Source organism: Falco punctatus, assembly GCF_963210335.1.
Source record: "Falco punctatus genome assembly, chromosome: 1".
Taxonomy (NCBI): domain Eukaryota; kingdom Metazoa; phylum Chordata; class Aves; order Falconiformes; family Falconidae; genus Falco; species Falco punctatus.
This window is the reverse complement of record NC_137580.1, coordinates 118,757,978-118,870,387: the sequence shown is the minus strand read 5'-3', so window position 1 is coordinate 118,870,387 and position 112,410 is coordinate 118,757,978. Positions and strand designations below refer to the sequence as shown.

At 51.7% G+C, this 112,410-nt stretch overlaps 7 protein-coding genes across 16 annotated transcripts; 5 read left to right on the top strand and 2 right to left on the bottom strand.

The window, feature by feature from the left end:
* Positions 1-6,751: 6,751 nt before the first annotated feature.
* Positions 6,752-34,911, top strand: EVPL (envoplakin). 2 transcript variants are annotated; one of them, XM_080393456.1, is made up of 22 exons: positions 6,752-9,078; positions 15,315-15,414; positions 15,923-16,077; positions 16,759-16,882; positions 17,531-17,656; positions 17,958-17,996; positions 18,754-18,915; positions 19,535-19,642; positions 20,294-20,389; positions 20,845-20,970; positions 21,904-22,050; positions 22,178-22,332; positions 23,826-23,923; positions 24,792-24,973; positions 26,455-26,633; positions 27,069-27,207; positions 27,874-28,067; positions 28,591-28,741; positions 29,317-29,400; positions 29,486-29,596; positions 30,184-30,276; positions 31,127-34,911. In XM_080393456.1, the coding sequence occupies exons 1-22, from the start codon at positions 9,005-9,007 to the stop codon at positions 34,574-34,576; spliced, it is 6,093 nt and encodes a 2,030-aa protein (XP_080249582.1). In that variant the 5' UTR covers positions 6,752-9,004; the 3' UTR covers positions 34,577-34,911. The 2 variants fall into 2 exon arrangements, with proteins under 2 accessions (XP_080249582.1, XP_080249583.1); XM_080393457.1 differs by having other exon boundaries at positions 9,002-9,078; positions 11,646-15,414.
* Positions 34,912-36,748: 1,837 nt separating this feature from the next.
* Positions 36,749-45,428, bottom strand: CDK3 (cyclin dependent kinase 3). 2 transcript variants are annotated; one of them, XM_080388367.1, is made up of 8 exons: positions 45,091-45,428; positions 43,530-44,978; positions 42,628-42,705; positions 42,125-42,245; positions 41,423-41,593; positions 40,892-40,993; positions 39,929-40,132; positions 36,749-39,531 (listed from the first exon to the last, which is right to left on the bottom strand). In XM_080388367.1, the coding sequence occupies exons 2-8, from the start codon at positions 43,655-43,657 to the stop codon at positions 39,406-39,408; spliced, it is 930 nt and encodes a 309-aa protein (XP_080244493.1). In that variant the 5' UTR covers positions 43,658-44,978; positions 45,091-45,428; the 3' UTR covers positions 36,749-39,405. The 2 variants fall into 2 exon arrangements, with proteins under 2 accessions (XP_080244493.1, XP_080244492.1); XM_080388366.1 differs by having other exon boundaries at positions 43,530-45,428.
* A 137-nt stretch (positions 45,429-45,565) lies between these two features.
* Positions 45,566-50,228, bottom strand: TEN1 (TEN1 subunit of CST complex). 3 transcript variants are annotated; one of them, XM_080388390.1, is made up of 4 exons: positions 50,161-50,228; positions 48,069-48,170; positions 47,790-47,947; positions 45,566-46,483 (listed from the first exon to the last, which is right to left on the bottom strand). In XM_080388390.1, the coding sequence occupies exons 2-4, from the start codon at positions 48,152-48,154 to the stop codon at positions 46,347-46,349; spliced, it is 381 nt and encodes a 126-aa protein (XP_080244516.1). In that variant the 5' UTR covers positions 48,155-48,170; positions 50,161-50,228; the 3' UTR covers positions 45,566-46,346. The 3 variants fall into 3 exon arrangements, with proteins under 3 accessions (XP_080244516.1, XP_080244515.1, XP_080244514.1); XM_080388389.1 differs by lacking the exon at positions 50,161-50,228 and adding an exon at positions 49,868-50,126 and having other exon boundaries at positions 48,069-48,171; XM_080388388.1 differs by lacking the exon at positions 50,161-50,228 and adding an exon at positions 49,972-50,113.
* Positions 50,229-50,276: 48 nt separating this feature from the next.
* Positions 50,277-71,054, top strand: ACOX1 (acyl-CoA oxidase 1). Of its 3 annotated transcripts, none has more exons than XM_080388327.1 (14): positions 50,277-50,412; positions 51,427-51,586; positions 60,382-60,542; positions 62,318-62,425; positions 62,947-63,066; positions 64,202-64,317; positions 64,513-64,682; positions 65,012-65,174; positions 65,888-66,078; positions 66,323-66,502; positions 67,134-67,239; positions 67,323-67,466; positions 68,345-68,551; positions 69,522-71,054. In XM_080388327.1, the coding sequence occupies exons 1-14, from the start codon at positions 50,295-50,297 to the stop codon at positions 69,570-69,572; spliced, it is 1,995 nt and encodes a 664-aa protein (XP_080244453.1). In that variant the 5' UTR covers positions 50,277-50,294; the 3' UTR covers positions 69,573-71,054. The 3 variants fall into 3 exon arrangements, with proteins under 3 accessions (XP_080244453.1, XP_080244454.1, XP_080244455.1); XM_080388328.1 differs by lacking the exon at positions 60,382-60,542 and adding an exon at positions 57,347-57,507; XM_080388329.1 differs by lacking the exon at positions 50,277-50,412 and adding an exon at positions 57,347-57,507 and having other exon boundaries at positions 51,446-51,586.
* A 1,807-nt stretch (positions 71,055-72,861) lies between these two features.
* On the top strand, positions 72,862-89,397 carry LOC308061672 (fas-binding factor 1 homolog). Of its 2 annotated transcripts, none has more exons than XM_080381988.1 (31): positions 72,862-72,996; positions 73,450-73,530; positions 73,860-73,887; positions 74,596-74,637; positions 74,961-75,051; positions 75,507-75,567; positions 76,099-76,149; positions 76,383-76,527; positions 77,064-77,144; positions 77,907-78,026; positions 78,894-79,047; positions 79,276-79,409; positions 79,851-79,953; positions 80,149-80,541; positions 81,195-81,272; positions 81,569-81,663; positions 82,376-82,434; positions 83,210-83,254; positions 83,346-83,480; positions 83,683-83,783; positions 84,205-84,411; positions 84,946-85,053; positions 85,361-85,500; positions 85,790-85,908; positions 86,038-86,160; positions 86,517-86,702; positions 87,465-87,641; positions 87,809-87,946; positions 88,048-88,180; positions 88,540-88,658; positions 89,214-89,397. In XM_080381988.1, the coding sequence occupies exons 2-31, from the start codon at positions 73,528-73,530 to the stop codon at positions 89,295-89,297; spliced, it is 3,453 nt and encodes a 1,150-aa protein (XP_080238114.1). In that variant the 5' UTR covers positions 72,862-72,996; positions 73,450-73,527; the 3' UTR covers positions 89,298-89,397. The 2 variants fall into 2 exon arrangements, with proteins under 2 accessions (XP_080238114.1, XP_080238113.1); XM_080381987.1 differs by having other exon boundaries at positions 80,146-80,541.
* Positions 89,398-90,044: 647 nt separating this feature from the next.
* LOC308061705 (large ribosomal subunit protein mL38-like) lies at positions 90,045-94,654 on the top strand. 2 transcript variants are annotated; one of them, XM_080382053.1, is made up of 9 exons: positions 90,045-90,174; positions 90,366-90,545; positions 91,118-91,249; positions 91,333-91,541; positions 91,933-92,005; positions 92,553-92,598; positions 92,962-93,120; positions 93,500-93,636; positions 94,010-94,654. In XM_080382053.1, the coding sequence occupies exons 1-9, from the start codon at positions 90,093-90,095 to the stop codon at positions 94,144-94,146; spliced, it is 1,155 nt and encodes a 384-aa protein (XP_080238179.1). In that variant the 5' UTR covers positions 90,045-90,092; the 3' UTR covers positions 94,147-94,654. The 2 variants fall into 2 exon arrangements, with proteins under 2 accessions (XP_080238179.1, XP_080238180.1); XM_080382054.1 differs by having other exon boundaries at positions 93,500-93,715.
* Positions 94,655-95,412: 758 nt separating this feature from the next.
* LOC308061692 (E3 ubiquitin-protein ligase TRIM65-like) lies at positions 95,413-106,512 on the top strand. Of its 2 annotated transcripts, none has more exons than XM_080382021.1 (6): positions 95,413-97,081; positions 97,577-97,672; positions 97,746-97,979; positions 98,490-98,661; positions 98,992-99,072; positions 100,365-106,512. In XM_080382021.1, exons 1-6 carry the CDS (start codon positions 96,635-96,637, stop codon positions 100,640-100,642), a joined length of 1,308 nt encoding a protein of 435 aa, XP_080238147.1. In that variant the 5' UTR covers positions 95,413-96,634; the 3' UTR covers positions 100,643-106,512. The 2 variants fall into 2 exon arrangements, with proteins under 2 accessions (XP_080238147.1, XP_080238148.1); XM_080382022.1 differs by having other exon boundaries at positions 95,417-97,081; positions 100,392-106,512.
* The last annotated feature ends 5,898 nt before the right edge of the window (positions 106,513-112,410 follow it).

Genomic DNA, 112,410 nt, shown 5'->3' with positions numbered 1-112,410 from the left:
CCCTCAGCCCCACCATTGGTGATATGTCTGTGTCTTGGGCAATGTTCACTTCTAGTAGTGTGCTCCGAGGGGTCTGGTGACAACGGATGGGTCTCGAGGGACTGATGGGACATCAGAGAGACGGTGAGCACGAGATGAACGTGGCAGTTTAAAGAGAGAAATGAGAGGTGACACGCGGGATGGTTGTAGTCTGGCCTGGGAGCTCCTAAAAGTCTCTGCCTTTCTTAAAACGAGGAGTTGCAGGTATTTTAAGCCGAAGGGGTTGTGTTACTAGAGAAGGTCATCGCTGTCTAAGCCAGGCTGCATCAGAGCGTCCCAGGGGAGCACGGGCAGCGAGTTCCCTGTGAGCGGCTGCGTTGCCTTGAGCTGGCTGTGGGTCCGGCTGGCAGCCTGTGTCGCACGCACCTGGCAGTGAAGGGCCACAGTTCCTGGAATTTAGGTGTGGGAAACCCAAGTAGTCCTTGGGAGAAGATGCATCTGCTGAGCGATGCCTGTGCGCCTGCGTGGCTCTTGTCAACGGCCCCATTGGAGCCAGAAGCACAAATAACCTGATGGTGCTCAGCTGGGGATGTAAACTGGGAGCTTGCTCTCCTAAAAGAGTGATTTAATGTATGATCTTGGTTGTATATAGCTGCTCCTCTTTTTCTTCAGGATGGGAAGGCTGGTTTTAAGCATAGGAGCAGCTGGAGGTCGGTTTACCGGCCCGAGGAGCCCTTTCTGATCCCAGTGGGAGGAACGCGTGGTGGGTGCCTCCAGTGTGTGTGACAGGAAGCTCAGAGCTGAAGGCAGATGATGATCCTGAAAAGCTGCTCGGTGGAGGTGGGCTAGCTCACCCTGTGTGCTCCGAGCTTTCCTGGGGCTCAGGCAGGAGCAGCAGCAGCAGCAGCAGCAGCCCTCGGTGACTGCTTTGCCTTCTCCTCCCTGCCCTGCCGCGAATCGAGGAAGCGCCGGGCAGCTGTGGGCTGCAGCCACCTCCCCAGCCCGGCTCAGAAACGGGTCACCGCTCGGATCCCTCTTCTTCCCAGGACCTGCCCTGGCACTCGGAGGGTTTGGCGTGGAGCAACTCCGCTCCAGGAGCTGATCGGTTTGGAGGGACACACCTACAGCAAAGGTTCGTGCCGGGCTCTCACTTCTCGGGTGAGCAGGTTGGTGACACGCAGCCGCTCCCTGACCCTCTCCCTGTGGGTGAGGTCCCCTTGGCCTGAGCGTGCTGCTGTGTGAGGAGGAGAGGCTCCGTCCTTCGTACCCTGCTGCAACGTCACCTGAACTGCCGGGCAGGTAACTGCTGCTGGAAAAATTCCATCTCTTGTGGATCCTGGTGGGATTCAGGTGGGGACTGACCTGGGGAGGTCCTTGCTCCGGAGCATCCAGCCCAAATCCCCAGAGCGTCCTGCCTCTTTATTTTTGTTTGCACTGGGGATTTACTTTTTGCATCAGGGAGTGAATGATGAGCACCGTGCTCTGTGCTGAGCACCGGATTACAGTGTTTGGGTTCGAGCTAAGCCCCAGTGCAAATTCCAGCGTGCGAGTGTTCGTGTGGGAGGGAGGTGGCTGTGGCTGTGTGTCCCCCCCCGCCACCGCATCCCCAGCCCTTCTCAGGGCTGCTGTGAGTAACCAGGGGTGAAAACCTTCCTACCTCTGGCCTAAAAAGCAGCAATGTCTCAGGGGGGGAGGTTTAAACCCACTTTCAAAGGGTAAAGTTTGCGTGTCTTGTGTCCATGTGGCCTGGAGCACAGCATTCATGATCTCCAGCGCCATCGAATTCAAATTTGGACCCAGGTCCTAACGTGTACTGAGTGAGCATTTCTAGGCACTGCCCTACTCTGATCTCTGGCAAACTCCTCCATTGCTGGGCACTTGTAGTGTTGGGGTTACTAAAGTTAAAATTCTTGCTCTGGTAATAATCTCATCCCTCCCTTGCTGGGCTGCGGGACGGTGGTGTCCGTGCGCAGACCAGACACAGCAGTTTGCCCAAGGCTCACACGCTGTGCATGAGGATTAGTGACTCTCATCCCCAGCCCGTGGTCAGTCCAGGGTGCAATGCCGTGGCTGTGGTGCCCGAATGACTAAAGAGCAGCATCAAAGCCTCTGAATTGCCTTCCGTGCTTGCCTTTTTCCACAGAAGCAGGAGAACATCTAATTTTCTGGGAGCATCCAATTAAGCCTGGAAAGGCAAAGTCTGGCCGCATGGAATTAGTTGTGACAGACAGATTCATCCTGCTCCGGTCCCAGAAACACTCACCACTGAATTGGGCAATAGCAGCTCACAAATGGAGCTTTGCAGGAGATTCGAGTCCGATTGAAAAGCAGTCGGGGCTTCTGGACTAGCAAGCTGGGGGGGTTGAGCCACCCCAGCTCAGCCACGCTCCTGGGTGCTGCACCCTCTGCCCTGAAGATGGGCTGGGAGCCCACCTGGGAGGCGGTTTGCAGGGGCTGTCACCACTCTTGGTCACCCGGGAGGGATTTGTCCCCCTCTCCCACTAGCCCTGTGCTGCCAGCAGAGACCTTCGGGGTTTAAACAAAAAAGGGTTTAGTTTGGTTTGGAGGGTGTCTGACAACACGGTCCTTCCTAGCTAGGCTGTGCCAGCAATCTCCTTCCTAACGCCCTTCAGGTCTTGCCGGCTGGGGTGCTCCAGCCTGGACCCCTCTCCTGCACACCCTGTCCTTCAGCCAGCTCTTCGTATCGAGGCCAGGAGTTTCTCTCCCAAGCCCTGGTACACCTCTGAGCTGTTCCAGGCGTACATGTTTCAGCCGGCCACCGCCTACAATACAACATCCTGCAGGTATTTTTACACGTTACAGGGGCTTTGCGTTCTTGAGCGTGTTGGAGGCGCAGAGGAGAGCAAACCTGCCCTTGCATTTAACTTCTGATCCGCCCGACACGGGCCGCTTGCCCGGTGCTTTAGCCCGGTGTTGGTAGGGGACGTCCCTTCTCCAGGGAGCCGCCGGCTGAGCCCAGCAGCTTTTGGGAGGTGCGGAAGAAACCTGCCCCAAAAACTCTGATCTCCCACCCTGATTTCATGGATGCTTCTCCAGCTGTGCCATGTGTGTGAGGGCTGCCTTTCCGGGCAGGTGTTTAATTACCTCTCATTGCCTGGTTGATGATCTAGGACACATCTTGTTTAGATCCGATCACCATGTTTGGGGAGCAGCTCCCTTCAGCGGTGTCACTGGATAATAAAGCCAAATTTGCTGGCTGCATCATGTAAGCTATAAACAAGTTTTCCAGACGAAGTGTCTTGAGAATCTGCCATTAGTGAATTTATTTAGTGCTATTACAGCCTTGCTAATCCTCTGGGGAGAGGAAAATTAGGCTAACGCATTAGCTGCTCTAGGGAATTGCCGTGATGTCCTGCTCGTTACCTCTAGGGCTTAAACTCAGAAGGAGCTGCGGGATGCTGTGATGAGTCTGGGGAGGCGATGGGGTGGGAAGCAGGCAGGTCCTTTTGATGTCTGAAGGGTCTAGGGATGAGTAGTCCATAAAAGCCCTGGGACTGAGCTGTTAACGAGATGGCCTGGTGCAGATGTCCTCTGTATTTAGAGAGATGCAAAGGAGCAGGACCGGGACTTCCCATTTGTGTGAGGGAGCGGTGCTGGATTTGGCCTCCTCTGGGGGAAGGTCCCTTGGCGCTGAGCTAGCTCTGAAGCCGCAGGACACTTACCTCTGCTGACTGTGCCAGGGTGCTGAGCCCAGCCCCGTCCCTGGAAGCTTTTCAATGGCTCTTAATCAGACCTGCAGGGAGAAGTGCAGGGGCCTTTGCGCTTCCCCTCTGCTTATCAACCGGTAAAAATGAAGCAAAGCAAAACAAGGTTTGAGAACTGAGTAATTTTAGACTGAAGAAAATAAAGTCTCCTGTTTTCCCGGTGGGGCAGCGATTTTTTTAAAATAGGCAGGCTGTTCGGAGGGTCTGGAGTTTCACTTTGGCTTGTGTGGAAACTGCTCCACAAGGAGGAAAAGGGCTGGGGTAAAAATTACACAAAATGATGCTGTCCCTGGTGTCCGTGGGGAAAACGGGCTGGTTCGTGTGTAGTGGGAACGGCTCCGATACCTCCCAACGTGGTGAGTGTCCGGAGGCCCGTGGTTCCTGACTTCTGTGGCTGCTCCTCATGCTCTGCTGTTCTCCATGGCTTTGGAGACTCTTAGGAGGGTTTCCCTCTCACTGAGGACAGCTGAAGCCTTGTAGCCTTGGTCTGTAGCTGCAAAGACCACGGATCCTTTGCAACAAGTCTTCAGCTGGGCGGGCTGTAGCTGCTGGTCCCGCTGCTGAAGAAGCAGTGTAGCAAAGCATCTGTCGGTGCTGACAAAGGCTCCTGCCCCTGTGCAGCCCTGTGCATCTCTCTGAAACAACTCGAAATAAAAATCAGATGCTGAGCACAGGCAGGAGCGGTTGTGACTTGGCCTTGCTTTTTTATGGGAGTGAAGATGAGGGGTGAGATGACAGGAGTTGGGAACATTTCTCCAGCTGCTGGGTGCTGCCTGTCCGACCATGTGGCCACAAAACTCTTCCTAACGTTGTCCTTGGGGATGTGGTGGTGGGTGCCGCTGCACAGGGCCGTTGGTGAGATGGTCCCTTGGTTCTGCTTGGTGTAAATGTGGGTGATCATTAACAGGGGCTTTACAGGAGCGAGGAGAAGCATTAACTGCTCTTCCATAGGTGGTGGTGTATGAACAAATCAAGGCTGTTTCCAGGTGTATTGAAGACTCAACCACAATCACCCTCCTGCACCTGTGCTCACTGATGGTTCCTGGTTTTCTCCTCCCACCTGTTAATTTGTTGTAAAGGTCCTTCCATTACTCTGCTGTAGGCACCCACAACTTCTACAGGGTCATTGAAGACCTTAACGGTGGAGTTTTCCCTGCAGTGCGTGGCCAGGAGCAGCTCTTGGTGCGATGTGGGAGGCTTGTGCAGTGCAGGGCTCTGCTCGTTGCTTTGATTTCAGCACGTCACTTCCCAGGAGAATGATTTCAAGAATGAAGATGTTCAAAAGCAAGGAAGTGAAGTGGGAAGGAAAGTCATCCAGAGGACTGGTGTGCAGAGGGTGGTCAGGAGAGGTGCAGAGGAAGCAAGTATGTTGTCATCCAGGAGGGCAAATGTCTTTAGTAGGTAATAGCTAATAATTTATGGGTCATATTAAGCTGTCATCTCCCCTGTAAAAACTTGACAGGGAGGCCTGCCTGATAATGAAGGCACACCACACTCTAAACACCTCCTCTGCAAATTTCTTGTGAAAGATTAGTCCAGGATTGTCCCTGAAATCTTCCTTCCCTGAAATGTTACCTTCTCACCAGGGTGTCCTCTACACAGCTGTGCCTGCTATCTGTCCCTGCAGGTGACCTACTCATCTGTGCGAGCAGCAAGAAGCATCTGGTTATGTTGACTGCTCTGTAAAGCCAGGCGTCTGCATCCTGGCACAGCTCCAGGGATGAATCCCCAGATCCTGTTCGGGAAAGCAAATAAAATGATTATGATGTGACTTCCCATACTATCTCCTGTTGCGTCTGGAGCCCTGCCAGAGCAGCCACCCTCAGGTCTATCTCCCCAGGAGGTATATCTCTGCCCCCAAAGTGAGCCATAGCCTGGCTGGGGACCTGCCTGGGCAAGACACAACTTCCTCTTGGATTGGCTTAAGGGGCTGTTATCATCAACATTTTTTATTATTATCAATTAACATGCTGGATCAACAGCAGCATTTCAAGGCTGGTCCACCCCTGGCCCATCTTGCTGGGCAAAGCAGCTCTGCCAGCTGCGGCAGCAGGGAGCTTAGTCCCGGTGGCAGTGCAGTGATCCCACTGGAAATATAGTTGGGGTGGGGGGCAGCCTGCCTGGGGCGGTTGGGAGTTGGGGGACCCTGGGTGATGCTGGTTTAAATGGTCTTGGAGACCTGTGCTTAGGTTTCCAGTTGCAGAGTAGCAAGTACGTCTTGGGGCAGTCCTGCCCAGGGTTTTGGGCTCTGATCCAGCTGTGCCAGGCACAGCTGTGGGGGTGGCTGTGGTGGAGAACTGGTTGAACTGGTCTCCTTGCCTGTTGCTTCTTGCAGGGCCTGGGTTAACCATCGTGCTCTGCCCTGGCCTGGCTGGGGCTGGTCTGAACAAAACCCACTGAGGATCTGGAAGTGACCTGGGCTGAAGCAAGCAGCGCCTGTCTTAGGTGTTCCCCTGAGGATTCTTGCGGCGACATCCCCCTTCACCCGTGTGGGTCGTGGGGGTTGTCACAGCATGGAGGCAGCTGGGCTGGCAGCAGGCAGAGCATCCCTCGCTTGCAGCGGGTGTTTGGCTGCAGCAGAAACTTGTTCTGGGCTGGATGTGGTGGCAGGGGTGCTGGGCTGGTGAGACCTGTCACCCCAGAGCTGCCTGTGGCTCTGCCTGCAGCTTCTCCCTGCCGCTCATTTCCCGAGGCTGGGATGGTGACAGCAGAGCCCTTGGGGCTTAGCTGAGGGCTGGGGCGCCCTGCCCCTCGGCAGGGGAGCAGGCAGCAAACTGCTGCCCCTGGCATGGGCTCTGTGCGGGACGAGCAGGCTGGCTCTGCCTCTGCCTCCCACCACGTCTGGCTGAGCGAGGAGGAGGCGGCAGGTCCCCTTGCCTCGGTGGGGCAGGCTGGATGGTCAGCTTTGCTTCTGGACCGGAATTCAAAGCCTGGCAGATCTGGCCTGGCTCTCCAGCTTGTGCCTTGCACCATCTGCGAGCAGACGGTTGCTCTCCTGCCAAGCACGCTGCCTCTGCGCGCAGCAGCCCTGCGTTTGTCTGTGCCGCTGCCTGCCAGAGTGTGTGTCTGTGTGTGCACAGGGCTGGGATCAAAGAGCACGAGCTTCTAAAATGTTCTGTCTTTCCGAGGGATCCTTGCCAGCTGGGGAATTGGCCAGGGGAAGGATCGCACCTTTGTGGTGGTAAACAGAGGAAGGGAAGGTGCCCTGGTAAAGCTTCGCAGGTGAGGGGCTCCAGGCTGCGGGTGACCATGGCTTGGGATGCCTGGGGTGGGGGGACATGCCGGGTTTGCTTTTTGTGTTTATTCTTACAACTTCCCCCACGTGCGAGCACGCTACTTCTTCAGTTTAGTTCCCTTTGAGTTCCCGGGGGGTCGATTCCCTCCTGGCTCATGCAGACAGCAGCCCTGCGGGGCGCAGGGGGGGGGGTGTTGTCCTGCGCAGCCATGGGCTCCTGCATGCTCCTGTTTCCCGTGCGTACAAACCGAGGTCTACTTGGCCTCAGATGCTCTCAACTCTCGTCCCTGGCAAGGCTTCAGCTTGCTTTAAGCCTCGGAAGGTAAACGCAGCAGGGGCTGGTCCTGTGGGCCACAGGTGATGTGCTGTGCTGGTTCCTCCTCCCTGGGGCCCTCCAGCAGCTCCAGTCAAAGAGCATCGTTGCTGTGCTCGGTCAACTGGATGTTAATGGCGATGGGGTGGTCTCTCAGCGACTGTTTTCCATCCTGTCTGGATGGAAATGAACTCCATTAACTCCAGCCCCCTTGGAGGACGACGGGTCATTCCTCCTCCTAAGGTCCACCCCAGCTGCCTCCCAGCGCTTTGGGCTGGGGGGACCTCCCATCCTCATGCTTCTCAGATCCTGGTGTGAGAAGCAGGTCCTGAGCTACTGTACCACCTTGAAAAGGTAGGGCTCTGCAGCTTGTAGAAGAGCAAAACTGTACCAGAGAGCAAGTCCCTTGCACAGGTGCCTTGTCCCATATGTATTTTTCCTCTCCAGACAAGCATGATTTGTTTTGCGCCAATTTAACGAAGGCAAAGAGGTCACCCAAGAAGCGACGATGGACCCTAGACCTTTGCCTCTGGCCCTGAGTTGTGCTTGGGTCATCCTTGGGTCACATGGAACTGTGAAGAACAGCCGCAAACCTGTGTGGGCATCATGGGTGGTTGGTGCTTAAGTGGGGGCTGTGGTCCCCATCCGCTCCTGTCCCCTTCCTCTTCCATCCTCTGCCTTCCCTCCCTGGTCCTGCACTGGAGAAGGATCCCATGTTGCTGTGGGACCCATGCTGGGTCAGCCTGAACCACAGGGTTCCTGGTTTGTGGGGAACTTTGCTTTATCTGAAACCATCAGGATATAGACAGCAGCTGAGCTTTGCTGTGGCTTAGGAGAGACACGAGGCTGGGCAGCCCCCCACGTAGCACAGCCTGGATGGGCATCCCCAGGAGCCACAGAGGTACCAAGGTGGTGGTGGGTTGTACTGGGAACCAGCTGGGACTCTGAACTTTTTCTCCAAAGAGGAAAGAGCTGCCCAGAGACAAAGCCTGCTCGAAGGTCTTGCATGGACAGGGTGTCTAGGTAGAGCTTTAGACCAGGTCTTTGGGGCTTTGGTACCCGAGTTTGTCCCAGAACCTGAATCCTGCTGGCTGAGGCTCCCACGATGCTGCGCTGGAGCTGCTGACCTTCGTTCTGCCATGAGCCATCAGTGTTTTGCTGGGAACTGAGGCCACTTTGTGCTGAGCCTGGGCCAAGAGTTTACTGAACTGCAAAATAACATCATGTTCTGTGAATTGGTGGTTCCCAAACTGTTGCTGCCGCCGCCTTAGAAAACTCTTGGTTGGCATCGTCTGTAGGGCTTCTGCTGCTTCTCTACCATTTTAAACAGCTAATGCAAGAAGATGGTTAAAATGTGTCCCAGGAGTCGCGTTGCACTGCTGCGAAGTCGTGTTTGCAGACTTTTCCTCCCTGCAAGGGCCGTGCTCTCTGCCCCTCCGCCGGGAAACTGCTGCATGGTTGTGGCTGTGTGTGCCAAAACGCTCTCCAAGCCAGGGTGAGGTCTCCTGTTCTCCCTCTGGGGCTCTGCTTTTTCCACCCCAAACTGGTTTTTCGAGTAATTTTTTCATATGTGCCTCCATCTCTGCTGCTGCTCACCTGTGCTCGGGGAGGAGCCTCCCAGAAACTGCTCTTTAGCACGCCGCCGACCTGCCCTCGCTGAGTCTTGTCATTCCATCCCGACAGACCGGAGCGGAGAGCCAGCACCCACGACGGCTTTGCAGACTCCGGGAGACCAGCTGGGGCTTCACCAACATGTTCAAGGGAGTGGGCAAAGGCTCCCCGAGCAGAAGTTCCCCCAACAGAGGTTCCCCTGTCAAGCCTAGCAAGTAAGTGTGATTCTCCTCTCTAAGCTGTCCTGCGGGCCCTGGGGGAAGGTGAGGGAGGGACGCCCCATGTCTCCTAAGCCACCCTAAGAACCATCCCTCTTTGTGGAGCAGCCAGAAAGTTGGGGCTTGCTGGGAGCTGATGCCGAAACATGCTGCCCCAGCGGCTGTCTTTGTCTTTGGCGGGCTTTGTGCTCCAGCCTAGAAGTATCCGTGCAGCCCCTGGGATGTGCCTGAAGATGTGCTCAGAGCTGTGTTGACCCAGCAGGGAGGTGGGAAGCCCCTTTTGGGCAGGTGGGAGACGGAAGAATAAACACAGCCTCTGTGCTTGGGTGGAACAAGGTCTGCGGGATGGTGAAGCAGATATTAGCCTGGATTTGAGATCCCAGGACTCGCTGGTTGTGTGAGGTTGGTGTGATGCTGCCCTGGGACCTGGGATCGCTGGAGAAGGATGCTCAGTTTGGTGCTGCTCAGGTGGTGAAGATGGGTGAGGATTAGGTTTGCTGGTGACTGCTCCTCTCCACCCTGGTGACAGGCTGGGTCTTTGCAGGTCACATAGCTGAGGTTGCCTCTTTCAGGCCTGAGGCAGCACCGAAAGGATCTGACACCGTGTCCCCTCTGAGGAGATCCCCTAAGCTCTGGGGGGTGACATGTGTGACGGGAGCAGGATGCTTCCCTAGGAGCAGGGTGTCCTCTGGGAGGGGGAGCTCCTGCAGAGATGCCTCATCCCTCCCTTCAGCTGCAGTTGCTAACTCAGGGTTGTTTTCCACCTTCCTCAGCAATTTTGCACTTCGTAGTGTTAGAAGATCGGTTCTGTGGGAGTCCCTGTCCCCAGCCAGGGTTAGAGGGTGAGGAAATGCAAGGGGGGGTTGTTCTGAGGAGGGGGGGACCTGCAGGGAGAAGGGGGTGCTGGCCCCAGCTCTTGGGGCCACCAGCAGCAGCAGCCCATGACGGTGTGTGTGCAGATGCCTGGGTGGACACCACACGCTGCTGGCACCCAACTGCGCCATTTATGGGGCCAAACCCCGGGTTAGCAAACAGCCACAGAGGAGGGAGGTGGCCCGGTGGTGGCCCAGTGCTGCTGGGCAGGGCAGGGGTACGGGGGGAGAAGGTGACCCCCACAAAGGCTGAGGCTTCCCCGCGCGGGTGTCGGGAGCTGGACCCCTGCCATGGGAAGCTTCTGCCTCAGCCGAGCTGAGCACTCACAAACTCATCTGGCAGACGAACGGGGGGGCTCTCCGACCACCAAGCCGCTCTCAGGGCCTGGCTGCAGCGAGGCACCTCCCCAGCAGCCCCGGAGCCCCGTCAGCCTCTGGTTTGTAGCCTCGCTAATGCAATTTATCCACCTCCCCAGCTGGCTTCCCCACCCGGGCTGGGGGTTTCTCACGAGGCTTCCTGGGCCAGCTCGCTGCAGCCCCTGCTGGGGGGGGGTTGGGCCAGGTTCCCCCCCAGCCTGAGCCTCTCGGGATAACTGCGGTCGCATCCCGGTGAGACCTCACACCTCATCCCTGTGCAGGATGGAGGCCGGAGCCAGAAGCGCGGCAATGACCGAGCTGGTTGTGCTTGTTCGAGGAAGCACCAGCCATCAGAGAAAGGCGAATTCCTCCGACCGTGGCCCGGGGCTTGGTCAGGCCCGTGGTAGCTGAGAAAATGAAGGTGAACGAGCTGGCTCAGGAGGAGCCGCCAGCACAAGCTCTGCAGATGGCCCCAAGAAAATGTTGGTGGCCCACAGCTGCTCTTGGTGGTCCCAAGGCCAGAACCTGGGCAGCAATTGATGTTCCGTGCCTCTGGGGGTTCACGATTAGTGGGTGCCGCTGCTGGCATGGACCCCTAGAGAGGTACCTCATCTTGGTCCTTGGGACCGCGGTGTTGAGCGTCCGGGCTTGTAGGGCCCTTTGCTGTCTCCACTTGGTGGATGCATCCCAGTGAGGCAGTAGCAGGCACAGGGTTGTCCCCGAGGAGCAGCCCCTTTGCTCTGCTCCGGGAGGAGGCACGCTGCGGGGCTGAAAGGGAAAACTCGGGAGAATGTGGAATTGAATCAGATCTGGCTGGACTGGCTGCCCAGGTGCGACCTTGACAAAGGCCGTGGGTGGTTTTGGGGGTGGATGGCAAGTCATCTCCTGGTTTAATAGTCTTCTGGGATTTCTGCTCCTGCCACATCTTCACTCTGCTTCTCCCCGATCAGTCCAGAGCAGTGTGGTCCCTGGGGACAGGCGTGGGCTCAGGGGGCTTGACCCAGCACTGGCAGCAGTTGGTGGTCTGCTAGGAGCAGCCTGGGCTGCAAGAAGTTCTGCCTGTCGGGGAGAAGAGACCCAGCTTTGGGGTCTTCCTTGGGGCCAGAAGGGAAGGTCTCCTGGAAGGGAGGGATGGAGAGGATCAGGGACCGAATGGGGTGAGTGCTGTGGTCCTGCCCAAGCGTGCTCTGGCAGGAGTGACCAGGAGCAGGGGACTGTCCTGCTCCTTCCGAGAGACACTGGCCCTCGCGTGCAGTTGGACTGTCTAGGAGGCAGAAAGTGGTATGAGAAATGAACCAATTAATAACGATAATAATAGTGCTCTGCCTCTCCTAGGCGTGAGATAGCCATGGGGAGGAGGCCTGCCCTGGCTCTGGAGGAGGAGCAGGAGGACCTCTGCCCAGCCTTGCCCTCAGCCATCTCGGCCAGACCGTGCACAGTCGGACCGGAGCCCTGGGATGCTGAGGGATGCCCAGCGTGAGCACAGGCAAGCTCGGGGTGCCTCCACGTATCCCACCTGATGCCAGGCTGCCTCTCTGCAGCCCAAGTGTCTGCACGCTCACCCTGAAACGTGGCGCCCAGCTGTGGTCCACTCTTGTTGAGTGAGGGCATCCCAGGGCAGCAGGGATGGGGCAGCCCCGAGGAAGGACAGTGATGCATCCATGTCACTGCAGGCTGTGCAGATGGCTGTTGGCATGGACAGGAGAAGCTCATGCTCCTCTTGGCACCGTCTGTGGTTGGGGTAGGAGGGCCTGTGGTGGTTTGAACACTTCTCTAAGTGTGCATGGACCAAGCAGGTTCCTCAGCATCGCTCCCACCTTGACTGAGGAGCACGGCAAGGGCGGGAGGCTCAGCCGAGGACAGATGGCTTCTCCACTCATGCATCAGCCCTTACTCTGGCCCCCAGGACAGCATGTAGACATCCCTCTCCTCCCAGGACACCTCCTACCTGGCTTCAGTGCTCCTCAAGCATCCAGTATACTCTTTTGCAGACATGAAGCAGTTTAGCTGCTTGCAGGGCTGGAGAGCCGCTTCCAGCCTGGCTGCTGGCAACAGGGTCTCAGTCTCCTCCTCCGCCAGGCTTCCTTCCTTGGCCAGTGTGGAGACCTCCTGGCTCTCCACTCCAACACACACAAGCGGAGACCCCCTCTGCTCCTGAGGTGATGTTCTCCAGGAAGCATCACTTCTTCCCTGAAGATCAGGTTGGTTGCAACAGCATCCTGGTTTCTAACCTCGGGTGCCCCGTGCGGTGCAAGGGCAGCGCAGGCTGGGGACGGGCAAGGCTGAGTGCCCGTGACCAGGAGGTTGCTGGGGGCTTTTCAGTCCATAGTTTTGTTGTACTTTGGGTTAAACAAAAGCTGATCTGTGTGTCCAGGGTTGTGAACCAAGAGATGGGGTGTCTCAGTGTTTCCTTCAGCCAGGAAGGGGGTGCCACCAGGAATAAGCAGGATGATGTTGGTGATCCACCCTTCCTGGGAAGGATGGATCCTCACTTCTCCCATCCTGGAGCTGAACAGAGGTATCCACAGTCACATCACAACGGGGTTCAAACTGGACGGTCTATAGATGTCATTCCCAGGTGGGAGCCGAATTCAGCCAGACCTCTGGGGTGGAGGGTGCTCTCCTCGGGGCACGGGGATGGCGTCCATCGCCTGGGATGGCGGCCAGCGCGTGACTCACTCTCTCCTCCCTGTGCAGAGAGCCTGGGCAGGAAATTTGGGTGGTGCTCAAGTATTTGCTCATGGGACACCACCTCATTCCAGGCGTGTCGGCGATGAGTGGGAGATTGTGTAACCTCCTGGGGAGTGGGGACCTCCTAGAGCTTGCAGCCTGCTGCACACTCAGGTTTACGGGGACTGAGTCCTGGCTCAGCGCTGCTCCCATCTCCCCTGTTATGCTGGGACTTGGGGCCACCGCTCATCCCCCTGAGCACTTGAGCTTACCTCAGGAAAGGCATCCGTGGGGCACAGATGGGGGAGGAGGGATGTTTAACGGGATATAAAAGACAGGTTGTAGCAGACAGCGATGCTTTGAGGATGATGAATGCCCTGCTTAGGCTTTCTGGCTTGGGATCTCTGGAATTAGACCCTGTAGAAGAGGGCACTTCCAGAGTGCAGCACTCCCCCATTTACTTTGCTGACATGCATTTTGCAAGGCAGGGAAGCTGAGGCATGGCGAGGAGACGCTGCCAACCCAAAGCTCCCAAAGGAGCTGAGAGCTGCTGCATCGCAGGCCCACGCCACCCTCTTGGGAAATCCAAAACAAGGGAGTAGTCAGAGAAAGGGGACAGGAGGATGCTGTGAGCAGGAGTGCTGGGACGGTGCCTCCTCCGGAGTAACGCGGGCTTGGCTGCGGTCGGCATGGGCTGAGCTGACTTGAAACACAAGCTCCGTCTGTGGCATCTGAGTGCTTGGCTTGGGGTGACCGTAACACTCACTGGCACTTTACAGTCACTTGGGGCTGTAATAAATGAACATCCCAGCATCTGCTCTAGCCTTTGGTATGAACCATGGAAGAGCTGGAGCCATGGTGAGGAGCTGGAGCAATGACAGAACCCTTAGGGGAACAGTTTCCCCCTGTCTTTGCTGGATTCAGGGGCTAGGAAGGAAACCACATGGCTGGAGGGCAGGGGTGGGTTGCTCTCCTGCAGGACATCACCTTTCTCCTACCTGCTTCCTCCACCAGACAGATTCCAACCAGCCCTGAAGAAGTGTCCCCCCTTCAGCTGGCCCCTGCGCAATGTCCCATTGTTGCTCCACAAACTCTTTCCTTCTGGTCTCAGACCCCAGAGGTGGCACGTAACAGAGCTGAGCCTCTGCTGAACTTTGTCCCAGCAGCAGTTGTCCAAGGGCTTGAGTCCCTGGGTGATGCTATCAGTCCCCACGCTCCTGCCCCTGCTTGCCCACATCCTGGCAGCGCTGCACTCTCCTTGCCTGGAGGGTAGGGCCGGCGCCGTCCTCAAGGGCAGACGCTGTTAGAAACGACAGGACACGAGGACAAAGGTGGTACCAAGGCTTGTGCTTCCTTGTCCGCAGGGAGCTTTGGGAACCGTCCCGTGCTTTACCGTGGGCTCTGGATCGGGCTGTTTCGGCAGGGCTCTCAGCGCTCACCCGCAATAGCGGTGGTGGGGTAAGGGTTGTGATGGTTCCCATGGGTTGTGTGATGGCACCGAGGTGACAGACAACAGGGAGTGGTCTGATGGGGACCTTTGGTGAATCTCCACAGGGTGAGGAGGGCTGGTAGTTGTGCTGTGGCCTTGGGAAACTTGTCCCCAAGCCCTGAAAGCAGCACAACTGCAGCAGCCTACGCAGTGCCCAGAGGGGCTTGTAGTCTGCGGAGCCAGTCGTCATCCGCTGCAGCGCGGTCCTGGGGTGGCACTGGGCTCTCCAGCATCTCAACGGGCTGCACTGCCGAGCACTTTGCATGAAACAAGACCACAGGATGGCAGTTCTGGGTCCGGCCGAAGGGCCATCTCACCCACCCCTACCAGCAGCCAAGGGCAGACACCCCGGCAAGCGCCTCTAAACAGGGCAAGCATGTTGTGCTGCCTCTGCAGGGTGCTCTCCTGCCCTCCAGCCGTCTGTGGCTTTGGGTCTTCCCAACCCAGACATGTTGGCGCATTTGGGAGTGCTACAGTGATATTTTTTTTCCTGTTTTTTTGCCCCCTTTTTCCTCCCTCCGATGCTTTTTGAATCCACACAAACCTTTGAGCATCTGTGTGTCTTGTGGCAAGGAGTTGTGCGGGTGAGTTGCATGGTGTTCAAAAAGCAACCGCCTGCTCTCTCTGAACACGCCGCCTCTTACCTGCACTTGGCTGAACCCAACAGCCAGGCACTGACCACTTGTGCACCCGTGCCCCTGGACCCAGCTTAGACTCTTTCTTTGGAGACCAGGAGGATGTGGGGGAAAGGCCTGAAGAACCACCCTGTTTCAGGTCCTGGGCAGTGCTGAAGAGGGTGAGAACTACCTTCACCCACCCGTCTGCTTTGCTGCTCCCTCTCTCAGGTCCTCAACAAATGAGCTGGCCGTGCTCATCTCCCGCATGCAGACAAATGCCGACCAGGTGGAGAAGGACATCCTGGAGACACAATCCAGGCTCAAGCAGGTGAGTTGTGGTAGCAGGTGGTGGGGAGGTGAGAGGCTTTGCCTAGAAATGCGTGTCTAGGATAACAAGTCAGGTGTCTGCTCTGTGCATCAGCTTGCTGGTGCAGGTTTGGGGGCTGACTCGAGGCGGGGGAGGAACAGAGCACCCCACAGAGCCTCCCAGCCCCTGGGGCTGCGTACCGGGGCCTCCCAAATTCTAGCCTCTGTGCTTTCTTTTTGGTGCCTCATGTTTCCCACAGCCAAGGCTGTCTCACCTACAGCAGCACAGCCCTGTGCCTCCCAGCAACCCGAGGCAGGCAGCCAGCCTGACCCACGCTGGTCCCCCCTGGGTGGGAGAGATGCTGAAGCAGGCAGCTTGCTGGGCATCCGCTCCCCAGCTGCACCCTTGCACCAGGGTTCCTCTGTGGCCAGTGTGTTGAGCATCCAGAACCTCTGTGTCGGCCAAGGAAAATGTTGTGATGGCTGTGGGGTCCAACCAGGCTTTTCCCTCTGCCTTCCCTGGTCTCCAGGATGCCAGCAATCACCAGAAGAACAAGGCTTTTGAGTTCCAGCCAGAGAACGCCAGGAATCTGAAGGAAGCGGAGACCCTGCTGAAGGACCTCTTTCTGGACGTGGACCGCGCCAAGCGGCTGAAACACCCTCAGGCTACTGAGATAGAGAAAGAGTAAGTGCAGCGGGGGGACTGGTGTGATGGGGGCACCAAGCCACTTGAGACCTGCCTCCCCCCCCAGGATCTAGACGGAGCTCCAGTCGTTTCCATGAGAGACAGAGCTTCAGCCTTCTTCCCACAGACTTTAGCCTTAAAATCAGGGCTTCTGCCAATATATTGTAAAGACAGTGGTGTGCAGGGTGGCTGCCAGAGTGACCATCACCCAAGAGTCCCCACTTGTATCTGGGAGCTCTTGTAAAAGACTAAAATGAGGCCCCACTCCCAGTGCAAATCCCCTTTTGCTCTGCCTTTCCTAAAGTGAATGCCTTTCATTCAGGCAAGGACAGAGTCAGAGGTGGTGTTGGAACGGGAGAAGAGCTTTAGTTGGCCTCTGGTGCTTTGCTCCTCTCTGCTCTCCAGCCCTTCTGGGTGGAAGTCAGGGGGGAAGAGTTGTTTCCTAGCTGGGAAGGGACAGCCCTGATCTCCCTGCAGCCTCCTCCTGGTCTGTAGTTTCTGAGACATCTCTGGAGATGGAGAGCACCAGGACAAGTGCCTCCTCTGCTGAAGGAGGCCAGTGTCACAAAGGGTCAACAAAATAGCCTGGGTCTTACGAGTGAAATCTGGGCTCCACAACCCCCACCTTGGTTCTCCCCCATCCAAACTGACGCAGAGGCGTGTACCTTTTCTCCTTTGCAGCATCCAGCAGCTCCATGACCGCGTGACACAGCTGTGTGCAGAGTACCGGGCCCTCTACGAGCAACTGAACATCCCTGATGTGGGGCCCAAGGTAGACTGGGCCAGGATCCTGGACCAAAAGATGGTAACAGCAGCTATTTTTTAATGTACCTCCCAACTCCTACGAGACCAGATAATTTGCTGTTGCCTTTAGGGCTTTGCCAGCCTTTGTGTGCTCAGCATCATGCAGGGACAGCGAGGCAGGTGGAAGTAACTCAATTCCTCTGGGTAGGAGAATTCTCCTTCCACCTCTTAAAACCCTCTGGAGCACCCTCTTGATTGAGCCCTTCAGATTAGAGCGACTGGAAGGGGATCGGGTAGAGGTGCTCTGCTGTGGGATGAAAGGATGGAGAAGGTGTTGTCTTCAAGGGCTTTACAGCCCTACATCCTAGGGGTTCACACTGCAAGGTCTTGGGTATGTGGTGTGCCTGGTTTGGAGTCAACTTGGATTCCCTTGAAAGCTGGATGGTAACTATGTTCCTCCAGCGCATGTAACCATGGGAAGGGTTCAACTTAGGTTTGTACACCGGGGTTATGTAGCCTGGTTACCTTTGCCCCTGTGTGTGGGGAGATGGCAACCAGCAGCAGTCACGGTAAACACCGACAGGATCCCTTCCCCTCCTCCTGGACTGCTGTCAGATACCAGATGATTTCATACCCTACCAGTGCTCACAGGGGTTTCTCCTAAAATAAAGTCTTCTGCTTTAGTCTCTGCCTCACTCCTTTCACACAGAAACAGGTCAATGGGGGACAGTACGGCCCCGGCATGTCAGAGCTGGAAAAGCAAATAGCTGAGCACAACATCCTCCAGAAGGAGATTGAAGCCTATGGCCTCCAGATCAAGAACCTCCGTTCCGGGGTAAGGTACCCTCGGTCCCCTCCTCATTCCTGTTGGCTTCCCTGGGGACCCCTCGGGCTCTGCTTGCTCTCTGGCCGCGTGTCCCATCTGCCCCTATCCACGCTTGTTCTGCAGAGGGCATGGGGACACCTGAGCTTGGACAGATCAAGCCATGCAGGAGCCAGGGAAGTGGTTCCTGAATGGTTTCTGAAGCACCTTCCATAAATCAGCTCATCAGCATCTACCACATGTTTTGGTAGCATCTTTTTTATCTTTTTCTTTCTTTTTTTTTCCCCTTGGTCTTGGCCGTGTTGTAACCCAGGATGTGGCAGATCTAAAAAGCCAATACAAGGACTTGCTGGTAAGCTTCTCAGTGGTTTTCTGGACAGGTGGGTTCATACAGCAGGGTAACAGCATCCCTGATGGACAGTGAATTCCCAGCTCAGGACAGGAGCTACCTCTGGCCTTGCACAGTGAAGTTGTCCCCCTCATCTTCTGTTTCCTCCCCACCCTGGAATGGGTGTAAATTGAGCGTACACTGGCTGCCCTCAGGGCAATGCTGTGGGTGAGATCTGTGTGTCTCCTCTGTGTGGATCCTTGCTCTGGAGTTGCCCATGCGTCCGTGGGTGCAGGGTTACGGACGTGGCAGCAGGAAACCCTGCCCCATCCCACACGCTGTTCCAAATCAGGATTGCAAATGTTGAGGCTTGCGCTGATCCCTGACAAGGGTTCCAGAGAGGAAATGAGCAGCCGAACCACAGAGGAGGTGGCCAGGCAGAAGGTCCTGGGTTTAGCCAGCTGGGCCTGTAGAGGCTGATGCTGAAGAATGGAGTTTGTGAGAAATACAAGAGAGCTGGGCCAGCCCTCGGGCTGCCCGAGGCACCAGCCCACACCTGAGATTCTGGTTAGACAAACATATCCTGTCTGTGAAGCAGGGAAAGGGAACGGCAGCCCCATCAGATAAGAGCAAGCAGGGGCAGATGTCTCACCAAGGTCTCTGGGAATCTCCTGGTGGATGTGCAACATGAGTGGGGTCCTGGGGAGGAGGAGGAGGAGGGGGGGGAAAGGGCTTCTCAGGCTGAGCACCAATGCCGTGTGTCTCCTGCGCGTGTGGGCAGAAAGCGTCCATCTGGCGAGGGCAGAGCCTGGGCAGCCTCTACCACCACCTCCAGGGCTGCACCAAGGAGCTGGGCTACCTGACAGACCAGCAGACCAGGATCCTGAAGCAAGACTGGAGTGACCAAATGATGGACGTCCAGAGCATGCGTCGGGAGTACGAGGTGAGCTCTTGGGGGATGGCAGCGTGTCCTGGCCGCCGGAGGCTGCCCAAGCCCAGCACGTGGGATTTGCAGGGTGGGTCCCAGCCTCCTGGACATCCACCACCAGCCCTAAGCCTGGTGCTTTCCTGGGGCGTCCCGGTAGTGCTGGGCACAGAAACAGAAGTGGAAGAGACACTCTGCATCCATGCTAGAGTTAAGGGTGAGCCGCTCTGGGTGTCCCCTCCTGTCCCCTGAGCTGGCGTGTGGGACTGTACACGAGAGAGCTGTCGGTGAGGCTGCCCATAGTCAGAGGGGAGGGAAAGGCTCGGCATCGTGTCAGCCTCGGCGTCCAAAGTACAACACCCAGTGACTGCTATATGCTGGGACCAGGAAGAAGAGAGGGATAATTGCTTAGGAAAATGCTCTTTGAACGAATGCCGTGATGCTTTCTGAGGCCCAAGCGTGTCTAATTTGTTTTAGCTTTGCCTTGCCCCTTTCTGTTATCTTAAAAACAAACAAACAAGGATGGTATGTGGGACTTTGGGAACCTTTTCGCTGCTACGTGGGGTTTGGTGCCCCAGGAGGCTGCTCTGTGCTCCCTGCATGCTCCCATGGTCATCAATTTTTTCTTTCGCTTCAGGATTTCAAGTCTAATGAGCTACTCAGCCAGGAGGAGCTTGTGAACCATCTTCAGGACGATGGGGATAGGATGATAGAGCTAAAGCACCCGGCTGTCAAGCCTATCCAGGTAGGGAAAGGGGCTCTCTTCCAAAACCCCGTAAGAGAACAAGATTGTCTTTGTGCACCACGAGCCAGGGGGTGGGTTGCTAGAGACCTCCTCACCTCTTCTGCAGAACTGTTACTCTTTCCTCTCACACTGCACTGTATTTGCCAGCTGCAGCCCCGGGGGGAAGGTGGGGGCAATGCGGGGTCTTCACCCATTCCTGACTCTCCAGGAGACAGTGGCTAGCATCTGTCTGCTGGGACCAGCTCCCGCTCTGGTGCTCACACGTGGGGCTGTTGCAGCCACCTTGACGCTACTGCGAAGCTCCAGCTATGCCACAGCGTGACCTCTCCCAAGCGAAACCAGCTCCCAGCCTCCGAGGTTGTGTTTCCAAGCCCACAAACACAGTGACAAGCTGAGGTGGGCTCTCGGCCACCAGCACTACTGGAGCTGAGACCCCTTGAGAAATGGTGCTGCTCTGTATGAGCAGGGTCCGTGTGGAGCGTGTCCTCGCTCAGGCTCAGCAGCAGGCAGTGCCTGGGCGTAGCTTTGCCTCTGCTCCACAGCAGTCTTGACTCTTCTTCTGATCGCTGGGACTTCTGGGGGCAGCAGAACCAGTGGCGGGGGAGGTAGGACTAGCTGGAGCCCACTGAGCTGTGCTCTGTCCCTCCACAGGCTCACCAGGAAGCCTTGAAGAACGAGTGGCAGAATTTCCTGAACCTCTGCATTTGCCAGGAGAGTCAACTGAAAAGCGTGGAGAGCTATAAGAAGGTAAAAAGCGACGAGGAGAGCGGGGGCCGTGGGGCTGCGGGGTCGGGCCAGCGTGGGCAGGCTGGGAAGAGAGGCAGCAAAGGGATGAGGATGGGAGATCCTTTGCTTACACCTAGCCAGGGTGTTGTGGGGAAACACTCCTCAAAACGCAGACCTTTAGTGCGGCAGCGAAGGACTGGCTCCCAGCTCACCTTGTCGGCCCTGTTGCGTGAGCGTGTTGGCTTGGAGAAGACAGCTTGCCGTCAGTGCCTGGGACCTGTCCCTTGATCTGGATTGTTCGCCTGTGGTTCGGGCGGCGCAGGGTCCTTGTCCCAGCGTGCAGCCAGAGGGTGGTCTGTAGGGTCTTGTGAGCCCCAGGTGGGTTGTGGAAGAGACGCTGAGAATGGGAGACCCCATGTACTTGGAGATAGTAATGTCCTCCCACCCCTGACTGTTTTCCTACCCCACACCTCCAGTTCCAGGATGATGCTGAGGCTGTGAGTCGCTCCCTGAAGAAGATGAATTCTGACCTGGACACCAAATACAGCAAGTTCAACAAAGACAGCCCTGGGGTGGTGTCAGATCTGCTGCTGCAGCTGGAGGTGAGGTCTTCAGGGCTGGTGGCACTAGTTGGACCTAAGGGGCAGACCAAACATTACAACCTCCCCGATATATAATAGTGGGGAAAGGGAAGAGGTGGATAAATAACCCCACCGGGACAGCTCAGGCCAGCTCTGGGCTAGGGAGGGAGAAGCTTACAGCAATACTGTGCTCTGGATGCCGAGCCCCTGTAGCCCCAGAAGGTCCGTGCTGCTCATGCTGTGGGGCAGTGACCCCTGGGGAGACACTGGTCCCCATCGGTGACAGGCAGCCAGGCCCCAGGTCACCATGAGAGCAAAGGGGAAGCACAGGGAGGAGCTGCACTTTGTCCTAAACATGAGACACTTGGATTAGAGGCCTCGTGGAGAGCGTGAGCTGCTGGCATCCAAGCAGCCCGGAAAGGTCGTCCCATCTCCTCAGCACTCTCAGGAGCTCGGGGCGAGGGAGGGAATAAATAAATCTGACCTCAGGGACAAGATGCAGATAGGAAAGGAACGTTTGCCTGGGAGAGAGGGAGGGGACACTTTCAACGTGATATCTTCCCATGCATGCAACACATTTCACTCCTGAGAGGTGCTGGTATCTTGGTACCTGCTGACACTGGAATGCAGCCACCTCTTGGCAGGTGTTCCATTTCTGAGAAGAAAAACTTCTCCAGGACATTTAATATGACAGTGTGGGATCACCTAAAGTTAATTCAGGCTGTGCCTTCAAGGGCAGATCTGCCATGAGTGAAGGAAACGGAGGAGAGCATTGATAATGAAAAGGGGAAGAAGGGACATGGAGGGGTCAAGAATGGAGAAACTCCTGACTTCACCCCAGCAGTGACCACACAAGGACGGAGAGCTGGCCCCAGCATACCCACCGTAGTGTGACCCTCCCCTTCCTTCTCACCCAAGCCTGGTCACAACCACTGTTTACCCTGTTTTGTCTAGAACGAGGAGAAGGTGGTGAAGCAGGCAGAGAAGAGCATCAGTGACCTAAAAAGAAGGAGCAAAGAGATCAGTCCACTGAAACTGCGGAGGATGCATCCCCCTCAGACCCTCACCTTGGACACCCTCTGTGACTGGGATGCTGGGGAGGTGAGGGCTTGGCTAGCAATACCCTCAGAAGGAGGCAGGCAACTGGATTCTTCTTTGGTTGCTCCAGACGGTGGCTCCCAGTGCCAGAAAGCCAAGCCTCTCACTGGGCTTTGTGTCTTTGTCCCAGGTGCAGCTGACCAGAGGGGACAAGTACACTCTGAAGGACAACAGCAACCCAGAGATGTGGGTGGTGCAGAGCAGCACTGGTGTGGTCCAGGAGGCACCTTCTGCTTGCTTCTCCATCCCTCCACCAGACCCTGAGTCCATTGACAAGGTCAATAGGTGAGCCTGCAGTGGGAAGCCTGACTCGGGGAGATGTTCAGACTCCCTCCTAGGTCGCAGCCGCTCTGACTGCCTCAGCTGCAGAGAAATAGCAGCTGGGAGCAGACCTCTTGACTGTCTAGGACAAAATCCCTCCTGGAGAGGGATTGTTCCCTTCACCCAAGTATCTCGTCCAGGTTCCTGCCGTTCCTCGACGGCACTGCGTGCTGCACAGACCTTGCTGTCAAAGAGCTTTCTGGCAGTCAGGCTTGATTTCTTCACCCAAACATATGACTCGCACAGGTTTGACTAAATTCATTGCAGAATCAGTCTGGAGCTTGGGACTTGCCAAACAGGACAGTTATCTGTGGTATCTCCTCTCAGCCAGCTCCAGCTAGAAACTGAGAAACGTTCCTTGAACCCTTTGTAGCCTGCTGCCTGGCTGCTCAGCCAGCCTCTGTGGTTCCCACAGGATGGGGCGGTGGTGCAGGCAGCTTCAGCATTACCTTTTTAATCATATCCCCAGGTGCTTGGGTAAATCCGTGCTGCTCAAGTGCTCTGGAAAGGTCCGCAGCCCGGATTCAGACTGACTCGGGCATGCCCGTGACGGGAGCTTGGGTCCCTAGTCACACGGGTGTCATTACTTCATTGTGTTGCTCTTCCTGGGTGCGTACCCCTCTTCACATGTCCCAGATTACTGAGTCCTTTGGATTTATGGGTTCCATCTGTGTTTTAAAACAGGAAAGAACAAGTTTGCTGTGTCCTCTTGGATTAACAGCTCTGCAGGTGTTCCCTGGAAAACTCTCACCCTTTTCAGGCCACATCTGATGGCTTACTGCATTTCCCGGTGTTTGCTTCCCCTCCTACAAGCAAAATACTTGTCTTTATTTTATTTCCCAGCCTGTTCCACCATTCAGTCCCTCTGCATGGAGCTATGTCCTGGCCCTGCGGAGGGCCAGCCCTCGTCTGGCAACAGCCAGGCAAGCTGGGACTTGCTGGTTTCAGCCCGATGTTCAGCTGGAGCAGCCTACAGCAGGGATGTCAGCTAGCCTGGTCCTGCAAAGGCCCCTCCTCCTGGCTCCATCAGTCTTTTCTCACCCAGAGATATTTTTTGTTGGTCCTTCCAGCTCCTGCTGATCCCAGCCCTAGTTTCGTTAGAGGGGAACCATCCTCAGAAATGAGACTTGGCATTTCTAGTGCAGCAGCCACAGAAGCAGCTACTTGTACTTGCTTCCTGCAAAGCTGCAAAGCGAAAATTTCCAGCTTTGATAGGTTCTGCTGAGAGTTGGAAACACTGGCTCCACGGGGAGAAATCAGCTGCTCTTGCTGCTCTCTTCTTTCCTAAGGGACATCTCTGAACTACAACAGGCTGCAGGCTCCCAGCCTGCCCCTGCATTTGGGAGCACCTTCCCTGGCAAAGCCATGAAGCTGCTGCTGAGCTGGGCTCTGTCAAGGCTTGCTCGGTGCAGCAGTTTCCCATCCTGCTGGCTGACGATGCTCCTTTTTGCTCACAGGCTGGAGGGGGAGCTTAACACGGTGAAGCAGAAGCGAGCGGCAGTTCAGAGCACCCTGAGACGCAGCCAGAAGGAGCAGGTTCAGCCCAGCCAGCCGGGTATGTTAGCCAAGCCCTCTCCAAAGCAAGCCCATGCACCTCCCTTGCAGAGCTCCTGAGCCTGGCTGGAAGCAGAGCTGTCACCCGGACAGGCAGGGGGACCTGTGGGTCAGTGTGAGGTTGGCTGCTGCTCTGTGGAAAAGAGCAGCTGATGCGATAACTTGACCCCTAGTGCTGCCAAGGGCTCACCGTGTGATCTTGGGCAATTCACTTAAAATCTCTGTTGCCCTTCTCAAACCTCTGAGATTGACCTCCAGCTCCATCAACAGTTGCAGGGTATTTAGGGCTGCGGGAGGATGTGCCTATCCAGAAGCCTTAATTAAACATCCTTTGGAATCGGGGTCCCTTGTGGTTCTCTTGCCCAGCTGGGGGCTGTGGAATAAGCAGACAGCCATGGCTAAAGCCCTGACTAGCTGTGTTACTCCCACAGCTGTAGTTCAAAAGCTCCCAGAGCTTTTTTTTTCCCCCCCAAGAAAAAAAGAAAGAGCTGAGCAGGGATGTGTCTGCATGGCAGCCCATGGCTGTCTTTGTTCCTTCTTTGGACCTGAGCTCTGGCTGGCCAGGGCAGAGCTAAATAAATCCATTTTCCTAAGCCTTTTCCATGGGTAGGCACATGCATGTGCATGATGCTCTGCGGATCAGAAATGCTAACTGTATCATCTATGGTTGCACCAAAACCCCATGCTCAGGAGGAGCCTGTGTGCTTCAGAGCTGCAGAACACGAAGGATAGTTTTGCAGCAGGGCTGTCGTGAGAGGGAGCTGGAGCTTTTGGGACCACGTATGGGAGAGCTCAGGGAAAGGGCTGTGCACCACGACTGGGATGGCAGGTGAGGAGTGGGGATTAACCCAAGCTGTGTCTCACTATAGCTCTGTCCAGGACCCCCCCTGTAATCCAGGATGATCCCCAAGCTGACCAGCTTCTCGGTAGCCTGGATCGTGTTGGCAAGGACCTGGTTCAGGTAGAGAAGGAGGTCTTGAACCGAGTGAGGTCCCCAGTGCACTACAGTGACCCCACAGATGACCTTGCCAGGAGGATCAAACACCAGCAGGTGGGTGCTGCTGTGGGGGGCTTGGGGCAGGTGTTTTGCTGATTGACTCGATACCAAGCAAAAATGAATTCCAAATCAAATATAAGAATAAATGCAGCTTATTATATTACAATATAATAAAGGAAAATAGCATGCGGTATGATAAAAAGGAACAGTACTAGTTACTATGCACAATATGATAACAAAGCAATAGGAGCGAAGCATCAAATCATTACCACGAAGTGTTACAGAGGCTAAGAAAAGAATTCATCACCAGTTACCACCTTAGCATCCAGGCCTCCACTTTGGCTGGGCAGCCCTGTTGCAGCCGGCACCAGGAGTCTCTCGGTAACTGGGAAGATTCCTACATGGTGCCTCCATCCATAGCTGAGGCTTCTGCCCAGTCCCAGAGCGTGCCCGCCTTTATACTCAGTGAAAAACAAAAATAGTTTACATACCTAGTGTATGTAAACTTTGAAGTTTAGGCTAAGTGCAGGCATGCACTGTCTCATCTTTCATAAGGTTCACACATGCCAAGGATGTTGGCCAGATGCCCGAGCGTGGTGGAGTTACCGTCATGACGCAGCTGCACACAATATTATTGTCTGGATGGTCCTGCTCACATCTTGCTTGTTCAGGGGGCTCAGGACAAACCCCAGCTGCTCATTACAGTTGTCCTTGAGCTCCCTGAGCTCCCTGTCCGAGTTAGATTCCTAACTAAAGGCAAAGACTTTTTCATACGCAGTAATCCATTTAATAAATTTTCACCATGGCAGGATGAGTTCGGTAGTGCTGTCTCCTTGGCCAACATCAGGTTGACGTAAGAATTATGCAGGAGATGACAACTGGTGCTTCAAAGAAGACCATACTGCAGTTGGAAGGGTTTCAGGCTGGCTTGAGCCCTTGAAATGGGACATTAAACCAAACCCTCGGGAATCGCAGGCTTTTTCCTTGGCTCAGCTCTGCAGCAAGATGGTCCATTTGTTTCAGAGCTGTGGACCAGTCCTGGAAGGTCCTAAGCCTTGTTGTGGGGATGCTGTCACCCCTCACTTTCAAGTTTGTAGCATAAAAGACTACGGGGAGAGGGAATTAATCCAAAGACTAGGCTCACCTGGTGGGGAGTGCAGACTGGTAGGTGTGAGGGGGGGCAGGAAAAGAGGCAGCGCCCTGGAGCCCCCCTTCTTTGCTCTGGGATAAGGTCTGGGTCTGTACTAGTTCAGCTTGTTACATCTTCATCTGTGGGTATTTACCCAGCCCTGGCAGGAGCGTAGACCCAGGCAGGTAGGCTTCTTCCATCACTGCCCATGCGGATCTCTTTCCCACACCCTGCCACTGCCAGACAGCCGCAGTCTGGATGGGGCTGTGGCCCGAGGGCCAGCTCCTCCTGAGAGGGCTACCGCACCCTTAGCCCCACAGCAAAATCCGCCCCTGGGGGAGACACCTTTTCGCAACAGCACTGTTATGACTGCGTTGGGTGACTCTGCTCCCATCTGATGTGCCAGGAAACAACAAAGAAACTTGAGAACCTGGGGGCAGCCAAGGATGCCTTGCAGAAGGAGTGTGAGACCTACCTTTCCAAGAAACCCACCAGCACCTCGGCGTCCCAGCTTCCCGTCACACTGAATGCCCTCAGGAGCAAATACAACGATGTCAATATGCTCTCCAGCCTGTACAACGAGAAGTGAGTGATGATGGCAAGGCCTGATGGGGATGAGGGATGGAAGTCTTTGCACAGAGGTGTCAACACAGAAGCATGAGAGAAAACTCTTCTGGTCTCTCTGGGTGTTGGTTGAGGTCCATCCAGCCTGGTGCAGGTTGGAAACCTCCCATCCATCATCAAAGACACCTCTCAAGGAGGTCCTGTATGTAATCTGTGATCCCCTCACTGTGGAAAATCCACCGCAATGGGGGTGTGTCCCAGCTCTGCTGTGTGGTGACATGCCACGTACCTGATTTCTGGGCAGCATGACAGGGTTATGTGTGGATATTGCTTGTTCTCTGCTATGCTGCAGAAGCTTCAATGGTAAATAAGCTTAAATGTGCAAAATCAGAGAGGAAAGGAGAAGAATGGGATCTTCTGTAGCTAACCTCGTCCTGTCATTTTTCTCTTACCCAGGGCTAAGGCTGCCCTGAACCTGGAGACTCAAATTGAGAACACAGACAAGATTGTCAGCACGTTTGAGGCCAAGCTAGCTCAGGATAGCATCATTCCTGCATCTCCCAATGCCCTGCAGGACCGGGCCAACGATCTGCAGGTAGGGGAACATCAGGCTTTTCATTAAGGAAGGGAGATCGCTGGTAGCCACAGTGGGGAGAGCTGGACTTTGCTTATTTGAGCACCTAGAGGCACCAGTGATGAAGCCTTTCTAAGGACTTGTTCCTTGAAGGCTTTATGTTAGTGTTGCAGGCTGACCTGCGCTCGCTGGCTAGCAAAAAGCTCTGTCCCTCTCGGGTTACTTTTGGGGTTCCTGAAATACACGATGAACCCCTTAGCATCTAACCTCTGTTGCTCTGCCTCACATCCATCCCTATTCTTTCCTGCTCCTGATCTCCTTGCCCCATCCTTAGCGCTCAGTGACCCTTTTTTGCCTTCACATGCTCTAGGAGAACCTGCCTTAGCAGGGGAGTTGAACTAGATGATCTCCAGAGGTCCCTTCCAACCCCGACCATCAACCCCCAAAACTTCTCCCTTCTGCTGCATGCACATCAACCCCCAAAACTTCTCCCTTCTGCTGCATGCACCATCCAACCCACCTTGCTTCCTGCTTCTTTACTGAGTGAGTCTCACTGCTCCATCTCTTCCACGTTGCATGTCTGTCTTGGAGAGCCTGACTAGCCCCCAGGTAGTGCACGGCTTCTGGTTGGTGCATTGACTGATGCAAACCTGGAGATGTCTTTTTTTTTTTTTTTTTCCCCTGCAGAAGATGAAGAGGGATGTGGTGGCCCAAGAGGACTGTGTGCTGAAGCTTAACCGGGCGCTCAAGGACGCTGAGCACAGCTGCAGCGCCGTGCAGAACAACTTCCAGGAGTACTGCCCTGACCTGCCCCGGCAGAAGCGGGAGGTGCAGCTCCTCAATGATCGCTACCATGCTGTTGCGGACCAACTGGATCAGCGGTGAGGAACTATGGCAGCATCTCTGCTCCTCTAACTAATGCTGGTCCACGCTATCTGAGTCCCAAGCGTACATCCTTCATTGCAGGACCCTGATCCTGACCACTGTTCTGTAATACTGAGGACCAGGTCTGTCCTGCCGTGTGGTTGCCACCTTCCTATCCACAGCACGGGCCTGAGCTTCCAGATAGCTGCGAGAAGGCAGTCTGGAGTAGCTGACTGCTGGCCTTTGCCTGACCCAGTGACCCTACCCAGAGAGACCCCGGTGCTTAACACTTCTCACAGGCATTGCTGCTGGTTGCCTGCCTTTTTCCTTCTCTCGTCTCCCAATTTGTATTCATGCTGCAGTAGCAAACCTGATATACACCAAGTTGTGGTCCCCACTCAGGGACCAGTTGTCACCCCCTTGTTTTTGTTATCTTGGTGTCTGTTGTGGTGACATTCTCACCATAGTGTCTTTTTAGGAACTTGCATGTGAATCTTTGCCCTTCCCCTTTATGTTCCTGTTCATCTTTGTGCTATGCAGAGAGAAAACCCTCAGAAATATCAGCCTTACCTACCAGCAGTTCCAAAATTCCAATGAGAACCTGATGTTCTGGATGAACAACCTGCCCAGGCACCAAGTGAAGACCACCGATGGGCCAAGCCAGATCAATTACAAGCTGCAGGCACAGAAGGTGTGTTCCAGGGCAGGCATCATGACCTGTTAGGGGAATTTGCTTGTGAACAGTATGCAAAATAACACCAACTAGCTCCTAGCTGCGTGCTCCACCCATCACAGCGAATGAACTAGAACAAGGAGACAATAGATTGCAGCTCACATGATGTATCTTGCCCCACTGTGTTCATCTATGCCGCTGGTGTCCTGGTCTGAGCTAGTCACCCCCAGGCTGATATCCTCTGCACCGAGAGGACGCACCCAGACCCTGAAAGCTTGCACCTTGGGCTGAGATGTTGCATCTGGGTCATGCATCCTTCTCTCCTTGAGCAGATCGCAAGCTGACTATCTCAGATGATGAGATGTGGAGGTCTCTGTGTCGGCCAGTATTTATCTCATTTGTGATAAATCAGTGTGGCAGATCCTGGGTGAGAGTGCTGCTGAGAACCTCTAAAGCCCCAGAGACTGTTCTAAATGTCTTTGTGTTCCCACCATTCCCTCCAGTACTAGGCTGAGCTACTGCTCTTGGCTTCAAGAGTATTACTGTGTTGCTGTATTTCAACCAGTCCTTAAAGTCGTGTGTGTCTCCTGCAGAGGCTGGTGGAGGAGATCAAAAGCAAGGAGCCAGAGAAGAACGCAGTGGTCAGACTATCCCGGAACGTGCAGTCCACACTCAATGTATGGCTGGGTTCTCCCATGTAGCACCCCCTTAGTGTCTGACCCAAGAGATCCCAGCTGATGCTTCTGTTTCTGCTTTGAACAGGACTATGAACTCCAAGCAGGCAAGTACAGCTCTTCTCTAGACCCTACCCTGACCGACTCTGCTGCAAAGAGGCTGCGTGTGACCCCCCTACAAGAAAGCATCCAGGCCCAGGTAAAACGTTAAGATGAAGGCATGGAAACTGTTGCCTAGCTCTTTACCCAAGTCCCGTGTCCTCTGCAAGGCCTTAATCCACTCTGATCATGGTCCTAATCCCAAGGTCAAATGTCATCAGGGATCTCTTTGTCTATAGGGCAAAGCAGCACATGAGATCCAGAGTTAGGGGGTGTCTGGTACCTTCGGTTCAGATTGCTGGTGATGCCTCCTTACCATATTGTGTGTGAAGATAAAACTTACAGGGTAGGTGTGCGGGGGCAGGACTGAGCCAGAGCTCCTGGGTGCTTCTTCCAGTTAAACCTCAGTTCTCCCGCAACCCTTTGGGCTATTTGCCAACTGCTCTCCGTGGCCCAAGGTGCGTTTGGAAGTCTGGACCCTGTGTAAGCTAGCAGGCATCTGCCAGGCGTGCAGATAAAGGGGGCAGGATCTGCGTCTCTCTAGAAAGTCAGATGTGAAGACACTGATCCCTGGAATAGTACAGTTCACAAAGTGTGTCCAGGTCAAAGGAGGGGTGGGAGAGTGTGCCATCCAGCAGAGCTGTGTCAGGGTGAGGGGCAAGGCTCTCACTGCTGTTTCTTTTTCAGGAAAATGATGCAACCAAGCTCTACATGGAGCTGGCAGCAGAAAACAAACAGCAGCTCACTCGGCTGGAGTTTGCCAAGAAGATTGTTGAGAAGGTACCGGTTAACAGCTCATAGCAAGATTTGGGGCACTCTAGATTGGCGGTTGAAATGATCTTTCCAAAGCTGTCAGCAATCTGCTCAGCCTGGGATCCCCCCACCCCTCCCCAGATTTCCCCATCAGGTGTAAGGAAGGACAGGAATGGAAACCCCTGTGAGAAAAAGACCATGAGTAACCAGAGTTTCACTGACACTAACCTCAGGTCGTGACTTTCATCACCTCTGTGAGCCCTCACCCCTTTACCGAAGCTCTAGTTCATGCTAGGAAAAAAGATGAGGGCTCTTAAGTCCTGTTCTCATCTGTATCTAATCAACATTCACAGACGGAGAATTTCAGATTCATGTCTGGATGTGGCTGGAATTTAGTGATCGCAGCCTTCTGGAAACACTTCCAAGAAATAGGACTTCTATGCCATTCTAGGGTTTGATTCACCTGTAGGAAAGGTCCCTGGTCTGGCTGACTTTCAGGGTGCTCAGGAAGGACAAGGGATGGAACTGGGATGCTCCATGATGCCACCATGAACCAGCTGTGCAGACAGGACTGGCCACCTTACCCTCCTTCAGCTGCAGATACAACAAGGCAGCACAAAGCCCCTCTGTGGGCTGCTGTAGCATCTCCAAGACAAGGGGAAGACACACCAAATCACTTGCTTGAGATGGTGGGAATGTTTCCACTCTGGTCATTTACAAACAGCCCTATTTGGAGGCTCCCTGGGGATTCTGTACCAGTTCTGTCTCCTGCCATGCCTTGTCATGAAAAAGGCCTCTGCACCAGATTCAAAAAGTGACTTGGTTTCCCTGCATTTCTCTTTTTTTTTTTTTTTTTTTTTCCCCTTTGCCCTTGCAGAAGGAAGTGCATGAGGACATTGAAGCTGTACATGAGGGAACCCAGCAATCTGAAAACAAAGCCACAACAAGCAGGGAAACTGAGGGGCTGAAATCACAGCTGGAGGAGGAAAGGAGGAAAGTGGCCAAGATTGAAGAAGACCTGGAGGAGCACAGAAACAAGCTGCTAATGTTGAAGACTCAGAAACCCATTGAAAGAGTGGAAGAAAAGGAGGTGATAGAATATTACAGAGACCCACAGGTGGAGAGTAACCTGTCTAGGATGGCAAAGCAGATTGAAGAGGAAGGTAAAAAGAAGGAGAGCCTGCAAGGAGACATTGAAGTGATAAGCCGGAAGCTTGCCCAGATGGAGAGTGAGAAGAAGGTCGTTCCTGCCCAGCTCCTCACCAAAGAGATCACAAAAATTGAGAAAGATCCAAGCCTGGATAGCCAAGCAGCCAGTCTTCGTCAGGAGATCAAACGTCTCCGGGAGGAAAGCTTGGCTGCTGCTTCTGAACTTGAGCAGCAGAAGAGAGAGCTGCACATGCTGGAGCAAAAGCAGCCCAATATCCGAGAGAAAGTGGTGGTGAAGGAGCTGATCAAACTAGAGAAAAACCCAGAAATGCTCAAGTCTGTTAGGACCCTGCAGCTACAAATTGATGAAGAATCCTTCAAGAGGAAGTCTGCTGAAGAAGCAATAGTGAAAGTGAAGAATAAGATTGAGGAGGTGGAAAGACTAATTGAAACGGCAGAACCCAAAATTATTGTTAAGGAGGTGAAGCAGGTAGAGCAGGACCCAGAGTTATTGAAAGAGTCTTCTAAGCTTAAAGCTCTGATTGAAGAAGAGAGGAGCAAAAACGTGATGCTTATGGGCGAGCTGGGAGAGCTGCAGAGCCAGTACAGTATTGCAGAGAAGCAAAAACCAAGGATAGAGGTTAAAGAGAGGGTCAATGAGATTTTCCTGGTGGATCCTGAAACGGAGCGGCAAATTACACAGCTGAAAAGGGAGCTGCAGGAAGTTACTCTGAAAAGGACAAAGATTGACAGTGAAGTGGAAGAGGCCTTAGCAGAGCTCAATGTCCTAAGGTCGCAGAAACCAGTGGTGGAGCTTAAGGAGGTTATAGAGGAGGTTGTGAAGCATGAGAAGAGTCCGGAGATTCTCAGGGAAATTGACAGGCTGAAACAACAGCTCAATGAGCTAGTGAACACCAACGGCAGGACCCAAGAGCAGCTCATTAGGCTGCAGGGTGAAAGGGATGAATGGAAGAGGGAGAGATCCAAGGTAGAAACCAAGCTGGTCAACAAGGAAGTCATCCGATATGAGAACGACCCACTCTTGGAAAAAGAAGCTGATCGCCTCCATCAAGAGGTGCGTAACATGTCCCAAAAGAGGAGAGCTGCAGAGGATGCAATCTATGACTTGCAGAATAAGTACATGCTACTGGAGAGGCGAAAGCCAGAGGAAAAGGTAGTTATTCAAGAGGTGATACTGACTCAAAAGGATCCAAAGCTCCGAGATGAGCACAACAGGCTGAGCCGGAGCCTGGACGAGGAGGTGAGCAACAGGCGTCGCCTGGAACGTGACGTGCAGCAGGTTCGTGCACTGGTGGAAGAGCAAGAGAAGTTGCTCAACTTTCAGGAGGATCGAAGCAAGAGGCTTGCGCTGGAGAAGGAGATGAGACAAATTACATTGAGAATAAAGGAGCTGGAGGAGAGTCCAGCCCCAGTGCAAGAAAAGATCATTATGGAAGAAGTGGTCAAGCTGGAGAAGGACCCAGTCCTTGAACAGTCTGCCAGCAACCTGCGCTTGGAGCTGGACCGTGAGAAGATGGAGGTGCTGAACTTGCAGAGAGAATGCAAGAACCTGCAGATGCAAGTTGATGTCCTGCAGAAAACAAAATCCCAGGAGAAGACCATCTACAAGGAGGTGATTCGAGTGGAAAAGGACAGAGCACTGGAGAGTGAACGTGCACGCATCTGGGAGCTGCTGAACAGGGAGAGAGGAGCCAAGCAGAAGGCAGAAGAGGAAGTACGGCGGCTTAGGGAAAAGATCGAGAGAGCTGAAGGCATGAAGAGGACATGGGCTCGCGAAGAGACAGAGCTGCAGAAAGCCAGGAACCTGGCCATCCAGGAGAGAGCCAACCTGGAGAATGAACTGCGGGAGCTGGAAAGGCAGAAACAGCAGAAAGTCCTCTTCCTTCGGGAGGAGTCCAAACTGCTCAACCAACGGACTGAGAATGACAGGCAGAAGAAGAAGCAGCTGGAACATGAGTTTTCTCTGCTGGAGGCAGATATCCTTAGGGAGAAGGACCAGATCTACAACAAGGAGAGGTTCATTCGAGATCTCCAGTCAAGGGTCAACCGGGAAGAAATCAATCATGAGACCCAGATGAGAGAGACAAACCTCTCCACCAAGATCTCCATCTTGGACCCTGAGACAGGGAAGGATATGTCCCCTTACGAGGCCTATAAGAGAGGTATCATAGACAGAGGCCAGTACATCCAGCTGCAAGAGCTGGAGTGTGACTGGGAGGAAGTCACCACCCTAGGCCCAAATGGGGAAGTCTCAGTTCTCCTTGACAAGAAAAGCGGGAAGCAGTACTCCATCGATGATGCGCTAAGGCTGAGGAGGATCACGAAGGAGGAGTACCAGCTGTACCGGGATGGCAAGATTCCCATCTCTGAATTTGCCTTGCTGGTGGCTGGGGAATCCAAGCCTCCCCCGACCCTCTCTATTGGCTCCATCATCTCCAAATCCCCACTTTCATCACCCACCACCCACCAAACCCAAAGCTTCTTCCCCTCAGCCTCACAGAAGGGCTTCTGTGAGGACACATCTCCCATTGCTGGGGTGTATGACACCACCACCGACACCAAGTACAACATCAAGACTGCTGTTGCGAAGAAGCTGCTTGATCCCATGACAGCTCAGAAGCTCCTGGAAGCCCAGGCTGCCACGGGGGGCATCATAGACCTCATTTCTCGAGACCGGTTGTCAGTCCATAAGGCCATCGAGAGGGGGCTGATTGACAGGACCTACATGCAGAGACTGCTTAATGCCCAGAAGGCTTTCACAGGGATTGAGGACCCGGTGACCAAGCGAAGGCTGTCTGTGGGGGAAGCAGTTCAGAAGGGATGGATGACCAATGACACCGCTTTCCCCTACCTGGAGGTCCAGCATCTAACTGGAGGGCTAATAGATCCCAAGAAAACAGGTCGCATCCCTGTGCTGGAAGCTGCCCAGACAGGGATGATAACAGGCAACCTGGCCAACAGGCTCCAGGATGAGTCCAGCTATGAGAAAGATCTCATTGACCCTGTCACTAAAGAGAAGATAAACTACAAGGAGGCCATGGCCCTCTGCCGGAAGGATTCGCTGAGCAGCCTCCTGCTGCTCCCAGCCACGTCGGAGGGGTATCAGAGGTACCACCAGCCGAGCCGTTCCCCCAGGCTCTCACGGTTCAGGCATTGAATGGATTCAGGCATGTACTGGATCTGGTTCCTTCAGGAGCTCATCTCTTCAAAACACCTCTCCCCACGGAGGCAGCAGCGATCACAGGAACAGAGCATCTAGTGTTTAGGGCTGCATACTCTTTATCTTAGCTATCTGCTTCCCAACGCAGCTTGGCCGAGCGCGGAAGAAAGCGTGAGCGTGTGAGCCCCGGCTGCTGCTGTGACAGCAAAGGGGGGCTGACTGCGAGAACTCCACTGGCAGTAGGTTAAATGGATTATGCCCAGAAAGGGGGAAGAGCCAGGGTGTTTTCCAGTTGGGTCATTCTTCTGCATGCAATAAACATAGAAAGTGTGTCCCTGTGGCTGTGTTGTCTCTGCAGGCTGACGCTGCAAAGTGGCTGAAGGCAGGGCTAGGCTTCCTCCCATGCAATCCTGTGCCCTGCAGCCCAATCTACAAAGGGTTTGCAGACCCCTTCTGCCCCTGACCTCACAACAAACCCCCTAAATTTCTTTCTGCCTGTGAATCTATAGTTTTAAAGATTTTGTTTTATTTGTCTTTAAAACTGAAAGCCAACAGGACTTTGCTCCCTGGGCATTTGGACACCTCTGAAAGAGGGACTTGGTTGCCAAAGGGTGCAGCTCCATGTTATGTTTGATCCAGCCTAATTGCAGGCAGCTACCGAATGGAACAGCCACCCTGCCCGCCCCCTACCCGGCTGCCTGTCCCTGATGCCCCTCTGGCTGCAAACCAGTGATGGTGTTGGCTGCACAATGCCTTGGGTCGTTTCACTGAGCTGCTGGCTGAGGAAGCCAAGCTGCAAGCAAAACCAAACCCTATTGAAGTAGGTGACTCTGGGGGCTTGTCCTGTACCAGGCAGATGTCTTGCAAGGGAAGGGATGACCTTCAGTAGCACTGATGATCCTTGCAGTCCACAGTGACGTTGCTTTCTACAGCTCTTGGCCTTGGCTGCAGGATCCACCCAGCAGTACGGGAAAATCTGCACTTGCTATTTCTTCAGGTGAGCTTTCACTCTTCTCCGTCACTTCCACTGCTCAGCCCTTGCTGAAAGGATCAACTCTCATCTCCCAGATGTTCTTCCCTAGTATCTACCCCACTGTGAAGCATCCCCTGGCTTTGTGGGATGAGAAAGATGACTTTCTATTGACATGAGTTGCTCTTTCCCCTCTCTCAGGAGTTGTTTTAGCTGGTACTGTTTAGGAACTCCAATAAACCCAAAATAACCCAGAAGGGTAGAGTTTTTTCTCTCCCTCCTTCCCCAATGAGAGCAGCAGCACAGCCTCTATTTCTGTACAGCCTTGCTGGGATTTCAAGTCTGGGCTCCAAGAAGAAACTGTTCCCATGCTGGCAAGCTCAGCACAATCACGGGTCCTGTTACCTTCCTGCTGGTAGGCAGTGTTCACCATTAACAATCCGAGTCCAGCTATGGAAACACAGAGTTTCTGGTCCAAGACCTGCCCAGGGTCTGTGTTTATTGTCAGGCCTGTGGCTGGCATCTGTGGCCACCTCATGGGGCAATTTGTTGCTTTACAATGGGGAAAACTGTTGCACACACCCTAAAGCATCCATCCCTATCCTGCTTCTTTTTGGTAGGGCACTACTGGGGCATTGCATCCCACTCCTGGCTGGTCTGGACCAGCAGCAAGGGGCTGGAGCTGGGCTGTGATGGACCAGAGGACACATCAGGAGAGAAACTCTGACCTGGCCTCCTGCCAGGGCAAGCCCAACAGCCCTTGGAGCACAGGAACGTGGCCAGGTGAGGATAACATCCCAGTGCAATCAAGGAGCCCTGGGCCAGTGAGAATCCCAGCAGGTCTTCCGGTCCCAGCTCTTCAAAGCTGCTGGGAGCAGCCTTGCTGTGCTGTGGCTCTGCTCCCCTTGGCTGGCTGGAAGCAGGGAGGATCCATCAGGAGCGGGGCTGTTGCCTACTCTGCAGCTCAGCCCTGCCCAGCAGGTGAGTTTGCTGCCAGCCTTCCCCTTGCCCAGCCCTGTGGGGTTCTCCTCCCACCTGCTCCCCTTGCAAATGAGATAAACCCCTGCTTGTTTTTAAAGCAGCACAGTGTTCGCATGGTGACTCTTTCCTGAAGTACTGATTAAATGGTTTGGGGGAATGCTCTGTAACTAAGGGAGTTCTGGTAATTATTCAAAATTATTAACTGACTGCCTAAAGTGCTCTCTAACTGCATGGTGGGAGGTATTTACCTAGGGCTGGGTGAAGGCGTTAGGAGGCGATGAGGCAGTCTAGCTGGCTGAGCAGTCTCCCTTTGAAGGCTGGCCTGCTTTTTGTTTCTGAAAAAAAAACAACCCCAAACCCAACAACAAAAAAACCACTAAAAATCCTTTTCTTTGCTGTCAAGTGGGTCCTTATCTGCAGAAAACAGCTCATACGGTGTCTTCGTGATGTGCTCTTAGGAAGCACCACACAGCCACGGGGCTTCCCCAGAGCCTGGCAGGGTTGTGAGTTGCTCAGGAGCCAGGTAGTGCTTTTCCTCCCTTCCCGGGCGCAGGGCGATGGCACTGCAGCTTGGCTTTCCCAGAGCAGTTATTTCGACATAGCTGTTGTTGGTTCCCTTTGCTGGCAGTGGGGTTGGGTCATAAATGTTTGAAATTCAGCCTGTTGCTTCATTTAGTTGGGCGAGATGAGCTGTAGTAATTTTATTCATGTTTCTGGACTGGATGAATGTCCTTGGTATTTATTTCTTAATGCAGATAGCTTAAAAAAACCCAAACCAAACAACAAGCAACTCTTCTGCAAACGGCTTGTTTGGTACAACACAAGCATTTGTTTGCACAGAGCAAACAATGGAGCATTGTCTGTACAAAATGAATTTACTTTAAAACATGTATGCAAAGGCAGGGAAATGATTCCTATAGCAGAATTAATCCAGGTGTCACAAATGTGCCCCTGTGAGCTGGGTGTTATCACAGAGAGGCCATGAGATGCTGCAGGTGCACATCAGGGCTTCGGTTTTCCCATCATACGGCTCTTGAAGCTGCCATGTGAGCCCAGCTGCTTGCTCTCCCCTGCTCAATCAGAAAACCATCCCTCCCAAACATGAGCAAGTCGGCTTTTTCCAGGCAGCCACTCCAGCATGATTCCCAAGAACAGCTTCACAAGCAAAGCAACCCGCATCCGCCCTGAAAAAACTAATTTGTGCAAATTGCAGAGGCAAGCGAGCTCCCCAGGTCCTGGTGGCTTCTAGACCTCCAGGGGAAGTACAGCCAGGCAGTGTGGCAGGGCCCAGAGGGAGGTGAGCAACAGGTCCCAGGGTTTCACTGTCCGGGATCTGTCAGGAGCTGCGGCTGCTGCAATAGGGATGACAAAGGTCTTTTTGATGTCATGAGCTAAGCAGAGCCACCTGCCGCCTTGTGTTGGGTAGGAGAAGGAACGAAGGATGGAGGAAGCCAGAGAGCAACAGAGCTTGGCTTTAGACAGGCAGGGCTTGGGCTGAGAGGGGCTTTTTCGGGAGGCGTTCTAAAGATTTCTCTCCCCCGTGCAAATTCTCTGCTATCTAGTAGGTGGGGAGGGAGGTTTACACTACAGCCGTGTGTACAGCCGCTGCTCTCCTCTACTGCATTGTTTATCTTTCATGGAACTGTAGGAATGCAGTAGATTTTGAAAGCTGTCACGTTGTGCTGATTTCAGTTCTTAGGATTGCAGTTCTTAGGATGGAACATGTGCACTTGCATGAAAAACAAGAGTGCAGAAGTTTGGCTTCCCTAAGTTAAAAATCTGTGTTTTGAGTATTTAAGTAAGTAGAACTGAACTGGTCTGTGGCAGCCTCTGATGGAATGCAAGCCCATTTCCCCATACGGAGACAGCACTGGGCTGCAGAACCATCAGCCCCTTCTTCTGCAACAGAATCAAGAGCGCATCTCTGCATCTGCCAAGGATTTGGGCTGGAAAGGATAAAAGAAAAGAGTGCAGGAGATGAGGAAAGGAGAAATGCTCCGTGGAAAAAAAGGACCAGCCAGACTAGCCAGTGCCACTAGCCTGATGGGGCGTGCCAAACAACAAACACTGAAGTTTCTGAACAAATGAAAAGCCTTTATTTTTTTCTGTACTGAAAGAAAAAAAAATTATGTCAAAACCACGCCAAAAGTTAGTGACAATTCTCCAAACATTTGAACAGCAAAAACATTTCCAAGACAAGAAAGTGAAGGAAACAGCGTTATGTCTGGACCTATGACAGAAAGCCAGTTTCAGCTGTTAGCCACTTCCAGCCGCGTGCAGCAAGTGCTTTATGCTAATTGAACCTTTTGGCTTCTTGGTCCTAGTTAAAGCACAAATTAAGACACCTGACAGTGCTCTTCAGCTTGTGAAACAGCAGAACGTCAGCTCTGTAAAACAGCTCAGATTAAAGAACTTGTTTAGTGCTGACAAGCCCGGTCTTTGTTAACAGCAGCAAAGAGCTGAGCAGAGAAGTGCTACCATACCCAAAGTGGAGCTCCAGCACGCCCTGGCGTCAGAAACTGCCACCGACAGACCCGGGGATGCTCCGGTCTGTCAGACAGACGTCACTGTGTGTCACCTTATCTTACCGACTAACGCAAGAACAAACATCTGAAAGATGCTCTCATCTACATTTCAGTTTTACGCTGAAAACTGCCTCCCACCCTTTTGCACATAACCTCTTCAAAACGGCTCTACTGGCTGTAGCCCAGACAAACTTGCCCCCAGCAACAGGCTGAGTCTCTAAACACAAGAATGTCCCCCTCCAGGCTCTGCAGCAGTGACCCTGGGTTCCAGCCAGCCCGCTGCTAAATGCCCAAAACCAGGTCTGCATTGCTACCCGGAGCTGCAAGTGCGTGGGGAGGCCTATGTCTTCTCATCTGCGGTGTTTCTGCAGCGCACGTTGCTCTTCAGGACTCCGAGGGCTTCTCCAGGAGAAGTACTGGTGATTGAGGGCTGTCTTGGCCGAGATGCGCCTGCTGGGATCATACAGGAGCAATTGCTGTGAGAGGAAAACCACAGCAGATTTAGGATTTTAAAAACCAAATGATCGATTCCATCTGCACGTGGCTGGGCCCAGATGCTCGCGTTCATCCCGCTTTCAGCTCTCTGGGCTTTGGGAGTAACCCACAGTTGAAGTTACTGTGGGGATTATGGTAGAAGGCTTTCTTGACCCTTGATGCAGTGGTTTCCTAGAGGAACCCACAACGACAGCCCTGCTTCAGAGTCAGGACTGAGCCCTACTTAATGATTTGGTGTTTTTTACAGTTGCAGAGATTAACATCAGAGCCAGATTAGCTAACCCACTTCCAGGTAGGTCAGTCCCAAATATCCCTATTATTTGCCCGGTATGAAATGGTCCTGTCTGTTCCCAGGTCTTGTTCTGAGCCCTCACTCACCATCAGCAAGTCTCTACCATCTCGATCTAAGTTGGGAATAATTTCCTTCAGCTCTTTCCTTGCCCATCGGGGAAAGTCCCCCTTGTAGTCAGGCAGCTGGGTCACTCCAGGCCAGGTCGCTTCAGTGGGAGTGCCCAGGGTGCGAAAGATCTGGAAAAGCTGATCAATCTCAGAGTCCCCTGGAAACAAAGCCTTCCTGGTCACCTGCAGGGGGGGGAAAAGTGCCAGTTCCCAGCTTTCCATCAGCTGCGTGCCTCAGTTCCCACTGCCAGCAACCCCTTGTTCCAGCAGATGCAAGCAACTGCACAGACCTTACAATGCAGTGGTTCTGCCAGGCAGTGACTGGGAAAGTCACAGGTGTCTGACTGCTTGTCTCCAGCTCCTCTCCATGGATCCATGCTCCCCTGAGGCTGTCCCTCTTTCAGCCAGTCTCTTATCCCTCTTTGTCTCCAGTTTCCTAACAGCCACTCTTGCCAGCTAGTTCCCTCCCTGCCTACTTGCCCAAGCTCTGCTGATCTGCAGTTTGGGGGCTTTGGGAACTAGGCATAGTGCAGGGATAACAAGAGCTTTTCAAAGTGGAGTATGGACCCCTAGGAGACCCACTTTGCCATGTTGAGAGAGTCCTCATTCTCTACAGCCCACTGTGAAGACATCAGCAAGAGAGCCATCTCCTCCCAGGATCAAAATGCTGCAGCAATAAGACTGAAGTTTCCCCATCTGCAAGAAGAGGCATCACGTTCCCATGCACCTGGAGCTGCAGCCAGACTACAGAGGCTTCTTCGCCTTCCACCAGGCCCCTGAGGGTGGCAGATTTCCTTCTGAGGCTGCAGCTTAGGATCAGCTAACCAGCATGGGGTGGGACCACAGTACCACAGATGTTCTGCGTCTTGTCCCTCCTTCCCCACTTCCCATTGCAGATCCATCCTCCCTGCTCATTAAAAAGATTGTTTAAACCCATTCTACCATTTCTGCAAAGATGCAGCCGATGCTCCAGATATCCACAGCAGTCGAGTAGTATTTGCATCCCAACAGTATTTCAGGGGCTCTGTACCACAGAGTCACCACCTGGTAAGGAACCAACAAACGAGATTTGTCATTTCCCTGGGTGAAACCAGAGGCATGGGATCCTCTCTTCTTAGCTGTAATGCAGTGACTGTACAAATCAAGAGTGTGTCAAGGCCATGCTGAATTAGCAGATGCCTTAGTGACAGCAAGATTGGGATTAACAGATCGTTCTTCAACAGAACACTCTGGAACAAATAAATATACCCTGTGCAAAGAAGGTGGGAACCCATCTTGCAGGCAGGCTAGGGTAAAAGCAGTCAGCACACTTTGTGGGGACATGAGGTAACTTGTTAGCTGGGGATTAGGTTAAGAGCACATGACTGGGCACAGCTGTGCCCAGTTATGAATGAGTAACTTGTCATGTTGCTGTTGTTCACCCACTATGGATTGTGTACCCCGCTCTCAGGTGGTAGGGAGCCTCAACAATACCTCATGAGTGTATGTCCGCAGGGGGACTCCAAAAGCTCTTGCCAGTCCAAAATCAGCCAGCTTAATTGCTCCTGCATTGTTAATGAGCAAGTTCTGCGGCTTCAAGTCCCTGTGGATGACTCTGTGCGAGTGGAGGAAGCTCACACCCTGCAGCAGCTGGAAAAGGTAGTTCTAAGGAGAGAAAAGATTTCAGACAAGACCATGATGAAACCACTCTGAAAGCTGAACCGTGTGAACCAATACACTTCGGATCATTTATAGACCTGAATAGGAAAAAAGACCTTGCTATAATGCAATGCCAGGCTTGTGGGACACTAGAGATGCACAATAACTTTCTCCCACCCTACATGGGGACAGAGAGACTCCAATCCAACCATTGGCAGTCCCTTCTACCCATCCATTACTCCATACAAAGGCAATTAGCAATAGATCCCTCAGTTGTCCTCTTAATAGCAATTTGTTCTGCAGTGAGATGGGCTGGAGAGCCTGGAAACAGCTGGGAAATAAACACGCTGAGCAATAGTGCCACGAGGATTTCCCAGCTGAAATGTTTGAGAACTGAGGGTGAATGCCTCCAGCCAAGGATGAATCTCTTCCAGACATAGTCTGGGTAAGAGCAGCTCAGTGCTGGCGCTGCCCAGCAGACGGCAGCAAGAACACATGCTCTCTGCCTTGTCTGTTAGCACTCCTTCCACACTGTACCTTGACCAAGCTTAAAGGAAGCTCTCCAGTTCGGGATGAGTCCATATATTTCTTCAGGTCCTGACTCAGATACTCAAACACCAGATAGAGCTTCTTCTGGCTGTGTATGACATCCAGGAGCCTGTAAAAGAAATGCAAATGCTCCCTTCAGTACCTTTCAGCACCTTCTCCAGACCTTTGCAAATACACAAACATCCCTCCTCCCACAGCTGCCTCTGCTCTTCAAGTCCTTTGGAGCAGAGGCAGGCAGATATAAATAAGTAGCAAATAGTATGGGGCAGCATCATCTTGGACCAGCTTGTGTTGCTGGAGTGAAGTAGCAGTGCTGTGAGTTATTGCTGTGAGCCAGGGAAATGCAAGTGATTCCTGCATTTTTCTGTTTATTTTGCTTCTGTCTGTGCAGTCAGGGGAAGACAGGAAAACCTCTCTTGCTGCCTGTACTCAGAGCTCCCCGTGCAGAAGCCCATCAATGAGCTTGTGTGGACGATTCATCCAGGTCTTACCTGACTATGTTGGGGTGCTTCAGCTCCTTCAGCAGTGAGATTTCTCGGATCGTGGTGCTGGGGACGCCCTCCATCTCCCTGCAGCAGAGATGGGCTGTGTGGTACCCCATTCCCCAGTGGGATCCCACAGCCTATTGAGGCCCTGTGCCCCTTCTCTCCTCCATGGTACCCCATCACCTGAGGGAATCTCATACCAGGCACTCTGAGTCTGGGACAGAGCCGTGCGTGAGGCTGGGGTGAGGCAGAGGGAAATGGAGGCACAGGGAAGGAGAGGGAGTGACCTAGAAGTGCAAGCTCTTGGGCAGAGCTTGTTTGGGAGCACCTGAAGGTACATTCGAAGAAACAACAATGGTTTAAATGCCCAAGCCTTGCTTTTTGGATGTGTGGGGACATGAAAGCTCTTTGCCCCTCAGGCACCCACCTCCATCACCCCGAGGGGCCACCACCATGGGGTGCAGTCCCACCACCATGGCCCCTGGTCCACACCAGCAGTGCTCATCAACAAAAGAGCCCAGGGCCGACCCAGGGGATCAGTAACGAGCTTTCATCTCCTCAGTCCCCAGCCTGGAGGGGTTGAAGTCAACCCTGATGGGAGGCTGAGCCTCACCAGGCACCAGCACCACAGCCCTGGGGCACAGGCCACCTCCCAAAATGGTGGCCTCTTCCCCCTGCCCTGCGCCACCATGGAACCAGGGCCAGGTAGCACTGGGCCAGGCCCTAGCTGCTTGCAGGAGCTGGTAGAATACTTTTTCCCCTCACATCAGGCTTTTTTGAGCCTCTAGCGCCGTTTTGGATGCTGGGCTGGGCTCAGGGCCCTCCTGCTCAGTCCCATGGCAGGCTGGGTGGGCACTGGGCTAGGCCAGGCCATGGTGGCCCCAGGGCCACGGCTCTGCCCTACTCACGAGTCCAAGCGGATCTTCTTGAGGGCCACCAGCTGCCCTGTGCGCTTGTTGCGAGCCTTGTACACCACGCCGTAGGTGCCCTCCCCGATCTTGTCCACCTTCTGAAACACCTCCTGCAAGGTGTCCATGCCGCTGCCTCAGCCTGCCGACGGCAGCAAGGGTGGCTGGCGCCGCTTTCTGAGGAGAAAAAATGAAGGGGGGGCGGGGAAGCCAAATGCACGGAAAGTGTTTGCTCTCCCCGTGTGTCCCCTGAGCTGCTTTTGGGGTCTGGGTCCCCCTTTGCTGCTCCCTCAGCTTAGGGACCTGCCTTGAACTGAGGCGGCTGGGGGTGTCTGGGGGCGGCTGGGGGTCGCCACGCACCAGCTGCCCAGGGCTGGTGGCTCTGGGGCCTGGGCTGTGTGGTGTGCTGGCTGAGGCAAAAATTGAGCAAAATGGATGTAAAGAGGCACTTTGGGCCTGCAGGAAAGGCAGAGGGGCTGCACAGGGCCAAGGGAAGCTCTCTGGCTATTTCTGCAGTGCCTGGCATCAGGGGACATGGTGCATAATTAGGGCTCCCTGGGACACGCTCAGGTCAAACACACAGCAAAAATGTCTTTTTTTTTTTCCTTTTTTTTTTTTTAGGTTGGTTTTGGTTTGTTGGTTTTGGTTCGAGTCTTGTGCAATTGTCCCTTGAACCTCCTTTCTGTGGGCTGCACCGCTTGGTCAGCCTTTTGGAAGGTGTCCTTGGAAGGGATTAATCATTGACTTGACAGCTGACAGCAGACAAGATTAAAATAATATTATGCACTGTGGTACCAGGAAAGGTAGAGCCACAGGGACTGTCTTCTGGAGGGCTTGGGGACTCCATGTTTCTGGGTGGGCACAGCAGGACATGGCAGCCCACTGACTATGTGGGTCCACGGTGCAGACCCCAACTTTTAAGTGACCTAAAAAGGAATGAGCTCATTGCTGAGCCACTGGCTCAAAACCTTTTTAAAATTGATCCTGATTTTGCTGATTTGAAAGAACCAAAGAGTAGTTGCTCTGTGGCTGAAGAGGCATCCACATAGCCACGGCAGACTCCTGTGTGGGTTCTCCAGTGGCTTGTGAAGTTGAGTTTGCACTCACATCTCCATCCGGAGTCATTGCCAAATTTGCCCTCCTCTTCCTGGCTGGTTGGGTTTGTGGGTTTTTTTTCATAACACTTGTAGGAACCTGGTATTTTGGATATTCCTAGTCCTGGTATCTTGGATATTCCCAACTCTCTGGCAAGCTTGGCCATTTGGATAAAATTGAAGCGTGGGAAGGAAGGTAGAACAGACAGCAGATGAGGTGTAAACATAAACACATTACGACAGACTCATCATTGCCTCTTACAAAACCAGGTTAAAATCTTGCCTCTTGAGATCATGTTTTTGGACTTGGGTTGAACAGAGAGTGTGCCAAGGCAGGGCTTTTGGATCTCTGTCACTGCGTGAAGAAAAACATAACTGCGATTAAAGATTATAGCAAGCACTGTAACTACTGAGCCATCTCAGCCCCTCGAATCAAGCCTCTTGGGAACAGGGGACTTTGCCAATACCTGTTGCATTTCGATCTGCTGCTGTGCATTGTATGGCTTCAGTCCTTATTTTCTGAACATTTCACCAGAAAATCTGAGCCAAAAGCAGAAAAGGCTGTAGATGGCTGAATTCTCCCGCAAACCACAGTCCCAGTTCATTCCACATCCAGGGATTCCTGCAGCACAGGAGCCTTCTCTCTCTTGCACTAACATTTTATTCTCATCCTACATTAGTGATTTTTTTGTCTTTTTGTTGATGGTTTAATTCTGCTAGGTGGGCCTGGCACCATGTTCTTAAACCAGAGTGGCTCTGATGTAACTTCATCTCCTCTTCTTGTAACTTTTTCAAAGCCTAACACTTCCTTACGCACTCCATGCTTAGGAGAAGGTAGAAAATTGCATTTTGCTAAATTTTCTCACATCACCCATGGGTTTCTGCAGGGCCTAATGCATTTGCCTTAGCAAGAAAGAGGGTTTTAATCAATAAAAGACAGGCTGCCTTCTCTTTTAATCTTTATTTAGGAAAATAGCAATCAAAACCTTTAGATGCTTTTAAAAATAGCTATTTGAGGTCTCCTAAACTTAGTTGTGTCAAGGAAGAAAGTGAAGTGGTGGTTCTCAGGGCACTGCAAATATTTATTTTAGACCTAACGTCAATCCCCTCCCTTAAGACACCAGTTCCTGGAAACCCGAAGAGGCAGTTGCTACTGAAAATAGTGACTCCTCATTATTGTTGTTTCTTTGTTGGTCAGTTCAGGTATTTGTTTTGCCAGGAACATTCCTGTGTGGCAGCTGAGTCATGGTGACCAAACACATGCACTCATGCACCCACAGCCACGCAGGACCAACGAACTTTGCACTAATGCCCTTTACCTCCGACCTGCCAACAGCCTGGTAACCCACTGTGCTTTGGCAGTGCATGTGGGGTGTGAGCTGTTTAACTTGAGATTCAGAGACTTCTTTTTCTGACATGTCCAAGCCTTGCACTGCAAAAGGACCATAACTCAAGTGCCCCCTTTCCTTAAGCACCCTTTTAAACAAACATGAAACCTACTTCCCAAAGCTTATTTTCAGTAATGACACCTGGCATGAACAGGCAACCCACAGTCACATGCTGACTCACAGTCTTCAAGTGTTTCCCTGCTTGGTGACTTGACTTTGCTGTTTGCCACAACAAAAAGCAGTACATTGCAAACCCACCTTCCAAATTTACTTTTAACACATTTGTTGCAAATGGCAGCGCACGGACCAGTGTATGGCTGGTCTCAGAGCTGCTGTCAGGATGTCCTGTTTTCCGTCTGCTCCTGTCTCTTGTTGAAGTATTTCCTCTGCTCCTGTATGGCTTGTTCCAGCAAGGGCACATTCATCCCTTCCACGCAGGTCAATATTCGTGCCTTTACCACAGGACCCTCACCTGGGAATATAAACAGGAAGTTTCTGTAGAAAAATGAACCAGATGGAGCAGCTCGGAGGCAAAGAAAGAGGTTCCCTCAGGCAGCATGTGACTTCAGCTGGCCAAATAACCATAGCCTGAGAACTTGCAGGAGACCGGACCAGCCGCGTGCCTCCACCGATGCAAGCAGCATGCCCAGGAGCAGGTTAATTCAGTGATGTGCTTTCCCTCTGCGCTGTTGGCTACAAAATGCTGGTGGCTGACACTGGGCTCTCCTTGCTCTGGGGTACGCTGAGCCTAGGACATGTTGGTGCCAGTGCCTGCCATGCAGCATCCGTCTGCTTTGCAGCTGGACGAAGTTTGGTTTTCACTGTCTAAAAAGCATCAGGGATGGGTCTAAGCTCAAGAAGAGGACAGAACAAAGCTGGGCTTAGAAGAGGCTCAACATTGACTATAACCAACAAGTCATCAGTGGCATTCAAACGGTAACATGCAGCTGTGCAAAAGGGGCCAAACCTTGGTGACACAGCCACCATCTCAGCCTGCTCCCCTTCTACCCCTACAAAATGGGGCCAACTCACTCCTAAGCGGTGACCAAAATAACATGCCTTTCTAAAGAAACGTTGCAGCAGTGGCTTAGCAGATCACTCATCACATGCCACGTGCAGTGTGGGTTTCCACATGCCACCAAGGATTTCAATGCCACGAATGCGACTGCTCGTTATCAGGTGTGGCCAAGAAAACATGTGGGATTTGCTTCACAAACTCACTGCCCAGCCCAGATCAACTCCCCACGCAAAGCACCGTGCAACCAGAGTAACGCTTAGGGCACCCCAGGAAAGGACAACAGGGTGCCCTACATGACAGAGCCTGCCTGCATTCCTCACGCCCCGTGTCTGAGGGCAAGGATATAATTAGAGCCTTTCAAGGATGGCAAAGACCAACCCAGCCAGCTCACAATGACGTATTACTGCAATCAGCCATGTTTGGAGCACAGATGATGTGGTGGCTGGCAGTGATGCCAGAGGGCATTAGCACAGGTTTCACAAGCTCAGTGATGCTGCTAAGGCACTGCCTATTTCTAATGAAATCTGTGCTAGAGTACCAGATTTTCACCAAGGTATGGGGGGCTCTTCTCATGGTCATCAGGGAGAGACAGGCTGCTGAATCATGCACTCATGTGACCGGAGGCAGCTGCAGGAGATGAGCCTGCCTTGGCCAAAGCTGACCTCAAGTGACAGCATGTCTCACCATGCACCCAGGGAGCCAGGAAGGAGCGGATGGACCATGAACAGCAGCAAAGGGCACTGGTTCTCAGAGCATTTACCTTCCCTGTGTTCAGTCTCTCCTAGGACCATGTAGCAAGATCCTAGCTGGGCTTGGAATGGCTCCACAAACCTGGTGTCGACACAGACGTGGTAGTGAGCTGAGCTATGCTGAGCAGTGAGAATGGCTTCGGACCGGGCCAGGTCGTAGCAGTGTAACCTGGGAACGATCGATTTGGGAAGCTCAGCAGTGCAGAGGTACAACAATTACAGACAAAAGGAGGGGGATAAGCCAGTGAAGGAAAGTCCTGGCCTGCAGGGAGAGCAGGGTACCTTCTCACCTGCCAAATGTCCTCAGCGCCTCCCCCTCTGGGACTGAGCTGTTGATCTCCCATGGGAAGTAATAGACAGCAGCACTTGGCAGCATCTCACACAAACTGGGCCTGCAGTAAAGCAAAAGATCTAAGTTCATGTCACTCTAGTACCTGATATAGATACAAGGTGACACTGTCCCAAAACTCCTTCCCTGCCCAGAGCTCCCCATCCAGGGGGCTGCAGCAGCTTCACAGCTTCCTTGCTGAGTCCTGTTTGCAGCTCAGCGCACGTGCCAAGCCCCAGGCATCATGGCATAAAGAGGGGCTACCTTCCCCCACCACAATTCAGCATGAACAGCAACAGGCAGCCCACCAAAACATCCAGGTCCTCCCCACAGGTCTCCCCCAGGCTATGGGTGGGTTGAGAAAGGTTAAGGAAGTGGGGGAAAATGGTGATTGAGAACTTCGGAAAGTGTGAGGGACCAAGATGCAGGAATAGACCCAGGTGCTGGCATAAGGGGGTACCATGCAGAAAGATTGAAGGCATGACCCTCAGTCTGTTCTCATTCTGCAGGACAGGAAATTCCGGCAGTGTGTGATCCTGAAGCTGGAGAACAATTACTTGGATACATGCCAGCCTGGTTTCATCAGTACTCTAGTAGGGTTTAGAAGACGAATGATGAGGAGTGTGATGAGTGAGAATGATCTGGCCCAAGATAAGACTCAAGTGGGATGTCCTGGAGCTACAGCAGTGGAGCAGGGCTGGCACAAGCAGGCCAGCCACAATGTAAAGCACACAGAAAAGCAGGAATGCAGAGCAGCTTTGGCAAGATTTTAATTCTGCCCAGCCAGTGCTGTAGCCAGGCTGTTGGATGTGCCCAGAAGTGGTTTCTTTTGGCATCATTTTCCTCTCCAATTTCCCTTGCAGGTTGCCTGTGTTTGGCATGTTTCCATGTTCCATTTACTGCTTTTCTCTCTGGTTTCTTGCCCTGCTGAGGGGGGACAGCAAGAGCTGCACAATGGCCCTGGCAGAGATCCCTGCAATACAGACTAGTGGGGCCACCCCAGCAGGTTTGAAGACCACCAATATTGATTATGCAGCAGTGCAGACATGCTGAGCTGCAACCCTGTGGCTTTAACGCTTGGTGCCATTGCTCAGGGGGTTGCAACCTTGCAAAATGCCCCACCGCAGTCCCATGGAGGACTGTTGTGAGAGGCCACTGAAACCAGGGTGATCCTGGCTCACCCTGGGCTCTGCACATGCCCGAACTCTGGGTTTAGCTGCCCCATGGTCCCATACAAGGCTGTGCACACCCAGGGTGGGCTGTGAAACCCCTCTGGCAGGGTTCCTACCAGTAGCAACAGAGGTAGAAATCCAGCTCTGTGCATGCTGCCGCTCCCTGCATCTCTACCTCACCTAACCCAGATTTAAAAAACAGGTTCAATTCTGCACCTCCCGAACAGGGCAAAGGCCACCCTGCATCACTCGAGTTTTGCTCCTGAATCACACTGTGCAGTAGGATGGGATCAGCCAGGAATGCAAGGTGCTCAGTGTGTATTTAATGCATTTTTTAACGCGTGCCCAACCCCAACTGCAATACAGTATGTGCCCACTTAATGTGCTATTTAATGCATGTGCAACGTCAACTGCAGCATGTTCCATATGCATTTAAGGCACACTTGGCCCCATGTGCCTCTTGCATGCGGATTTAGCGCACTATCTAATGCAGTATGCTATAGGGATGTTTAATGAACTGTTTAATGAACTATTAAATGCCTGGCTGCCGACACAGCATGTCATGTACACTCTCAATGCGCAACTTAACGCACAATTTAAGGCACGCCAGGGCCCAAACGCAGCCCGTTACACGCACTACTTAATGCGCGCCCCCTGCAACGCACCACACGCCTGCTCGGTAGTCTCACGCACCATCGAATGCAGCTCAGCCTCAACGGCCAAACGCTGCGCGCGCGCCCCCGTGCAGCCGGCACCCCCCTGCAGCGCGTTACGTGCATCCGGGTGCGGGGTTAAGGCAGGCGGAGGGGCAGCCCGCTGCCTGCCTAGAAGCGCGGCGCGGCGCGGCGCGGCCCCGCAGCCCCGGCACGGCCCCCTGCTCACCGCTCCGCTGCCGCTCCCCGCGGCGGTCACGTGGCCGGAGCGCGGCGGCGCAGTGCGTGACGTCACGCGGGGGCGTGGCGGGGCCGAGGCCGGGGCCGGGGCCGAGCGGAGCCGCAGCCGCCGCTACCGCCGCGATGATGGTGATGAACGCGGACCTGCGGAGGGAGCGCGCCGCCGCCACCTTCCAGCCCGAGCTGCTCACCCACATCTTGGACGGCGGCGCCGAACGTACCCGCCGCCGCAAGGAGATCGGTGAGGCAGGGCCCGGGCTGTGCCGCCGCCGCTCCCGGCCCGGTGCCCCTCGCTGAGGGGAGCGGGGCCAGGCCGGGCTGGGGGCGCTGTGAGACGAGGCCCGAGGGGGAGTCTCCAGGGAGGGGCGGGAGGAGGTTTTGGGGGGGGGGCGTGGGGAGGAGCCTTTGGGGAGAGGGGAGACTCCGGGGGGAGGGGGGGCGGTGAGGGGAGGGTGTGCAGGAGAGGGGCCGCCTTGCGGAAGGGGGTTTGTCTGATGGGTCAGAGCAGGAGCAGGGTTGTGTCCCTGGTCCCCCCGCCTCCCCATCCCAGAGGATTTGGGGTGGCCCTGGTAGAGCTGTGTCCTCTTCCTCCTCGCTTCCACCTTCCTCCAGAGGGTAAGGGGCAGCTGCCCATGGGCGTTTCTCTTTGGCCCCCTCCCCTCCTTTTTGCTTCCTGCTACACTCCTGCCCAGCAGTACAAATGTGACCTGTTTCTCACCCACCTCTACCATGAAATGTCACATTAATGAAATACCTCCATCCTCTTCCTCTTCCTTTTCCGGGCCCACGCTGGCGTGGGACTGTCAGAGGCTGGTGTGTGTGCTGAAGAGGGGACACAGAAAGTCTGCAGCCTCTGGGCACTTCGGTTTGTAGTTGGCGTAGTGGGAACGATCGCTGTGCCCTTCTGCAAGGACTTCTGCGGGTATCAGAGTCCACGAGGCGGTCTGATCCCGCACTGACGATGGCTGAGGCTTTGAGACTGTTATTGAGAGGCCTGAAGGTCTTACAGCAGCGAATTGACCTCCAGAGTGCTCCAAACTTAAAATGTGGGTTATGTGTGGCAGGGGAGAGTGCTCTGTTGCTAGAGTCCCTCTTGACAAAAGCGTGAGACTCTTTTCTGACTTCATTAGTTTTTAATTTTCTGTTCTTGTACCTTAAAGTACGGCAAGTGAAATGTTGAATCGTTTTGCACCCCACAGTCTGTTGAGGTCTGTGGAAACTGAGTTTGTTTTCCTCTTCTGTTCTGTGTCCCCAGAGGCCTTAGTTATTAATGACCCTGACTTCCAGCATGAGGATTTGAACTTCCTGTCCCGGAGCCAGCGCTATGAACAAGCCATCAGGAAGAGCTCTCTGATGGTGATGAAGTTAAGAGAATATGGAATTGCAGATCCGGAGGAGATCTACTGGTTTAAAAGGTACCGAGCTGGTAGAGTTTGCTTCTTGTATGTACTTTGATCGTCACCAAGGCCATTAGAGTTGTACTTTTCCCCTGTGCTTGCTGCCCAAAGGGAGCTCAAGACCTGGATGAAAGCCCACTGAAGTCTTGGCTTCAGTGAATTTCAGATGAAACCCCGATTTCCTGAATTTTGTTTTCCTAGATTTATTACTAGAAATGCACCATTAACAGTTGCACCCTTTTTATTATATATGGTGCAGAAAGTAAAAAAATGAGCCCTTAGTCTGATTATTTTTTTCCCAAAAAGGAGCAAAAAATAGGCCCAAATATTTTGAATCTGGACAGATCTGGTGAGGTTGCAGCTTCTAATGAAATCTTTTAAAGCTGATTACTTCACTTTGCACTTAGACCTAATGAAGTTGCATTACAGGCATATTTGAAAATGTTCCAAGATAGCTTATAAATTCTTGTTTACAACTATCTGTCTTGTCTCCCTCCTCCAAGCTCCTGGTACTGTAGTGGTTCCCTTTGACCTTAGAGACTTTTTGTTGGTTTTGACCTCTTGTTTATCTGATAGTATTACCCTTGGACTGAGTTAATAAAAATGTTTTTACATCTGAGTTTCATTCCTTCCAGCTTGCAGGGAACTTAGTTCCTGACTGAATGTATTTTTCCCCTTAGTTTTACTAAACTCATTCTGATGTAATCAAACAGAAACTGCTTAACAAAGAGATTGCCCAGCTCTAGAAATCTGGACGTAGCACCATGGATATATCCTCTGGCATATTAAATGAACATTGCATGTTAAATAATGCACTGGTAGAATCACAAACCCCCCACTTGACTGGATTTGTAGAAAAGCTGTCATTGCCCTCAGGGTATGAGTATTGGAACTTAGCTGAAATCATCTTGTCTGCTGTAGTTTTAATTTTAAAGAAATTGGTCTACCTTAACCTGTGTCATGAAAGTTTTTGTGGAAGTAATGTAAATGATCATCCAAATATTGGCATCAGTGGACAGGGATAACAAGAAAAAAGTTCAGTGTCTGGATGAGATGATTCAGATACTGCATGGTAGAAGTTAATAATTAATTTTTCCTGCACAAAGATTATTGGAGGTGACAGGGAAGTTTCTTCAGTTATTTTGATGGAGAAAATTCCGAGAAGCCTATCCACTGTACCAGCTGGCAAATTCAACAAAGTTTGCAATGTAAATGCTGTCTTTTGGTTGTATTACTGACAACATTTTATGAAAACAGGACTTTTCTGAAGCAGTCAAATGATAGAATCTAGTTTTGTTTTTCCATAAGCTCGTTTGGGAGTCAGCAATTCTTAACTTTAAATGGATGAAAGCTCAGTATTTCACGTAGATACCAAATAATACATTACATCTGATGTGATATGGGTAGTAGGTGTGACTAGTCAGAATTTATGATCCAGAATCAACTGAAACAATGAGGAAGGCTTACTTTTTTTCAGGAGTCAATTCTAATTGCAGGCATTCAGGATTTCAGAAGATAATTGCAGTTGCTGTAAATTGACTGTATTTTCCAGTGTCTTCTGTAATAACATGAGGAATGAAAAGCAGTGTAGATACTTCTTACCTACAGGTGAAGCTTGTTTGCTCTAAGAACTATATGCTGTTAATATTCTAGATTTGGATTCTTAACTATAATACCTGGTGTTTGCAAGGGAGGATACTGGCTGACTGCTTCTTAATAAATGGCAGAAATGAAATTATTATTTTTTCATCCTTTGATTTAATTTATGTTTTAACGCCTGTCCCCACTTTCTCACCTGAGTGTCAGAATTTTTTTTTTAAGCTTAGTGAACTCCACCCGACTTGCAAAATTAAGTTTATTTCTGTCACGTATCCAAACATGCTAATTGGCGCTAACTAGAAGGGACTTCATTTGTGTAGAAGGTGACCTGGAGAAACTACATTTGGGCCTATTTGTTTTTCCAAACTGGAAAATTGAATGGATGTGGTGTTGTGACGTGCCTTGAATGAAGTTTATGAAATAGATTGAAGTCCTTCGTTCAGATGTCAAGTTGTATTTATTGTGATTGACCATCGGATCTTTTATGTCTGGAAGCTCAAGGTATTTTGCCAGTAATCCCTCGTGCCTTGTGATTATCCCCAAACAGCAGGGACAGATTTATTTACATATGGATTTTTTGATTTAGTTGTTTTCCTGTAGCTTTTGTATACTACCAGAAGTTCACTAAGTAGCTTTGTATCATGACTGATACATGACTTTATAGTTTAATTTATGAATGGATGAGGAGAAATGCTTCAGCTGCCCTGGAGATACGCTTAAACGTTTGTTGCTGCTGTGACACGTCAAAAAATGTTCCTCCTTTCTGTTTCCACAAGGGCTTTGTTGAACTCCAAAGCATAAGAGGATCTGTTAAATATGTTTAGAAGCCATTTTAATTGCTTCTCATCTAGGCAGTTTTTTCTGTGTCTTAACATCTGTCAACACTGTGGTTGCTGCTGTGACTACAGCTTTTGAAGGCCAGCAGCCTTAAAGTGCCAGTATTTAAGATTTCTTTTACAGTCTTAACTGCAGCAAAATGTAAGTCAGCATGAAAATGGGAAATTGTTCTGATGTGTAATGCTACACAGCTCTTTGAAGAGAGCAATCCAGTCAGTTTTAATTCACCTTCAAGTTTAAGTAACCTTCACTGAGGAAAATGGGATTAAATGAAGAAATGAAAAACAGTTGGGAGAAACTTGGTCATAGAAGAAGAGAAGATCCGAGAGCTGCAAGTCAACAGATGGTTCCTGTGTTCATAAGCATTGCATGAACGTGCACTTTACCTGTGAGAATTTGTCTTTACTTCTCATTTTGACACTAAAGTTAGGACCTGCATTAGCTTTCAGCAAATCACACCGGGAAAACTGTTGTAGGGGCCCTACTAGCCACCGCTAAAAGCATTAGGAGTGGATGAGTCTAACTTGTTTTTTTTTATACAAATACTGTGGTAGTAAACTTTTCTAACCGTTAGCTCTGAAGTCCAGTAAGCACAGGTCAGACACACCTCCTGCTCCTTCTCCACTGAGGTGACCCTTCATGCTCTTCCTTGAGAGAGTTACCTCAAGAACCACAAAAGAGTAGAAAAGCTTGCTTGCAGATTTTGCTTTAAAGTAATTGATCCTATTCTGTGACCCAGTTTTGCAAAGACATTCTCAGGCTGCAGTTGTTCATTTAGCTTCGGAGTCTCTCTGAAAACAGACTTTGTTCCTGCTGTGCACCGTTCGTTGATAGATATGCTATCAAACCCATCCGTCAAATGCAAGTACCTCGTACTATGTGGGTAGCATTGGTTGCTGTGAAGCCTGGAAAGATCTGTATTGCTAAAGTAGCTTACCACTACACAACTACTACACAACCTTCTCCTGTAAGTGGATTTGGATCTGCAGCCCTCCTCTTGGCTTGCTGATTACTGTAGCAAGTCTGACTTCAGACCAACAAGGCGGTCATTGGTCGTAGATCAAGCAACTACTGCTGGCTGCAGCTAGGCACTTCCAGTTGTGATGGAGCAAAATACTTCAACAGTTACACAACGCAGCCTTTGGAGAACAAGCTGTATAGGTAGTGGGAAATGCCAAGTGGGAAGGTAGAAATTGGGAGGGGAAGGAGTAAGAGTTTGGAGAAAGAAAACCTGTTGGTCCTCCCTTCACAGCTAGTACCTCTTCTGTTTGCCCTGTGTCATGTGGGAAACAGGATTCTCTCTCATTGTCATTCAAGTGGGGAAAAGGCATGTTGAGAAAGTCCCAATCATTCAGTGTGGAGTATGCAGAGCTGAAAAGTTTCTGCTGTAAATTAGCTGGGTTTCAGTTCTGCTTTCAACTTTGTTAATGCAAGAAGCTGTTAAAGTGCTGCATGTTTAGTCAGTGAAATAGTATGCCCTTCTGACCCAGGGATGTTAAAGTTTCTGCCTGCAAAATGTCTGTCTTCTTGCTCCTATCAGAGAAGTGCTAGTTAAGCACAAAGTATCTGGCACTTGCGATTAGACTTACTGATAGGCAGTGAAAGTTGCTGGTGTGACCTCTAAGAAGGTTATTTTTTTTTTTTCTGGAGAATTACCTTCAAAGAAGCAGTATCTGACCTGATTTTTCTGACAGCAAAGCATGTGCCTGCACCTTTTTAACAAGTTCTTTCATTGGCTTCTCAAAATATGCAAAGAACTGTTCAAGCTCTTCGCAAGCTGCCCTGAAACAGTGTATTTCAAACTCTGCTCTTATTTTCTCCCTGTCAGTTTGTCCTTTTTTGGCCCAAGGAGTAGATGCACAGTAATTGTGTTGTAGGCAGTAAGCAAGTAAAGGGTGCTGCTGTTGCTATATGGGTCCTGGCCTGAAAGAATAACCCACGTAGGAAACCTCAACAATGCTGAAAACCATTCCGTCTCACTGTCCTTGTAGCATTTTTAGGCCCTTGATCACCCTCGTAACTTCAGCTTTGTAAACGTGTGCTGCTGTAGGCAATAGAATATGTTCTGGTAAGAGAAATGTCTGCCTCAACTCTAGAGAACTCTAGACACTGTACCTGCACTGACACCAGCTTAAAGTACAGTTAATAAATTAATCACCAGCATTAGATTACTTGATCACAATAGTTTTGGTTCTGGAAAAATCCATGGCTCAGTCAGTCTTGTCCATTTAAAAACTGTTCCATTTAAAGTAAGTGTCTTCAACAAGCAGTTCAGTGCTGCTGAAGAAGCTTTGCCCTGCTTTCTCTCACCTGAAGACTGAATTTCACAGGTTGTATAGGGAGATGGTTTTGAGTTACTAATTATTTACTCCCCGCTCCAAAGCACTCATTTCAGGCATGGTGTAAAATGCCAGTCACAAATACTGCTGGAATTTGACAAACTATATGCATAGCATGTGCTATGCTGCAGATCTGTGTTGGCAACACACTCTTAAATGTGCCCCCAGAGCAGGTATTAATACCTCAAGAGGGAAGGATGTATTTCCCTTGTAGGTATCTTGGGTAGGTGGGAGAGATCTTGTATGTAGGTATTTGTGCAGAGCGCTCCTTTTCTCCTCATCCATCTTCAGAGTTTGGATGGAGTAAGTGTTCATTTACAGTAGGTTAAAGACGGAAAAACTGTTCAGACTGCAGAGTGTTGAAGGGAAGATGCTGTCATTTACTACATAGCTTTTACACAGTGAAACTTTCTAGCATGTTTGTGTTCTGGAGCTTTTTTTAATTGGGAATGTGCTTTGCCTGCCATTGTGGCTACTAAATTTCGTAGAGCTCTCTCTTATGAAATAACTTCTGTTTGGATGAGGCACACCAAAAATGTCTGATTCTTCTTCCATTCCCTCCAGCACTAGCCTGTAACAGTAATTTTCATTGAGGGGTGAGGTCCTGATCTTGCAACTGATAGAAGCAGCTACAGGGAATACAGAGATCTTTGGAAAAGCACTTGGTTACCAAAGAAGCCTTTTCCTTCTCAATACGCTGTGCTTCTAGCTAATAGTGGTCTAGTTCTAGGTTGCCAGCAGCAGTGGGATTTATTCCCACTGAGCCTGAGAGATGGAGAAGAAAATTGGTTTTCATGTCTTCAGTTTTATGTTCCCCACGAATCTTTGTATTTCCCCATTAGCATTGCTCCTGATGCCTCCATGTTTGGAGGTTGCCTGTAGGACAAAAAAAGGTTGAAAAAGCAAAGAGATTATTTGTCTTGTGCTACAGTTGGAGAAAAGCCTTTCAGGATCACAGTAACAGTAAGACTGAGATCCAGATCCCTCTATTTCTCTCCTGTAGAACATGCTTGGGCAATTTTCCTGAACCTTTCAGTCTCCACTTCAGCATGTTTCAAAAAACCTTAGAGATCCAAGCGACTGATGCTCAGAAGGAGAAATGGCTGCCCCTGGTCCATGGAGTCAAGATCGTTGGCACCTACGCTCAAACCGAAGTGGGACATGGTTAGTTCCCTTCAGGGATCAATGGGTAACCTCTTTTCTGTAACTCCAGTTTGTAAATTGGTGATGCTCCCTAGGTAAATCTAAAAGGGGGAAGGTAAAATAGTTCCGTTAACCATTGATGTTTCATGCCTTGTAGCCAGACAGCTGCTACATTTTGCATCCCAACAATCACAGAGTTAGTTTTGATCTTTTCCAGAATGCACCTCTTAGCTGATCACTGATTTTGTAGTTGCTTACCGTTGTTTTAGGGTGAGGAGGTTGTTCCAAGCCCAGGGAGTCTGAATTTCACTTGAATTGGTTGGAACACGTCAGTCAACAGTACTGTGGGTTTTATTTTTGCTTGAGTTCGGGGCATGTGTATTTCAGAGTTCTTAGTGCATGACTGGCCTTTATAAATATACCTTTAGATGCAATGTAGCATGGTGAGGGTGTGCTTTTTTGTTCTTGAAAGTAAGGCTTGCTTTGCCCCAAGCACTTTTCTTCCAGATGCTACTCCACTGCGGCTATACAACTTTATGGAAAGATCTTGGTTTCAAAGAAGAAAAACATCTTATTCCTACTGCTGGCGAAAACTACTTTCTCTTCTTCAAATGGAAGAATATTTAATGTCTCAGAAAAGTCTTTTAGCCCAAAACTTGGAATCATGGCTGTTAAATACCAGCAAGAATAGTTTAACAAACCAAAGGCTTCGGTGCTTGTGCTGGCATCTGAACTCGGAAAACATGATATGTACAAGTCTGGACACTTGCAAAAGTTAGATGGTGATGCCTGTTGCCTAGCTGTTCAGTTGCAGCTACTCACGGTAGCTGAAATGTTTGTAGAAGATGCAATGGAGGACACCCTGTCATCTGTTCTGCTTGGGAGAGGCGGAGTGAGCAAACCTAGCTCGAGACACGACTGGATGGCAACAATAAATAAATGCCTGCTGACCTCACTTGATTTTTCACACCAACTTCTTTAACACACATCCACACCAACTTGGTATTTCACATTAGATCAGTGCACTTTCTTGCTTGGTGATGGCCTGGTTTGCTTATAGTTCTTGTGTCACTTGATGGTAAAATTAGTATTTTGACACTTAATAGAACAAATATGGTGGTAGTATGGTAAAGTGAATGTACTTACCGTGCTGAATAGTTAAAATGCAACTGTTTGGCATTCCTGCTGTGAATACTGAGTGTCCAACTACTTCATCAGTAAGGCTTCTGCAGTAATTGTCACTGAGCTCTGCTTAATTTAATCCTGATGTTTAGAAACTGCTATGGGGAAACAGACCTCTGGATTACTGAATTGAGTCCTAGCCGGAATGGGTAGTTACTCAGTTTTATCTTAGCGAGTACCTACTTGAGAGCCTGTGTTGATTTTAACCTATTTCATAGTGATTAAGTCTCTCAAAAAATATAAAAGAAAGAAAAAGCACAAATAGCACAGGGATGAAAAGGAAACAAAAAGGAGTAGTGGAAATACTGTACTGTTTCTACTTGGTTTGTAGCTACAGTTAGTAAATAAGGATTTTCTTTCAGTCTTTGACTGTCAGCTGCGTGCTTCTCACCAGGACTGAACTCACTTAAAAGCTGGTGTTCCTGATAACCCATTAGCCCCCTGGTGAGCTTGGTCACTGTTCGGTCAAAAAGCTTAGAAAACATTGCTACTGGGTTTATTAGATGGTTGAATTTATTTGTAGGTGCCTGAGAATATCGGAGAAAAGAATTGCAGTTCTTAGGAAGCTCTAGGGATAGAGCTAGTTCATATGAGCGTGTTTAGAGGTAACACAAGAATGCACTCTTCTTCGATAGGAATGCCAGCTGAGTTTGAGCTAAGCTCAGATCAGTGTGCTTTCCATAATGTATATCTCATTTAAATATATATATTTCTGTTAAAGACCAATTACAGTATTTCATACATAAATGGGCCAGATGAACAACCTTTGTACAGAAGGTACTGATCTTCAGTCTATATTCCTGCTATATTAATGCTCCAAAGCTATCAATATTTAAAGATTTAATAAGCATTTAATTCTTTATATCAGAATCTAAGAGAGCACTTGGCTACTGAACCGTGATGTTTGGCAGCACTCAGAGGAGTGGTTCTAATGAAACAAGTTTAATTGGGGAGACTTTGTACTGTTGATTTGCAAGCTGAAAATTTTTGGCTTTCTTGCCAAGTTTTTATGTTCACAGCTTTGACTTACACATGCAGAGCACTGTCCTTTTAAGAGAGCTTTTAAAAAATAACAGAAGTTGAGTTGGAATGTAATATATGCTAGTTGTGTCTGATCTTTAATTAAAGAAAAAATGTACTATATAGTACAGACAGTTTCAAAAAAATAAAGTTTGGTGAAAACCTAGCTCATTCAGTTGGGTAAATTAGGACTTCTATCAGGTTCTGCCCTCAAACCATGAGGGGGAAAAAAAGAAGTGAACTTTGTATCTTTGGGTGAAGGCTCGCTTCTGCCAGCCAGATCACATCTTCAGCAATCTGACAATCTGACTCAGCCCATTTAACTTAGGGATGCTCTGGTTTCCAAACCATAATGAAGGTCTAGGCTGTATTTTGGTTTGGATTAATACATTTTTTATCAGTCATGGTGCATCAAAAATATGAGAATGTTGTAAATACGTTTTATGTATGATTAGAAAGAAATGTGTTGCAGCATGTTTATTTCAGAGTAAGTGTAATTTCTTATTATTCAGGCTTGAGAAAAGGACAGTGCTCTGGCTTTCTAAAATACACTTGCTGAATTCTGATTTACATGTGAATCATTTTTATTTTTTTTCTTTTTGTCTCTTCCTAAATCTCCACCATGAATCCTCATGCTTGCTTCCCTCCCATAATGTTCCCTTCACACTCCCATCCCATGACACTTCTTCACAGCTTTGTTCATCGTGGACGGCCTGAACCTCTGGACCTTCATCTGGGCATGTTCCTCCCCACACTTCTCACCCAGGCAACCCCAGAGCAGCAGGATCGCTTCTTCATGCCTGCCTGGAACCTGGAGATCATTGGCACTTATGCCCAGACTGAAATGGGCCATGGTACAGTACATTCACTGAATGCTATTGCTAAGAATGGCTTTGTGTACAAAGGATTCCCCTGCCTGGGAAAAATGGTGTGTGTTTACCCCACAGTCTTTACACGTGCAGCTGTGGCTATAACGAGAAGTGGACTGTCTCTGAAATTTTTAATAGATCATTACGCCATGTGCTGCTTGCCCTTTTTTTTCTTTTCCTCCTATGGGAGAGTTTGATGCCTGTAGTTCTATATGTGAGCACACTGGGTGCTCCCCTTGTGCTGTTCAAGCCCTTATAGATTTTGCATATGGCTATGGTGATATCAGTTTGATGACATCTGTTCATTTCTACACTTACCATTCTTTCCAGTGTGGTTTCTGCTTTGCTGTACTTAATGTTCGGTGTGAAGACAAAAGGACAGAGCTTTAAAGTACTGAAAGAAATGTCAAAAAAAGTAAGAGTTGCTTGTCACCTTGGGACTGACCTTGGATCAGAGAACACGTGGATGATGTGGTTCCAATGCTCATGTTTTGTGGGAAGCTTTATTTTATTTCTTTATCCCTCCAGATTTTTAGTTCACTGCCGTATGTTCTTTGTAATTGGACCATGAAATGTGGGGGTTTTTTAATTCTTTGTCGCAAGTAGATTTTGTTGCTGTTCCTTTGCTTTCAAGCTTTGAAATGGATTTTGATAACTCCGGCAGTATTGTGTTTGCAACACTTTTAATCCAAGTTTCAAAGGGAGGATATTATGCCTTGGAAAACTTTAATTTTGACATCTGAGAGTTGCAGATGAGAACTATTTTCAAAAAACGAGCAGGATTCACCTTTGTGCTGAAGTGAAATATAGAGACTGTATGAAGCATAAAGTAACTGCAAGTCTGTGGAGAATCTCTTGCAGCTAGTGAGGTTTGAAGATCCTCTGCCAGCAGTGTAAGTCTGTGTTAAGCTGCCTGTGGAAGTCTACCATTAACTCCATTCTTTGGAAATGCGGTTGCATCAAGGGGATATCCTTTTTCATGTTGAAGCTCTTGTGTAGAGTCACTGGCTCTGTTTTGTTCTGGCAGTCCACCCTACAGGATTGTTCACATTTTGTCTTACTCAAGCAAGTAGGCCTGGTGATTTTTTTATTATTTTTTTTTTACCACATGCAGGGACAATACCACTGTTCAGGCAGGCGTGTGAGAAGTAAAGAGTTGGGGGCAGAAGACAGACTGTTGCTGGAATTGTTACCTTCATTTTTTTGCAGTTTCTTCATCTACCTGCATCAGTACCCTAGCATATGCATACCTTGCTGTCTTGGAGCTATGGATGATTTCATTTGGGAGAAACTGCTCCATCAAGGTGGAGAATGTAGGCCTGATGAGGGAATGAAGAGATGGTGGGCACTACTTATTTCATCTTGTGGCTGAAAAGTGTATGATTTTTATTTTGCAATTTAATCAGATTGCAATTTTAGTGAAATCCAGGTGAGCATGTTTTTGTGGACCTCTTAACTGAGAAAGGACTTTTAGTGTGTCATAGCAAAAAGGTGTCAGATCAGAGGTGCTTGGAAAACTGCTTTTAGACCACTGGGGAAAAAATGCAACATGTTTTCTGAGGATTGGCTTCAGGTCTCAGAACATGGTCTGACTCTCACTTGTTCTTCCTTAATTGGTTGATATTTAGTCCTTTATATAGCCTAAAAACAAAGTTAAAATTTGTACATTACTACTGTACAACTTTCCGTTGTCTAGTTCTGTGCTTGTCTCTGTTCTGTGACTGACTTTCTGCCAAAACAATGTGTTTGCTTGTTTTCAGGAACTCATCTTCGGGGTCTAGAAACTACAGCTACTTATGACCCTGCTACCCAGGAATTCATCCTCAACAGCCCCACTGTGACCTCCATTAAGTGGTGGCCAGGTGGACGTAAGTGCATCACTGTGTGTCTAAATCTGGAAGATGTGCAGAAAAACGGAGGGAGGTGATGTCATGTGGATTATATTTACAGAATGATGTCTGAAAGTTCATCCAAAGAGCTGGCTGAAAGGCAGTTACTCTTGCACAAGTGACAAATTTATCAGAGCCTACTAAAACTTCGGGTTATCTGTGCTCTGAGTTGTTTCTCAGAATCATTTGCGCTGTATGGATTTGGCATAATTTTTGTTGGGTTGTATCAAAATCCTTGTACTTCCTTTGGCTTCACCGGCAGGTTTGCCAAGGACTTGGTATTGTATAGGCAAGAGAATCATATTGTGCAGTTTCTGTTGACTCGAGCAACACAGTTTGTCTAGCTGTAGAATTCGGATGAATTCTCAGTGTTGTAAATCTGGTTTTCTAGCACATGATGTGGTTAAGGTAATCTCAAATCCTGCTCTAAGGAAGGAGACTGTGTATATATGTTTGACTTTGATGTTTTTTTTTCCTTCTGACTCTCACTCCTTTTGCAGTTGGAAAGACGTCGAACCATGCCATTGTTCTGGCTCAGCTCTACACTCAGGGCCAGTGCAAAGGGCTGCATGCCTTCATTGTTCCCATACGGCAGCTGGGCACCCATGAACCTTTGCCAGGTAAAAATGAATGTTATAGGTTTAGCACTCATGGAATATGTTAGATCTGTTTCTCTGAAAATACATATAGAGCTGCATATGTCTTGTTAATGTACATGGCTTATTGCACTAGCTGATTTGAGTGAGTAGTTGCAGGTTACAGGGCTTAAAGGAGTCTTTTCTTATGACTGAACTACCACTAAATGATCTTTAATGTCATACTTTCAATGTGAAGGTTAGTTTGAGATTTGATTTTGTCCCTAGTGTTCCCCAGCTATGCGTTCTATGAGGCAGCACGTCCTGCTTTCAGAAAAGGAGAGAATACCTTTCATCATCATCTGGCTAGAAGTGAGCTGGATGATCTTTAGAGACAACTTCCCCAGGGACTGGATAGTAGAACTGCTTGTAAATTAGGAAGATCCCCATGTTTTGATGTCCTCTTGTGGTGGTTTAACCTGGTAAGCAGCTAAACACCACACAGCCCTTTGCCCGCTCCCCCCACAGTATAGGGGAGAGAATCAGAAAAAACATAAAACTCATGGGTTGAGATAAAGGCAGTTTAACGGGACAGAAAAGGAAGGGAAGATAACAGGAGAATACACAAAACAAGCGAGGCATGGTGCAGTTGCGCACCACCTGCTGACTGATGCCCAGCCGGTCCCCAAGTGGCAGGCTGCCATCTCCCAGCCAGTTCCCACCAGTTTTATTGTTCAGCATGATGTCATATGGTATGGCATATCCCTTTGGCCAGTTTGGGTCAGCTGTCCCAGCTGTGTCCTCTCCCAGCTTCTTGTGACCCCTAGCCTCCTCGCTGGCAGGGCAGTACGAAAAGCTGAAAGGTCCTTAACTTGGACTTTAGTCCAAGTTAAGTAACTTTAGTTGAGCTCGGCAACAACTAAAACATCAGTGTGTTATCACTATTATTCTCATCCTAAATCCAAAACGCAGCACTAAACCAGCTACTGGGAAGAAATTTTATCCCAGCCGAAACCAGGTTACCACTTTTCCATCAAGGAGACTAAGGTCCTCGTTAGCTGTTACTCCTGACAGTGCCAGGACTTGCTAGAAAACTAATAATCTCCTTATTGGAGAAGGCTTGAATCTTGTGTGGTGTTTAGTTCCTTATTTTTAATGCAAGTGGCTTTATCTGTTGCAGGTATTACAGTGGGTGACATTGGGCCAAAATTTGGTTATGACGAAATGGATAATGGCTACCTGAAAATGGACAACTTCAGAATTCCTCGGGAAAACATGCTGATGAAATATGCCCAGGTAAAGCAGTGAATTTCAGCATATGCTATTAAAAATGACCACTTCAAATCTCTTTTGTGGTTCAATAGTGTACCAGAAAGATTGTAGCTTGCTTGTAAGTGCTACCTGGTGAGTTTAGAACTTGATAAGTGAACATGTGAAAGGGAGGAAACTTTAAAAATCAACAGGCTGTTATTTTTTTTCTTTTTTTGGTAGGTTGAACCAGATGGCACCTATGTGAAACCACTGAGTGACAAGCTAACCTATGGGACCATGGTGTTCATCCGATCTCTCATTGTAGGCGATTCAGCTCGCTCCCTGTCCCGGGCTTGCACCATTGCCATCCGCTATAGTGCAGTGAGACACCAGTCTGAGCTAAAGGCAGGGTAAGCGCAGTGAAATAAAAGAGCAACCTTAAGTGCTGAGGGAAAATTCTCAAATACTGGAGGGAAGAAGGACTGTGGTTGATGTTGTTTGCTTTGGCGCTTGATAGTTTCGAAAGACTTTCATCCGGGGAGGTGAATAATCTTTTGGGTTTTTGACTGCCAAAATGTCTTCCCTCTGCCAGAGGCTTTTTCTGTGTGGTCTTAGATAGACTGGCTTGAGACGGATGCGGCTTGTCCTATCCAAGTGGAGAACCTCCTTAAAGCAGAATAAGACTTGTGCAGCAGTTTGCCAACCACTGGCGTGCTAATTCATCTGTATTTTGCTTTAGGGAACCAGAACCCCAGATCCTGGATTATCAGACCCAACAATACAAACTCTTTCCCCTCCTGGCAACAGCATATGCTTTTCATTTTGTGGGAGCCTACATAAAAGACACCTATCATCGGATTAGTGGAGACATCAATGAAGGGGATCTGAGTGAGCTGCCAGAGGTACTGTGTCCTCTGGAAATCAGAGGGGTGTTTGTTGATTTTGTGTAAGGACTCATTATAGCATGAAGAAAAGGCATCAGGCCTGTTCAGCGTTCAGTCACGAGACATCTTTGTACTTTTTTAAGATGCAGAGATCCCAAGCCCGGTATGTGCTGGTGATTTTACTTTTTTATTTGCACTATTCATTTAGCAGCCCTTTGTGAAAAATAGTGAGAAAGCTACTGTGAATATATTTTTTAAAAAGGTGACTTTCCAGAAATGATGGCATATCACTTGGGACTGGAGTTAAAACTGGTCTTACGCTTGTGTTGTAGCTTCTTGATTGTTCTTCCAAGTGACTGGGGTAGAACTGGTTTGTTGATCAAAGGTGTCGGTACTATACTGAAGGGTTAGGTTTTTAAAGTGGTAGTTTTCAGTTCGAGATTCTGTCTGAGAACCTGATGTGACAACAGGCAATTGAAAAGAGTCTTGTACATATAACGCATAGAGACAGAAAGGATGGGGTACTACAAGCCTTTACACGTACAGAGGTTTTCATATAAATAGTTTGGTGCAGGGGAAGGTTCGTAGAAGAAAAACAAGGCCCTGTGGGATGGTGGAAGGATGATGTTGACTCTGCTTTGTTCTGGGAGCTGCAGTACTTAACCTGTACGTGTGTGAGCTAAGAATGGGAAATAAAAAAAATCTAAACTGGCTTTGCTTTTCTCCATCAGCTCCACGCACTGACAGCAGGGCTGAAGGCGTTCACTTCCTGGACTGCCAATGCTGGCATCGAGGAGTGTCGGATGGCGTGTGGTGGGCACGGCTACTCTCGCTGCAGCGGCATTCCTGACATCTATGTCACATTCACCCCGTCTTGCACCTATGAGGGAGAAAACACAGTGATGATGCTGCAGACAGCTAGGTATGGTAGCTTCTGTCCAGAGATATTCTTGCCTTGGCATTATGGTCTTTGTAGCTAAGCGATGAGCAGAGGAGTATCCCATATTAGCATGAAACCGGTGTCTCATGTTTGTCTCTTGCCCTGTTTTGGACAGAAAAGTATATGCCTACAACTGTTCTTTGCTAGTCCGACCCTAGGTGAGATGACTTCTCTCTGTTCAAGCGACTCATGCATTAGAGTTGCTATTTGTGGTCTCTGTTTTCAGATTCCTTGTCAAAAGCTACACCCAGGTTAGCTCTGGGCAGCGGGTTGCTGGCATGGTGTCCTACCTTAACGATCTCTCCAGGCAACGCATTCAGCCACAGCACGTGGCTGCTAGGGCTGTGACAGTACGGATCAACGATCCAGTCAGCTTGGTGGAGGCCTACAAAGCACGTGCTGCCCGGTGAGTTCACGCTTACCAGACTGAGTCAAGCAATGGTAACGTTACGTGTTTTGGGAGATGGTAGTGGCGCGCTGCCCTGTAACGTTAGATTCTTGGGGTGTGGTTTGCAAAGCTTTGCTCCATGTGTTGCTTCCGAGAAGTGACACACTTTACCAGATTGGGGTCAGTCCTAAGTGCTGTGAGGTTACAAGAGGCTACATAGAGCCTATGCATAGCCTAGTTGCTCTACTGTCTGCTCCATTTTGAAATATCTTTTTCTAATTTACATGTAAAGTATATTAGAGCATACAAATACCAGTATTATTCAAACTGCTCGGACATCTGTCTGGAGAGAAACAATATTAAAACGTGTTGTGAAGGAAGTGTGAGAGCAGAACAGATGCCTACATGTAAGTATTCTAGCACCACATACCTGCTGCCAAGTACACCCCTCTGTAGCTGTGTTCTAGCTGCAGCAGTGATGATAGGTGCTTTAGAGCCACAATTCTCACTCCAAGCGTGTATTCAGTCATGGCACGTGACCTCTGAGTTCTTCTGATATGTTAAACTGAAATTCATATGAATTCAGTGTACGTAATCTAGTTACTGTAGCGTTACTGCGTAATCTGGTTTTCTTACTCTTAAAAAATAGGCTTGTAGAAGCTGCAGCAAAGAATTTGCAAGCTGAACTGAACCACAGGAAGAGCAAGGAGGATGCCTGGAACAGAACTTCTGTTGACCTTGTGCGAGCATCTGAGGTCAGTGATGTGCCCGATAAATGTGCTGTAAGACCTTCTCATCTCCTCATGAAACTGATTCACCTGCCTTTTGTTTCTTGTAGGCACACTGCCACTACGTGATAGTGAAGCTTTTCACAGCAAAGCTGTCTGAGATCAGTAATGCAGCTGTCCGTGCTGTCCTGACCGAGCTGTGTCTCCTGTATGCACTGTACGGGATCAGTAAGAACACAGGGGATTTCTTGCAGGTTGGTGTCCTACTCCAACACTGTAAATCTCTAGAGCCAGAGTCATTGTTTACAAAGATGCTTTAAATGCAAAGCAGCAGGAATGCTTCGGTGTAAGGTCTCAACTGTTGACTTCCAGAAGGCCGTTAGCAGGTCTGATGGAAGGCTCTTAGCAAGTTTCCCTTGTGATCTGTCAGAAGCAGAGTTGGATGATAAATGATAATGTGGCATCTGTCTAGGTTAGCTTCTGTGTTTTCCAGTTGGTGACTAGGTGTTGTATGTTAAAAAAAAAAAAAGAGTTAATAAAGGAGATAACATATTAGGCATGCGCCAAGAGCTGTATGCATTTTTAAGTTAGTGCACAAAAGGGAGATATTATAGTCCAAATGTTAACCCATATTTCAGTGAATGGGTTTAGATTGTCAGGTATTGTTTTTCTTCTCTTCATTCTGTCAGTTTGAGAATGTATTTGTGCAGCAGTGTTTTATTTTGTCTTCAGGCAGACACGATATGTTTTGTCTTCCCCCTTCCCTCTTTGCTGCATACCAAAAAGTTCCCTGAAACTAGAAGAATTTAATATACACGTATCCATATTCTTCAAGAAAATTTGCCACTGAAGTTAGTATACAGGACCCTAAAGAATGAGTCTCCCTTCAAAGATTAAATAGCTGGGCAGTATGGTGGGCTATGCTGGGCCTCTCCTTTTGCTTGTACACTTGTAGCAAATTGCTGATTTTGTTACTTAGTGCTTAGAAAAAAACCCCAACAACTAAGAAACTAGTGTTTTATGAACTGCTGCATTTTAGTGTGTGGGAAGGCTGATGACCTATGTTAAGCCGTAGGGGAAGGTTCCTGTGACTTGTGTATTCTTCTGATAATTTCTTCCCCCTCTCCCCAAGGCGGGTATCTTGACCGATACCCAAATTACTCAAGTGAACCAGCGTGTGAAAGAGCTCTTGGCTATAATCCGTCCCAATGCAGTAGCACTGGTAGACTCCTTTGACTTTCATGATGTTCATCTTGGATCTGTGCTTGGCCGGTATGATGGGAATGTCTACGAGAACATGTTTGAGTGGGCAAAGAAATCCCCACTTAACAAAACAGAGGTAAAGAAACCTTACTTCTGCTTAGGTCACATGTGTCCAGAGAAATAACTTAATTTAGGGTTGTTAATTTTGATCCAGTGATGTCAGCAGGTAATTGATGAAGGGGGGAGAAAAATCACTAGTGGTAATGGACCAGAACTAGCAACCTACTTCTGCTTCTCTGCTTTCAGCGGGATATCCCTGCGGGATACTTCTGAGTTTCTCAGTTGAGGGAGGAAATCATACACTCCCTAGAGAAACAACTGAATGATCTCATCGAGTTTAAAAGCAGTTATCACTTGCTGTTAATTCTGCTTAGTGACAGTAGCTGTGAAAGCCTTACCTGTTTTCTGGTAAATCTGCCAGTGTGTTCAGGCAGTAGTAGTGACTGGAGAAGAAAATAAATTGCTCCCGTGTGGTACTTAAGTGTCAGGTGTTGCATATCTGTCCTAAGGCTGTAGCTGCAGCTGAGCTAATAAAGTAAACTGAACTGAGAAAAGTTGGTGTCCCTTTTCCATCAGCTGAAACAGAACTTTAAATCCTGTCTCAGTGGCCTTTACTGCCTTTATTTGACTGACACAGACTATCTCCTGTGATGGGCTGCCAGAGACTGCAGCTGTAGTTAAATCCCACCAGAACTTACTCATTTTTTTTATACTTCCGAAGTCAGTGGGACTTAGGAGCTTCATTACAGTCCCCTTAGGAGACCTTGGCCAGTTTTCGTTTAATTAAAATGCCAAATAATTGTCTGTATGGGTATAAGAAACCTTGCATTCTTTTCTTACAAGAAAGGTAGTGGAGAGGGGCTTATATTCTCATGCTTTGTGTCATATAGACATGCAAATACAGGAGTTAGCTGGCTGTTCTTAGATCTCCAAAGTGCCCCTGATTCACATTTCCATGGTATAAAAACAAACTGGAAGATGTGAAGAGCTAAACTGTTTTAAAGATCAGGCCTGACTGTCTTAACCACTGTCTTGTCCTCTTACAGGTTCATGAGTCTTTCCACAAACACCTGAAGCCGATGCAAGCCAAGCTGTGAAGCCTGCTGGTTTTTTTTAAAATGCACACTTTTCCTGACCTGAAAACTGGGTGTTTTTGTCCTTTCTTCAGGCACCTAAATCAAACCTTTCAAATCCTGGTAGCTGTAGGACAGTGAATAATTGTAGCCTTTCTTTCCACTTTTATAAATGGAGGAGGTATTTGGGGAGAGTGTATAGGAACTGATGCCTGTTTTAAAAGTGCAATTATAATGGTAAAATTAACCTTTTAATAATCTAAGAAAGCTTTATGGATTCATACAAGGATTGCTTTTGTGAAGCTGCTAACTAGAGAGAAGTTACTGTCAGCTGGAAAGGTAGCAGGATTTTACTACTGAGTAGTTAACAGCCCTCAGGCAATAGCTTCTAATAAGCAGTTATGTCCTCCCTCCAAAAAGCATCAATGTCTTGATTTATTTTAAGACTAGCACTGCCTCTCTCCTTGTTTGGCAAATATTTATGCGATCTAAAGCCTCCTGCACAGTTTTGTGCACGTGAGTCTGCATGTGGCACTACTTTCCTGACGTAACTGGGAAGTAAATATGCATCCTTCTCTGGAGCTCTGCTTCATTCATCTCTCCAGATGTGTTTTCTAATACATCCTCCTTTCACTGCCCTGCAGAAACTCCTGACTGTGTGCCGTCTCCAACGCTGGCGCCTTACTCTTCGTTGATAGGAACATAGTAATGCTGCTCTGAGGAAGAAAACAAGTAGTAATAATCAGCTGGGTGCTGGTAATAGATGTTCTGCCCTTCTTTTAACTATTAGTATTTTCATAGCACTATCTCAAAGCACTTTACAAATGTTACTTTAGGGTGATTTGATGTGAAAAACCACGTGTAGTGGTAGAAACTGCAAATTTGACCTGGAATGACGAAGCCAGTATTTAGGGGCAGAAATCAGTTCACCAAGGTCCTTGGGTCTTCAGATTATCCTGGGATGTTCCTCTGTTTTTTTATTCTTCAAGAAAATGACAATCCCAAGTGAAATGTCCAGACTTTTTTTCCTACCCATGCATTTCCAAGGAGCTTTCTCTGATTCACTTAATTTTGGTTTTATATTGACTTGGGACTTGCACAGTGCTGCCTGGATTTAACAGGTGAAAGATTTAGCTTTTAACCTCCTGATGCCCAGTGAAATCTGCAGCTACAACTACAAATCATCGCTGGTGGTTTGTTGTTTGGGGTTTTTTTGCAACTTTGTCCAGTAACAATCCTCTCTTAGCAACAGATAAGAGCAGCTTGAGCTTAAAATGGTAAAAAGCTTCAGCATGAATCCAAATCCTGCGGTTCTGAGGCAGTATCAGAGAAGCTGGTTTTCTGACAGCTTTTATTATTCAACTATCTGTTAGTCTGTAATTTTGGATCAGTTTTCATGGATGAGTTTTTCCTGGCACTAACAATGATCAGATACAATGTTTGTCTCCACGTGCAGTAGCTGAACAGAAAGAAATGTTTAATTTCAAATAAAATAATCAAACTTGCCTTTTGGCTACTGAGTTTTTCAGGTCAAGTGGAAGCACACCAAAGGAGGCAAAGGGCTAGGGCTTGGCCTTTCGTTTATTCAGTAGGGCAGACTGCTGACCTGGGCAGGGATGATGGAGGAGCAGGTTAAAAATATGTTAATGAGAACAGTACTAGCTAAATGTACAGATTTAATAAATTACAAAAAAAATGTGTTTTCAGACAAAATGTCTCTCTTTCATGCGTTGCCTTCAGTGGATCTCATTTAAAGTAACGGGTGAAGTAGAATGTTCAGAAGACCTTAGTTGGATTTTATTTGTCTTATTTCCACTCCGACCTTTCTGACTTTGCTCTGCAGTGGGCTGGGGCAGCCGGCCCAGTCCAACAGTTACCCTTGCCTCCGCTGCTGCTCACAGCCAAGGCAGAAATTAAACTGGCAGAGAGCGGAGCGCTCTGTGGCGTGTTGCTCGGTGTTATTATGGCTCATAGGCGGGCAAAACCAGATCACTGCCGGCAGCGAAGATTTAAAAATGGTGTTTGGCAGCGGAAGCTTTAATTCATAGAAGGTCTTTCTTTAAGAAATTGTTTCCCCCTGTTTTTTTGGAGTTGGTAGTGATATAACAGCACGTGCTGTGCTTCTTTGCTGTTGGTGAGGGTATTGTACGCGTTTTGTCGTCTTACTGCTGTTGGGGGGTGAGGTGATACCTGAATGCCAGCGTCTGGTGTGACTTGCAGTGTCTGATGGTCAGCAGAGTTTAAACGCTGTCAAATGGCCCTGCGTCCTCGCTGGGACTCGTCGGTTGTGGGCAAAATGTCGGTACCATTTCCACAAGTGTTGAGCCTCTTCTGCTCAAGTGTTGGTGATTTTGGTGTCGGGTCATGACGCGGTCTGTGACCACAGTTACCTGTCTTGATTTGAGCCACGGAGTCGTTTAAAAAAGTGCCACCTTTTGGCAGAGACTTTAGAAGGAGCCCATCTTCATGGCTGGCAGCTTGCGTGGTTGGGGGGTCCGCAGGGTGTAATATCTCAAAGCCACGCGTTTCCCCAGGGATTTTCTGGAAGTGCCAACTCAAGTACAAGAGAAAGGCAGGAGCAGGCCTGGCTCTGTCCTGCAGCCAGCTTTGGGAAACGTGAATTTATTTTTTAAACCTGACCTCGTGTTCGCAATGCGCTGCTCCCAGCAGTGCCCCTTGCCGCAGGGGCTGCTGTGGGGAGGAGATGCTCAATCTCACCTCTTCGGAGAGATGGGTGCTAATAATAAATAAAAAAAATGGGCTGCAGGGATGAGCTCCAATCGGCGGTGTGGCTGGCAGGGTATCACGGGGGGGCTGCCGGGGGGGGCTGCCGGGGTCTCCTGCGCCCAGCCTGCTGTGCTCCACAGGAGGCTGGGCGCTGGGTGCCCCATGGCGGGGCTGGGGGCTGTAATCCCCCGGTGCCTGGCCTGGGGCTGGCTCCTTGTGCTCCCGCCGGTGCCCGGGGGTCTCGAAAGGAGGGCTGGCGTTGCTCCTTGTTGGCGCCAATTAACAACAATTAAACACCAGGCCAGGGCGTTAAAGCCCCGCTTTGTGCCAGGGCACGTGCTGGGGGTGGCCGGGGGCACCGCAGCCGCTCTCAGCCCCTCGTGCGGGGGGTGCAGCGCTGGGGGCACCCCCAGCTCCGGGGGCCCGGCGGGGACTACACATCCCATCGTCCCGCGGGGGGGAGGGGCCGGGCCGGGCCGGGTGAGCCGCGGCCTTCCGGGGGCGGGTGTCCGGCGTGCTGCCGGTGCGGGCTGGGGGGCTGCGGGGGCGGGCTCGGGGGGCTGGGGGTGAGGGGGCTGCGGGTTCGGGGGGCTGCGCGCTCGGCCCTGGGGGGCTGCGGGCTCGGGGTCTGGCGGGCGCTGGCGCGGGGCGCCGGGGTCAGGGGGCAGCGGGCGCCATGGCAACGGGATGCGCAGAGGCGGAGCCGGGGGGCGGTTGAGCGGTAAGTGGGGGGCTCCGCGCCTCCGGGCCGCGCACCCCTCGCCTCCAGCAGCGCTTTGCTTGTCCCAGGTCCCCGCGGGTGCCCCGGACCCAAGGGGGGGTGCGTGGGGGGGTTTCCCTCCCTCTGCCCCTGGCTGCTCCGCAGGCTCTGGGCTAAGCGGGACCCCCCGGGCTGTGCTGGGGTCGGGGGCGGCCGGAACCTTCACCCTCCCTGGTTCCCTGGGGGGGGTGTGATGTTCCCCCCGGGCTGCAGGAGCACGAAGCCGGTTTGGGGAGCGGGGGGGGGGGGTGTTTTTCAGACTCAAATGGAGCCTTGTTGAGAGGGGCTCGGGGGGTGGGCGCGGCGCGGAGCCAGCCTGGCAGGCTGCAGCCCCCCGAGCCGGAGAGGGACATCTCTGTGGGAGAGGTGCCTCCGGCCGTGGTGGCACATCGGGGAACCCTCCTCTCCCTTCAGGCAGGAGGTTGGTGTGGATGTGACCAGTGGTGCCGGGTCCCCCTGCAACGTGGAAGAAGAATCCGTAAACGGACGCTGATGGTGAGCGTGGCCCTGCGGTGCGGGGCTGGGAAATCCGGATCTGATGCTCTGGCAGCTCTGCCTGGAGGCAGAAGTGATCCCAAGGGCTGGAGGGTCCTGCCCAGCTGGCAGTCGGGAGGGGCTGTGCTCACCCGTGTCTCTGAAGTTGGAAATACCTTTGTAGTTCTGCATTTCACGTGTCATTTCCCAAACAGCACGGGCAGGAGGAGGGCCTCGCTGCTGTTTATGGGATGCTCTGGAGAAACCTGCCTCTGGCTTTAGTGTGTTTTGAGAAAGTCCAGGACAGACTTGCTTCATTTTCTAATGAGGGAATTTTTCTTTCTCCCCAGGCTACAAAACCCAAGAAAAGTTTAAGAGGTACGTACATATGCTGCAGGCTTTCCTTTTGCTGTCCGTAGGTGCTTCGATCTGCTGGGAATGCCTGGGGCAGGGCGGGGGGGGGGACACACTCTCAGGTGGCAGTCCCGGCTACTGAAATGTTTCATGATCCTTGTCTGAAAGCTGCAGATGGTTGAGTGCATCATCATGTCGTTCCTGAACCAGAGATTTTCACCTGCCTCTCACATCAAGCGGATTTGTTTATTGAGGTCCCACATTCCTTTCTTGTGGGCTTTCCCAAATTCAGGGGAGAATGTAAGCATTTGTTTCAGTTCTTCCCATCACCTTATCCCTGTTTGGAGGGATACTGTTTGGAGGCCTCTTGCAGCCCCTGATACTGAAGCAGTGCTTTTGGGGTTGCCCAGGGACTCGAGATCCTGCGGGGTGAGAGCTCACAGGTTAAGTGCTGCTTGTGGCCAGTGACTAACTGAATACAAAGCAGCTGGTTCATTTGATAAAGATACCCCATTTCTGGCTAAGTGAAGCTAAATTTTTTATCCACAAAATACTGATCAGGTCCTGGCAGTTCTCTCTAGACTGACAAGGAAGGCCTGATGCTGATGATGCTTAAGACCAAAACTTTATTCTAGCAGATTTCCAAAGAGCAAGCCATACTGAAACTGGGAGCTTTCCTATGCCTGCTTGGTGAGCTCACCTGCCTCAACAGCTTAATTTGTCTCATTTCAGGCTCCATCGATGATGTGCTTGGTGACCTCCTGGGCTATGATGGTAAAACGAACCTTCTTCTCAGCTGAAAGGGCAGCGTCCTTCTATTCTTACTCCCCTCCTGGGAGCAGGAGGTGCTGGTGCAACAGCCATTGATCTGCAAGGGGGCTCCAGCTGTGAGGAGGGGATGGAGCAGGGAGCAGGGCTTCTCGGAGTCAGAGGCCATTGAATAGGCTGGACATCAGCTTTTGGGGAGGCAAAGTGAAGTTCACCTCTGATTAAAAGCCTCTGTGGCCCCGGGGTAGACAGCAGATCCCCCTTTGGAGTGCCTAGGTCAGGAATATGCCCGTGTCCATCATCCTCATCTCTCCCTGTCTTGTTTCCAGATGAAACCTCTGTTAAATCTGCCAAAGCTTCCCAGCCGGCTGTGGGCAGCAGTAGGAGAGCCCAGGACACTGGCTTGCAGGCCAGAAAGAAGTGAGTGCCTTTCAGACACAGCCTCTCCTGTGAGAGATCTCACTTGAAGATCTCTTTGTCCTCCCCAAATCCTTCTGATCTGCCCCATCCTTGGCTTTTCCACCTCCCTCCCTGCCCCAACAGTGATTGCCTGGGAAGGCGAGTTATCTTCTGCGATGCCTTTGGGAACTGGGAGCCCAGAGCCCGAAGCTTTCCAGCAAGAGTTGGGTGTCTCCCAGCCCTGTACATCTTCTGTAAATCTGCTTTGTAACAGTTGCTTAAATAGAGCAGTCCCAGCACTGCTGTCCTTTATCCCAGTGCTATTTTAGCCTCATTTTCTGCGTTGTACGATGCGGCTGGTGTGGCAGCCCTGTGTGGTCTCCTCTGCCTCCCGCTGCCTGGCCTGGCTTGGCTGTCCCTGGACACACTGGCCGAGCTCACGTGTGGTGCTGCTAACCCCCGGGCTTGTGTCATAGGTCCATTTTAGAAGATGATTTCTTCGACAGACTCCCTGCGAAGGACATAAATTCTGCAGAGGTGAGTCCAAGGTTCAGGAAAGAGCCTGGGAGTCCCGAGGGCTGGGGCTGAGCCGGGCCAAGGTTGCGGCGGTATCACCCCGGCCAGGTCAGCAGTGGCATGCCAGCGATGAGCTGTGATGTCTGGCTGAAGAGGTAACCCCTCTCCAGCATCCCAGTGGGGTGGGGAAGACAGGACAGGGCGGGGGTGGTGGTGGAAGAAGGGCTTCCTGGTGCCTTGGGTGAGATGGAGCAAAGCTGGGGGGCATGTGCTGCTGCAGCCCAGCCTTCCTGCGTGCACTTTGGGTAAAGTGTTGTAGGAAGGACCTTCACCCAGAGCAACGGCATTGGGTTTTCCTGATGCTTCTCCTAAAGGCAGCAGGATCTCAGCAAAGGAATTGGGGCACAGGGGGTTTCCAGAGAGGAGGACACCAGGAGGAGTTGGGCATGTATTCTTCTATCTCATAAAACGGATATCAAGGGATATGGGGTAAGGGGTGAGGAGTTTCCAAAAATCTCTTCCCCTCTGATGTCTCCCCTCCCTGGCATGCAGGGATCCAGTGTCTCCGACACAGACCCACAAGCTGTGCTGCAGACCCTGAAGGCAAGTCCTTAAATCCCCTCCATCTCCATCCATCCCCTCCATCTCCATCCATCCCCTCCATCTCCATCCATCCCCTCCATCTCCATCCATCCCCTCCATCTCCATCCATCCCCTCCATCTCCATCCATCCCCTCCATCTCCGCCCCAGCGCGCTGCCATGGCCTCCAGCACCAGCCTCCGAAGGGAGAAGCAGCTCTCACCCTGCTCCCCATCCTTGTCCTCTTGCTTTCCAGGATATGGATGACATGGAAGCTGATCTCCTGGGAATCCCGAAACCCAGTTCTGGGCCAGGGAAGGCAACTGTGAAAGGTCCTGGGAAATGTGACTCCTTGGGAGGAGGAGTAAAAAACACAGGGAAGCTGGTAGCTCCTGAGGAAGGTAAAAAGGAGATTCTGCTATTCTTTTCACACCCTGATTGTAAACGAGCAGGGATATTTTCCTATCCTTATCTGGGATACGGAGCAAAAAGTGGATTTGTTCCCTAAAATGCTTTTCCTGGTTGCTTTTTGCGGGAGTGTTATTCTGGCCATGTGTTATCCCTTAGGAGATCCCTGGACGTCACTCACACCAGCAGCCGCTGCCACCTCCCACCAAACACCACTCGGCTGTTCCCTGGGGCGGTGCAAAGTGTTTCTGGTGGGGAGCCCCCTGCTCTGGGGGCAAGGAGAGCCAGAGGAGCTGCATTTCAGATCTGCCAGCCCCTAAAGTGCCCTGATCTTCCCCTGGCCCTTTTCTCCTCTGCTTGCAAGGAGACCCCTCCGGAGAGATGTGCACCTGGCGGGGCTGTGGGGGGGTCTGTCCATCACAGCGGGTGCTTTTAGGGGGCTGCCACCCAAAAAGCGACCCTTAGCTAGGGTGGGACCGGGGCATTTCTGCAGTACCTTGTCTCTGAGAGCCGTGGCCTCTCTTTCTAGGAGAGAAAGTGCCTGCGATGGAAAAGAAGGCGCTCTCATCCCCTGCCGCTCCCCGACACAACAAGAAATTTAACTTTGAAGGTGGGATCTCTCTTCACGCGGCTGCGGGGGGGCACTGGGGGCTCTGCCCGTGCTCTTTGCCTCGTCGGTTAGCTGGAGGCTTGACTGGTTAATAAGATACGGAGTCCTTCACCCCTATGATGCTAGTGCAAATGTAATCCTTCAGAGGTGACCAAAGGGAAAAAAACCTCTGCATTCGAGGCCCTCCCCAGGACAGGACTGGGGGGTGATTCCTGGGGGCATTTGCATTTTTATATGTGCTTTGGTTTTTAATGATTGTAACACTTGGGAGCCCCTGTGTCAGGGGGGATTCTGTCCAGCTTCTGAACAGGGGAGTGGTTTCCTGGCACAGCTGAAATCTGGTTCTCAAAGCCTGTGCTTTAACAAAGATCAGGATCTGTTAAAATCTGTTAAAAAAAAAAACAACCCTAATGGGCTTTAGGTGATTTAGGTGGCCTTTCTCCCCTTTTTCTTTGCCTAAGCTGTGTTCAGGCATTAAAGCACCCAAATTTTTGAGTTATTTTCTTCCGGGAGGATGAAAACGTGGAAAAACTGAACGGAAATCTAAGTCTTTGAGTGTTTGAAGTTCAGGGAGACTCAAGGGTATCCCAGGTCCGTGCAGGACCCGCGCTCATGGCTTTGGGCAGATACACTCTGCTGTCCCCACGTGCACGTTGTGGGGAACAGTGGCTGGCGTAGTGCAGAACTCTTCTTCTAAATAACGTTGCGTTTGTTTGTTTGTTTTGTTATTCTCTTTTCCTGTACCTGCTGGGTAATTCCCAGATTTAGATGATCCTTTGGCAGGACTTTTGTCTGACGAGGAGCAGGATGCTCCCAAGAAACCAGCTCCAACAGGCGCTAAAAGCAGCTCTGAGGAAAAACCAGAACAGAGCAAAGAGAAAGGTAAGTGGGGTTGCTCAGTGCATCCTCTTTGTATTACATAAATCAGCAGCATGGATTAGTCTGTGTGAGATCCAAAATGATTACATTGAAAGCCACCTAGTCCTACCTCTTATTAGCCAGTAACGTAATTTATAGAGCAGCTTGGTAACAGGGTTAATTGTGCCACAGCTCACCAAGTGCTTGATACTTGCAGTGCGCCGCAGATTATGGAGCTGAGCTTTCCTTTCCAGGAATGGAGGCTCTGATCTTACCTTTGACCTCATCCAGCCCGTTCTGCACGCATTGCCAACTGAGAACAAATTTTCTGGGTCAGGATTTGCGTGTCTGAGAGCAGCACCAGTCCGTGCCACACCACAACTGGGGCACCTCTGGGTGGGATCCAGCTGTGGCTGTGTTACAGGCACTTGTCCCTCTTGTTCCTGCAGCAGGGATGCTAATGGGTCTGAGGGTCCCCTAAAATCACCTTTCACCCTGATAAATCTACTCTGGATGCAAGTAGCAGCTGGTGGGTTAGGGCAAGGTCTAAGGTGTGTTGGTAGAGAGGGACTTTAGGCAAAAGGGGACAGGAATTATCTGACTGGAAACTTTCAAAGCTAAAGAAGCTCCTGGCGTTATCCAGAGCTGGAAACCCCAGTGTCAGTGGCACCCAGCAGTGTCCCAGCAGTGGATGCATGGTTGCAGACCAGGCAGTAGTGCATTGCCGCTGTGTTACTTGCTGTGAGATCTGTTCGCTGATCTTAAAAATTACTTTTTAAATGGTCCTGAGAGATAAGAGCAGGCAGGGATGCTTTGATCTCCTGTTTAAAAAAAAAAAAAAAAAAAAAAAAGCCCTGATCAAACCTTTACCATGTGTGATCCCATCCACAGAGCCACCTCCACCCCAGATGCCCCTGCACACCGTGGCCCCGGTCCAGAGGAGGGCTGAGCTCACTTTTGAAGATACTGATGACGACCTGATGCATGCGCTGGGACTTGGCAGTGGCTCAAAAGGAGCTGAGAAGCAGGGAAAGAAGGCAGAAAAGTAAGGGCAATGAAGAGGCAGTGAGAGTAAAGCAGGGGATGGCTTGTGCGTTGGGATGGTGCCAGCATGCTGTGTGGGGGGGATGCTGGAGCTTCTGCCTGTGGGTCCCAGAAAGGGGCAAGAGCAGCCTCGTTTCACAGAGAAGAGCCAGAGCACCCTGGCAAGGCTGTGTGACAAGAAACAGCCCTGCCTCCCAGGGAAACCTATCTGCCACTGTGTCACCAACAGAGAGGTGCTCCGGCCAGCCCGCTCCAAGCTGGATGAGTTGCTGGGACGAAATTCCGTGGCCAAAATCCTGGAACAGCCAGGCACAGGAGAACGCAGAGAGTTCAAACTGGATAAGAAGTACCAAAAGCAGCCAGGTGAGCGTGGCCAGGGATGCTGGGAAGGTCTGCAGAGGTGATGGCGTTGGTTGGGAGGGCGAGATTGATTTCTAAGGTCCTTGAAGGGGAAATACCCTTTCTGTAGTGGTCAGCAGGGTGGCTAATGGGCTCCCAGTCAGCTCTGGGGCAAAGGTGACTGATGCAAAAGTGTTGTACCCTGCCTTCGAGGCAGCCTGGGGGCATTTGCACAGCAGCTGTAACTCAGTTGCCTTTGGACATGGACTGATTCTCAGCAAAGCAACTTTTCCCAGCCACGTGGAGGAGACACGTTGCTCGCAGGTTTCCAGGGAAGATGTTTCCAGCTGTGTCTTCCCAGAGGCAGCAATCGCAGTGGGAATTGCAGGGGAGGAGGAGGAGGGCTGGTGTCTTTGCAAACAGCCGCTCCTCTAGGCGCTGACTCAAAGCTGCTTGTCTGAACAGAGAAGGAAGACGGCTGGGACAAGGAGGATTTTGTCTTTGGAGCGTACCAGCCGACGGTGGCCTCCATGCCCAAGGGCCAGCCGGCGAGGAGGCAGCCTGTGAGGTATTGTGCTCTGCGTGTGGAGCTCCAGCCAGCAGCCACGCTGCCCCCGCGGCAGAGCGGGCAGGGTCCCCGGGCAGGGTCCCCGGGCAGGGTCCCCGGGCAGGGTCCCCGGGCAGGGTCCCTGGGCAGGGTCCCCGGGCAGGGTCCCCGGGGTCCTCTCACAGGCACGTATGTGACTGCTTCTCCTTGCAGCAGGTTTCCAGCCGAGAACAGCAGCGAACCAAAACCAGAACCCCGCTCCAAATCTCCTCCTTCAGCCAGGCACAGCCCTGTGCGGAGCAGCCGGACTCGAGGTGACTGGCTGGGCTTGAAAGATGAGGATTTTATGGATTCGAAGCCAACATCTGCAGCAAAAGCCAATCCTGCAGTGAGCTACCCCAGCCCTGGCACAGCCCAGCAGCCCGGCCCCACCAGCCAGCTCCCGGCTGCAGAGGCAGCGCTGGCTAAACCTGACCCGCTGGAGGAAGACAACTGGCTGAGCGCTGCCTTGTCTCGCAAGAAAGCCCAAGCACAGGCGAAGGCTCAGGAGCAAAGTGCCAAGCCCTTGGAGTCCCCAGAAGGAGGGCTGGATCCCCACGCTCCTGTCAGGTAAAAGCACAGCTGGTGGCCACGGGGCTCCCATCATGCAGCTGCTCCAACAGGACATCTCAGAAATCCTCTGCTCGGATTTAAGAAATCCATTTTAAGTGCTCTCTTGCCTCGGGTTGGGTTAATAACGCAGAGGTTTCTCCCACTGGTGCAGCCTGCAGGGCCATCGCACCTCTGGGCTCTCCTTCTAGTCATGGCTGAGATTGCACGTGCTGCCCCAGGTCCTGTGGGATTGTCCTGGATCAGCATACCCCCAGGAGCTCCACGCATGCTCCTCATTCCTGCCTTCTTTCCCCTTCGTTCCTCCTAGTTCCAGGAAAACCACCTCCTCCAGCTGAGTTGGCACAGACAGGTTCAGGCTTGTGCCATTGGGATGGGACTCAGAAGCGAATTGCAGAGAAGCAGCCGCATGTGTCGTGGGCAGGGGCATGTTGCCCAGGGGAAGGGGGTGGATGCAGCAAGGAGGAACTGGTGTTCCTCCAGAGATGGAGGTTCTGAGGTGTCTTTGCTCCCTCTGAAGCCAACAGGTTGAATCCTGCCGCAGCTGAGTGGGATAGGTTTTCACCTGCAAGGCAGGAACTGGTGTTGAGGGAAAGGATCTTGTCTTTCCTTGCCTCCTGGGCTCTCCCCCATGGGGTGTTTTTTGCTTGCAGCCAGCCAGCCAGCCCCACAGGAGCACCGCAGCAGGCAGCTGTCCCGCAGGACCAGGCAGCGAGTGCAGATGGCTCCAGGTGAGGCCTCCTTCACCTTTCAGACACCTCCACAAGGGAGAATTCCTGTGGGAAGCGGCTGCATGTGTAGGTGGGGGAGCGGGGAGGGCTGGTAGCCAGCCGTGACCACTTTGGTCTGGGACCTGTGTAACCGGGAAGGAAGGCAGCGCTGAAGGATCGTCGGGCCCTTGCCTGTTCGATCGCAGTGCGACAGCCAAGCTTTAAACTTGCAAAAATGCCAAGCGGGATAATGTCTGCGTGCCTCTCCCTGCGCTGTGACACTGCTGTGCGTCACTTGTGTCTCTGTGCCCACGCAGGCAGCCGGTCCCCTGGCTCAGCACCACGAAACAAGCCTCGGTTCAACCATCGGATCCTGCGAAGGGGCATCCCTCCAGAAATGCCGGTGCCTTGGGTGCGTTTCCTGTGGTTGTACGGTTCGGGCAGCAGAGATTTGTACAGTTTGGTATGCGGAGAAGGGTCTCCCTGCCCTGAAAAAAACCCAAAACCAACCCCCCCAAAAAAGGCAGGAACCACAGCACTTCCCTTGGCCACATGAATGCTGCCCAGGCTTTGACCAGCCATTGTCGGAGCAGGTTGCTGAGCTGCAGGATCCCACCATCCCCATGTCAGCTGGTGTGCTGGGGCACACTGAGCTCCGCAGTGCTGCCTTTGGGGTTTCGGAAGGCTGTGAGGGACTCGCTTTGCCGGAGCAATGGGTGTGCATAAGTTCACGCTGCCCCATCTGTCTTCCCTTTGCTGCCCCCACACTTGTCCCACCAGTGCTATGTGCTGGAAAGACCCCCTTCTGCTCTGGGCTGTGGCTGTGCGCCGGTTCAGAGGCCGCTGGAAGTGGCTTAGGGGACCCAGTCTCCTCCCTAGGTGATGGAGATGGAGGAGGAGCTGTGCTTTGTCCCTTGATTTACTCTGCAGAGCAGAGTCCCACCGTTGTGTGTGGAGTGGGGATGCAGACACGGACAAGCCTGTCTGACCCTCTGCCCCCATTGCCAGCTCCCAGAGCGGAGCGCGACCCTCATCGCTGTGCCCAGGAGACCCAGGCCCTCATCCTGCTGGGAGGGGATGGTTCCCATTGCTATATTCAAATCATGGACTTGTCCAATTTTCAGCCTCTACAGGCTCATTCCCAGGAAAGCAGGAGGCACCAGGCCCTGCCCCGCTCACTCAGGTAGGTGTGCTGGGTCCGTGCCCCGAGCGGTGCAGGATCAGGGCAGCGATCGCGAGCCCTCCGCTGCCGACTCGCCGCCATCCCGCTCTGTCCGTGCTCCCTCAGCCTGAGGTAGGATGTGCCCCACTTTGCATCTCTGGGAAGCTGTGTCCATGGAGGCAAAGAGTTTGGAGCTCCCTGAGGTGCCACAAGTTGCGTTTGTCAGGCCAAAGCATGGGTGCTATGGATGCTTTGTAAATCATGTGTGTTTATAGCCCTGCATGGCCTGAGCAGCATTTACACAGTTCCCCAGGCATATATACATATTATATTAACTAGACAACAGAGGCTCCAGGTGATAAAGGACTTTTTCTTCAGTTGATTTTCCCCAGTATAGTGTTGAAGATGCTCTGAGATTATTTCTAGACAACTGAAGGAGAATTGAAGCCTTTCACAGAGAAGGCAGCTCTTGCTTGGTCTTTGAAGCCTCTCCTTCTCATGCAGCTGGGCTCCTCGCCCTGCCCTGGTGGTGGGACACATGTTGTCTCCCAGAGGGCTTGTGGTCTCAGCCTTGATTCTGCCCCCAGAGAAGGAAGAGCGCAGCATGCTTGTGTCTGGGGTGGGGGCTGCCGAGTGTCACCTGGGGAGAAGGGACCCACGCCAGCACGGGGATTGGGCTGGGGAGGGGGTGGGGGTGGTACTGCAGTAGGCTGGAGATGGATCGCCGTTTCCAGGCTAGGAGGAGATGTTCTCCCCAGGGCTTTACCTCCCTGAGAGCATCCCTGTGTCTCCGCAGGTTCCTGCACCCAGGGCACATGTCCAGGCTGCCCCGCAGCTGCAGGTAAGGCAGGTGCCTTCTTTTGGAGGCTGATGGCCGCACCACAAAGCCACTGATCCTGAAGGGCCTCGATCTTCTCTCTCCATCCTTGTAGGCAGAGTTCTCAGCCCCGGGCTTGCAGCATGAGACGAGGCAGGGGGCTCCCGCAGCCCAGCTCCATGAGGATGCATCAGGCTGCCAGGCAGCGCTGCTGAGCGCCCAGGCCCGTGTGGCAGAGCTGGAGAGCCAGGTGAGCCCCATTGCCTGCTGAATGGGGGACCACGGGTGACCCAGAGGGAGGAGAAGGAGCCATATCCTGTCCCAATAGCATCAGGGTGACAGGGGAGAGAGGTGAAACCTCCCTGTCCAGAGACGCCTATGGCCACCAAGTGCTGCTGTGGGAGTTCTGTCCCCAGGGCAGCACAAGGACTTTCTCTCCGGGTGCCTGGCAGGTCCGAATGCTGGAGCTGGAGCGGACACAGCACAAACTGTTGCTGGAAAATCTCCAGCAGCGGCACCAGGAGGAACTGAATCTCCTTGAGAGCACCCACAGGTACCAGCCTCTCACCTGTGCTTCCCTCCTCGCCTACAGCTCTGTCTCTCCTGGGGTGGGAGTGCTGGGATGCTTCCCAAATCCGCCCCTGGGGCAGGTGGGCGCAGAGCCATGTCGATGTGGACGTGGTGGGGGCAGAGAGCAGCCCCACAGGTGAGCCAACATGGGAGTCCACTCTCACCACCACTGTCCCCTGGGTGACAAGGAGGAGGGGCTGGTCCCATTGCCAGCGCACCCCCAACCAGGCAGCACACTGGGCAGTAGCAGGAGGGTTCAAGGCTCAGGTCTGCGTGTTTCGCCATGCACACAGCAACACTGATCTGCTCGCAAACCCCTGTGTGCGCTCTGCGGGGGGGGGGGGGGAGTGCTGGGTATTGCTGTGGAAGCAACACTTCTTCCTGGCTGTGACCTCTCGGGGCAGGAACCAGGTGAAGGTGGTGGAGGACACCTACGGGCAGCGGGAGGAGAGGCTGCGGCTGGAGAAGGAGCAGCTGATGGCTCAGCTCCTGCTGCAGAGCCAGGATGCGGAGCGGGCACGGGCAGAGCTGCTGGCGCAGCACCAGCAGCGCCTGGCCACGCTGGAGCAGCAGAACAAGCTGGAGATGGAGCGTCTGCAAGAGCTGCAGAGGTGAGAGTGGCACAAGTGGCACACACGTGTGGCTGGTACCCACAGTCTCAGCGAAGGAACCAGGGAGTGGTTTGGGGACATGGTGAAAGGAGAAACCAGACTCCAGAAGCACTGGGTTGTGGGCAGCTTGGTGCCTTTTGGAACGGGGATTTGCTTTGTAGGTGGACACAGGGAGATCTGACTGGAGACGTGGTTTCAGAGTGAATGCATTGTATTTTGAAAGATGCTGAACCCAATGTTTTATCTTCCCCCAAATCTCTTTTATTCAGGTCAGTGAGTTCAGTGAGTCACTGATGTCCACATAGTTTGGGTCAATGACAAATCAGTTTTTGGTAGAGGAGCTCATAACCCCAAGATTGGGCCCATCCCAAATGTGGATGCCTGTCGGTGGAATGCCCCAGGACAGACCCCCATGCCAGCTCAGCTCCTGGCACCTGATTCTCAGCCCCACAACCAAGCCTCTCCCACAGTGCCCATCATGGGGAGCACTGGTTTGTGCCAGCCTGTGGCAGGCTCCTTCCCCGTGTCCCGCAGGGTGTCTGTCCAGGAGATGCGCAAAGACCACGAAGAGCAGCTCCAGCGGCTGAAGCGGCTGAAAGACCAGGAGATCGATGCAGTGACCAGCGCCACATCGTACACCAGGTACTGACAGTTGTGTTCCCACATTGGTCCCTGGCCACAGCATTCCCTGTCCTACACAAACCAGGCTTGGACCATGGCAACAGGGGCCATCCCCTCTCCCACCCACTGCCTGCGGGGATGCTGAGCTGTGTAATACCCGTCAGTGCCCCCCGGAAGCAGGAGCTGCATCTTCCTACTGCTCTGCTGTGACCCAGAGAGGTTCAGGGCAGGGCTGCCTGGCCTTTGGGCCACCAAATATCCCCCTCTCCATTGCGGTGAGATGAAGTGTGTCCCACAGGGGTGACCCTCCCCTCGCTTCTCTCTGCAGGTCTCTGAATGGCATCATCGAGTGGATGGAGAAGTTCTCCAGCAACTTGCATGACCTCTCGCGAAAGGTGGAGGCCACACACCACACCACCTCCCAGGAGCTGGCCATGGGGGTACGGCAGCAGGACGAGCAGCTCAAGGGTATGTCTGCTGTTCCTCTGTGCCGGAACGGCTGCGGGGTCTCCACCGGAGCTGGGGGTACCCAGAAAACAAGGAGAAGTTGCTCTGAGTCAGCCAGAGGCTGGGAGCTGAGGCTGGCAAAGCCTTGCCTGCCTTGGTCACTGGACATCTCGGGGTCTTCCCTTTACAAAGCAGTGTCCTGGGGATGTGCCAGGGGTGATGAGCACAAACACACACAGTTTTTCTGTGAACTTGGTGTGGATAGAAGGGAAGAACTTCCCGCCTCATGCTGCTCGTGCCTCTCCCCAAGTGCTCCAGGACAGGCTATCGCAGCAGCAGAGGGACATGGAGGAGGAGCGGAGCCGACTCCAGGAGGTGATCGCTAAAATGGAGGCCAGGCTGAGTGAGCAGTCTCGGCTGCTGGAGCAGGTGAGCCCACACTGTGTCCTCTGCCCGGGTCGGCCCTCCTGTCTGGGTATGGGGTATGTGTCTCACCAACTGGAGGTTCCTGGCCTGGAGGTTGTGAATAGCATCTGTCTCCTCTGTGTCTGAACGCAGGAGCGATGGAGGGCAACGGCAGAGCAATCCAAAGTGGAATCACTGCAGCACTCACTGGGGGAGCAGCGGCGAGTCATGACCCAGCAGCTGTCCATGGAGCGAGCAGAGCTGGAGAGGGCGAAGGTGAGGTGGGGCAGACATCTCCAGGGCTGCACTGCATTGTGTGGTGGAGGCAAGAGCTGGGTGCTGGGCTGCAGCATCCTTCTGCAGCTCTCTGCCTCCTCAGCCTCACACAGGGGGAATCGCAGTCAGGCCAGCCCTCTGGCTCACGGATGCAGGAGGCCGCGGTGTGTGCGCATGGCACGTGCTGGTTCTTGAGGAACACGGGACCAGAGCTCACGGTGACAGGGTTCACACCAGGCACCATGGGCTTGAACCAGCCCCTAGATGTTGCGCGGCAGAGATGGGTTAAAGGAGAAAAATCCTGTGGCGAATGGGACTTAGTGCTTCTTCTCTCCCTCTCTGGCAACGCTCCCCAGAGTGCTCTGCTGGAAGAGCAGAAGTCCGTGATGCAGAAGTGCTCGCAGGAGCAACGGAAGCTGGCAGCCGAGTGGGCTGAATTTCACACCCAGCAGCAGCTGAGGAAGGAGCAGATGGAGCGCAACATGGACCGAGCCCTGAAGATGGACTCACAGAGAGAGGGCACCATCATGAGCCTGGCCAAGGTACCACAGTAGAGCCCCTCTCCGTGGCCTCCAGCACCACCTGGCAGCTCACGGATGGGTCCTGCCCACCGGGGAGATGTTCAGCCCTGCCTTCAGGTGTTTAAAACAAGTTTTAAGAGACATCACTGCGGTGGTGAGAATCGGGCTGTTCCAGGAGCAGCCTCCACCAGCCTGTTTTAGATGTTGACTGAAGCATCAGTCACCTCTGTCTCTCCCCTTTGCCTGTGAGGAGTTTGGGCAGCCAGACCAGGCACAGCCGCCTCCATTGTAAGTCTGGTGAGAGGAAACCCCCATGGTGGGTTAAACAGAACCTCCCCATGCCATGGGGACATGTTTGGAGCCAGTTCTCCCCCCTGGAGCTGTCCAGAGGAGATATGTGGCACAGACTGTGGCAGGGCTGCATTTCTGAGGGCTACCAGGGTGGAAAATAACCATTCAGGCTGGGTGTTTCCACTGCTGACAAACTGCCAAGCCTTGAGCATGTTTTAGAGTGTGTAGCATGGGTGAGGGGCTCCGTCCTTTCTGGGGAAGGAGTGTGTGTGTGTGTGTGTGCGCCTGTACAATCCCAGCTCTGCCAACCCTGGTGCCCAAGGGTGGGTGGATGAGAGCATTGGTTGGGTACCTGGTGGTGTTGCTCTGCACCCCAAACTGGCAAACACAAGAAGGAAAACAGGAGCAGATCTCTCCCATCACTTGGGGGGACATGAGATAGTGTCCAGGATAGGGCAGGTAGTGCATTGATTTTCCCCATGCCCATCCTAGGAGCAGGCAGAGCTGAAGATCTGGAGCCATGAGCTGAAAACCAGGGAGGAGCAGCTGGTGAGGGACAGGGAGCTGCTGGACAAGTCCTGGCAGGAGCTGAGGCTGGAGAAGGAGAAGGTGAACAGGGCCACACTGCGCATCCAGCAGCAGGAGGAGGAGATTAAAAGCACGACCAAGGTAAGTGAAGCATCTGCGCTGCAATTCACAGCTGGGGTTTCACATCCCTCCCTGAGTGCTGAATCCCAGCGCTGTCCTGGGAGGGGAACAGGGGGTGCACAAAGGAGCCCTGCCCCAGGGCAGCGAGGGTCCCTGTCCCCAGCCTCCTCAGCTGCTCTGCCTTGCAGCTCTCATCCCAGAAGTACAAGGAAGGGGAGCAAGCCCTGCAAGAGGCGTGCAGGATAGAGTCCGAGCACCAGAGGAGGCTGCAGGTCATGGAGCAGCAGCTGGAGCAGCTGAAGCAGCAGGAACAGCGTCTTCACGAGGCAAATACTCCCTTGCCTTTCCTTCTTGGCCTGGGGCCGCTGTGCCAAGGGCCTGAACCTTTGCCAACAGTTTCTCTCTCTTTCTCCCGGGGATGGGGCAGGAGCGGCTGAGCATGGCTCGCCAGAGGAGACAGCTCGAACAGATACGTGAGGAACTGCCCACCAACTCTGCGATGCTGCTGAACACAAACCAGGGCCTCAGTGCCCCTAGGAGAGGCCTCTCCAGCACACCGTGTAAGGCTTCCTGCACGCTGCTGGGGGAGGGGGGGGACGGGACATGCTGGGGGCCAGTTGCACTTGTACTCCACTTCTCAGGAGGCTTGGGATGTTCCTGGGGGCTCATCACACACTCAGATGTGAGTTGGCCTCCTCACATCCTCTGAAGGAGCTCAGCAGAGACCTCTGAGCCAGGGCAGTGCCAGGAGGGGGCAGAGGGGGCAGGAAGGGAGAGGCAGGTGGATTAAAGGCCGTTTGCAGTGGGAGGTTGGGGAGGACCCTGCTGCAGGGACATGCAGGCAGCAAAAAAAGGGACACTTGTCCGTCTGCTGTTCCTCTAACGGCAGCGGTACCACACGGTTGGGCTCTTGTTCCAGGTTTTCCACTTCCCACCAGCGCGCTCCCTTGGCATGGCCCAGGGGGTAGCAGGGACACTGGGGCTGGCCCCACCGAGCTCTACGCCACATTGTTGCTGCTGAAGCACAGGGCCCAGCAGGTGAGGTGGTGGGAAACCAGGGCTGGAAAGGGCTTCAGACCAGCTGGGTGGGAGCAGGGCTGGGTGAAGCCTGGGTTGAGCCTGACGGCCACAGGGTGGGTGTGAGATCGTTGCTGGGCTGGGTGGGCTCGCAGAAGCCGTGGGCACCTAGAAGAGCGATACCAGCAGCAAGGGTTGGTGCGTCCTCACGGCTTGTTTCAGGCTGGTTGATAACATCCTTGGCTTGATGGCGTTGCCCCATCCCTGGGTGGCAGAAGCCAGCTCTGCTGGGCTCTGGCTTCATGATGTCCCCATCCTCAGCCCCCTGCTTCCCTGCTGGGTCCTTCCCCAGGCAGGGATGCTCTTTGAGCCTTCCTCTGTGGGCCTCACTCGGTGTGAGGTTATGGGCTCTGTGGGGAGCCCATACACCCCGGGGGCTACCACAGATGGGTACCTGCCCGCTGCTCGCCGCACGGAGGAGGGTTTGGGATACTCCCATCACTCGTGAGCAGCACCCTGGCCTGTGACCCCATTTCTGTGGCACTCTGATATCCGTGCCATCTATCCCTCTCTTAGGACCATGATTTCTTAGAGAAGGAGCAGTTCTTCCTGGACACCCTGAAGAAAGCAACCTACAACACTTCATCTCTGTCAGGCTGAGGAGGTGGCATCCCCACGCACCCCAAGGGATGGCTGTGCCTGTCCCCGCAGGAGGCTGCTGTGGAGGAAAACAAACAATAAATAATCCCAGTTCTCTGCTGAGGAAGTGTCCTCTTTAAAAGCAACCTTGGAGTGTTCAGAGCGTGAAATCCATCCCTGGGCTGGGAAGTCTGGCCTCCATCCCTCAGGGCCAGTGTCCCTGGCCACCTGGCAGGCACTGCTGGGAGGCAGTGGCCACCGTGGGGGTGGGTTCGGTTGCCACGCTGCTGGCTCCTGGACAGGCAGCTGCCTGCCACTGGGCTGTGGCATCAGGGGCTCGTGGGGGTTTGGCCAAGCTGCAAGGCCGGGCAAGGCAGAGCTGTCACAGCGCAGCCCTGGGGTTGTGCTGATGTTCCCCAGCATCCAGAGTGTTTCACAGCTCACAGGCAACTCCAGCTTTTCCTTTTTGGGCCTTTTTCTGAAGAAAGCTGGCTGTCGTGCTGGGCTCCACCTGTCCTCCCCGCCGCCCCAGGGTGACAGCGGGGCCAGGGTGACAGCAGGGCCACGCTGCCCCCTTCAGCACGACCTGCCCTGGGGCCAGAGGAGCGAGGGCGAGACGGGGAGGGGTAGCCCAGGGCGAGGGAGGAACCAGCCCAGGGCGAGGGAGGAAGCAGCCCTGGGGACGTGGGGCCGCTTCTAGTCAGGCGCTGCGCGGGACAGCCCCGTTGCCATGGCAGCGGGGGCCTGCCAGGCCGGGCGCGCGCGGCGCAGCCCCGTCGCTATGGTAACGGGGCCTTCCCGCGGGCGGCGCGCGTCATGGCGGCGCGCATCATGGCGGCGCCCTTGCTGACCGCGGCGCTCTACGGAGTCCGCGGCGGGCGGGCTTTCGGCACGGCCGGTGAGCTCCGAGCCGGGGAGCCCCGGTTCCCCGCGAGTGGGCGGCGGGGATTTCCGGCAGGGGGACGAGGGGGGAGCTCTCGGACGCCTGCGGGGGTGGGCAGCGGCCCGGGCCCACGCTCCGCCCGCCCCGGCTTCTCTCGGCCTCGTTTCTAGCTCTTGATGTAAACCGGGAATTCTCTGCGCTTCCAGCTGCGCTCTGCAAGCGGGCGGCGCCGCTGGGGCCGATGCCCAACGAGGATATTGATGTCAGCAACTTGGAAGCGCTGCCAAAATACCGCAGTTTCACTCGCTACTTCGAGCTGGCGGAGAAGGAGAGCAGGAAGCCCCGCTGGTGGAAGACGTACCGGCAGTACACCAGCCCCCCGGCAGGTACGCCAGGGAGGAGCTGCCCGGCGCGGTTTGGCTGCTGGAGGGGAGGGAAGATGCTGTTGGGGCCACGGGTTGGCACCAAAACCCGCCCTGTGAAGAGCTGGTGAGGCGCTCTGGCACGGGGCTGGCCCTTTTCCCATGTGGGAGTTTGCAAGTGGCTTCAGGGGAAGTGGATGGTGGATTTCTGGGAGGAGGGAGGCAGGCCAGGACCTGCCAAAAGACGTGGAGCAGGGTAACGAAGTGATTCTTTGGGACCCCACTAGTATCAGAGAAGGCAGACTGGGGCCCAGAACTTTAGACCTGCAGCAAATAATATGGTTTGGCTGCTCTGCTGCGCAGCTCGGAGACCAGACCTGCTCACCAGCTGGCAAACCTGTGGGGCTGGGAGGGCGATGAGTTGGGGAAGGAGGAGGGAGCAGAAGTGTGGAGATGCAGAGGTGGTAGAATCAAGTCTCTGGCGTCTTGAAGTCTGCATCTCTTTCACACGCTCTCTTAACGTTTTGCAAAGGTTTTGTGTTTGGGCATTTTGGGTATTCACACTTTTCACGTAATGTGTTTTTTTTATTGATCAGAAGAGCCAAAGATTGATATCAGCCTACCACGTGGTAAGCGGCTGCAAGCAAAGGAAATCAAGGAAAGAAAAAAGATCCTGAAGGAAAACCGCCAGAATGCTGAGATGGAAAGAGCAGCGCGACTCCGGACTGGTCTGTGCCTTGCCACCTGCTCTCCCTGCCCCGGCCGCTCTGGGTGCCCAGCTGCCTCCTGCAGCGTTTCTCTCTCCTTGCAGTGCTGATTCCTCTTGATGAAGTCAGAGCTGAGTGGGAGAAGACCAGCGGCCCGTTCCACAAGCAGCGTGTGGCAGAGCACTGCGGGATATTTCGTGACTTGTTCAAGGGGGCCACGTTCACCCCCTGGGTTACCTTGAAGGTGGAGTACAGCCAAGAAGACGAGTACCTCGTGCCAGTCTACTATGGGAACATGGTGACTCCGTCAGAGGTGCGTGAGGGGAGCTGGGATCAACCTCAACCCCATGGGAAGCCTGTCTGTTTCTGTCAGATGCTTCTAATGGGCATTGGTTGTTCTGGGGGTTTTCTTTTACAAGGATATTTCCTTTGTGATGAAGGAAATACGTTTCTTGGACACGATAAAGATAGAGCTTTGCAACAGGATCGTTGTCTGTCAGCAGGCTGATGTTTATTAATGCTCTGGGGGGCTCTCCGGGTGGGGCTCGGTGGCATGGCTGTGCCCAGTCTATGTTGCATCCTGGCCACACCAAGTCTGTGGGGTTTGTCATGGAAATTGTGATATGGTCTTGATCACAATTGATTTATCTTGATTGGAACTTGTTGTTTGAGTGATTTGCATTCTCTTCCTGTTGCTCTTTTAGGCTTCCAGTCCCCCTGCAGTGTCATACGAGGCAGATAAAGGCTCCCTCTGGACTTTGTTGCTCACAAATCCAGGTGAGTAGCAAGTTTTTTAAAAACATGTTTAAACTGGGTTGTGTCACTCTGCTGTTGGCTAGCTCCTGTTTCTTTTGGCTGCACAGCCAGACACGATGTGGTATCTGTGAAGCAGGGGTGTAGTATATATGCAGGGAAGGTTGTAGCCTTCCCAGATCTCTACCACTTGAGAGATGGGACAGCAACACAACAGGACCTGTGTCACCGTGTAGAGGAAACAATTCCCAGACTCCTATCTTTTGTTTACCTCCAGACTAACTGGGAGGTAGGTTAGCTGATGCTGTTCGCTCTGAGAAACCAAGGCACAGTGGGGTGAATTGGCTGACCAAGAAGGCTTTTAAATCTTGGAATTACATCTGTAGAGTTCTCTGCTACTCATTTTAAGCTCAATCCTATAAGAATTAGTTACTTTTCTGCTAGGAAAGGAATGCCAGGAGGTCTCGAGATGCCCGCTCAGTTCAGAGTGGGTCTGGGCATTCTCATTTTGGGGTTGATGCAAACACCAGGCTGTCCCTAATTCACCCTTTTCTCTTGTGTGCATTTGCAGATGGACATTTAAGAGAGACAGACTCGGAGTACCTCCACTGGCTGGTGTGAGTATATCAGAGCAACATGCTCAGGGAAAGTCCAGGTGGAGCAGGCAGAAACATCTCCAACAGAGCTGGGGAATAAGCATTTGCTAAGGCAGTTCCATGGCTTTCTCTGGTGCTTCTGCTATTAGCTTCTGTATTCCTGTGTTCTGCATCCTGCTAAAGATGCAGTAGCTCCAGGTGTTGCTGCTGTTTGGCGTTCAAATCACTGGGTGTGATTTTTCTTTCGACTATCTGTTCACTTGTCAAGCAGGGCATGTCATGTCAAAACATAGGACAGAGCGATTTGCAGTCCTGGGTGAATATGCTGGTCTTAATGGAGGGAAATGAATGAATATATAGCAAAGTAAACTTCTTTGTGTTCAGGACGAACATCCCAGGCAACGACATCAAGTCGGGTAAGGAGATCTGCCATTACTTGCCCCCCTTCCCAGCCATGGGAACTGGCTACCATCGCTTCATCTTCCTCCTCTTCAAGCAAGACTGCCCCATAGATTTCAGCGAGGATGTTCGGCCGATGCCATGGTAATTCGGGCTTTCACTGGGCAGTTTCACACTTGCTTGGCTTGGCATGTGCTTGTTACTGCTGTGGGAGAGCAGCTCTTTTTAATCTGCACAGTTGTTTGGGGCTGCTTTGAGTCTGTGTCTCACCAGAAACGAGAATCCCAGCCCTGCAAGCGCTGCAGAGTCCTGTGACTTTAAAACAGGCTGTTAAGAAAATGGTTTGTCCTGCCTGGGGCAGAAATGTGCACATTGCTGGAGAAGCTGGGAGATTTTCTTTGGGTGACTTCCTTTTCTAGCCCCGTTTTATAGTCTCTGGGACGATGTGGGAAAGTAGTTTCCTACCAGAGTGCTGCAGGAAAAGAGATTCACCTCAGCTCTTGTGCTTGTGTCTTATTTCCAGCTACAGCCTCAAAATGCGAACCTTCAGCACGTTCGACTTCTACAGAAAGCACGAGGATGCAATAACGCCAGCAGGGCTGGCCTTTTTCCAGTGTCAGTGGGACAGCTCTGTTACTAAGATCTTCCATCAGCTTCTCAGTAAGAAATGCAGCCTGCAGGGATGCTGGAAGGGGCCTGTTGTGGGCTGGGATGTGGCCCTGTGGGCAGCACACAGTCGGTGAGCGAGCTGTTGGCTGTAGGCTCTTGTTTGGTCCTGTCACTGGTCTAGCCTGTTACAGCACAGGCTGGGTACTTAATGAACCTTCCACCAAACTAACAGCAGCCTGAGCAAACAACCTCTAAAAGGCTGTTTCAAATGAGCATTTTAAAATAACAGCATGAGAACCTTCACTGGGACGTGCTTGACCAGCCCTGATCCTGTGTGTGCGTGGGGGGGCCTTGCTGGTGAAGGGAAGGGCCTGGGGTTTGGATCTGAGCTGTCTTGCTAACGTTCTGCATCTCCCCTTTACAGATATGAGAGAGCCTGTGTTTGAATTTGTGCGGCCGCCCGTTTACCATCCTCCACAGTTAAAATTCCCACGCCAGCAGCCTCTGAGGTACCTGGACAGATACCGAGACACTGAGGAGCCCACCTATGGCATTTACTAGGGACCCGGACTCCTCTGGGGGTGCTCTGGTGTACACTGGGATGCCAGCCAGGCAGGTGGGGCTGCTGGCTCCCCTGCATTCACACAGCCATGCAGCTGGGAGCCATCTGCACTTCTGGAGGGAAATGACAGTTTCAGCCCTTCGGCTCCTGGTTTCCCTGTGCTGGCAGCGCTGGGGGCAACAGGAGTTTGCAATGCTGGCAGCTGTGTGGTCAAAAGGCTCCTTAACGAGGATGTTCATAGATGAAAGCAAATCCATGGCCAGGCTGAAATCTTGCTGCTGATCCTGTAGCAGAGCTGATCGGTAAGGGTGGCAGGGTAGAGGCTCCCCAGAGATGCTCTGCCTTGTTTCTCTGCAAGGATCACAGTTCTTCTTTTGCCTGTTTATGGAACAGAGCCAGGCCAGCCTGGATTTTCTGTTCTTACAGTGCTATGGTTCAGGACTGTGTCAGCTTTCATTTGTGCAGTCCTCTTAAAGAGATGAGTCTAATTAAACACACTCTGAGCAATGCTGGCAGAGCTGTCTTTATTGGGAAAAGCTTGGTGTCCCAGCCAGCTGGCACAGAGCTGGGGAGCTCAGCAGGGTGCAGGGGAGAAGGGCAACCCTTCCCTTAGTTGGGGTCACTTTCCACTCTTGGATGGTGTAGCGCGGGAAGAGTGCAGGTACACGGGTGGTAAACATGCACAAGGTCAGCATTGGTGGAGCTGGCTTCTCCCAACAGCCATCCAAGCGTGCGGCCCTCTGCCTCCTTCCCCTCGCTCCCCAGACAGCAAGTACCCGGTGGGAGTAGGTGGGGCAAAAGCAGATCTGCAGGGGTTGGGGCAAATGCGCAGTGGTGGCCTGTCACTCCGCTGCTGCCAGTCCCGTACCCAAGTTGTGCAGAGACTCTGCTTTCTGCGGGGCTCTGCGGGGCTCTCTGCGTCCCGTTTAAACCCCCAAACGCCGACATGCTCTTGCTGTGCCACTGCCTGTTCCCAGTAACATTTTCTGAGGTTCCCCCTTCCTCAGGAAATGAAGAGCCTCCAGCAAACAACTAAGATTGTGCTGAAATGCCCCCCGCTGCTGTTACCAGCTACACCCGAGCTCCCTGAGCTCTCCTCCTGCCCTGAAGGGTTCTGGGGTCTGGTTTAAGCCAGGGTGAATTAGCTGGTGGGGTGATCATAGTGGGAGTGCAGGTGTCCCGCCGTGCCAGGCAGACACACAGGTTGTGTTACACTCCTCTCTTAGCTTTGAATATTGGTCAGAATTTGCAGATTTGGCTCAAAGAAATGTTTTGGGGGCTGAAGCTGTGCTGGGACATGCAGGGAGGTGTAACAGATCCCAAGTCACCTGAGTCCAGGGGTGGTCTAAGGGGTGACTCTGAGTCTGCCTGTGGTATGGAAACTGTGCTCCGACCTCCCAGCAGCCCACCGGTGAGCGCCACAGCTGCAGCACAGACCTCCCCGCTTGCCCTCGCCTGCGTGGGTGAAAGCAAAGCTGCGCCACACGCGTGGGGAGGCTGCAGAGCTGTTGTGAACAGGCCATCCTGCCAGCGTTCGGCTGCCTGGGAGCGTGCGCGCAAGCGATAGCACGCCTGAGAGGGTGAGGAGATAAGGTTTGGCCTGGAGAGTTGGGAGCTCTTTCTCCAGAGACTGAACTGTATGAAGACAAGGTGAAGCCGTGCTGTGCACAGGCGCCACAGTTGCCCCTGGGCAGAAGACTCCGCCTGACTGATCGTGCAGATGACATCTGTCTTGTGTTTCGGAGTGCTGGTGCGCACGGGTGTTGCAAGGAACCTCGTAGGAAAAGGAGTGGTGGGTGAGCATGGGGGCATGTGCAGACAGCAGGAGCTGTAGTTTAATATGGAAAGATGCAAGGGCGGAATGTGGCCCTGGCTGGCTCCTGGCACGTGCCACAGCCCTTGTCACTGCAGGGGGAGGTGACATGCAGCTGCAGGCAGCAGTGGGTGCCCCTCCCTGCTGGTTCCCAGGCTGGCAGATGCCAGGAGAGCTGTACTAGGGTCTCTGTGCCAGGGAGGACTGCCACACTCTGCCTGGGGGCCCAGCCTGGCACAGGTGAGGGTGCCAGGAAGATCCCTCAAAGGGCAAAAAAGGAGTGAAATCAAATTATACATCATATATGTAGCCGTGCAAACGTGTTCACAAAAATGTACATTGCTCTGAATGTTGTCAGCCTCTTGCATGTGTCTCCTTGTGCTTTGATGCAGCATTTCATTCTCCCCAGAGCCTCCTGCAGCACTTCACAGCTCTCCCTGTTCCCGGGGGAGCAGCTCCAACCCTCCCATTGCCTCCCCGGCGTGTGGCACAGCCAGCATGGCCAGGGGACACCCACTGGGTGTCTCTTTAAGAGCATGCCTGGCTCGGAGCCCTGACCCGCCTCTGGGCTCAGCGTCACTGCTCCTTCCTCCACTGCACAGCTGAGTTTCTATTTCCCCGGCTTCCTACACTGGCTTCTTTCCACCATCACCCCGCTCCCCGGCACGGGCAGGATGGCACTGCCTGTCTCACAGAAACTGGAGGAGAAGCTGGCGTGCTCCATCTGCCTGGAGCTCTTCAGGGTGCCTGTCACCTTGCCCTGTGGGCACAACTTCTGCAAGTGCTGCATCAGCGACCACTGGCGCAAGCAAGAGCAGGCACCTGCCAGGGCCAGCAAGGGCTACACGTGCCCGGAGTGCCGCAGGGCCTTCGAGCAGTGCCCAGAGCTGGAGAAGAACGTCACCCTGTGCAAAGTGGTGGAGCTGGCGCGAGATGGTGAGGTGCGGGTCTCAGGCCCAGAGAGGTGTGAGGTGGCCCATGGCGAGCTGTGCCCGCAGCACGGGCGCCCGCTGGAGCTGTACTGTGAGGATGAGCGGCGGTGCATCTGCTCGGTCTGCACCGTCCAGCAGTGCCAGCAGCACCGGCGGGTGCTTTTCGAGGAGGAGCGTGCTAAAAAGCAGGTAGGACGATGGGTGGCAGGACTGGGGTGATGCGGGGGGTTGAGCAGGGGGAGTCACAGCAGCTCAGGTGTGGCATGACATCCGCAGCCACTGTGCTGTGCCCTGCTGTGGGGACATGATGTGGCTCCATGTGATGAGCTGTGCCTGGCCTCAGCTGAACGGGGTCTGGCGTGGGCTCTGGCCAGGGAAATGCCGCCAGTACCTGGATGCTCCCCGAGAAACCAGGGGCTGTCAGGAGCAGCGGAGAGCTGGGTAAATCCAGCAGTACCAGGTGAACAGTGCCATGTGTGACTGTGACCCCGTCATCTACAGGAAACAGCTAAAAAAGGGGTGAAAGACAGCACAGGGTTTCACTCCTCAGTGACCCTGGACACAGCCTCTCCCCCTTCCAAGCTGCCTCCTTCCCTGCCTTGTCCTGCGGCCCTGGGAGGGCTCCCGGGGGCCAGGTGGGCAGCAGTGTCCTGCACTGTGGGATGTTGGTACCTCCCTTTGCAGGCCCTCTTGAGAGAGTCCCTGGAGAAAGCCCAGGAGGAATCGGAGAGGATTGAACAGGTGATGCAGGAGCTGGAGGAGCAAACACGCAACATCAAGGTAACGCTGCGCTCGTCTGTGCTGGGCACATGGCTTGGGAACACGCTGGCACTCATGGCTCTTCCCTACCCAGAACTCCTCCGAGGGGCTCAAATCGGTGATTCTGAGCAAATTTGCTCTCCTGAGGAAAGCTCTGGAGGATTTCCAGTGGCAGATGGTGGCCAGGATAGAGCAAGAGAAGGCTGCAGCGCTGGGACGTGTGGGGGAGGACTGGAACCTCCTGAAGGACCACCTGGATGTCCTCAGCCAGCACAGGGAGAGGGCTCAGTGCCTGCTGGCCTGCCCTGACCACAGGACCTTCCTCCAGGTACTGTCCCGGCTCCATGTCCGTCCCCCCCCTTCCTGGGCACTGCTGGCCCCGTGCCCTTTCAGTGAGAGCAGAGATGTGCTTGACCCCTTTCCCAGGTGGGACACATCTTCAGCCTGGCTCCACAATGTGATGGGGCTGCAGGGAAGGGCTGCTTTTGGGGGGGGGGGGGTCCCTGAAAAGTTCGGGGGGTGATGCTGGATTGGAGCGGGTGGTGCTGCCTGCAGGGCTATGGGGAGCACCTCCCACCCCAAAACTGCTCAGCAAGGCTCTTCCACTGCCAGCAAAACACAAAGTCCACAAAACACCAAGTGCCACAGCCTCTCTGCTCCCCTCAGCCTGACCTTTCTCTGCGAATGTCCCCTGACCCTGTGCGCCAGTCACACCTAACAGCAGATGTTTTGGGGATGTCCCTGTCACCCGCTGAGGAGATGCAGTGTGTGCAGGTAGGATTCAGAGCTGCCGATCCTCTCCAGGCCGGTGCATGGGCGTCTGTTTGTCTGTCTGCAGGAGTTCCCCCTGATCCCAACTCTGGAGAGCCCAGAGGCACTGCTCTCGGTGGAATTTGATGTGGCTGACGTGGTGAAGCCCTTTGCTGAGATCCTTACTGACATCTCCAGGCTCCTGCTGGAGGACCTGCCCTGCTCTGTGGCCCCCAAATCCCCTGACCCCGTTGGCCAAGGTAACCCTTCTGCTCACAGGGCCACCCCAAAGGGCTCCAAGTCATCCCAAACCACAGCCTGGCCCATGTCACTGTGCTGGGGACACAGCTGCCAGGCACATGGGGTTGGGTGGGGGCACGCATCTACTGATCAGCAGATGGGTATTGATGGAGGGGGGATGAACTGGGTGGCTTCCCTGTGACCTGTTCTCACTGGCAATGCCAAGCCATGGTTGCATGTGCCCATTTCTGGGCTTGGATAAGATGGATTTCCTCCTCCTCCCATCAAAGCTAGAAAGGAACAAGTTTTTGGGTGTCATCACTCAAAATGCCTATTCCCATCTTCCACAGGCCCAGCGCATCCCCTGGGGCCAGTGGTGAAGGTGGTGGCCCCTGTCCAAGAGTGCCAGCTCCAAACTGAGCTTCTGAAAGGTGAGGAGCACGTAGGGGTCTGGAGGGACAGCACCCTGCTGGGGTTCTCAGCAGGCAGAGACTTCACCAAGCTGGGCTCTTCACTGGGAGGAGGGTGGTTGTGGCTGCAGGGACAGGGGCTCCTTCCCTGGCTCTCCCAATCCCTCTCCCTAAATGCGGAGGAGGATGGTGCAGGGCTGGGGTGGATGGGCTGGGGGACACTGCATGTCTGGGAAAGGGCTCGATAGGGGGATTAGCAGCACTAGGGACAGTTTTCCGTGGAAACGGGCTGCCAGTGCCTGGCACCAGGTCAGTTGCTGCCCTGGATTTTGCCCCATCTCCATCCTCTCCTTTTCACCCGCTTCGGGCATCTTGCCCAGGCAGGAGTGATGTGCCTGTTCCTGATGACCCATATTTAGACACATGCTTTGCTGCAGGCAGGCAGGCAATGTCAGCAGCTGGGAAGCGAGCACCCAGAGGGATGTGTTATGGGCTGCTGGGCACGGCACAGCACCAGTCCAGAGCCCTGCCTGCAGAGTCCTGCCTGCAGTCATTGCTCTCTGTCCAGGGATATAGCTCTAGAGCTCCCAGCCATGGTTCTTCATGTCCCCATCCCACTCCAGTTCCTTAGGGATTTCCTCAACACTCGTTTTCCCATCTCCTCCCAGTTGGGAAGAGGGCTGGATAATGTTTAGAGTGTGTTGGTCGTGTCACTCTTGTTAGGCTTGATGCCTATGGGACCTTCAAGGATCCCTTCCCTCAGGCCCCACAAAATGTTTTCAGGGTTATTAATAGGACCAAAAAAAATTATTTATGGGCAGCAGGCATGAACCCAGCATAGCTGGGTTGTTTCAGGGGGAAGGTGAGGTGCTGCTGGCTGATAAGTGCCTGTGGCAGGTGGAGTTATCACAGCCCGTGCAGAGGAGAGTGACTCCCAGCAATACAATATTTGCTCACTTAACACCTGGTTTTCTCCCCCTCTGCACACTCACACTCATTTTTTTGCTCTTAAAACCAAGCACATCTCTCCCAAAACGACCACGGAGCCACTGCTGCTTGCTGGCTGTGAGCTGGCTTGTGCAAGGACCACATGAGGCATCGCGTCTCGGTGCCTCGCCAGCCTTTTCTGGGCTGGTTCCGTTCCTTCCAGCAGGCGGGTGGGCAGGTATCGCATCTCACCCCGCTCCCCCTCCCTTCCAAACATGCTACACCTTGTTCCCTTCTATTTTGGGAGCCAGCCCTTCACAGTTTAAACCGCATCACCACTGCGGGGGTTCACACCAAGGGCGTAAAGGTCTGATGATGCATTTCAGCCCCATCCATGCCGTTGCTCTTCCCAGACCACCGCAACCTGACCTTTGATCCCAAGACAGCCAACAAGTACCTGGAGCTGTCAAAAGGTAACCGGAAAGCCAAGCATGGCCTCAGAGCCATCTGCGAGCAGCAGGAGCAGGGACCTCGCTTCAAGCTCTGGTGCCGTGACTCGGATAAGGAACAGTGGGCTTTGGTCCTCCGGGGAGGCGCCCCGCGACATTTCGCGGCCCCGCGACCAACAGCTTACTCCAACCTTACCGACGAACCTAAATTCTAGAATAATGAGCAAAGGAGAAACCGGTAAAATCCCATAAAAATTCTGTGCACGGGAGTCCGGACGAAGACGCAGGATGCGTAAGTATATTGCGAATTTGTTCGCAAGGTTTGCCGTTCGGGCGGGATTGGGTTTCCTGGAATATAACGAGTGAGAGGTTCGATATACTGAACCAAGCGAGTGTGGACTCTTAAGTACTGCGTTTCCCATCTCCCGCGAGGGACTGGGCCAGGAACAAGGGGAGCGAGTGAGTGTATGTTTGTGGATATTCCAGAAGATGGGGGCGAAGGGCAGCAAGCCTTCGAATCCCATGGGAAGGGTACCCACTGTACCTAAGAATACCCCTCTGGCATATATCTTGGACAATTGGAGATATTTCCCTGGAGCCCTAGGGAAAGATAAGCAGAAAGTGATAGAATATTGTACTAAGATATGGGGAGGGAAGAAGATTTCAAAAAATGTCTTTTGGCCAGTCTATGGGTCAGAAGAAGATTGGGTAAGACAGCAATTAAACCTCTGGGTTAATAATAAAAAAAACCCCTTAACCCGGAGGAGAGTCAATATGTGGAGGTGTGGCTAAAAAACCGGGAGCTAGACTTTACCCGCTGAATGAAATAAAAAAACTAAACAAAAGAAAAAGAAGGGAGAGTTAGACGAAACCCTTCTAACCCCCCCTCCCTACATTTCTCCTCCTGCTCCTGCAGAGGTCCCCAGAGCGCCCATTCCCCCACCAGAGTCGGAACAAGGGTCTCCCCCTCTTCCTAGACGCGTAACTAGAAGTCAAAAAGGGGCAGCTCAAATATACCCCCTAAGAGAAAAGCCCATGGGGGGACCTCAACCTGTGATCGGATATATTTCTGTGCCTCTAAATTCGGCTGACCTATGAGATTTTAAAAGGACCGAGATGGGAAACTTAATTGAGGACCCACTCGGAGTGGCAGAAAGATTAGATCAATTTCTGGGACCAAACCTTTATATTTGGGATAAGATGCAATCTATCCTTTGTCAATTATTTACTACCGAGGAAACCCAGGGACCCCAAGCAGATATTAAATGGCCACTCCAAAGACCTAATTGGGATAATCAGGATCCGGTGCATAGAACTCATATGCAGGACCTGAGAACTATAGTAATTCAGGGGATTAGAGAAGCAGTACCCCGTGGCCAGAATATCAATAAAGCATTTAATGAAAAAAAAAAAAAAAAAAAAAAAAAAGATGAGAGCCCCACTGAGTGGCTGGAACGACTGAGGAAAGCCCTTCAGCTGTACTCTGGGGTAAATCCAGACAACCCTTTAGGGCAAGCGCTCCTCAAAACAGTTTGTGGCAAAATCATGGGAAAAACTTTAGCGGAACACTTCAGCAGGAGAGGACAGATAAGGGTAAAAGAAATAATTAAGCAAGAAAAGCAGATGGCCAGCAAGGGCATAAATTACCTCAGACTGATAAGAACACTGCAAATGAGCAAAAGGTGAAAAGTACACCATGAGGAAGACCTACAGCCTTCCTCCCATAGACCACTGCCCACATTCTAAAGACCCCGGCCCACAATTTTTGGAAGAATCTGCACAAGCGTGAAAGACTGATAAGCTAATTAGCATACGAAGAGAGGGTAGGCGGGTTCAGGTAATGAATATGTATAGGCGTTAATGGAATATTCATTGTTTCAAGCTTATTTGCTGCAGTGTTGCTTATTTTGGTTACCGGATTTATGGAATGTGGAATTTGACTTTGATAATTGTTACTGTGATTTCGGCTATATTTTTGATAATAATAGTGAGCTCTTGGTGTTGCTGTAGAAAGATACCTGTGTGTTGCGTTTTGTAAGTAGTAATTCTGTAAGTGATAAGTGTGTTCTGTGAGTGTAAGCTGGAAAAATGGGAGGAAAGCAGAGTGGTGGGATTTTAAAGAAAAGCCCGTTAGGATGTGTTTTGAGTCATTGGAAGGATATTGGAGGATCCGCTGGTGGAAATGTGAATAGGAAAACATTGATAAAATATTGTAATCAATGGTGGCCGCTTTATAAGCTGGAATGTGGAGAAAAGTGGCCTTTTAATTAATAATTACAAGGTTATTAATAATTGTTATACTCATTTATGCTGGAAATGTGAGAACATTTCTGTATTCAGTATATTACAAATGTTGGTATGTGGTTATTGTCTTGAACATCCGAGGGGTGAATGTGAACCTCTGTATGTTTTAAAGTGTATATGGTGTAAAGAATTATTATATGTATGGTGGCGACAAGAAATTGAATGCCCTGACTGTAAGGTTTGGAAGCCTTGGGATAAGAGAGAGAGCTGTAAGTGAAATTAGAGTCTCTGTGGCTGGGATAGCGATTGAGATAATAGTAAGAAAGGTCACTGGAAGGAAATGGGGGGGGCAGCTGGGGGAAGCGTGAATAAGAGAACTTTGGCTAAGTACTGCAATCAGTGGTGGCCCCTGTCTAAGTTAGGGGACAGAGAAAATGGCCCTTAAACGGCACACTGAATTATAATGTTTTGCTAAAATTAATGTTATTTTTAAGGCGAGAGGAAAAATGGGATGAAGTAATGTATGCTGGTATGTTTTTCACTCTGAGGAATCACCCAGAGTGGCAAAAGAATGTGGTATTAACCTAGCTCCACAAGATCCCTTAATATTAGCAATGGAAAAGGATCAGAGGGGAGGTTGTGGTTCCTTCTATGGAGCAACCAGAATGAAACACGTTGTAAGATAAAAAACTTGTGCTAATGTATGTAAGATCTGAAGCCGGGGGGGGGGGTGGAGAGTCAAAAAAAAACCCTGTGAAAGTGTTAAAGTATTGGGGTGAGTTTGTACAAACCCCCGTACCCCCTCGAAGGTGCGGCTGAGTCCTGCTGGACGCATGGCAGGGTGTTTGCTGTTTGCCTGCAAAGGCTGGTATGTAATAACACAGACTTAAAGCAACAAGTAGCAGATTTGCATTCAGGGTAAGAAAGAGTTAAAACAGAAGTGCTGCTGCAGAGGCAGGCTTGTGTAACCTGCAGAGCAGAGCAGGAACAGCATCTCCTGCCCCGAATCCTCCTGATGGTGAGGAGGAGGGGGTTGCTGTTGCTGACGATTGAGCAGAAGGACCTGACAATGTCACCCCAATTGCTGCAGCATTTGCAGCACAACAGGACCGGTAACGGCCCCTCTAGGGCAGGCAGCGGGTCTGAGGAGAGTAAAGGTGAATCTCTGATGGGGAAATTTAGATGTTTGAAAGTTGGTTGTGAATGGGACTGGATAAAGGTTCGAGTTGATTTTTACTAAGGTAATCGTGATGTAGAAAAGTTGGTGAATACAAAACCAACTTATTTGGTGTTAAACTTCAGTGAAAAGAATTTGTTACAGTTGTGGGAGCTGCTGGCCGCCAGGAAAATATACTGAAACCTTTAAAGTACAAACTAAGAAAACAAATAAGAATGCCAAATTCACCAAAATCTTTGTTGGGAAGAGATTTATTAGAACATCTAGACGTTTAAAGAAGGGGAAATGAAACCAAAAGTTAAAAATGATCAATTAACTAAAATGTTGAGCTTATCTTTAATTCAACAGAAAAGTGGAAGAGAGGACCTCTCTGAAGTAAAAGAAATCTTTAGCCAGGTATATCTGAAAGTAAATCCCAAGTAAAGGGAAAAATGCTTTCCCTGTTACAGTAAAAATGATAAACAGGAGGCCTGCCTAGTTCAGGTAAAACAATATCCCTTGGTCAGCAAGGCTGTGGGGAATATTGCATAAAAACTAAAATAAAATACACCCTGTAGTAGTTCTACTAATGTAAATCTGTGTTTTACCATGACTGTGACTTGTTATGGGATGTGCAGATGAAACTGCATTGACAACAAAGTACAAGGAATAAGGCTGGTCAAGTGCCTCCTACCACAATCAAGGGCAAGACTGGGTTGGTCTCTGTGTTTGCCACCAAGAAGGATCTTGAGCTCTGCTGCTGATGTGAATAAGCTGTAAATAATATGGTCAAGTTTGTATTCATAAACCAATATTCATTGTAATGCATAAACAGGCTTGTAATTGTATAGCGACAAAGGGGTTAAAATGTCTGAAAGATCATATAGACTGTTCAGACAAGAAAGTTGCAAATCTCTGCAAGGGGAGCTGTCCTCCTTATCTGCAAAGCAAGCTGCCCTACCAAGGAGATAACGGGACAGCTGGATGTTTTTGAGTAAAACTACAAGGGGTATTGTAAAAAAGCCCTGGGCAAGATTTCTACAAGTCTGCCAACTCATCACTTTTGAAACACAGCAGTGAAAGCAAAGAGAAGGGCCAAGACCTGGAGGGAAACCTACTGCTTCTAGAATAACTAAAGCATATGCTTCAAAGTGATGTAGTGTGAACGAACTTTAGAATAGAATTAAAGAATAAACATTATGTTTGTTAGCCACTGTAACAATTGTAGATATCATGTACCGCCACATGTTACTCATCTACCTGTGGTGTCTGTTCTGTTATCCTTTGTTAGACATCCGCCTATCTGCTGACCTTCTGTGTTAAAACTTTAGCGGAACACTTCAGCAGGTGAGGACAGATAAGGGTAAAAGAAATAATTAAGCAAGAAAAGCAGATGGCCAGCAAGGGCATAAATTACCTCAGACTGATAAGAACACTGCAAATGAGCAAAAGGTGAAAAGTACACCATGAGGAAGACCTACAGCCTTCCTCCCATAGACCACTGCCCACATTCTAAAGACCCCGGCCCACAATTTTTGGAAGAATCTGCACAAGCGTGAAAGACTGATAAGCTAATTAGCATACGAAGCGAGGGTAGGCGGGTTCAGGTAATGAATATGTATAGGCGTTAATGGAATATTCATTGTTTCATTATATAAATATAAGATAATCTGCCCCTCTGGGTGTGTACGATTGGTGGAAGGATCCCCCGTACGCCCGGCACCGACAATAAAGAATACTTCATCACTAAGAAATTCTGAAGACGTTCTTTGAAACAATCTGGCGACCCAGATGGGACGGCTCTCTGCCTGACCGTAGGACCCACTGGGAAGTGGACTCCCTTGGGTACCCCCGGAATTTTCCCGGAGGGACTCCCCAACTCATCGGATCACTGCGGAGGCAGACAAGAATCCCACCTCCTGTAAGTGATAGTATTCTTTATTGCTGTATTCTGGTATTACCGGTAATCTGGGGTTACCCGTAAGACGAGAAAATTGATTTCCGGAGGGTAACATCTGGGTATGCTTGGGAACTAGTTTCTCAGGTATACATCTGGGTGTGCTTGGGAACTAGTTTCTCAAGTATACGTCTGGTCTGGAAAACTCAGGTATACTTCTGTGGCTGACACCCTAAGTATACTTCTGGTTCTGTTTGGGTTTTATCGGCATTTAATTGCCATCTGGAATCTGGCAAGTTTGCTTATAAAGCTTATTTGCTGCAGTGTTGCTTATTTTGGTTACCGGATTTATGGAATGTGGAATTTGACTTTGATAATTGTTACTGTGATTTCGGCTATCTTTTTTTATAATAATAGTGAGCTCTTGGTGTTGCTGTAGAAAGATACCTGTGTGTTGCGTTTTGTAAGTAGTAATTCTGTAAGTGATAAGTGTGTTCTGTGAGTGTAAGCTGGAAAAATGGGAGGAAAGCAGAGTGGTGGGATTTTAAAGAAAAGCCCGTTAGGATGTGTTTTGAGTCACTGGAGGGATATTGGAGGGTCTGCTGGTGGAAATGTGAATAAGAAAACATTGATAAAGTACTGCAATATACTTTGCTGCAGTACGGAGAGAAGGAAAATGGGATGAAGTAATGTGTGCTGATATGCTTGTGTGACAGAAGGAGTGTGGGATTAACACCACCTGATCTTTGATTATGGCTCTAGAAAAGGATAGGAAAAAAAAAACAAACCCAAACAAAACTGTACTCAGTGTCTTGCTTTATGTAAGTTGCATTACTATAGTATATTTACATGAGGATCTGAGGCTGCGTCAGTGTCGTGCAGGTAGGGTGATGCAGCAGAAGGAGATTTGTAAGATTAAACACCTGTGCTGTGGACAGGATGTCCACGTTGTATGCAAAACTAGCTCTACTCTGCCTGTGGGGGGATGGAGCACTTTGCTTAATTTCAGCTGACAGTGGCATTGCTCCAATTCAGCTCCACAATACAAAGCCAAGTTCAGTAACTGATTTGTAGATTTATTTGCAGGGATATTTTTTTTTTGGTGACTGTGAACACGTCTGTGGCTTTCCATTCGAATACTGAAGCTGCTGCTGGTTAACCTGAGTTAATATGATGCTTAAACAGCGTCTTCTTATAGGCTTAAATTGTGGGAGGCACAGAAGTATCCTAAAATAAATGTGTGTAATTATGCCTGTGCTTAATGGATTGTAAAGAAATACTGAAATTTTCTAAGATAAACAGGCAAACACAGTTGTCAGAGTAATACTTATATGGCGGTCTTAAAGGTTTTAGTGTTACGGAGGTACAAAATGGAGAGGCTAATGAGCAAGGCCTTGATCCACATTCTCTTTGGGGCACGGTTAGTCCTCTGGTTAAAATTTTAGGTTTTTGGTGTACCTGTTTAATAGCTTTAAGGATGTTCTTGTTGAAATATTTGTGTAAAAAAAAAAAAAAAAAAAGAGAGTGCTGAGGTTGTGGTTCTTTCTGTGCAGCAACCAGAATGAAACATGTTGTAAGATAAAAACTTGTGATGATGTATGCAAGATCTGAAGCCGGGGGGGGTGTGTGTGTGTGTGTGGGGTGTGGAGAGTCAAAGACTCTGTGAAAGTGTTAAAGTATTGGGGTGAGTTTGTACAAACCCCCGTACCCCCTCGAAGGTGCGGCTGAGTCCTGCTGGACGCATGGCAGGGTGTTTGCTGTTTGCCTGCAAAGGCTGATATGTAATAACACAGACTTAAAGCAACAAGTAGCAGATTTGCATTCAGGGTAAGAAAGAGTTAAAACAGAAGTGCTGCTGCAGAGGCAGGCTTGTGTAACCTGCAGAGCAGGAACAGCATCTCCTGCCCCGAATCCTCCTGATGGTGGGGAGGAGGCGGTTGCTGTTGCTGACGATTGAGCAGAAGGACCTGACAATGTCACCCCAGTTGCTGCAGCATTTGCAGCACAACAGGACCGGTAACGGCCCCTCTAGGGCAGGCAGCGGGTCTGAGGAGAGTAAAGGTGAATCTCTGATGGGGAAATTTAGATGTTTGAAAGTTGGTTGTGAATGGGACTGGATAAAGGTTCGAGTTGTTTGTTACTAGGTAATTGTAATGTAGAAAAGTTGGTGAATAGAAAACTAACTTACTTGGTGTTAAACTTCAGTGAAAAGAATTTGTTACAGTTGTGGGAGCTGCTGTCCACCAGGAAAATATCCTGAAACCTTTAAGTGGAAGAGAAGACCTCTCTGAAGTAAAAGAAATCTTTAACCGGTATATCTGGAAGTAAATCCCAGGTAAAGGGAAAAATGCTTTCCCTGTTACAGTAAAAATGATAAACGGGAGGCCTGCCTAGTTCAGGTAAAACAATATCCCTTGGTCAGCAAGGCTGTGGGGGATATTGCATAAAAACTAAAATAAAATACACTCTGTAGTAGTTCTACTAATGTAAATCTGTGTTTTACCATGACTGTGACTTGTTATGGGATGTGCAGATGAAACTGCATTGACAACAAAGTACAAGGAATAAGGCTGGTCAAGTGCCTCCTACCACAATCAAGGGCAAGACTGGGTTGGCCTCTGTGTTTGCCACCAAGAAGGATCTTGAGCTCTGCTGCTGGCTGCAACCCAGTAGGCGTTGAGCGGTGGGGACGTGTGCCATGCCAGACCTTGATGTGAGGAAGGGCCCCCTCTGTTATAAGAGGGTCGTCCAGGAAGGAAGAACATAAGATGGCCCATTGAGGCACTGATTTAGAAATTGGAAACCGCCTGGCCGACCACGAATTATCCTTAATACCAGACGGTAAAAATCCAAACTGTAAGTACAGATCAGGAGCCAAATTATTCTAAAGAAAACTTAAAGGTAATTCAGGATATGAATGATAAAATAAATAAGTGGACTTATTTGAGGGATGGTCGTATAGTGGTACCATCCAATTTAATATGGACCACAGCCGTAATAGAACATAATAAGATGCATTGGGGAGCTGATAATTTATATAAAAGTCTAAATCAGAAATTGATAGGGCAGAACTTGTATACTGTAATAAAACAGGTGACTCAGCAATGTGAAATGTGTTTGAAAATTAGCCAGGGCAACAGTAGCAAATTGATTTTTCCAGACTCCCAAGAATTTGGGGGTACCGATATTTATTAAATGAATGGACACCCCAACGTATCATACAGTATTATGGACCTGCAACTTGGGATCCTAATGAACTCATTAACGGCGCTCGAGAACCTATCTACAATCTGAATCTTATCATTCGTCTACAGGCTGTCTTGGAAATTATTACTAATCAAACAGCTAAAGCTTTTGATGTGAAATGCAATTTATCAACACAGGATGGTTCTCGATTACCTGCTAGCCAAAGAAAGAGGTGTTTGTGGTAAAGTAAATGTTTCCAATTGTTGTTTGAAAATTGATGACAATGGTGAGGTAGTTAAACAAATCACATCAGAGACAGGGAAGTTAGCCCATGTTCCCGTCTGAACTTGGAAAGACGAATATTGACTTGTTTTCCTGGCTTGTTTTCCTGGCTTCTTGGGAGCCCCTGGGTAAAACGAATCCTATTTTATTTGTTATGTGGATTAGCCACCTTATTGTTTTTGCCATGTGCTGTTCCATGTTTTATAAGATTAATTCAACACGTTATAACTAACATGCAATTTGCTATTATGGTTTCACCCGATGGCATTAAACAAATGCGAGTAGTATGACAAAATGTACACACAAAATAACATTTTAATAGCCAACAAGAATTTGGAAACAATTGACTCTTAGCCTACATTGTTATCTGAATTGTTGAGTAAGAAAAAAAATAGAATAGCAACAAAAACAAGCGCCAGGAATGCAAAGAGGAGGATATGGTAATGCCTTTTATACTTTTCCACCTCCGCCATAAGTTCTTGACGTGGGATAACAGAAAAACGCACCCTCCGCCTAAACAGCAACAGGAAGAAAAAGTTTTAATCTTCTTTCTAATGAACCATATAGGTTAAATGTTTTGAGAACACTCACCTTACAGAATGTTCAGAGGGGGAAATGTCTACTCTAGACCCTTCTTCCCTGGCAGGTGACGTGGCGGTCTGGTGGTGAGAAAACCTTACATTGAAAACAGGGACCTGTCATTTGGCCATAGTGCCATAAATGTTACCATTAATAGACTTACTGGAGTGGTAAGCTCGGGAAATGGGTTTGGGACTTCATCTGGGCACGCAGTAGCCATTGTTGATCACGCGAATGGTCCGTGTATACCTTTGAACATGCGCATGCGCGATTTTAAAGCCCCACAGAATGTGTTGGAAAAATCTGGAAAGACCGCGCATGCGAAATCCCTATAGTCTAGCCATGATAGTGATGCATGTAAAAAAAAAAAAAAGGGAATGTGTTAAGAAAAAGTGTTATTTTTAGGTTTAGGCAGCGCAGGGTCTGGCCCAGGCTGGCGGGCAGGGCACTGTGGCCAGCGCTTTCCATTTGCCGCGTCTTCGACAGCCAAGAAGGGGCAGCAGCCCCCAGGGACCCTCACCCCTGCCCTGGGCCCATTGCACAACTCGCGTCAGCAGGGACGGATCTGGCCCTGCCTGCCCGCTCCAGGCTCTGCGCCAGCGCTGGAGCGGATCCAAAGGGCAAGGAGCTGCTGCCACCCCTCGAGGGCAGCCTGGCCAGGGAGGGCAGTGGTGGCCGCCACTAACGAAGCGGGAGCCACCGAGCAGAGGCCAGACCCACCCCGCAGAGGGCGAGTGCTCCCTGCCCACCCCCAGGGGACATCCAGGGTGGTGGGGCTGGAAGCCGGGGGGCTGAACCTGCGGCCAGGGGCCACCGGGTGCTCTGTCGCACCCGCCGCTCATGGATGGCAACGGCGGGAGGGCCCAGAGCCACCCGAGCAGTTTCTCGGCTCTTCCTGGCTGAGATCTCCATCCCCACCGTGAGCAGGGGCTTCAAGCAGGCCTTGCTCTAAGGGGCAGTGCACAGCCCCCCGGGGGGGGGGGGGGGGGGGGGGCACCTCGGATTGGGGGGCACCCAGGGCACTGGGAGGAGCCTCTACCTTGGAGACGCCGCTCACATCGCCTTCCTCCATCTCCTTCACATCAGCGGCTGCAGAGGCGACCCGGGGGCTGCTGGTGGTCTTCTGCAGCAGGTGCTCCTGCACCTCCTGGCCCTTGGAGCAATGGCCCTGCGGCCAGGCCTGGGTCCCACCTGCCGCCTCCTCCAGCCCGGGGGAGGCCTCAGCAGGCTGGGCCCCCTCCGGCTGCGTTGGGCTGAGCCCCTGCTGCTGCCCAGGCAGCTCCCACAGGTCCAGCAGCCTGAGGATGCCCTCCAGCAGCATGCGCAGTGCATCGTAGTTTTAGGTCGTGCCCTTGGAGTTCACAATGGCAAGCTCCAGCAGCTGGAGCAGGCTGAGCGGGGCCGTCTCCGCTAGCAGCGTCTTCGATCTCTTCGATCTCTTCGATCTCTTCGATCTCGCCATAGCGCCTGGCCTGGGGGGAACGGGACACTTTCTGCCTGGGGGGCACCTGGCAGAGGCGGCAGCCTTCCCCCCACTCCCCCCTAGCCCGCAAAGCAACCGACGCCCAGGAAAAGTGAGGCAGATATGGGCGGGAAGGGAAGGGAAGGGAAGGGAAGGGAAGGGAAGGGAAGGGAAGGGAAGGGAAGGGAAGGGAAGGGAAGGGAAGGGAAGGGGGCTACGGGTGCTCCCCCAGAGGTCAGCGCCTGCCTGCCGGCCGCCAGCCCGCCTCCCCGCCAGCCCGCACCCGCCGCACCTCAGCGGGCTCTGCCGGCCCCGCACCGCGGCCCTGGCTTTTCAAGGCTCCCGCCGCCGCCCATTGGCCGAGCCCGCTGCCCGTCACAGTGGCGCTGCTGTGGCGTCCCCCGTTGCTAGGCGACGGCCCGGCGCCAGCCCCGCCCCCTGCCGCCAGCGCCGGGCTGCAGCTCCCCCGGGGCCAGCAGCCGCCTCCCCTCGGCGGTCGCCGTCGGGCCCCGGCGGCTGTCACCCGCTCCCTCCGGCGGGGGCAGCCCGCACGGCTCGCTGCCAGCGCGCTCTGCAGCAAAGGCTGGGCAGCAGCGACAAGCAACGCCGGGAAACGCGCGCTTCCACGCAGCCCTGCCCAGGCCCCTGCTCCCACGCGCGCGCGGGACAAATCCTGCACCCAGAGGCATCATCCATCAGACGGGTCCTGAGCAAAAGAACCAGCTTCTCTTTCTCAAGGGGAAGGTCAACGTGGGGGTTGTTTGGAAGGGAACGTGTATATGCTCAGAACTTTCTCCTGCCAGGTGAGCACCTCTGCCAGCTCCCTCAGTACTCTCGTGTGGATCCCCTACAGCCCCAGAGACCTGTGCATGCCAGAGCGGAGCAGCAGGTCGCTACCCATTTCCCCCGGACATCATTCTGCTCCTCCTCCTCCCTCTCTTCCAGCTCAAGGAGGGAATTCCTAGAGGGAATCCCTAGAGGGAATCTGGGCTTGCTATTAACGACAGAGCCAAAAAAAGGCATGAAGTACCTCAGCATTTTCCTTGTCCTTTGTGGCCACGTTACCTGCCGCACCCAGTAAAGGATGAGGATTATCTTTCACCCTCCTTTTGTTTCTCATGTAGTTGTAAGAACATTTTTTGTTACCTTTTATGGCAGTGGCCAGCCTCAGTTCTTC

Excerpts from the sequence above, each read along its gene's own strand:
- EVPL (XM_080393456.1), top strand. The coding sequence starts at position 9,005 with ATGTTCAAGGGAGTGGGCAAAGGCTCCCCGAGCAGAAGTTCCCCCAAC. Across the intron at positions 20,390-20,844 it reads GCGTGGAGAGCTATAAGAAG|TTCCAGGATGATGCTGAGGC; the intron begins GTAAAAAGCGAC and ends CCACACCTCCAG. Across the intron at positions 29,597-30,183 it reads AAGAAAGCATCCAGGCCCAG|GAAAATGATGCAACCAAGCT; the intron begins GTAAAACGTTAA and ends TTTCTTTTTCAG.
- CDK3 (XM_080388366.1), bottom strand. The coding sequence starts at position 43,657 with ATGGACACCTTGCAGGAGGTGTTTCAGAAGGTGGACAAGATCGGGGAG. Across the intron at positions 40,994-41,422 it reads TGCGGACATACACTCATGAG|GTGGTGACTCTGTGGTACAG; the intron begins GTATTGTTGAGG and ends GTTCCTTACCAG. Across the intron at positions 39,532-39,928 it reads ATGGTAGAGACTTGCTGATG|CAATTGCTCCTGTATGATCC; the intron begins GTGAGTGAGGGC and ends TTCCTCTCACAG.
- TEN1 (XM_080388388.1), bottom strand. The coding sequence starts at position 50,057 with ATGCACGTAACGCGCTGCAGGGGGGTGCCGGCTGCACGGGGGCGCGCG. Across the intron at positions 48,171-49,971 it reads AGGCTGAGCTGCATTCGATG|GCCCAGTTTGTGTGAGATGC; the intron begins GTGCGTGAGACT and ends GCTTTACTGCAG. Across the intron at positions 46,484-47,789 it reads AGAGACTGAACACAGGGAAG|GTGAGGGTCCTGTGGTAAAG; the intron begins GTAAATGCTCTG and ends TTATATTCCCAG.
- ACOX1 (XM_080388327.1), top strand. The coding sequence starts at position 50,295 with ATGATGGTGATGAACGCGGACCTGCGGAGGGAGCGCGCCGCCGCCACC. Across the intron at positions 64,318-64,512 it reads TGCTGATGAAATATGCCCAG|GTTGAACCAGATGGCACCTA; the intron begins GTAAAGCAGTGA and ends TTTTTTTGGTAG. Across the intron at positions 65,175-65,887 it reads ATCTGAGTGAGCTGCCAGAG|CTCCACGCACTGACAGCAGG; the intron begins GTACTGTGTCCT and ends TTTCTCCATCAG.
- LOC308061672 (XM_080381987.1), top strand. Across the intron at positions 77,145-77,906 it reads CAAGAAATTTAACTTTGAAG|ATTTAGATGATCCTTTGGCA; the intron begins GTGGGATCTCTC and ends GGTAATTCCCAG. Across the intron at positions 81,664-82,375 it reads CAGAAATGCCGGTGCCTTGG|CCTCTACAGGCTCATTCCCA; the intron begins GTGCGTTTCCTG and ends TCCAATTTTCAG.
- LOC308061705 (XM_080382053.1), top strand. The coding sequence starts at position 90,093 with ATGGCGGCGCGCATCATGGCGGCGCCCTTGCTGACCGCGGCGCTCTAC. Across the intron at positions 92,599-92,961 it reads GAGTACCTCCACTGGCTGGT|GACGAACATCCCAGGCAACG; the intron begins GTGAGTATATCA and ends CTTTGTGTTCAG. Across the intron at positions 93,121-93,499 it reads GATGTTCGGCCGATGCCATG|CTACAGCCTCAAAATGCGAA; the intron begins GTAATTCGGGCT and ends TCTTATTTCCAG.
- LOC308061692 (XM_080382021.1), top strand. The coding sequence starts at position 96,635 with ATGGCACTGCCTGTCTCACAGAAACTGGAGGAGAAGCTGGCGTGCTCC. Across the intron at positions 97,673-97,745 it reads AGCAAACACGCAACATCAAG|AACTCCTCCGAGGGGCTCAA; the intron begins GTAACGCTGCGC and ends TTCCCTACCCAG. Across the intron at positions 97,980-98,489 it reads ACCACAGGACCTTCCTCCAG|GAGTTCCCCCTGATCCCAAC; the intron begins GTACTGTCCCGG and ends GTCTGTCTGCAG.